Source organism: Notechis scutatus, chromosome 3 (assembly GCF_049901735.1).
Source record: "Notechis scutatus isolate UNSWTSFEM ecotype Mainland chromosome 3, rNotScu1.2, whole genome shotgun sequence".
Taxonomy (NCBI): Eukaryota; Metazoa; Chordata; class Lepidosauria; order Squamata; family Elapidae; genus Notechis; species Notechis scutatus.
Window position 1 is genome coordinate 146048641 of NC_142011.1, and position 144179 is coordinate 146192819.

A 144179-nucleotide genomic window follows, 5' to 3' on the forward strand; every position below is an offset into this window, starting at 1 on the left:
GTTCCTTTGCTTTCTGAACAAGAGTTTCTTCTTCCATCTTATTAGGTAGGGCTTTTTGACCAAGGGAAACCTGTGCTTTCTTTACATCTCCAGATCCACCTATCAGCATGTATATACACCCATGGATTCTGGATCAGGCGGCCCTCATGCCTACATTATCTCACAGCTTGGCTATTGCAAGGTATTCTACATGAGTCTGCCCTTGGAAGCTTTAATTGGTCCGTGTGAGTCCCCTGCCTTGTCAGCTTCTTCAGGTTGTCAGTGTGCATCCAGGCATGATTCAGAATGCTGTTTATCACCCGCAGAGCCCAAAGGCATATAAATCTTGATAATTTGAGGGATTATCATCTATCTGCCCTGGTTTCTGCCTGATCAGTACAATTTAACAGTGTCCCTCTTGGAACCATGCCTTCTCTGTTCTAGCATCTGCCCTCTGGAATGAGGCTCCCCCCGATGTCCATGGGGATCCCACTCCGATGGCATTTTGGGTGTTGTCCCAGGCCTCAACGTACCCCTTAGATGTGTTTGGCATACACTGCATCTGTTTGGAAGTAGGTTGGCCAGCTTTTCCATTTTGTTTGTTTTATTGCAGGGGTGTCCAACCTTGGCAACTTTAAGACTTGTAGACTTCAACTCCCAGAATTCCTCAGCCAGCAAAGCTGGCTGAGGAATTCTGGGAGTTGAAGTCTACAAGTCTTAAAGTTGCCAAGGTTGGACACCCCTGTTTTATTGTCTTGGTATTTACTTGATTGTATTTACTGCTCTTCCCCCACCCCTTTATATTGTGAGCTGCTCAGAATCAAAATATATAGCCACCCAATGCCTGGGGTTGATGAGTTCATAACGACTGTATATTTATTTTAAATGTATTTATTCTAAGATTATCAAGGCTGCATTGGGAGGCAAAACCTTCCCAAGGCAGTCTGCATAAGAGGAATAAATACAGTAAAACAATATTCAAGAGAAAGTGCCATCAAATGTAAAATGCTACCTGCCAAATTAAAACCCTTATTTCTCTTACAAAATTCAAGATTTATTTATTTGTGATATTTATCACTTTTCTCCAGTTTTACCTTATTGTGCTGCCATTATTTTATCTCCATGGTGTCTCCTCTCTGCCCATAATGCCAGGACTTTCCTCATTCTCTTTCTATATGTATAGAAAGAGAATTATTATTATTATTATTATTATTATTATTATTATTATTATTATTATTATTATTATTATTATTATTATTATTATTATTGCAATTAACTATTAAGATTGCTATTTCTGGAGGATTCTAGCCAATTGAGGCATGGAGAATTTAAAAATGGTGTGAAAGACCAAACAGAAAGCTATGAAAACACAGATGAAAGATACCTGATAAGAGACTTTACCCTTCTGTTATTTCGTAAGAAATTTGTGGTCTTCAAGGGTGGGAACTGTGGTTCCTTTTATAACCTGTGGACTTCAACTCCCAGAATTCCTGAGCCAGCCATGCTGGTTCAGGAATTCTGGGAGTTGAAGTCCACAGGTCATAAAGGGGTCACAGTTCCCCACCCCACACCCCAGTTCTAAATGTTACTGATCTAAAGCTTCCTGCATTTTTCACCTTTGGCCATTTTGCCTGCTGGCAGTTGTAATTTGGCTCAATCTCTATAGAAATATAGATTTATATTCTACATCCTTTGCCAAAAATAGCCATGCTGTATGTTAATTAGTATGTTTTTCTCGCAAAATACTATGCCTAAGTTGGTGCATAAGCACACCAACGGGCCTGCCGTCCCTGTCCAATTGTTTCCTTTTATTTCTCTTATATGTATCCATTTCATGTATTCATAACTATGTTTATGCTTATACCTGTTATCTTGTAAGCGATTGACAAATCAAAATAAATAAAAATAAAAAATAAGTGTGCAAGCTTTATAGCTGTATAAAATGAGATCAATTAAAATGTAGGATACTTTACTGAGCTGCACCCTACATTGTGAAACTATTTGCTAGCTTGCAATCATATAATACGATTTAAAACATCAAGGATTTATTTTTATCTTATTTCCCTAGGGGGAGGGAAAAAAAACAAACTACCAAGCATCACAGGACTCTGTTGAATAAAATTACTGTTAAGGCCGATCCTCCCCTTCTCCCTCTTCTTCTGTCTTTTACTGATGAAAGAAACCATTAGTCGTGCCATATCAATAACTTTCTCAGTTTGGAAATTTGCTCACATAATTATTCTAGCTAGTATCATTACAAGAAGCCTACATTATATGATAAGAGGCTTTGGTCTAATTGGCATTGGAAGCATCAGGAGGTTGGATGTTTTTTCACAGGTTAGGCAACAGTCCCTAGAGGGGGAGTTTTCATCTCACAAAAGAGGCTTTCCTCTACTCGTTGCAATGTGTAAATCAAATTCTCTGTAACGGCTGTTTTCATGAGTTGCCTGTGACCTGGAAATAAATCTCTGATGTATTATCCCACAGTTTGGGTTCCTCTTGGGATCTCAAATGGTTCACGAGAAATAATTGAATACTTATGTGGAAGATGAAATTAGTGAACTACTTTGGTGAAATAGATGGAAATTAAAAGAAGCAAATCTTCATAACATTTTATGGTGAGAAAATAATCCAACACAATAGATTATTAAGAGCATTGGAAAGCTTTGATAAATTTACTATTGTGGACTGTAATTACAAAACTTTAAGCCTAGCTGCCAATTGTTTGGGTGAAAATATATAAAAACATCTAGGTGTTCTTTCTCTCTCTCAACCTCAACTTTTAAACTTTGACACATAAGAAAAGGCATGTCCACCACAAAGATTTACTAGACTTGTCCGGGTTCATAGATCTCCGCTGTTCATCATGGAGACAGCCATTACTCTTTTATCGATCTTTTTCTTTTTCATATGATGAGGAAATCCCAGAGAAATATATTCTCCTTGATTTCAAACTTGTTTCAAACTGTCTGACCTATTATGCAAACACAAGAGCATTCAAGCTACCAACTTGAAGAAATACAGTATAACAACCCCTTAGTTTCCAAGATGTTGTTCCAAGATCTTAGTCTCCAAGATGATGGGTGAGGTTCTTTCTGGAAATTACAGTCTCAGTTTTCAACATTAGAAACATTGTGTTAAATGTTTGTTTACTGACAAAGAACTAAAGGGGATCACAAAAATAGTTTGTCGTGAAAGCGACTGCCTGTGAAGGCTCCTGGATTGTGACCGAAAGGCGAAAGCGGAAGCAGTATGCTCCATCCCATATTTGGGTAGACCAGGTTGCCCTGATGAAAAACACTTCATTACAAACGTTGTATACTATTTACATATTTTAATATACTGTATGCAAATATGTGTAGGAAATAATCAGGCAGAGCCCTAGAGAGGACTCAAGCACATTAACAATCTAGAGTCCCTTCACACCCCCAAGAGATCTAAGTCCAGCCCACCTTGTATCTCTTTGACTTCTATCTACCAATTTGCTTTGACTGTTAGTTGTTCAGATTCTTGTTTAGAAGTAGGATAAAATCTACTTGTATACATTTTGGATCTAACTCTAGTTCCTGATTTCCTGCGCCTGACAGTACAGGATCAAAATAAAATTAAAAAATTAAAACTGACTCCATTGTTTGCCCTTCTCCTGCACACTATGGACTTCTGGACGAGAAATATGGAGACCCCCTGATTCGGGACGAGAAATATGGAGATTCCTGGTTCGGGAAAACAGTATTGCAAGCTAACAAGAGATGATCAGTGTAGAAATATGGAAATATCTGAGCTCTCCAGACCTTCCTTTACAGCCCTGAATTTCAATTTCAATTCAGGGGTGTGCACAATGATAGAAAGCATGTGTGCTGCCTCTTATCTGGACTTCTAAGCATACAGCTTTACTTCTTGGCTTTTTTTTCCTGGTGTAAGTATGTATGAGAGTGTGTGTGCATGTATGTATATGTTAGTGGTTAGACACCTTTGATTAAACCCTGCATGGGGCATTAAAGACTAAATCAGATGATAAATGCCACACAGTGCTTTACATTATATCAGGGTTGATTAGAATTTTTGATGATCCAGCAACTAAAGGAAGAAATTGCATGAACAGCAAGTGGGGAAAAAAACATTCAGCTGTTACCTTTGTATGAGTAAATGGCTTTTGTGCAATCAGAGAGACAAAGAAGAACTAACTGGGTGATGTTTCCTCTAAGGCAACTAGTACTTTTCAATGCCTTTTTTTTTTAGTAATTTGTACTTGGGATATTTAATTGCTTTGGTGGCATAATTCAGTCTTTTCTGAGCCAGTAGGCAGAGCTGTGTTGGCATGAGTGGTACACTGGTTTTGCATGAGCCACACCCCTAGCAGACTTGAGCTAAAAAAAAAATGCAGCTGCGCTGGCATACAGCACAAGAGGATGTCGAAGGATTGTAACAGCAAGAGGCAAATTTGGAAATGGGCCCTTGTGTCATTGCTGGAATTAGAAGACAGACTTGGGTCCGCTGAAGGCTCACCTGAATATAAGTTTTCTCACCATGTCCATTATGCTTGGATTATAAGTCTCTAAATTTGGGCTGAAGATTCCAGGAACAGTCCAGAATGGGGAAACTTGCCTTTACACAACAAGGATTTTAGTCTCTGAAATCTTTTCTATCTGCAGATCTCCCATAGAACCACCTACAGACCTTTTCCCTTTAAAAGATTCCAAATGGTTTGGGAACAGAAGATTCACTTCAATCTTTTTTCTACTCACTTATCACTGCATCCATGTTCAGGGTTTTTTTCTTCTTCAGTTTTTTATGGTCCATGCCCCTGTAATTAAATCAGTGTGAGGAAACCCAAATAATTCTTGAGGTTATAATTTCACTATTTTGAGGATAACGTATGGCTCTAGCTGGGGACAAAAGAAATGAAAATGTGATCATTGGGTTACAGTCAAGTCTCTGGTTACTTTTTATGTGTGTTGAGCCAGGAATATATCCCCTGATTATATGCTCAGCATGTATTTCTGTAAATACATTGCATCAGGAAAACAGTAAATCATTTTAAAGTCCATCGTTGCTATACTGTATGCTCTTTGTCTATGTCCAATGACTACTACACAAAATAACACTAATTTATCAAAGGGAGGGGGGAATCTCAGTCTCCTCTATCTGAAATTTAAAGTTTGAAAAATGTGTGTTGCTGTTTTGATAGATTGTCTATATGCCATCAAGCCATTGTTTGTTGTGGTTAGCCGACAGCAGATGCGGACAACTGAGGAGAGCAAGGACTTAGATGAGGGGCCAGGACCATTAGGGAGTGGACTGCTGCCTTCAGAGATTGTGGGGGCTGGCAGCAGCAATGAGGAAGTTCCTGAGGAGCCTGTGCCAAGTGCGTATGAGCGCAGGGTTGTTCACAGGAAAGAGCAGTTGCAGCAGCATGGGCGACTCGGGAGTAAGGCTGCAAGGTAACGGCCCCTCCTTCCAAAAGATAAAAGCCAGTTGTGAAGCAAACGTTCTTTGCAGGAAGCAAAAATGTTTTGAAACTCCAACCTCGTGGACATTGCAGTATTTTGGCATTTGAAGACTCTTGTGTTGTAAATTATTTCTTATCTGTTATTCTTGGCAGTCTCCCACAGTTTTGGTGAAGCTTGTGCTTATCAAAGTTAATTAGTTTGCAGAAGCCTTTTAACCGGGGATTCATATGAATCATTAAAAGGTTTCTGTTCCCTTTGGTTCATGTTTGTTTTATTGGAAAAGGGTTTGGGTCAGAACATTGTTGACTTCTAATGGCCACAGATAGATTTTCTCCAGTATGAGCTATCCCTGTTCTTTCAGGTTTCCCAATAGTGCCTTCATAGCCACTGTAACAATTCATCCACGTTGCTGCTGGTTATTATACATCTCTTTTCTTCCACCTTTCTCAACATTAGAGCCTTTTCCAGAGAGCTGGCTCTTCTCATGGAGTTAGAAACAAAGAAGTGGGGGGATTATACCGGAAATATATAATAAAGAATTGAAGTATTTGATTGTAAAGGTTTTGACAGCAGCTAGAATTGCATTTGCTAAGAATTGGAAAAATGAAAAAAATACTTATGCAGGAGGAAGTTATGAAGAAAACTATGGACTGTGCTGAAATGAGTAAATTGACATTTGAAATTAGAGAACAGGAAGATAAACTATTTTATAAGATATCAGATTTATTTTATTAATGGTTAGACAAAAAGACATGGTAATGAAATAAATTAGGAAATTTCATGATATAAGACTAGTAGAGTGATATAGAATATAATATAAAAATATATAACCATTGGATGAATGCATAATATAAATTTATATAAAATTTAGAATATTCTGTATAAAATGATGGAATAATAGTTTAGTCAAATGAACAATTAATAACTGATAATGTATAAATATATGTTGGATTGATAATGTGAGAATCTATACAAATTGTAAGTGAGGACTATGAAAGGATAGCATAAAAGAATTTGTAACCAACTGACACACTGTACGTATATAACTGGAAGGTGGTTTTATGTTTTTTATGTTTTGTTTGTGTTTGTTTGTTTTAAAAATAAAAAATTTTTGAAAAAAAAAGAAACAAAGAAGGGGAAAAATGAAAGTATTGTGGTTAAGAAGTGAGAAAAGACAAGTGGAAACATTAGGAGAGAGAGGAGAAGTAAGCTGGAAAATAGCCTATACAGGTAGTCTGTCACGGATCTGACCAGGGCCCTAACATAGTTAAGAGTCTCAAGCCATCTGGGATTCTACCAGTTTCCCTACCAGTTTGGTGATCATGCACTTCACGCATGTGCGGGCACACACCTAACATGCATGCATAGCTTTCCAAACACCAGCTGAGGCTCTGCCGTGCCAACAGCTGAGAGGATAAAGAACAGAAAAGCACAGGGTTGGGTGGGAGGGAGCTTTTTTTACTACCTGTTCAGCCAACTGGTACCATTTCACCACTGATCTGGCAATAAAAATCCAGTCTTTTATTAGGAGCACCATGTCAGCATTACCTAGGTAAAGCCAACTCTGACTTCACTCCCTTTGCGCCTTGTCTCTGATCCTGTTTCCAACTCCCCCCCAAAGTGTGTCACCCATCACATTACCCAACGAGGTAATTTCGCAGGTGGTAGAAGTCACTCCCTCCTGGCCACTGCTGATATCCATGGAGATGGCCTTGACTTGCTTGGCCAGACTGTGTCGGGTTATGACTGAGGAGTAAATTCCTCAGTGCAGCTGCGTGGTGCAATTTCCCATCCCCCTATCTATGGCAACTCAGGAGTGGAGCAGTGAAGCCTTACGAGTTGACATAATCTCAGCTTACAACCCTTCATTTAGTGACTGTTAGTTGTGTGGCCAAAGTTACAATGGAACAAGTGTCTTATGACCGTTTTTCACATTTAGCAATCATTGCAGCATCTCCATTGTCACACGATCAAAATTCAGATGCCTGGCAATTGGTTCATATTTGTGGCGGTTGTTGTGTCCCAGCATCATGTGACCACCTTTTGCGACCTACTGACCAGGAAGATCAATGGGGAAGCAGATTCACTTAACAAGCATGTTACTAACTTAACAACAGCAGTGATTTGCTTAACAACTCTGGCAAGAAAGCATGGAATAGTCCAAAACTTACTTAACAATGTCTTGCATAGCAATGTAAATTTGGGGTTCAATTGGGGTTGAAGGTCGAGAAATGCCTGTATTGTAGTGAAACCTACTATTGTATTATACATTTTATATCAGAGCAGAACTTTTCCAGAACCAGCTGCTTCCGCACAGCCTTACCTGTGGAGGGTAGTAAGACTGTTGTATTCTCTTTCTCATTCCTTTTCCTTTTCATAAACGTTTTGTTAAAATTAGCATTTGCTGAGCAATTTATTTTGATTGTTAAAGTATAATTGTGGAATTATTTCAAATATAAAGCGTGGCCTTTTGTGCAATTTAAAATGTTTCAATTTCTATTCTGAGAGAAGACTATTAAAAAAAACATGCCATGCTATTGAATGGGGGAAGGAAAAACAGAATTAAGACGTTTTGCAAGATGACCCAGTTTATGAGCCCTTTCTGTTCTGCATGCCAGAACCACTGAAGGAAAATAAATGTGATAAAGCTATTTCTTTTGCAAGATGCAATATATGATCATGCAAGAGATGGATGAACCCAGAGGAATTTGGGGAAAAACATAAGGCATTTGCTGTTAATAAAGAGGCTTAGCCTTAGCCAACCATTTCTCAGTATAAAGATGCAAATTAGCTGACACCATATAGAATAGATAAGCAAATGGTGGTGGTTGTGTTTACACGGCTAGAAATGTGCAGTTCAGACGTGGTAGAACCGCACGCTACATCACAAAACAGCTGCTACAGAAAACAGAACAAACCCTTTCAGAAGTTATTATGATAATTCCACTATTCTATGCATATGGACAGGTAAACTTTGGAGACGGAGTTTCCATCTGCTTAGAAATCTGAACAAGACTAAATGTGAATTAGCCAATGGCATCACACAGTTTGAAGTGCCTCGTGTGAAACTGACTATATAAGCTTACTTGTCTGTCCATTCAGAATCTTCCACTTGGAAAATTACTTAAGGTATCCTTTGCGTGTCTGACCAGCATGCTGTAGATTCTTAATAAAGTTTTGGAGGCTTTAATCTATGTTCTGACTGAGGAAAGGGACAAATCTGAACCTTGGCACCAAAGGAGCTGAGAAGGAAGACGGAGTCTAGGTTGTTATTATTTTTCCTTAGAGGACTTCACTAAGTTGGTGACCTTGAGCCAATGACTGTCTCTCAGCCCAACCGACCTCACAGGGTTGTTGTTATGGGGAAAATAGAGGGAGGAAGATGTGTTGGAAAGGTACACTGCATTGGGTTGTTTGTAATAATAACAAAGGCAGGATACAAGCAAACAAATAATATGGGAACTTTAATTTATCTGCTTAACATTTTCCTGTGAGAGTTCAGGTTGGTTTTAATGCAACATTGTGTGAAGATTTAAATAATTGCATTTTCAAACTCATTTTATGTACTTCCAGCCTATAACTTCTCTTTGCTGTAATGTTTGCTACATTTTTGTATAAGCTTCTAAATAGTGCTTTATGTCACTTAATTATTAATACTTTTGCTAAATTCATATAATGTAGTTGTTTGAAACAAAATTCATGCTCAAGCTGCTTCTACTGTTGTTTTTTACATAATTCAGATAAAACGTTTTTCATTATTTCAAAATTATGAAATTCTATTAGAATTTCTTTGTAATTTGTATTTATTTTATTTAAAATATTTATACTGTATATCATCTTTCCCTTATATAGTTCTTTGTTGCTCATTAGGTTATAATATATGCATGTTTATTTATATATGAATCTGTGTCGAATTCCCAGTAGTATTACAGGCTTAATAATCATATGTCAACACATGCATCGCAGTCAAAATTATGCATGCAGATTAAGTTCCATATGTGTCTACTTGTGTGTCTCTCAACCTTGGCGATTTTAAGATGCGTGGACGTCAGCTCCCAGAATTCCCCAGCAGCTTGCAGCTGCCCTAGCTGATTCTTCCAGTGGCAGTGAAAAAAATGAATAAATCCCTATTTCTTCTATTGTATGTAAAATACAGCAACCAGAAACTATTAATTAAGATTAAAAGGCTTTGCATATTGTATAAAAAACAGATTCTGATAAGGATCCTAGGGGTCACTGCTAAAAACCATGGCATTTCAATGGGATTATAGTTTGCAAGAAATAACTTTAAATAATTTTCCCCAAGTCACATTAGCAGAAGCCTGGGAAGGAAAAAAAAAAAGTGATTGAATGTATAATGTTGGCAATACATTAAGAAAGAATCAGTGCCACTGTTTGCTTTTTTCCTCTTTATTTCCAATCTCTTTTTCTTTTGTTTTATAACTACTATGTATGATAATATGTTTACAAAAATATATTTGTAGGAGCTTTGTTGGCCTGCAGAATCGATAAAAAATACTCAAACAAGTACCAAATCAGCCAAGATCTGTATTGAATTGAGATTTAAGATTCAGAAGAGGCATTTAAAATCTAAAGGCAAGAAGATTTGACTGAAACAGATTTGACATTGGCTAAATGGAAGGAATACTGCAGAAGAGAAGAAAGTCCATCAAATCTTTGTGTGTCTTGTCAAAGTCGTGGGATTCCATACCATATAAAACCTATACAAAAAGAGGAGAAGACCAAAGAACACTAGACAGACCCAGAAGAAGATGGAGATACAGCATCAAAGACACACTGCAAATGAACAATAGTTGAGGCTGTCAGAATAGCAAGAATCAGAACTCTTGTACCTCCTTCAATACCTGAAATAGTAAGAGAGGAGGAGGAAGAGGAAGAAGATCAAATCTGCAAAAGTCTCCAGTTCTCTCTACATCAGTTCAAAGACATTGTTTAACATCACAAATTAATCTGAAGATTCAACAGAATCTCCTTTCAATTGACTCACCCCTTCTGTGCTTCACAAAGCCTGACAAACAAGTAAAGTAAATAAGAACTGAAAGGAAAGGGCAAATGATCAATGATAAAGATAACATGATATTAAGCTGCTTTTGTTTAATCTGTGAGTTCATCCTTGAAGATTGCAGTCATGAAATGAAGAAAACACATATGGGAACAAGCTTTTAGCCTTATAGTACATCTTTGTCATCATATGCTCCGTTTATTGCCACATAAATTTAGCCTTATGGAAGTAGCACATTGAAATGTTCTTCATATATAATTATCTGAATATGCGGGAAATCTCTCATCAAAAACATTAGGTTTAACAGTAAATATTCTCCGTTTCTGAAACTACAGCTGAATTCATTGGTTATAAAACAGAATACTCTCCACAAAATGTGTGAGAGTAAGCTGGGAGGTGACCTTGAAGGCTGACATTACTCAATATATTGTTAGTCTGCACAGTCTGTCTGAGATCATTTTAACCTCTTTGTAAGGAGGGGAGCCTACATTTTAATCTTTCTTAGTGAAAAAGCTGATCTAGGAGCTGCCATCATCCAAAAGCATTGATTGCAATTCAACTCAGATTCAACATGTTTCCTCAGAAAGAAACCAGGCCAACTGATTTACACATAGAAAATGTCAACCTGGTAGCAACCTTGTGATTTCCCAATGTGTTCCCCAAATCTAGTCATCATGACAGAAATTGTTGGATTTAGAAATAGTGGAAAATATTTGTAGCTGAGGTGGTAGAGGTGGGTGGTGGCTTGTTCTCTGAGCTTGTTGTTGAGTGTCCAAGGCTAGGTAACATCAGCCGTGGAACTTTGGTTGAATTTTCTTGATTCCATTGTCTTCTGCTTTTATAGGTCTTATGTGGTCAGTTGGTCATGTGACCAAATGGTCTGAAGGTCATCTGGTGGTAAGGTCACCCTGGCTGGTCACCCATTCATTGAATACCAGGCTTCAATAAACTGAACTAAACTAAACAACAAGCTCGGAAAACAAACCACCAACATTATTTAACTTGACATATCTGACAACCTGAAGGATATCTGGTTGGGGAAGGCGAGGATATCTAATCTCCTTAGTGTATCAAATATATCTAATCCTATATTTTAAAGCCAAATCTTTGATGGCATTCCATGTCAGGCAAATAATGGCAGCCTTCTTTTGACCAAGGGTTAGAATCATATACTAGACCACACTCATCTATGTGCCGAACGAGTATTAAAAGCACCCTTCTTTTGACCCAAATTCTCTCATTAGATAGTTTATTGTATATATGACACCGCACAGTATGTAAAAACTACAGGTGGGCAGATGGAAATTACTTTGACACTTTATTATTATTATTATTTTCAAAGAGGAAGATTCATTTTTGTCTTTTGGTGTTCTTGCGTTGGTCTACTTATGAGGTGGCAAAGGAAGTTGGGCAAGCATAAAAAAAGACTAATTTTACATTCTGTAATAATCTCTTCAGTCCTCTCCAGCCCTCTGAACTTCCCAATCATCAATTAAATCTCAAAGGAAAATATTATGAAAAAACTCCCCTCCCTCTATTTTGCAATAGAGATGCTACAATCACTGTTAAGCGGCAGTCTGGCTTTGGAGAAATTATGAGAGAATCCTGAGGAAAATGTTCATCCAATTTGTCACTTATTTGATGAAGGTTTTTTTTTCCAAAAACCTTCAGTACCTATCTCTAATGAAAACTGTCTAGCTCTAGTTTAAAAGAAAACCTAGTTCCAAATGAAAACTTATAAAAAAAGATGTTGGGACTCTGGGAAGAGTGCAGAAAAGAGCAACAAAGATGATTAGAGGCCTGGAGGCTAAAACATATGAAGAACGGTTGCAGGAACCGTGGGCATGTCTAGTTTAATGACAAGAAGGACTAGGGCTGTGATGGCGAACCTATAGCATGCGTGCCACAGATGGCATGCAGAGCCATTTGTGCTGGCACACAAGGCAAACTTACCTCACTGCATATGCGCGCGCCTCACAGCTGATTTTTGGCCGGTTTGAGGCCTTTTTCGGCCTCCCAAAGGCTTGAGGAAGGCTTTTGCAGGCTTTGAAGGCTGAAAATTGCATGCACATGCGTAGGGGGCATGGCATGCGAATGTGAGTGTGCAAGCACGTGCACAAGTTTTGGCACAGGAGCCCAAAAAGATTAGCCACCACTGGACTAGGGGGTGACATGATAGCAATGTTCCCATATTTGAGGGACTGCCACAGAGAAGAGGGAGTCAAGCTATTTCCCAAAGGACCAGAAGGCAAGACAAGCAGCAACAGATGGAAACTAACCCAAGGGGAGAAGCAACCTAAAACTAAGGAGAAATTTCCTACCAGGGAAAACAAGTAAACAGTGGAACAGCTTGCCTTCACATTTGTGGGTGCTCCGTCATTGGAGGCTTTTAAGAAGAGACTGCTTAGCCATACACTGAGCATAGAGTTGGACTAAAAGACCTTCAGGATCCCTTCTAGTTCTGTTGTCCAGTTACTCTGTCTCACTTGAGACCATAGTATAGGGCCTGATAAATATGGATGGCAACACTGCTTCCCAAGTCAACAAGTGCGTAAAAGAATGTTCCCCTTTAGTTACACAACCTTTCCTCTCAAACCGCAGCTAACAGGCCAAAGAGAGGAACACTCACCTATCTGTAATTCTGCATATGACTGCTTTAATTTGGTTGCTCATAGAATTACAATGATTTGAAATAGTTTTCTACATCTGGAATAGCTGTCATGCATTGCTTAGTGGCAGACTTTCTCTACTTGGTAAGCTAATGGCTTCTATCAGGAGCCTGTTATTCCATCAAAACTCGCAATAGTCTCTGTAACTCCATTACTTTGCAGTATAATTACCTTTCAGTGCTACTTCTTTAAAAGCCTGGAAATGAACATCTTTTTGAGATAGGGTGTCATAAAAATTGAGAAGATTAGTTGTTTTAATGCCATTACCTCCTCCAGAAAAAGCTAAGTGCCATCTTCATGGCATTCCCTCCCCCACCAATCCTCACTTAAGCAATATTTAAAATAAATCCCAGCTTGGGGGATAAAAATGATTCTAATAATGCTGAACTCTTGCTTCATTTTGAGACAGCCTCCTCTCTGTTCTCTTTTCTCTGTTTACAGACAAAGAAGAGCAGAGTTCAATCAAATTGTGCCATCAAAAATTAAGCATTGTACTGTAATTGGCGGTACGTACGTTCTTCCATGAATGAGATCAGACAAGTCAATCTCCACACATTTCTCCCTTCCCTGCCCTTGACCTGGTGTCTGGAAGCAGGAAATTAAAAATACTCACTTTGATTTTCAATTAGAGCAGGAGGGGGGGCAATGCATCCTCCGTGGTTCTTCTTGACCTCTTGGAGCTTTAAATACCATCAACGCTGATTTCTTTTTGGGCCGGCTTTGGGAATTGGGGGAGGGTGGGAGGTAGAGTTTTGTGCTGGTTCACCTTCTTCCTCTGGGACCAGTCCCAAACAGGGTTGATAAGGAGTGAGAGGTCCAGTCCACAGCGCCTGCTCTGTGTGGTACCACATGCTCTGCTCTTTTTTAAACATTTACATGAAGCTGCTGGGCGAGATCATCCATTGCCATGGCATGAAGTATCATCAGCATGCTGATGAGACTCAGATGTATGTTTTCGTCCTGGGGAAAGTAGATAATACTGTGGGGCTCCTTTCTGGATGTGGTAGGGGGTTTGGATGTGGAACAGCTGGCTTCAATTAAACCTTGGTGAGTTGGGGTAAGTATGTACTGGAGGCTCCTCCGTAACTGGGAGTTTACCATCTTTGGTCCTGGATGGGATTGCACTGCTCCAGACAGACCCAATGTGGGGGTGGGGTGTTTCTCCTGGATTCATGATTGCTGGTCGGGCACAGGTGGCAAGCATATCTCAGAGGACTTTGGTTCAGTTTTGTGTTGTGTGTCAGTTGCATCCTTCCTTGATTGAGATCACCTCCATTATGGACTACTGCAATATGCTCTACCTTGAAGAATATCTGGAAGCTACAAGTAGGGCAGAATGTAGTGGCCTGAGTAGTTTTCCTTGCCTCTGGAGTTGCAAGGTGTATTGGGTGCCAGTTAGCTTCTGGGTCCAATTCATATTATTATCTTTAAAGCCCTTCATGGCACGTGACCAGATCACTTGAGGAACTGCACCTCAGGAGTGGCCTTATAGGATTTATTTCTTGTTAATCATTATTTTCCTTTTTACTTGCCAGTAAGTACACAGGCTGGAAGATATTCTCTATTTCACATGGAACCCCAGCTCAAGACATTACTCTGATTGGTAGATGATGGCAACAGTAATTATGACATCAATGGACCACACCCACACAATGCTCTTTAAGTCAGAGAAGATTCCAGGAGTCAAAGATGTTGGAGTCCTTAAGAGCTCCTGTCCCACAACATCTGCCTTAGGACTTGCATTTGCCTAATTCTTAAATATAATGTGTTAATAATTAAGTGACTTTAAAATGGTATAAACATATGTTAGGGAATCAAGAGACATATGGGGACTACAGCTAGACTTACAGTAGTTTGTTTAGTGACTATTTGTGATGACTCCCTGGACGTTTCCTCAGATACCTCTCTAGATGTCAGCTCAGGGGAGGATGAATCAGTTCCTGGCACGTCAAGAGCTGAGTTGATTGATGGCTCTGAGCAGCCCATCTGTGAGGCAGTTGGCTGAAGCCCAGCTGCAGCAAAACAATCCCGAGACTCCAGGTGGGGAAAGCATGCAGCTGCAGCCAGTCGGTGATGAGGAAGAAGAACTGCCTTCTATACCTGATCCAAGAACACATAGGACCCAGAAAAGGCAGGAGCAGAGAAGGTCAGCCAGATTACTTGTGAGGAGGCAGCCTCACCCTTATTGATGGGTTGCACTGGAAGCTGGTTATTTAGCACAGCAGACAGATGGAGATGATGCTGGGAGCTATGCGTTTTCCAGTCATCGTGACTTCTGCCTCACTTTGGATTGACACAGTGCCTTGATTTGGATCATGATTTGAAAACTCAGGACTTTTTTTCTGCCTCGTGAATTCTTCTATGTTCTGGATATAAGTTTTCCTGGTGATTATTTTGATTGAGAAACTTTGGCTACTGCTCTGTGGACTAGCATTGGTCCGCTTGCAGCTGGACTTAACTGGGACAGTTCTAGGTTTTTGATGAAGGGAATTGCTTGGGAAAATTAATCAACTCACTAAATCACAGTTATGTGTGTGTGAGAGTTAGCAAGAGAGCACACCATTTGAAATTACAATAGCACTGATTTTTTTTACTTATGACTGTTTTTCACACTTATGACCACTGCAGCATCCCCATGGTCATGTGATCAAAATTCAGATGCTTGGCAACTGGTTCATATTTATGATGGTTGCAATGTCCCAAGGTCAGGTGATCGCTTTTTGCGACGTTCTGACAAGGAAGGCCAATGGGAAAGACAGATTCACTTCACACTAACTGAACAACTGCAGTGGTTCGCTTAACAACCGTAGCAAGAAAGGTCAGAAAATGGGGCAAAACTCCCTTAACAACTCTCTCGCTTAGCAACAGAAATGTTGGGCTCAGTTGTGGTGAGTTGAGGACTTCCTATACAAAAATAAAAAGCAAGAATTCATAAAAATCTAACAGAAAGCCATAAAGGAACTTACTTTAGCAATCTAGCAATCTTGTAAGTTTTAGAAGTGAATGGTTCTGATCCACAGAAAGTATCAAGTCCTAAAAAAAGTCCTGCTTCACTATGTATGTATGTATGTATGTATGTATGTATGTATGTATGATATTCAGCTTTGTTCGGGTATTTTCCCACGTCATTATAGTTGTGCTTTTAAAGTTGTAGCAACGTTTTGGCAGAATCTCATCTGCCATCATCAGGCTTCTGTATTGCGTTCGTCTGTGAGTCAGACTTTCACAGCCATTTCTGTTTTAAATTTGGTGCTGGCCTACGCTGTGCCAGAATGGTTTTTTCTTCATCCTGATTGGTTGGGAGTCTTGGTCTGTGTTTATTGGTATTGGAGTTTGCTGTGTTCTGCTTGATTGATGTTTCTATTATCTTCTGTCTGTTTTGTAGCTTTTTTTGTCTTGATTGGCTGGCAACATTGTGTTTCCTGTATTGGAGGCTTTTAGTGCAGCTTGGCTTCAGGTAAACGGACAGCTATCATTTATTAGGAAGCTAGGTTTCATCTGGGTGCCTGGTTGGGGTGTGTTTGAGCTGGAGGTATAAGGGGGAGTCTGTTTGTGCCCAGGTGTTTGCCTGGCTTGTGGTGTGGAGATTTTTTTGTTTGAGAGTGCAGGCTTCCAGATAATTGACAGTCTGGTGGAATCATCTCTTCTATTCATGCTTTCTGGTCTTTTTTCAATCTCTATGGCTTCTCTGATAATTCTGTAGCTGGGGTTTTCTATAGTAGCTAGGGTTTTGGTGCCATTGAAGTCGATGCTATGACCTGTGGCTTTCATGTGTTGGACTAGTGAGGAAGTGTGTTCCAGCTTTTTTACTGCATTTTTGTGTTTATCTAGTCGGGTACTTATTCTTCTATTGGTCTGTCCAATGTATGTGGTAGGGCATGATGCACAGGGGACTTCATATATGTCTTGGTTGACCAGATCAATTTTATCTTTGGGGTTTCTTAGGATGGCTGCTATTTTTCTGTCTGTTTTGAAGGCGGTCTTGATGTGATGCCTGTGTAGTATCTTACTGATTTTGTCTGTAGTACCTCTTATGTAGGGCAGGACAGCTGTTCCATAGGTCTATTCATCTTCTAGGTCTCCATTATGTCTCAGTGTGTTTTTGTGGATCAAGCCAGTGATTTTGCTTTTGTGGAAGCCATTGGCTGTCAGTACTTTAGTCAGGGTGCATAGTTCAGTCTTTATGTGTGTCTTGTCTGCCAGGCATTTGGTTCTGGCAATTAGTGTTTTGGCCACGGAGTTTATCTGTTGCTACAACTTTAAAAGCACAACTATAATGACGTGGGAAAATACCCGAACAAAGCTGAATACCATACATATAAATACCCGCGAAAACTTAAGAAAACAAATATGTATGTATGTATGTATGTATGTATGTATGTATGTATGTATGTATGTATGTATTTTCCCCCTTTGTAGTAGCATTTAATGGCAGGGGATGAAGATTACATTGGTGTATTATGTGTCATGATAGGAACATTCCCCCCACAACTCAGCTTGGTGTCTGCAGAAGCCAGCAAAAGATAATCTGTTAATCAGGGGTGGGATTCTACCAGTTCGCACCTATTCGCTAGAACCGGTTTTTAACATTCTAAGCAGTTCGGAGAACCAGTTGTTAGAAGAAATTATTGGCCTAATCCTGTAAGGAAGGCAGGAAGGAAACATTCTGGTGTTGCTTACAGAAACTGCCTCTCCGTTAACCCTTATTCTTGGCAGGACTAGACTTCCTGTCTCAGGAATGTCTCTGGAGTTTTTTTCCCCTCCTTTGCTGGTACTTTGCTTGTGTGGACCATTCAAAATTACAATGGCACTGAAAAAAGTGACTTATGACCATTTTTCACACTTATGACTGTTGCAGCATCCCCACAGTCATGAGAGGCCAGGCAAGGAGATGCGTGCCTCGATGTGAGTGATATTGAGTTGGCCACACCCAGCCAATAACATGACTACCAAGCCATGTCCACCCAGTCACATGACCACCAAGCCATGCCCACCCCCTAAGCCACGCCCACAGAACCGGTTGTTAAAAAAATTGAATCCTACCCCTGCTGTTAATTGATGTATACAAAAGAAAAATTGTGTAAGCTTTCTGGGCATTTCTTTGGATTGGATTTTTTTGTCCTTATCAAGTGTTTCATTTCAACTATAAATAGAAAATGAAATCATGTGGGAAGCAATGCTGACATAGTGTGCCATTTATAATCTGTATACGCATTTTAGAATTCTTCTGTTAAAAATTCCACATAGCAACTAGGGTGATTTTTAATGCATTTAAAATAATAGATGCAAAGCATACTCCATGTTTCTGTTTCCTGATCCAAAGCTGCCTGTGATAAATATATCCATGCATTTAGTGGGGGGAAAAGAGGGTGAGTTTTGAATAAACACCCTGGAATGACTGTTTTCGTAGGTCTCTGTTTTTTATAACTACTTATAAAATACATGGATAAATAGTTGACCTATGCTGAATCTGCCACCTAAAATTATCATATACGTACACAGTGACTAATATTCCCAATCATTTCTGAGAAAGTCTAGTAAGAAAATTGTAAAAATGTAACTTTTCTGGAACATATTGTGACAGAGTTTAGTCAAACACTTCATCTCTAAAAAATGGTTCAGTCAAGCATCCCTAAGGAATCCACAAACACAATAAGATGGAAATAACCATCTCAAACTGCTTGTGTCCAACAGCTGGCAACCCTGATATTTTCCCATTTTCCAGTAATATTTTCCTATTACGTACTAGATTATTGTCAATGACTATGATTAATGGGTTGTGTCTGTGTGTATAATCTTTAAAGATCAGACAGCGTTTTATTGCAGATCTATCAAGCTGGGCAATCCCGAATTACAACACTAGAAGAATACTTCCACTTATTTAAACTGTCTACACAAGTTTATTCTTTTCTAAACTTTCTCTGCTTTTACCTATTGTTATCACTTGGAATAGTTCAGGGCTACTGATACACAGGAAAGCAGAATATTGCTGAAGCAGGATTCATGATGATGAAATCGGCCTATAGTTTCTTGTTAAAGTCAAATCTTGTCCCTCCTTAGTTATTAGTGCTACATTGGCCTACATTTCTAAGTCTCTGGTATCTTTCCTTCCTCTAAGTTAGTTTATCATATTTTGTAAAGTTCATCCTCAAAATATTTATAATAAGAACCTCGTGATTCATATGATGCAGACACTTTTCCTGCTTTAATCTTGTTTTAATACTTCAGAAACTTTCCCTTATTATTATAGATCCATTCATAATCTGTACCTGTTCTTCTGAAATCCTTGGTAATTTGTTTATCTTTACATCTTAAATTCTTTAGATATTCATATAATTTCTCTAGAAGGATGTTGCTTGCTATATAATTAGAATAAAACTGATGAAAAATGCCCTTTGCATGGCCACACTATCCATTAATGTTGCTTTTAAATCTTTAACATTGGAAGGTTTAAGCTAGATATTGGGACAGAGAGAATTTCAGCATGTAGTTCTTGAATCAAATGACTCGTTTTAGAATTCAGAAGAAGGAGACAAGAGGCAAAATTAAGACTGTCTTATCTCATTTATTCTGGTATCGGCTGGGATAAATCTCAACTTTAACAAAAAGCTATCCCATATTTAGTTATTGACATCTTTAGTAATGTCTTTAACTGATGAATTCTTAAGAAATCTCATCTTTCCATCTGAAAAATAGCACTTCATCCTATTATGTAAATGAATCCTATAATAAATTTATTGAAAGAATGTAAGTGAAGTCTTTATACAAAAGAGAAAATATAATTTAGTGGTAGGAATTAAAGCTTTACTGTGGCATTATTTATTCTTTCAGGTCATATCTATTGGAAAACTTCATGAATAACAGGGTACAAATTTCACAGATAGTACTCTTAAAGTTGGCTAAGGGGAACATAGATATAATTCTTTAGCTGCTTTTCTACAGCCACAAATAGGTTGATTAAGGATATAATTTTGGCATATCAAAGAGAATGTGATGGGTCACAGAGAGGCAGTCCATGGGATGTGAATCATTGCAAATCTGAAAATGGTTGGTTGCTCATGTTACTCAAATGTCTACAGTTATTAGCACATTTAACTAGTTTCTAAATAAGATAGAACAATTAGGAATATTCTTTTTATTTAGCTTTTATAGAGTTAATATTTGTTTACTCTAAACATTTTCTTCTAAATTAAAAGTGGATTCAAGGTCAATTAACCAAGAGGGGTTTTTCATTTAGAGCAGAATGTGCTAGCTGGGCAGAGGGAGATGGAAACATTGTGGTACAAGTCACTCACCAAATCCTCAAGAGACTTTCCAAACTCTGAACAATAACAGCAAACAACAACGTTTACATGATAAATGCTGATCTTTGATTGGGAACTGATGTGAGGAGACTGAGAAAGTAATATCCAGCTGGACATGAACAACCCATAGATGAGATAGGAATTCATGAGCAGCTTATCTCAGTCCAGGCTGCTGAAATCCTGAAAAGAAGAGATTGAAAATCTTTTCAAAGAGGCAGCGCTTAACTAACTCCCTGATTAAAAGAAAGCTGAGGTGCTTATTTGCCGTTTCCAAAATTCGATACCCCCAATACTTCCCTTCACCCTCTGTATTGAAATCCGTGTGTTCCTGCTTGACTGATTATGCCCTGCTAGATGGGCCTGACAACAGTCTACACAGGTGGCCTTCAACTTACAACAGTTCATTTAGTGACTGTTCGAATCCTGGGATCCACCTTTTGCGACCTTCTGACAAGCAAAGTCAATGGGGAAATCAGATTCACTGGCAATTGTGTTACTAACTTAACAAACTGCAGTGATTTTCTTAACAACTGTGGCAAGAAAGGTTGTAAAATGGGGCAAATTTACTTCACAGCTGTCTCACTTAGTGTCATGCCCCTGGTGGAGACTGACTCTGAGTCAGAGGAGGAACAGTGGAAGTGTGGGCTCCGGAGGTTGTAGAGGAGGCTGGGGAAGGGCAGAGGCCGGCTGAGCAGTCAAAGGAGGACCCAGGCCCATCCAATCTCCATCCTAGGGCATGCAGGGAGGAGAGGATTTTGATCTTCTTCTGGGCAAGAATATTCACTAGAAAAAAACTATTTCCTTTATATACAATGAAAAAACTATTCCCTTTCTGTCCCAATCTAAGCTGGTTTTGTGAGAAATAAGTCAACCCATTTTTAAGCATCTTCTAGGACTACATCGACTATTTATAGCAATAGCACTTAGACTTATATACCGCTTTATAGTGCTTTACAGCCCTCTCTAAGCAGTTTACAGAGTCAGCATATTGCCCCCAACAATTTGGGTCCTCATTTTACCCACCTTGGAAGGATGGAAGGATGAGTCAACCTTGAGAGCCTGGTGGGATTTGAACTGCCAAATTGTAGGCAGCTGACTGCAGAAGTAGCTTGCAATACTGCACTCTAACCACTGCACCACAGAGACTCATAAAAATATAGACTAAGACTGGGCAACTTATGTGATCAATGCCAGCTAGCCAAATCTTTTTCCCCCCAAAATTGCAATAATTACTTGAACATCAGAACTCCATAGGCAAATTAATTCCATTAAGTAAACACAATGGGTACGAGATTCAACCTGGGTCAGTCACTGAGACCAGAGGTTTAGTCTTCCGAGCTTTCGGACTTGTGCTGGAACCCGTCCTCAGGAAACCTCTCTGAAGTTTATATTTTACAATGCATACAATAAACGATCACAGCTTTAATGCTATTGCTACTTCAAATGGCCACTAATGAATGGTTGTAAGTAGAAGACTATCTGTACTTTTCAAAGCAATGAACATTGTAGTAATAGATGGACAATCCCTTAGTCTGATGTATACCTGTGACCCTACTTTGGAGTCCTGTTTAAAGAAAGAGTGATAACTTCTAGATGTCGGCCACTTCTCCTCAGCTAGAGGAATGTCTTCTTTTTGGTGGATAGATAAATTTGGATTGTTTACTAATTTCTTCTTGCTTTCATGAGTAAACAACTAAGCACATGTTACAAAGAGATTCCTTATGTAATGAAATGAGAGCTTTTTGCTAAGCTGCCTTTATTTTAGAGCAGTTTTCTCCCCTTCCCTTTCACTCCAAGCTTGCTATTTCAACATATATGTAGGTTCTAAGTTTTACCTTTTTCAGATCCAGGAGCACTAAACTGGAGTATCTTAGGAATTTATTAGAGATCATTTGTGTAATCTATGTTCCAGCCCCTGTAAAGTAGCTACTCTTAGACTTGTATCGTCCACATTATTGATCTACTTCACCAGCATGGAGGACACAAGAGAAGATGATTCTACAACCCTTAAAATGAGATGCCTTATGCTACTGGGATAATATTGCATAGCTTGGGTGGTGTGATTATTGAGTAATCTTGGAGTAAGCAGCATTTTCAGGAGTAAGCATATTTGGAATGTTGACAGCAAGCCTGACACTCTACAAGCCTGCTACATAATATTTACTTGTCAGGAAGCAAACTGAGTGAGGTTTGCTCACTATCCCCTCTAACCAGATGTCCCCATCAAACCAACTTAATCATTTTGGAGATGGGGAAGGTTGCGGAAGGCAGGCACACTTTCGAGTAAAGCACTGGCCTGCAACTAAGCACTATTTTATTTTCTAAGAATATAGAGACATTTCTATGAGAGGTTCTTGGTGTTCTCTGAGCTTGGTTGCTTTGTTGTAGACATTTATTACCCAAACTAGGTAACATCATCAGTTTTAGGTTAGTCTTATAAAAGGATTTATGTTAGCCACATTTTGTGTGCCTATATAGAGCAAAACCGTTTATTTTTTACAGTATTTCCAAATGACTTTTCTCTTTCAAAATACAAAGCAGGAAAGAAATCTCTGAGCAAGAAAACACTAGATTTTAAGGATGTGTTGGGTTAACACAGTCCAAAGCTAAATGGCTGCTAAAGTGTCCTAAGAATTCCTTGCGGCCATAATTTCTATCCAAAGCTGAGGAAAATGGAAAGTGACAGCAGACAATTCTTCACCAAGATGCAAGCTCCTATCTGAGAGTACAAGTTAATGGGATGCTAAATTCTTGCCATCATAAATTTCAGAAGGCTTAACCATAAGGCAAATAGGTGAAAGGTCAGTCACAAATGTTTGCTTGCTTGCTTGATAAATGTCAGTTTAAGTTAGGGTTTTGATTGAACAAGCTCCATGCTGCATTCTCATAAGATGGAAGTACAGTGGGCTCTTCCTTCCTCCCTTGTGGATGAATTTTTGGAGAACCTTGTGGTGATGAGCTACATTGATATATGTTACATCATGAATTCAACTCCTCACTCAAACATTTTATATGCTTAGATAAGGAAGAAGGCACCTTAATGAGGTTGAATCCCCTGACATCAAGGCTCGTGCTTATTTTACACAACAAGGATTCCACATTACATTACACGTGCCCAGAAGGTTTTTTTTTTAAATGTGTATTTATAAATATTTCAACTCTCTCTACTTGTATGGTGTCACATTTCTTCCTCCCTCATTATTTTACCTACATTACAGCTGTAAGAAAATAAATGACAGGGTTTGGCCCATCATCAACAAACAGATCATCCTGTATCAGGGCCGAGAAAATGGGAAAACTTGTCATCTGTCTGGTTCGCCTCACATTGTCTTTCAGCTTCGCTGCATCTGGGCTGCATGTCACAGGCATCTGAACAAGCTGAATGTAATGGTGAAAAAAAACAACACAAATCCACCAGCTTGGGATTCAAATCAATCAAAACGGACAACTGTAGCCACAAGGCAGACTTGGGCTAAAGAAACAGATGCCGAAGGACTTGTCCTCCCTTGCCAGCCAGCCTGCTTGTGCTTCTTGTTGGGACCGACAGCTCAAACTTATTGCCTCCTCGTTCAAATCCCTTCCTTGTTTTGGCGGGATTTATCTGTTGGTGGTAAAATGGGGAAGGGGAAATTAAACAGCTGTTAAATCTGGGAATGAAGACAGTTGTGACTAAGCTTATCGTGAGGCCAAATCCTGTTATTTTTATGTGAAGCTTCTGAATTCCAGTGAGACAGGAATGGAAAAAGTGCCTGAAATTGTTGGGATGACTCACTCAAAACTTTGCCAGTGGACTGAAGGAGTAACATAAATCTAGCCAACTAAAACCATCCAACTGTTCCAATGAGGTGGCATGGAAATGTGGATTTTGATAATTTGTTTCTCAGTCCAAGTCATATTCATATTAGCACATACTGAGTTTAGCCTGGTGGGCAACATCCCACTCGTTGCTGCTGAGGTCTCCCTAGTTAAATTTCAGCTGATCCACACTTGTAAGTCAACTATGTCTATTCACGTAGAACATGTTTCCTGAACAACCACAAAACTGTGCTGGAAGAGATATAAAAATTATTTCTTACAATACAGATAGCATAATTCTTATCACTTAGGCCAGGGGGATCAAACTCAATTTCATTGAGGGCCACATCAGGGTTATATTTGACCTCAGGGGACTGGGGTGGGCGTGGCTAGGATGGGGCATGGCCATCATGACATCACTTGTGTTGGGGGGGATCCTGTGGTGGCCCAATTTCTCTGCCAGCAAAAACAGACTGCCAAACTCTATTTTTGGCTGCGACAGTCTCCTGCAACACTCTGCCAGCAAAAATGGAGTTCAGGAGGGCCGCACATGGCCCTCACAAGCTCCAGTTTTGCTGACAGAGGCACTGCGGGCTGGTCTTTTGCTGTGTTTGGAGCGGCCCCACAGGCCAGATCTAAACACCCCAGGGGCCAGATCTAGCCCCTGGGCCTTGAGTTTGAAACCCCTGACTTAGGCGGAAACATTTTAAATGTCACTCTTAGTGCAAAGTAATAATTTAAAATATGTCCTTTGCTGTTCTATTCTTTTCTCTTTTAGGGAATTTCTATCTGTTTGTTTTAATAATATCAAAATATTCCTCTCAGCCTGTAGTGTTACAGCCCAGTTTTATCCAATTAAATGGGAAAGGAAGGTGAGAGAAGCGACTATTTTAGTAGATGAAACATGGAACACATACAATTAACTATTTTGTGGTAGAAAGGGTTTCCGTGGGGTGCTATGGCAGCTGAGGCTTCAGGGAAAGAAAAGCCTTAGGAACTAGATGGGAGATGTAACAACAATTCACACCAATTAACAAGCTCTATACATACATAGATACATGTTGAGCAGTCTAGTGGTGAAGATGCTTGTCTCCCATTCAGAGGTTGAGAGTTTAATCCTAAGTAGTGGCAGATGTTTCTCTCCTAGGGCACACAAAAAAAATCTGCTGAAAACTTCACATGGTGTCAGGAAGGGCATCCAGCTTGTAAATGCTCAACTCCATCTAGTCGCCCTGATTTTACCCCAAATTAAGAGATGACAGGGTCATAAAAAGGAGGTTTTTTAAAAACATGAATACAATAAAAAAATATATACTGATTTTAAATATTTCATTATTTCATCTGCAGTTATTTCATTCTGAGAATGAACATTCTTCCCATATATTCCACACAGAGCATTTAGGAATATATATGATTTAGAATGACAGGCCTTACAATAGTATAGAATTGTGTCAAGAAATCTAATAACCCAAGAATAATGTTTCAGCTTTTTATATTCAGCTAACAAATTGCCTTGAAGGTCTGAAAACGTTCATGGCAACACCCACAGTCATGCAAACGATAAAGTGCTTTTTCCACCCTCCTGAAATGGCATTTGTGGGACTATTCTTCAGCTTTGTTCCGAGACAATAATATGCTGTGCACTAAATAAATAATGTCAGGCAAAAGTGTCAGGAATAATGCCAAAACAATAATGATTTTGTAGCAGTTGTAGAAAGCTCTTTGAAGGATAACAAAAACTATAGGCCAAACAAAGGCAGACTGTTTAGTTTGCGCCACATAGAATATTTAAGCGCTGGGCTGTTTGAACAGCCTGTGGGAACTAAAGCAATTTCTCTGAGATTGCTGCATGGAAAAATCCCTGCCTGGTTACAAAATGGCTGCATGTGTACATGTATGTGTATGTATACACACACACACACACACATTGTTGTTGTTGTCAAGGGTGGGATTCAAATTTTTTAACAACCGGTTCTGTGGGCGTGGCTTAGGTGGTGGGCATGGCTTGGTGGTCATGTTATTGGCTGGGCATGGCCAACTCAATATCACTCATATCGAGGCATGCATCTCCTCACCTGGCCTCTCATGACTGTGGGGATGTTGCAACAGTTGTAAGTGTGAAAAATGGTTATAAGTCACTTTTTTCAGTGCCATTGTAACTTTGAATAGTCACTCCACACAAGCAAAGTACCAGCAAGGAGGGGGGAAAGACTCCAGAGACGTTCCTGAGACAGGAAGTCTAGTCCTGCCAAGAATGTAGTAAGGGTTAATGGAGAGGCAGCTTCTGTAAGCAATACCAGAATGTTTCCTTCCTGCCTTCCTTACAGGATTAGGCCAGTAATTTCTTCTAACAACCGGTTCTCCAAACTGCTTAGAATGTTAACAACCGGTTCTAGCGAAGAGATGCGAACTGGTAGAATCCGATCCGTGGTTGTTGTTAGTCACAAAGTCGTGACCTACCCATCATGACTCCATGGACAACATTACTCTAGGCCTTCCTGTCCTCTACCATCCCCCGGAGTCCATTTAAGCTCACGCTGAATGCTTCGGTGACTCCATCCAGCCACCTCATTTTCTGTTGTCCCCTTCTTCTTTTGCCCTCAATTGTTCCCATCATTAGGCTCTTCTCCAGTGAGTCCAACTACTCAGTGCAGGAGACTCAACCCTGCTATGTAAATAGCATTAAAATATATGCTATTGCTATGAGTATGCTTGGATAAATTAAAAAAGGCTTCATTTGGCACCCAGAGTCTTCACAGCTACATCACTTCCCTCACCTATGTATCAGGAACACCCAAAAAACCATATTTGTACATTATGACACAGTCTGGACAGGTATACAGGATACACACCTTCAAGGTCACGTGTCTGCATTTTAAAGGGCAATATAAGCCCTTTGAATGTTGCCCTTTGGTTCCCTTCCTCCATTTTAATGTTTTAAGTTAGTTTGGGACTGATCTTTATCTCTCAATCTTTTCTGTACATGGAATCCTAAGTAATGCAAACCAAGACTGCAAGATTCAAAAGACTTATGCATATAGTTTGCATATTTCACAAAATTTACATACCCCACTCACATAACATTGGTTCAGATTGCTCTCCAAACTGTTAATGATTTTAATAACAATATGTTTTATTCTGAAGGTCGATGCACCGTATCTTAACTTTCCTTTTCAAAAACAAATGCAGGAGTGTCACGACAAATCTAGAGAGTAATAATTATGATATTAACCAGAACAGATTCCCCCACTCACTTTCCACTGCTTTATTTCTATATCCAGATTTTGAAATCAATAAACATTTTCCCCTCATCTCAGTACAAGTTTTGGTATGCAATGTCACCTATTTTTTCCCACACCCTGTTTCTGTACTGAACATATCAAATCTATCAAGAGTTTTTCAGTAACTGTTTGTCACAGATTCCTTCTAATCTGAGCCATTAAGTCACCTGACCAATGTCTAACTTCCTCTCAGGTGTGTTTGTTCACCTGGCTAATCCTCATAGACAAGGTCATCAGTTATAGCTGGAGGTAGGTGTAAATATGCCTGCTTGTCATATAGTCATATATTTTATTCTGACAGGTAACAGAGGCATATGAATAAGGTTTGGCAGAAATAGTGACAGTGATTATAATAATAGTAATAATAGCAATAACATTAACAATTACAGTACATCAATGTATAATATAATAATAAGGAGGTGTCACAATCAGTTTATGTCTAGTTCTGCTTATAAGAAAGTTCAGCCAAAACATCACTCACTGGTCTTTACAAAATTTTCAGATTCACCTTGTCAATTTATATAAATTGGTTGCAACACTAATCACAACATCTTTGTTATACTGAGGCTGTAAAGCATCCCCTATGCAAAACCAGAAGTGTAAGGTCATTTTTTTCCACTGGAAATCTGTCATGAAAAATGCACATGACTTGCAAATGATAGTTTTAATGAGAAACAGTAAACTTAACGGCTGGTGTTGTTTGTCCCGTAATTGCACTGTGAAAGTCTGAAAGCTTAATGCAATATTTAAAAGTGGGATACAGTCTCCCATTTCTCCCACGCACTTCTTGAAACTCACAACTCTTGATATGAAAATATGCAACAATTTGTAGCACAGAGCAATAAAAATGGAGTGGGGGAGGATTTGCAAATGTTCTTCCCCCTATTGCATTTTTGTCCCTCTTTATTTTTGGCCTTCAAATGTTAAGCTAGAAGATCTGAATATTTACTGGCAGTGGAGTAATCTAATACTTTAATATTTTAAGGGTGCCATTGATTGAGTACATCAGAGGTGTCCAACCTTAGCAACTTTAAGACCTGTGGACTTTAACTCCCAGAATTCCCCAGCCAGCGTGTCTGGCTAGGGAATTCTGGGAGTTGAAGTCCACAAGTCTCAAAGTTGCCATGGTTGGATACCCTTGGATTACATCAGTTCTTCCAACATTCTTTGGCAAGAGCCTGGAAGATGAAAATCATGTTGACAAGACTTTTCTTTTTCACAAAAACAATTTAATTTGGTTCAACTCTCAAAACAAATCAATTTCTTTTTACTTTGATGTAATGGGTTTAAATATAGGAAGGCAGGAAGGCATTCCAACTGAACGTTAGTAATTTTTTTCTATCAATTAGATCAGTTTGGTAATGAAAGAATCTGATTGTCCCCAAAAGGGTCAGCTCTCCTTCACTGGAAGCTAGATAGCCATCTGTCTGGAATGATTTAGTGGCATCCAAGTCTTAAATGGTGCCTTCCATTCTATAACTGGATCCAAGTATTAGGACCAGTGGTGGGATTCAAAAGTCTCGTCAACATGTCTATTCGTGTCTATTAGTTCTGTGGGCGTGGCATGGCTTGGTGGGTGTGGTATGGTGGGTGTGGCAAGGGAAGGATACTGCAAAATCCCCATTCCCACCCAACTCCAGGGGCAGGATTCTGTAAAATCTCCATTCCCTCCCCACTCCTGGGGGAAGATTACTGCAAAATCTCCATTCCCTCCCTACTCCTGGGGGAAGGTTACTACAAAATCCCATTCCCTCCCCACCCCACTAACCTGCTTTCCAGCTCCGTTCTCCTGTGCAGGGCAACAAAAGAAGACCCAGCTGATCAGTTGGGACTCGGGAGGCAGAGAATAGGTGGGCGTGAGGCCTGTCGGAGGTGGTATTTGCCGGTTCTCTGAACTACTCAAAATTTCTGCTACCAGTTCTCCAGAACTGGTCAGAACCTGATGAATACCACCTCTGATTAGGAGGCCAGCAATTTATTCTCCCAAAGAATGATTTAGCAGTGTTAGCTATGCTATATTCTAAAAGTGAAACCAGGAAGAAAACTGGAGAATTGTGTAAACATCTGACCTCTACTTCTGAAATTTGATCAAAACTCCAGGTAACGCTTCAAAGCTTCATTCAAACAAATAAACCACAACACATATTTTAATTTTGATATCCCTTTTGCTGTGGAAATGGTAACTACTTAGAATACGTTCTTTAATATTGTTTGAGTGTAAAATCATGAAAAATATGGTACCTGGTTGTTAGGCAGAATATATCTTTTTGAACCAAATAAGATATGTTTTTTATATCTCTGTAGCAGGAACATGCAATGTTAGATATGAGTGCAGTCAGTATTTAATTCTGAGGCTGGCAACATACAAAAAGATAAACTGAGTTATTTAGGTTTCCTAACGGGGTTCAAATATGTAACATGCAGAAACATCCTGCAACCTATCCAAGGGGTATCTTTACAGTTTATTCTCATAGTGTTATAATGACACATACCTAAATTGCCTATTTAAAACTTGAAGTCTTATTCTAAGGACTTCATTCCTACAAAGTTGGGTCAGCATGAAAGCACACATCAGGCTAATAAAATCCACACCCTTCCAGCATGAAATGGTGAAGTTTGAACATGCTCAAGGTCAAGACCTGTTCAGAAAAGTTGTTTTTTATTAATTTTACATTTCTGTCTGAAACTCTTTTGAGAAATGAGCTTTTACTGAGGGTTGAGTTTACAGTCTGTCTGCCAGCAGCGTTCATATTTTGACAGCACACATCTAAATCCGTAAGTTCTGCCCATGCTGGATATGCATTATGATGTTGCACACTTGTACAAAAGGGAAAAGGTTTATGCAATGCTGCTTTCCTCATTTTGACAAAAGCAGTGGATCCTGAAATGACTCTGATTATTACAATTGTGAATTAGGTTCTTGGAAGGCAGCATTTTTCAGTCTGGGAAGAACTTGGATACAGCAAGCTTAGACTTTTGAGAAAAATATACAAGAATGTATGGGCCCTGGACTCTAAAACTTGACTTAATAAAATTTGTTATCACTGTGACAAAAGAGAAGCAAGACCTGACAATATGATCCTGTATGATCTAAGTTAAAAAAAAATACAAAAATTAAGATTTAAAGAAAACTATATATTTTAATTATATAACATGCAGTGTGCTTTTTTCTCTTTAATTTTTTTTCTCTTTGTTTAAAGATAGGTTTCATTTGGATTTTTCTCTCTTTGGAGATTTTAGTTTTGTTATTGGTGGTGTTCAAAGTTTTTCTTTTTTTAATTTTCTAGGGCTTTTTTGCTGTTTTTTCTTTTAGTATATAGATAAATATATTTTTCTTTCTCACTATATACTGTAACCCTTTTTATATAATTGGTTAGAGATCCTTTACAAAGTATTCCATTTTTATATAATAGTATCATCGCTGTATCTTTATATTGCTACTTAGATTACATTATAATTAATTAAGGAGTAGCTGAAATGTTTTTAAAGTATAATGTATAGATTAATTGTAGGTGTAGATTAGATGTAGATATAGATATATAGATGATGTAGATACAACAAGAAATGTTGGTAAGCTATCTAGTAGTACTTTGATTAAAGTTCATTGCTGTGACACAACAGCAGCGAAAACCCTCTGTCCAACTAAAAAATATTAGCATATAAAATTCTGGCTTGCTGAAAGGGAAAAAAAAAGCCAGAGAGAAAGAACCAATCTTCTATAGTTGAGAAATAATTCAAGATACTAGGAACTGTTTCCCCAGAAATTAATTTCAGCCCACTTAGAAAATGTGTTTGCCTTTATACCTCCTTTTCTCTGATAATGTTTGAAATTTTTTACCATATGGGATAGCAGCCCTTTTTACAAGATAATTCATGTGATCAGTTTTGAGCTCTAGGCTTTTAAAAATTGTTGCATAATTCCATGTGAGCAGTGGATGTTTAACTTGGCTCAAATTCTAATTATTCAGCTGGCATGATCATATTTATATTCTGTAAGTGATAACTATTGTCTTTCTCTCTGTGTCTCTTTAATGGTGACTTGATTTTTTTTGTCTGAGAGGCCAGTGAAAAGCATTTTCCAAGGAATAATTTTTGAAGCCAGAGACAACACAATAAAGTCCCGTGTAAGAAAAGGCAACTTTCTTGTTCATCTGGGTGATGCTCCAAAATATCCTTATCCACTAAAGAGGAATCTAAAAAACTGTATGTCTTCCAGAGATTGCTGGTTTGCCCTTCCTTTCCATGCACAAAAAACAGGATTGCTAAATTCACTGAGAAAGTATGCAAAAGTAAGTCATAAAAGAAATGTGAAGAGAATGAAAACAACAGAATCCCATTTAATAACAGAATCCCACGTGCAACAAATCTGCATGCAAATAATAAAATAAAATAATAAAATAAAGGCACTTGAGAAGGATAATATTGAATGTAATAAGAGTAATTAAGAAGAAGAAAAGGCGAAGGAATAATAGTGGGTGGCTTAGTAAGTAACTGAGTTATTTCCTATACTTGATTTCTAATCAGGTGCTTGCATGATTTATGAATGGAGCAAAATACTTAGAAATGAAGCATAGAGTCAACACAAGAAGTATGTGTGGTTCATGTTTATTGTATATTTTTAATGTTTCTCCATAGCCTAATTGAGTTTATCGTAATGGCCATGAACATTATGAGGAAATGTGCTACACCAACCTCCATTCTGTTTGCAGATTCATTTAATCACAACCTATGATTCTCCTACTTTGTCCTATCACCTATGTATACTGCTCCTAGTTAGCCAGTCAGTGAATTTTTGTATCATTCAAGGTGCTTCCTAAATTCTGTGAAACTCAGAAACCACCAAGGACCCCATAATTGAACCTTGAGCTGCAAACATTTTCTTCTATTGACAGCTAGATGTTACAGTACAGGAACTTCCCAACAACTATAAGTCCCTTCTTTACCAAAACTGCTCAAGAACTATATTTCTGAATGAGTTTCTGAATGGCTTACAATTTGGTAATGTTACTTGCATGCTAACAGTTTATGTTTAAGTGAAAGAAGGCATTTACTGTAAATATCATTTTAGCAGTCTTTTATAAACAGGTACATTCCATACGATCATAACTGTAAGAGTGCATGAAAAAAAATTATGCTCTTTGCAATTTCAAAGAAATGAAAAAAAAAAAAATTCCACAAGAATATTTTTTTCAGTTTTAATTTGTCTTCTTCAGGAGAAAATTTCAAGGGAGAGTTCATGAAGATAGTTTATATATAACTCATTGCTGGGGAAGACAGTCTATTAGAATAAAATACAACAAAGTTAACTCATTAGTATGAGGTCTTCCTTGGTTCTATATTCACAATTCTTAATACCTGGTTATAGAATACAGTAGGCCAAATAATCAACTGGCAAATCTTTTCCCAGGACTGTACCCATTTCAACTGCCACTAAGGCTCACATATTTTCATACTCCCTTGTGTAAAAATAACTTCCTGAAGATTAAAAAGGTTATAGAGTTCAAGTGATCATCATCTTGTCATATTATATTTCATATGTCTCATTTTTTCCCTTATTGTGGTACAATATGTCTGTTCCTGGTGTTAAAATTGAAAATTGATTTCTAACTAAATATATACACAAATAGTTTTGAATCTATCATTTACTGACAATGCAATGATTTATTATTATTTATTTATTAATAAAATATTAAGTCTGTTAAAGTACAACATTTTTCACAATCTTGAAGATGGTTTTTACAGTTTTGTTGAAGAGGAAAATGGGATCAAACTAGGTAAGTTACTGTAGAGCCAATTTAAGATGAATATTTAAAAGGTTTAAACATTGTGATAAAGAACTGAATAGTGTAAAACAGTGCTGAAAAAATGTCGGTTATTTTAGTTTGGAAATTTGTATTTCCAATGCTAGTTAAAAGAGAGAGAGAGAGAGAGAGAGAGAGAGAGAGAGAGAGAGAGAGAGAGAAATTGATCCTTGTTTCTCTTTTGTGTGGATAATCTTTGCTTCATTTTCCAGTTCAGTGATCCTATGTTAAAATGTTGCATTCTGTGATCCAAAATCTTATCACTATAGAAGCATACAGTTGTGGTACTGTTTCTAGTTCCAATATTATTTGCAGCTGAAAAACTCTTATCTTGTTTTGTTTTGCTTGAAATATGGTCAACAGGAAAACAACTAAACTGTCTTCTAAGTTGTCTGAATTCAGCTAGGGAAGTAGGGAAAAAGAAATACAAAGATTAAACTTGCTCAGCTATAGCAAGAATCTAAAACAGAGGTGCTTTGAAAAATAAAGTGGTATAGAAGTAGAAGGAGCTGTCCATGGTTCCACCTGTATATGAACGGGCAGACCTTCATGGACTAAATTAGCTGTGAGTTAAGATTTTTGTTAGCATAAGAAAAACATGGGGCAAGAGGGATGGTAGCAAAAAAAAAAGACTCAAGTACTCTAAATATTAATATTTCTATTTCAAAATGATATTCCGATGGCCTTTGCTTAGCAACTGTTCATTCAAGGACCATTCAAATTTATGATGGCACTGAAGAGCAACACTTGAAAAGCATCTCAAAGTTCCATCCCTGGTAGCATCTCTGCAGTCATGTGGTTTGGGTGATAGCAATACCACTTAGACTTATATACCGCTTTCCAGTGCTCTCCAGCCCTCTCTAAGCGGTTTACGGAGTAAGCATATTTCCCCCACCAATCTGGGCCCTCATTTTACCACCGCAGAAGGATGGAAGGCTGAGTCAACTTTGAGCCTTGTGGGATTTGAACTGCCAAAATTGAAGGCAGCTGGCAGTCAGCAGAAGTAGCCTACAGTGCTGCACTCTAACCACTGCATCACCATGATCATGATTTTACCAGCAACCCACAGTCCGGGACCCACAAACTTTGGAAATGCATATCAGAATTTATTTTACGCATTGAAACAATCTAAATCAATGCCAAAAAGTACGCTCAAATCAGATTTTTAAATAAGGATAGGAAAAAGTGTGTAGAAGCAACAGAAATACTACATTTGTCTAATTCAACATTAATAAACTGATTAAGAGTTAGTTCTAAGGAACTGATTCCTCAACAAATCAAGCAAATTAATTGCTGAAGCTTCCTTTAAAAATAAGAAGTCATTTGTATATCACTGGCTACCCTTCTGCTTTTGGTAATGTTTAACCCTCAGAATATAACCTTCTATTTTAACATCTATGTTACACTTTATTTTACTTCTATTTGATGTATTTAGTAAAAGCCTTGTATATAATATAATTTTTCACATTTAGAATAGGGCACATTTAGAACAATTATAAATACCTTACATGTATTTTAATTGTTTTCTGATTACCAAATATCAAAGTAGCCACGTTTGTCGTGGTTACAGCTTTTTTCTTTCTTGGAAACAGAATCAATGGGCTTTACTCTTGCAAAGATATTGATTTTGACTCTGAATGCCATGCAATTGGCCTTTTTTAAATGCCTTGCTTTGATTATTGTATCATATGATAGTAGGGGAAAAATACGGATAGAATAGACCTGAATGCCATTTCAAATTCATGCCTTTGGGCTGTAGGCTTTTTGTCCAAGTGATGCACAGTTTTCATGAACAATTCGAGGGTAGAATGGACAGTTGCTCTAACACAAGGCTTTCTAAATTTCAGGTTGGGACTCACTTGTTACCATTTGTCTACTTAGCCTAATTTATTTATGTGGGCTGCCTCTACCTCATAAAAGACAGGGGTCTTTTTAAAATGATCTGCTATTTAACTGGAGATGCCAAGGGTTAAATGTTAGATTTTCTATACACAAAAAGCCTTAAAATGCATGGCTGCTTCTTAAATGCTATAAGCAAGAAATCTAAAAACTGTTCTTGGGGATATGAGTGGTATTTCAGTAGTCATTAAAGGCTAAATTAAGTGCATATCAAGTTTTACCTTAATTAATTACAGCTGGAAGGGAGCAAATCTTATTTGGAAAATAGCATGGAATGCAATCAGGAACATCCAATGGTTTTTAAAAATGTGTTCTAGTTGCATATAGATATGCTCTGATGAAGCTAGGCTGGAAAGAATTAAAGCTTCCCACTATGTAGGATACGCCAAGTAAGATTCTCTCCTTAGTCTTTTTAATTATTGAAAAAAAAAAACATTATATATAGTTGGAAAGTGTTTATTAAGAGAAAATCAAGTTTGGTTGATTTTGCTGTAATTCAGATTTTGCTGTAATTCAGGGGTCCACAACCACTGGTCCCTGGACCGGTACCGGTCCCTGGATCATTTTTTACCGGGCCGCAAAGCTTGGGCGCCACCATCTTGTTTCAACAACGCTTCCGGGTTTTCGGTTGTTTCCGGGTTTTCGGTTGGAAAGTGCTTCCGGGTTTTCAGTTGGAAAGCAGTGTTTGGGTGCTTGCGCCTTAGTTTCGTCGAAGGGGGGGGTGGCTTTGAACGAAGAGCCGTCCCGATGGCGGTGGAGTCTCACGTTACTCAGGTACCGGTCCGTGGAAGAATAAATAATCGTGAAACCGGTCCCTGGTTCAAAAAAGATTGGGGGCCACTGTCTGCAGTTGCAGGTAGTCCTCGCTTACTGACCACAATTGGAGCCAGCAATTCTGTTGCTAAGCACCATAGTTATTAGGTGAAAAATTATGTGAATGCATTGGGCTTATGATGTCACTTCTGCTTTCGTAGTTAAGCAAATGAGTCAACCAGTCAGCTAATAAATTTCCTTATGAACAACTGACCAACAGGACATTATATATGTTTCCATGAACTCCATTGTTGTGTCTAAGAGTCACAGATGTCCCCAGTCCATGTTTTGCTTTCCTATATTATCATGAAATAATAAATCCGTGTGTCCCAAAATGGTGTTTCAAGTGACTGAATATTTTACACAAATTATCTCAGGAACATTAAATTTTACAAATTATTTTTATACCATTATTTCACATCTTCCAGATGTCATTACCAATTATGTTTTTCCCATACTCCTAGAAATTTAAATTGTCTTTCATGTACACATTGAATTATTACTTGATATTTTGTCTCTGTATCTTGCATCTTCTATTACATGTCTAGTCTTTTCTCTTCAAAGCCTACTACAGTCTTTCAAAGCCTTTCCTATGCTTTTCTTCATTCTCATTTCAAATTTGCTTTTCCTGTATCAAATAGTGTTTTTTTTAATTTTTAAAGAAATTCTTATAGTTTGTAGTAATGGCGAATATCTGTAGCTCGAGTGTAAAATGTGGGTGAAGGTTCATTCTCCAAGCTTGTGGGTTGGTTTCTGAACATTTCATTACCAGGCTAGGTAACATCCCAAATCCTTAATGTCTACCCATGCTTACATCAAACAGCACCAGTTCGATTGGAGCAATGCCAAAATCATCATCCATGCTACCACCCACCATGTAATGACCCAGGGTGGGATACAAAATAAACACAGTCACAAAAACAAGTGAAGCCCCTTTTATTCCTTCACTTTGCTTCAAAGCTCCAAATATCCTTGACTGGAGACAAAAAACTCCCTCACAAGCAGTTACGAAAAGGAGGAAATGCCGTTTAAACTAAAAATGCCTATAAATTATAAAGAGTAAAAACAACACAAACCACACTGAAGCAATTAAGGGAACTAGGCAAGATAAGGGCTTGAAGATGTCCACAGATATCGGAACACACACTGGGAAGAACGCCAAACTCAGAGAGGAACAACAGAGATATTTCCACACTCTGTTTCCAGCACTGGCCCATACGCATGTCCGTCCTTTTAACCAGTTCTCACAGCTGCAGCCCATGAAGAGGATCAAGGCCCTTTCCTCCCCCATAGACCATGCCATTCACATCTCTCCTTTATCCTCTCCTCCCTGCATGCCCTAGGATGGAGAGGGGATGGGCCTGAGTCTTCCTATGACTGACCAGCCAGCCTCTGCCCTTCCCCAGCCTCCTCCACAACCTCCACTCCCTATCGGCTATTCCTCCTCTCCCTCGGAGTCAGTCTCCAACAGGGGCATGACACACCACGCTTGTGAGTTCATTGAAACCTGGCACTCCACAAGTAATTCCATCAACAGACATTGACCTACAATCAGCCTACAAACCCCTCAGAATCCAAATCAACTGCATAGCCAACCAGATAACAGTTAACAGATAATCAGAGTTGGAAGGACCTTGTAGGTCATCCAGTCCAACCCCCTGCCCAAGCAGGAGACCCTAAACCATTTCTGACAGATGGGAATCCAATCTCTTCTTAAAAGTCTCAAATGAGGACGCTCCCACAACTTCTGAGGGCAAGCTGTTCCATTGGTTGATTGTTCTCACAGTCAGAAAGTTTCTCCTTATTTCCAGGTTATAAATCTCTCCTTGTTCAGTTGCCATCCATTATTCCTTGTCTGGCCTACAGGCGCTTTAGAAAATAGCTGGACCCCCTCCTCTCTGTGGCAGCCCCTCAAATATTGGAAGACTGCTTTCATGTCTCCCCTGGTCCTTCTCCTCACTAGACTAGCCATGCCCAGTTCCTGCAACCGTTCATCATATGTTTTAGTCTCCAGTCCCCTAATCATACTGGTTGCTCTTCTCTGTAACTTTTATTAGAGTCTCAACATTTTTTTAATACTGTGGTGACCAAAACTGGATGCAGTACTCTAGGTGTGGTCTTACTAAGGTTTTATAGAGTGGTATTAGTACCTTACTTAATCTCGATTGTATCCCTCTGGTAATGCAACATAGGATTGCATTAGCTTTTTTGGCTGCTACTACACACTGCTGGCTCATTTTTACCTGGTTGTCCATTAAAAGTCCAAGATCCCTCTCGCAGTTATTGCTATTAAACCAGACACAGCACTGACCCTCAACCAATCCATGTAACCCCCCCCCCCCAGCAGGTCAGCTCCCAATGACCCTGAGCTGATGTAACCTCCCTATCACAAGACCTATCACAAGATTGTCACTGATGACTCACACCTGGCCCATCACAAGACCCTCACTTGACACACCCACACCTGAAGCCCTTATGAACAGAAGAACCACTGACACTGACATCTCCTAAACTCTGCTGAAGATGTTTACCTAGCCTGGTAATGAAATGTTCAGAAACCAACCCACAGGCTCTTCACCCTTAAATTCTCATAGTCCTTCTAGTTATAATCACATTGATATTTGTAAATTTCCATTAGAGGAAAAAATACATAACTTCATAATCTTTAGTCTAGATCAAAATGGCTACTATTTGCATCTATTCGGGCAATGCCCAACTTCTTCCCTTTGGCATTTTTTTCTCATGTTGATACACCAAATTACAGTACTCTGTATTTGTCCCTTTTCTATCGAACTGCTACCTAACATGTCCTCCCTCCCCTGCAAAGCATCTTATAGAAATCAACGAAAGCAATGCTATGTGTGTGTTTGTTTGTGTGTATGCATGCATCTAAACCAGTGGTGATTCGTGGTGTCTGCTTAGTTCAGTCCCTGTAAGTTTCTTGGTGAGATTGCAGAGGTAGCTTGCCATTGTCTGTTTCAGAGAGTGATCTGTCCAAAGCCCTCCAATTGGTGTTTTTAAGACAGGACTAAAATTCCCAATGGCTCTTGAAAACAATACTAATTCCCAGAAAACCAGTTGACTGTCTAATGTAATAGAAATAGGATAAGCTGCACTATTTATTATGCAGTTCATGTATTATACTTTGGAAGGGATAGGAGGTTTCCCATGGAAGGGACTATTTATTATTCTACAATTGAATATCTCAATTCTCCTGACATTTTGCAAGGCTCTTCACAATGATGTTATAAGATCCAGCAGTGAAAGTTAAAGCACTTAGAAATATAAATCACCAAGCTAAATAATCATGTAACTTAGCAAAAAAAAGGGGGGGGATGACACAAATGGAAATTTTGGGATGGCACTGGGAGCAAAAAGGGGAGCAGGGCCTGCACTACTCTTTGGTTGCATCACTGCTATCTGGAGAAGGGATGAGCGGAAGCCATAATGATAGAAATGTTATCGTACAGGAGGTTTTGACAAGCGGAGTGTCATCTCTGTTCATCTATATGCCACTAGCCTTGATGGCTATAGATAACTGCTGATATCAGAGGCAGAGTGCTGCTTGAGAGCAGTTGCTTGGAAACAGGAGCAGGAAGCTGCAGTTGTACTGATGACCTGCTTGTTAGCTTCCTACAAGTATCTGGTCAACCTCCATGGGAACAGAAGCTGGGCTAGGTGAGAGTTAAGTTGGATCAATCAAGCTGGTCTTACATTTTATGACACTGAAAAGGATTTGAGCTGTAGTGTGTTGGTGCATGAATAACTCTGTACCAAAGCAGAAGAGCTTTCCAGCATTAATTTAATACCAAGGAACTTTTCCTCAAATGTTTACCACACTGTGAAAAAGCACAGGTTCCAGAAAATGCCAGTGAAAATATAGCCATAACTGAGAATGAACCAAGGAGCCCTATTTGTGCACGGAAAAAGAAAGAAACCAGAAAGATCCTAAAGTATCTGCTAATGACAAGCCCTCCCGTGCTCCATAAACAACGAATCTTCCAGGACCCATAAAAAGGAAAAACAATATACTGTGGAGAGTGTTTTCCTTTGTGCAACTATTGTGCTCCGCTTTTCTGTATAAATGTTATTAAGAAGACTCACGGGAAAATCTAGCAACCTCCTGATGGTGGGAACAAGCAAGGATAGCTTTTGCAGACGGATCCTAGAAAAAAGCTTACAAAAGCCTTTGTGATGGTACTGATACCCTCCACTCTGCTTCCAGATTTGATTTAGCATGCAAGCCTGAGTTGCCCAATTGAAAAAAAAAATCTTTTCAGAGTTAAGGAGTTAAGAGTACAGATGTTGCAATCTTCCTATATGGAGCCTCAACAGTTGTGTTTTGATATTTCTTCACCTAATTGTGGTTGTGGGGTATTATTATGGTTGGTCACACAGTCAGGCAGATGTTTAGATTGGATTTGGCATTTTCATTCACTTATGGGGTCCTGCCCAAAGATCTGGATGGACAAATATGTTTGATGGTGTTAAAAGGTATGGTCCTAGGATGTAAGCTGTTCAAAATAAAGTTGCCTTTTGCAATTGACTGATGGGGATTCTTGTCAACAGTGTTCAAGTGGTGCTCCAGTTGGTTTGGGATTGCATCCAAGGTCCCTATTACTATTGTACTCTCTTCGCTTGCTTTTGCCATAGTTGTTCTATTTCTATTTGTAGGTATTTTGTTAACTTCTCCAATTCTTTCTACTGTCTCCAGCTACTGCCACATCCATTATCCATACTTTTTTTAAAAAATAAAGTTTTATTGAGTTTTAACAAAACAAATAAAACATCTTATTTGAGTACAGCATCGTTCCGGGTTATCACATTTCCATACAGACACAATTTCATATGCATATTCATCTTATGTATTCAACTTCATATCTTATTACTCTGTCTCCAACTTCTCACTATTTCTCCCTTTACTTCTCTTAATTTTCTTTTATGGTTATCTCATTTTCTTCTTATCCAATTGTATTTCTTTTACCTAAATTTCTATCTTTTTATTCATTGTACTTATACTTTCATCTGTCTTGTTTACAATTTCATATGTTCTCTTCCAACAGTCTTAAGAAGCAAAATTCCCCCTATGATTGCCAATCAAAGTGCAACACCTTTAAATCTTATTGTTATTATCATATGAAATCTCATTAAACATTGAATTTGTGCATTCTAAAATTATAACATTCAAATTTCTAATATCTATTTTATATCATGTAGATCTCATCATTCAGACTCTGCTTGGTACTTCCCCTTGAAAATGTAAAAAGAAAAATTCTAAAAACATAGCACAAACAATATATATATTTTTGTGCTATGTACATTAGTAAACAAAATAGTTATTCAAAATCATTCTAATACTGGTATGAACCTTGTAAATCTTTCATGTTTCTTTTCAATATCTATCAATCTTTGAGAACAATTGAAATGTTTCCCTCCCTTCTTCATTATTATTTAACTGTTAATAAGCATAGCATTGGATAGTCATACAGTTTTATCTTATAAATTATTTACTATTAATAAGCAAAATAATTATTCAAATTCATTCTAATAACTGGTATAAATTTCCTTATAAATCTTTCACATTTCTTTACAATATTTTATCAATCTTTAGAAACAATTGCAATGTTTCCCTCTCTTCTTTATTATTGCATTAATTATAAATAAACATACCATTATATAACAATATAGTTTTATCTCATAGATTTACTTATTTCATTTCTAACTCATTACAGTATTTTACTGTCACAACACTATCTTTTGTACCTTTGCAGAATCCCCACTTTTAACTTAATTTAACCATTGTCTCTGTGTTTTCTAGCTGTACCTTTAATCCTAGTATGTTTCCCCCTTTTCTTTATTTCCTGTTTTTGTCCCTCATAAGTTCTTTCCCTTTCTATCTTTCCCCCCTTTTTCTCATCCCTTTTTTATACCCTTCTCTCTCTAATTTTCCCTTCTGTAGGTTTCTTTTCTGCTTCTCCTTGCTGTTATACTTCTTTTTGAGACTATTTTTCTTTTGGGCTGTTCCCTTTGATCTCAAACTTTTAACTCCTTTCCCCCTTTTCCCCCTTATTACCACACTTTGCATTATTTGATCATTGAAAATGGCTTCTTCTTTGTCCCACCCTTCTTCTTACTCTTGAAGCTTTTCCTTTTGCTTTTCATAGTTCAGGATCTCCATTTCAAAAAATTCAAATATGAAGCCAAAGGATCTTTCTCCCCTTTCTGCATCTTTCTGTTTTTTAAGACTCATCTTCAATTCCTTCAGGAGTGATGGCATTTTAAACACTTTTGAACAACCACTCGATTGACTTTAAGTAAAAACAGAAAAAGAAAGAAAAAAAACCAATGCCAAAACCTTTTTTTAAAAAATCACCAAATGATCCCAGACTGTTCCTTCTTGTTTCTTTCCTTTACTTTTCCTTTCTGTGGGTTACTGTATCTTTTAATGAGATTTCAGTTACAATGTATCCTCAGGAGTCTTTTCAAAGTTTCACTGTTAATCCTCTTTATTTTTCCAGGTGGCACTCCATTTTTCCATTATTCCAAGTCCCACCCTTTTGCCTCCACTCTTCTCCTTTTTAGGGCTTTAAAATGACCAAGAAAAAATCTTTATTCTCCTTTTGATGCTTAGATTTCAGCTTAAGGTTGCCTATTAGTGTCAAAATAGATTAATATAAATTTCTTTCCATACCACTTGTAATTGTCAATATAAAGGTTTAAAAAAGGGGTTCTAACCTCCTTTTCTCTCTCCTTCGCCACTTAAAGATCTTTCAGAAGTATCCCTCTAGGTACTTTTAGATTCAGGGTACCTTGCTTAGATGTTCTCTGTTGTTTAGCCCAGTCTGTCCTGCTTTCCTCTTTGTCTTCCTCCTGCACAATCTTACCCAGTCGGGTTCTTCTTTGAGGTGGCCATTTCTGACCATCGCTGCAACTACCTTCGGGGAAGGGAGTTTAGACCAGCCAAGGAGGAGAGATGCAGCTCCCCTCCACTCGGCTAGCAATCTCCCCCCTCTTCACCAACTCTACGGGGTGGTTCCAGCGGCAAACACAGATCAAAACCGTGCACGATCACACATTTTGGTCTGTCGCTGAAGAGACCCAAACCAGAAGTCCTCCATTATCCATACTTTTTTGTCTTTCTCATCAATATCTGGGGTGTTATGTGGCAGGTGTTTTAATTCTAAAGACCCAACACACTTTAGCTTCTTCATTTTCTATTATTTTTTCTATTAAGGATGGGGATTTGAACATCCCATAGAAAGGGAGAGTCCTGTTCTCATTAGCATATTGGTGAATATCTGTAGCTCAAGTGTAGGATGAAGGTGGAGGTTCATTCTCTGAGCTTGTGGTATGTTGATTTCCAAATGTTTTGTTACCAGGCTAGGACACATCTTCAGCTGAGTTTAGGGAATGTCATTGTTGGTGTTCTTCTGCTTGTAAGGTGTGGTCAGTAGGTCTTGTGATGAGAGAGTCATGTAAGTTGAAGGTCTTGTGATGGGTCAGGTGTGGGTCACATCAGGTGAGGGCCATGTGATGGGGAGGTCATGTCCGGTGAGGTGAAGTGCGCTCTTTTTTCTTGGACCAAAATGTATACACAGAAACATACAGATTCTTTTAAAGCATTCCTTAACAGAGATCTTTCCAACTTAAATTCACCTGAAGCCAGATGCTAACATTTCCCATCTGGGAATTCTCCAGATAGTCTTCAACTCCCAGAAGTCTTTATCCAGCCTGACCATATCTGAGGATTCTGGTTGGGGGAACACACATATCTGAAGAGTACACCATTGTGGAAGATTTCCCCGGGCTTTTATTTGGAAGCAATGGCAACTACAATATCTAAATGCTTTCATCATGTGTTGAAAACAGCACCATGGTGACATTTTGTAAGTTTTGTCCCTTTTTTTGGAATGACTGTGAAAACACATAAAAAAGGGACGACTCTTGAAGCACAAACTGGCTTCATTCATTCTGATCTTCATTGCTGTATCCTGCATATGCAGCCATTTGAAATCCCTTTTTCCAGTGAGTATCTACTAATTATGCTTATTCATTAAAGAGAGAAAGGCATTATACCTGCATTCTGTATATCTTGTTGCCATATGATTGGTTCTGGAGTGAAGGAATGTCATCTGCTTTCTCTTCAGTCTATTATATTTTGCAGGGCAGTTTTCTGCCATCCAGGTTTCATCCTGTGTGCCAAGTCAGCAATCACCAATGATCTCAGCTATCGTGAGTGAATTTGACTGGGACTCTACGAGGCTTTGATGATAGGGATGATAGGAAGCACATGGAAGAGTAGAAAAACAGGGGAACCAAAGAGAAACTTGAGTTTTGAATTTTCTGAAGTTTTTGTAATTTACATATTCATTTTAACTGAATGTTTAAAACATACAAATGAGTGAATTAGTATCTATGCAGATTCTCAGCCATCCAGGTCATGGTTGTCCCCAAAATGCTTTTTCCAAAGAGCAACTGAACTTCGTTGGTTTTTTTTCCTTTGAAAATGTTTTGCTTCTCATCCAAGAAGTTTCTTCAGTTCAGCTTAGTTCAGAACTGAAGAAGCTTCTTGGATGAGAAATGAAACATTTTCAAAGAAAAACAACAACAACCAAGCAACTCGAATGTCTATGGAGATTTTCAGTCATCCATGTTATGGTTTTTGTTAGGAATATAAGTCACCTAACAGGTATTTGGGTTAGAAATATATAAACCAAGATAAACATTTTCGTACTATGTCTTTAAGAGATTGCAAAAACTGCAATTGGGTGTGGTTTTTCAAAGGGCCATAAGATGGAGCCAGAAACCTAGATTGTTTTAGTCTTAGTCTCAGAAGAGAGTGTGTCTAAGTGAGTATCTCTGTTTCCTTCTGTTGGAAAATATTGCCGTTCCTCCATTTCTTCTAATTGACTGATATTACTGGATTTAATGTAAGTCTATTACTGAACTGTTTTTTGACACTGGACTTTGATATTTGGATTATCCCTGGATTGAAAAACTGACTGATTTACCTGTGAATGACTTTGGATTGCTTATTTTGGACTTTGCTTAAACCTTTCTTGAAGTAAAAACCTACATTTGCTGTACAGTGTATCTGTGTACTGTGTGTGTATTATTCAAACACTTCTCTCAAATACATCTCCCTGTATGCGCTCATTCTCCTAACGGGGAATTACCTCAACAGTTTTCCCAAAGGTGCTTTTTTCAGGAGGCAACTAGACTTTCTTGTTTTTCTTTGACAACATTTTGCTTCTCATCCAAGAAGCTCTTCTGCTCTGACTGGATGGTGGGGAACACAGATAAACCTCCAAGTGGCATCAATGACTCTCTAAAAGAATGAAAATGATCCACTATCTGCAAGGAACATAATTCTTTCCATTCCCCACCATCCAGCCAGAGCTGAAGAAGCTTCTTGAATGAGAAGTGAAACATCTTCAAAGAAAAGCAAGGAAGTCTAGTTGCCTCCTGAAAAAAGCACCTTTGGGGAAACTGTTGAGGTAATTCCCCGTTAGGAGAATGAGCGCATACAGGGAGATGTATTTGAGAGAAGTGTTTGAATAAAAAAAACCACTTTTGGGATAACCAAGGATGTCAGTTGCCTTTTGGAAAAGTGCCTTTGGCATGAGTAAGTTATTAGTAACAAACAATATACTATATCAAACAAGAAAAGCCAATATAAGAAGAATGAGATGCTTACATAAAGAAATGAAACAGAAAAAAAAAAAAACACCGAACCAAAAAAAAGGTTATCTCCCAAAGAAGAAAAAAATAATCCAGTAATTAAAAAAACAATTTTTGAAGTTTACACTTTATCACATGTTCACATGTTACTAGTAAAACTAGTGCTTGTTCGTAGAAAAATAATAGAGGCCCAAGGAGTAAAGATAAAGTTTTATCCATAACCGGATACTTACAACTGCTCCGTATACAGTAGATTGGCTGAGTGTTGTTCACACAAGGCTGTTTTTTTTTTTTTGAACAAACATAGCTTTAGCATCTTCACCTTCCCACTCTCAAGCCTTCAATTAAAGGTCAAGGTGAACAATGGTTCTCTTGGGCATCTCATCATGAACAATGGTTCTCTTGGGCATCTCAGAAGTGTATTTCTCAGATGAGAAGCAGCCTGGAAGGTTACAGAAGGATGGAGAGAGGAGCTTGAGAGAAAGCATCCTCTCTACATCCGACAGTGGGAAGTGAACTAAAAATACCAACCTGACTGAAATTTATCCAAAGGTAAAAAAAAAAAAAACCTGTGTTTGGTGGTTTTTAAAATTGGATTTTTTTTGGTAGGGTTGATTTAAAAAAAAAAAAAAAAGAATATTAGCCACTCGGAGTCATGCAGTTGTATAAATTTAAATAATATATAAACAAACCAAGAATCTTTTTACACAGGAAAATTAAACTTTCAAGAACCTGGAAAAATTTCTTGGCAGTATACTCGTCACTGCAAATGAGGAAGCAGAAAATAAAGAAGATTTGGGTGGAGCGCCTTGTTTCCTTATCAAATACATGTAAAAGCATTGCTAGAGCTTACTTTCTCTTTAGAAACTATTGCATCTTCCTTCCTTCCTTCCTTCCTTCCTTCCTTCCTTCCTTCCTTCCTTCCTTCCATCCATCCATCCATCCATCCATCCATCCTTGGTGAGCCATGGTGGTGCAGTGGTTAGAAAGCAGTATTGCACACTAATTCTGCGGACTGCCAGAAGTTTGATTCTCACTGGCTCAAGGTTGACTCAGCCTTCCATCCTTCCAAGATCAGTAAAATAAGGAGCCTGTTGGGGGTCAATATGCTGACTCTGTAAACCACTTAGAGAGAGCTGACAAGCACCATGAAATGGTATGTAAGTCTAAGGGCTATCTTTCCTTTCCTTTCCTTTCCTTTCCTTTCCTTTCCTTTCCTTTCCTTTCCTTTCCTTTCCTTTCCTTTCTTTTCACTTCACTTCACTTCACTTCACTTCAATACCATGAAGAACAACAGAAAAAACAAGATTCTGAAGCAATCTAAATTGTATTGTAGGAAATATACAATATACAAAAAACTGTATTAAAATGCCAGCAAAAAAGTGACCAATAATGCAAAATGGCTTGTTCCTTTCTTCCTTAACTGGAAAGAACAAATAATAATTAACAATTGGCAACCCTCATTTTAAGATGCCCGGGCGTTAGTGTGTTCCAAACTGCGCCTGCTTATCAATTTCATGCACAAGTTTTTCTTTTATTCTCTTCTTTTCCTGACAAATTTTATTCTGTTTCCATAATTGTTAGCTTGTTTATTTTAGTTGTAATTATTTTTATAAGGTTGTGTCTTTTTAAAGGACTGTACATAAAAATACAAGAAATAATTAGGTGAGCTAAGATTTTATAGTTTAACAATATAAAGTGTAACACATTGCAACAGCAAAGAGAGGAGAGAGAAAAATTAAAGCGCACGAATCTATAACAACTAGTTTTGAAAGGGCTCAGTGTGAAACCAACCAGAAAATAATTATTCTTCTACAATAAATACACAGTCCTAAAATCAAGTCTATAGCACTATGAAAAAACTATAAATAAAAGAGACGCCCCCAAAAGCATTGGAGGCAAAGTATTTATGTGGCTATAAAATGGCAATTTTGTTTTCTTTATATTAAGTGCAACTTTGATTCTTTATATTAAGTGCAACTTTGATTGAATCTGTAGAATTAAACTCTAATGTTATTATAAACTAGAACTGGAATTTTTCTTTTTGCCTGGCACCAAATCAAGCAAGAAATGAGTGTGAGTCACCAAGTCTGAAGATGTGATTTGCCTTTATATGGCTTAGTTAGGGTTACTTTGGATATGCTGGAAAATAAAAGTATTCCTTACATAAAGAAGCAAAAATGCTCCCTCTTTAAATAAGCACAAAGAATTAAGCTCGTTTGCCAGAGATGGCTGTGTGTGTATAAATCTTTCTACAAGTGCAAACAGATTATTATGTTGAGTGCATACTCTGTTGAGATTAATATGTCAGATTAGGACATCCACCCCTGTGAGGTCATACTATCTCTTTTTGATGAATTGTAGCCTACAGTTACTTAGTGCAAGGAAATGTTCTTTTCTTCACTTTCTTTTTCTGTTTAGCCTGCAGTCAATTGTTCATGACCCAAGGGGGATCATGAATAGATAAACTCTCTGCAGGTTTATTCAAAAGGGGTGGGTGGGTGGACAATGCAGATATGGTAGGATATGTGTACATATCGAGGACTTTTAAAATGTAACTACAGACATGTGGAATGGAGGGAGAATTACTATCAGAAACTCTGCATTGGAGAGGGCATTGTGGTATTCCTCTTTCCACATCACTGGAATTCTTACATGGCTAAAAAGTTAAGAGGGCAAAAATCCCATTGATTCTAATCAGATTGTCTTTCCTGAGCTATTCCTGAGGAGGATGTGATTTAGATACTGATCACATTGGGAAATAAACACATATGTTCCCCTTTTTCACACATGGGGATAATTTTTGATAATATCTCAACAGCCTCTGATGGGACTATAAATGGCATAGTTGTGTACTGAGAATGTATATAATTTCTTTGAGACCAAGGATTCAATGGCCCTGTCCTGTGCAAGTGAGGAAGCTGTAACAGAACACTCAAACCTTGTGTAGTTTGAGGTCACTGAAGAACCCATGGTTATGGTCTCCATTTTATTAGGAAAATTAAGGTTTATTCTGTTTTCTGGGCATTCCTGGTTGGAGATGATTGTCTAGAAAATGAAAGAGTGTTACAAGAATTAATCGTTTGTTTACAATTGCAAGCATGGCCAGTATTTTTTCATCACCAAGACGATTGACCATCAGAAATGGAAACCTTTTGATACTAAGAATAATTAGACACAGAGATGATATAGATGAGCTAGACACTGGAAACCATGACACCAATTTAGCAGTCATGACAAATCTGGTAGTTTTCATCAATATATAAAAGTCCATGTTATTGAAGAGCAGCATAACCAATACTAATGTCAAGTGGTAAAATGGCCCTCAATGTCTTTTCCAGCTGCTCTCTGAGGCAATGAGAACAAAGTCTCCGTTTGCCACTGTAAAATTTCAGAGGAAGCATAGAAAACACAAGTGGAGCACAAGGCAAGAGTAGGAACATTTTGACCTGGTAGTTTGAGGTAAGTAAACAACAGTTTGTATCTTGTAAGTTTGTTGTCCATAAAGGCACATTTCTGCTACTTCAAAGGTGTTTCTTTGTAGTTCAATACCACATATATCAGCAGGAACAATAAGCTCCTAGAAGATTTAGTTTCATAAGTAAATACTGCTTTGGCTTTCAACTGCTCTGTCTTTCATGGTAGTGGTTGAATTTATTGGGGAAAAAAATGTCTTAAAATTTTAGGGAGGGTGATAGGGAAGTATTTTAACAAAGTAATTCATGATTTAACAAAGCATTTAGTTCAGAGTCCAAGTGAAAAATCTAACTTGAGGATATCAGCTTTTGTGCTTGCACTGTTGATTCTTAATTTGATTCAGAACTGATTTTGTCTACCCTTTTAGCCTATCTTATTGACATCTGGAGCTGGCAGTGAACAACTAAAGAAATAAATCCTATATCCATCAGTTTCAGAAGGATCTGGAAACCCAGTTGTTCTAGGGCTCGTGAATGCATGGAAGCCATGCACGCAGCTTTCTCCTCTTCATGAGCCTGTGACTTATGAATGGGAATGTGGTCAAATAAATAAACTGCTTGATCTTGGATATGGAGTACCATCATAGTTTGGCTTCCAGTCCAGCTAGTTGGTTAGAATCAAGTGTGCAAAGGGTTAAAATTGCAAAAAAAGGGGGGGGTATCTACAAAGCAAGTTGATTTGGGCATACAGATGTCACATGCATAGGAAGTGAACAATGAAGACATAAGGTCTTTTAAGCCATGATTTTTCATTCCCTTATTCTAGATGTTTGAAGATACCTCACTTTGAAGCTCATCCAGTGATGATTTAACCATTGACAATATTATGTTCATAAAGAGGACTAATGAAACTAAGGCATCACTAGGATGGGGCAGATAAATCAGTTTGTGTTCCTTCTTGGGTTTTCTTTTTCTCCCCTTTCCTCAATATTCAAAGTTGGTTTGGTCAGTTTGGATTTAAGTTGGTTTTCTAGCCTGAATATCTGAAACCTCCTTAGTATCTATCTGGAGAGCCTGCAACAGAGAGGTCAAAAGCCTTCTAGGATGTCCATATTGCCCATGCTTTCACTTTAAGATATTTAAAGGCACTCATTAAAAGCATATAAAGATGTAACAGATGTCCAAGTCTACCTTGAGATGCCCCATGCTCTCTCTGCCTCCTTGAAATATTAATCATGCTTCTGTATAGCAAAATCCTCACCTTGCAGATAAGGTGGGGGGAGGAGGGGGGAGGCCTTCATTTATTAATTTTCACAGCTAGGATAGCTACATTTCCCTTCTGCCAAGTACGCCTGCTCAGGACTTTGAGTTGTTTCGGCACTCTCCTAGATCGGAATGTTGCCCTCGACACACTTATCTGATACTTAGACATAGTCTCTTGGCTGCCTACTTACTGCCCATCTGGTTGGATGGCATGGTGCCAGCTTACAAGGTAGTTTGCCAGCTTTGCTTGAATAAATAAGCTGAGATGCAGATTTATTCCTAGACAAAGTGATGGTGGATATCTTTTCTCATGAGAAAATTTCTGCCAGGGAGAGATGATTTGTACTAGAAGTACTATTTCCAGGGCATCCTAAAATACATCCTCTGGAACTGAGTGGCACACAGATGTACAGAATATACATATACACTCATCCACAAATTAATTGAGTTCATTAATGCAGTGATTACATTTAATGGAATTAAATGCTGGCTGGGGAATTCTGGGAGTTGAAGTCCACAAGTCTAAAAGTTGCTAGGTTTGGAGACTCCTGGATTAATTTATTGGTTAGACCAGGGGTTGCAAACCTTTTGGACCTCAGGGACCACCAAACTCATAATTTTAAATCCCGAGGACCACTAATATGAATTTTGACTGAGGTGGCTTGCTGATGTTGGTGGGAGAGAGAGAGAGATCTGATCTAACCTCTCTCCCTCCCTCCATCTCTCTCTCTCTCTCTCTCTCTCTCTCTCTCTCTCTCTCTCTCACACACACACACACACACACACAGGCAGGGGTAGGATTCAAATTTCTTAACAACTGGTTCTGTGGGTGTGGCCTAATTTGTGGGTGTGGCTTGGTGGTCATGTGACTGGCTGGGCGTGGCTTGTATGTAAATATTATAAATATTTATGTAAATATTGAATTTTTTATAATAAAAAGAGCAACTTTTACCCAAAATCAGGCAAAGCAGGCAGGCAGATTGAGTTGCTCACAGAATCACAGATTCACTCAGAGATCTATCTTTCTGTCATCGGCTACCTGAGTCTGTTACATAAAATTTGCTTGCAAGCAAACTCACAAAATTGACTCACAACACACCATGTATGTATGTAAATATTGACTTTTTTATTTAAAAAAGAGCAACTTTTACCCAAAATCAGGCAAAGCAGGCAGGCAGATTGAGTTGCTTACAGAATCACAGATTCATTCAGAGATCTATCTTTCTGCCATTGGCTACCTGAGTCTGCACTGAATAATAGAAACTTCAGTCCTAAGGAAGGTTCAGCTCTGCTTAAAAGCAAAGCCAAAGATCTAAAGATTAGCTAGACAGCAAGAAATCCAATGGTTTCCTGCTTTCTAGCTAATCTAAATCTTCTCGCACAGCAGAACAGCTGATGGTTGGGGGAGGGAAGGGAAGGGAAAAATAGCAAATTAGCAGGCAAGTTTGCCAGGTAAGGAATGAGTGGGCAGGGAGGGTTCCTGCAGTCCATGTGGGCGGCGCAGCCTTGTGTTCCCATACAACCTGGATTAATTGCTTTGGGGGGTGATCTGGGGGTGACATTTCTCTGCGGCCCACCAAAATTTTCCTGTGAACCACCAGTGGGCCGTGGCCCACCGGTTGGCGACCACTGGGTTAGACTTATATCCTATCTTTCCTCCAAGAGCTCAGCTGAAATCAACTCAGGATAATTAGATTAAAGTCACCCATTGAACATCCATGGCTGAGGACAGACTGATCCTCTTGCTTAGGTATACCTCTTTGTTTGCAAGCAACCAGGTATATTTTCACATGAAATAGTAGTACCCTGTATCTCACCTATTTCCATATGACATTTTCTATAACTAACCGTCCTATTGACTGTGACACTAATAATGTCACTTTACCCTGTAATGAAATGTTTGCAAGCACACAACCAAGCTCAGAAAGCACCAAGTTCACAACCCTGAGTTACAGATACTACCTTCTATTGGAATCTATTGACTGTTGTTTGTGGAAATAGACTGACATTATAAACTGCTCAGAAAGTTATGTAAAACACTATGGGACTGTGTATAAGTCTAAATTCTATTGCTCTTGCTAAATGGAGGGCTAACACAAATCTGAAATGCATTATAAGTTCTCCCTAGTCCTGATCAAGCTGTCTGCCTACATTAAGCACATGGAAGAATTTAAAATGTAATTTTTTTTAATGTAAGAGACCTCATTTATGAAAAGAGAAGTCAAACAAGAAAAACAAAGGTATATTATGATTCACAAAAATATAATAATTTTAAAATATTTCTTTTAAAGGAGGTGTAGGAGATGACCCAGCTGAGCTCGACTCAGGCAGTGTCAAAAACATCATTAGTCTAATGATGGAATCCCTAGGAATCCCTAGGCCCCCATAACAGACCTAAGTCCGGCCCTACTTGAAGGCCCTTGGCTCTTATCTGGTGCCAACTTGCCTTGTTAGTAGATCAGATTCTTGTGCATGGAATAAACTCATAGTGCCTTTGAACTCCATCTTGACTCCTGATTTCCTGTTCCTGACAGGAGGCCGTGAGAGGACAAGAAAACCATGGACTGGATGCCGCCTATAGGTTCCCATAAACTAAACATAGCTGATATTGTGTAAAAGAGAAGAGGGTCTATCAATCAGACAAGCCACACGGAGACAGCGGAAATCCAGGGGTGGAATAATAGCTGAGCTCAAAGCAGCCATTGCTTGTCTAAACCAAGATCTAGCATCTACAATGCTCTGACCATCATTTTCCTCAAAGGCACCCTCAGGGCACCATACCTGCCAACATTTTGTCTTCCTGAGTCAGTTGTGGAAATGAACATGACCTTTTTTTAACAGCTTCCCCAATGTGACTGTTTTCATTTGAATTATTGCCACCATGCCAGGATTTGATTTGGAAACATTTAGGTATTTTGATCCCTTAAGAAGAACATGAATGGAAACGGCCATTTTGTTTTTAAACCACAGAAGAGGTCTCCGATTGCTGGCGCCTGCTTGCCTGTGCAACTAGAGGAATGGATACTTTCTCAGTGCTTGGATATCTCCAAAGGGCTGTGTGTGTGTGTGTGTGTGTGTGTGTGTGTGTGTGTGTGTACGCGTGCGCACGCACTGTTGTATAGGTTGGAGTTTTTTATGAATGATACACTATAAAGTATGCGTGGGGGGGGGGGGGAGCCTGATGTACATTGCATAGCAATTGAGGGCTAATGAAGATCCAGGTATTAAATCAATTAAGAAGTATCAAAAGCTACCTAATCATCAAGGAACAAAATTGGCACCACAATATGTAGTGAGTATGGGAAAGCCTAATTTACTAAACATACCCTGCAGTCACATAATTGCATGTAATTTTACCAGCATAATTAACTAATTTAATTACCACTTCTCAAGTGCATCAATTATTGACATTACAGAGTTTTCAGACAGCAGAATTACTGTGTGATACATTCAGAGAATGCAAAATGTTCCCTGTGCTACTTCTCTAGGCAGAGGCAACAACTGAGGGGGGGGAGGTAGCATGCCTTTCATCTTTTCCTCCCCTCCCCAAAATCCCACTGAAAAAAAGTGTGTCTGGATCAGAATCAAGGAAAGCTACAATCTTTTTTGTGTCGGGCACTGGGGTGGAGTGGGACTCCCCGTTTGTAGGGACTGGTGGGTGGGATGTTTAGAGCTACAAGCCTATGTGTTGTGTGGTTAGGTTACATTGCATTGCATCATATTACATTGGCTTTTTGGGGTAGTGGTTAAAGTTGTTCTGCCTTAAGCGCAGGGTGACAGTGGGCCAGTTATTCTTTCAAAACCGGGGGCGAGGGGGTCTCCAAACTTGGCATTTTAAATTTTGTGGACTTCAACTCCCAGAATTCCTCAGCCAACTCCTTGCTGGTTGGGGAATTCTGGGAGTTGAAGTCCACAAGTCTTGGAGACCCTGGCCTGCTCTAAACCCTCAGAAGAAGGCAATGCAGTGGTGGGATTCAATTTTTTTTTTACTAGTGGCTCTGCTTGGTGGGCGTGGCATAGCTTGGTGGGCATGGCATGGCTTGGTGGGCTTGGCAGGGGAACAATACTATAAAATATCCAATCCAACCCGACTCTTGGGGGAAGGTTACTGCAAAATCCCATTCCCTCTCCACCCCACTAACCTGCTTTCCAGCTCTGTTCTCCTGTGTAGGGCAACAAAAGAAGACCCAGCTGATCAGCTGGGACTCAGGAGGCAGAGACTAGATAGGGGTGGGGCCAGTCAGAGGTGGTATTTGCTGGTTCTCTGAACTACTCAAAATTTCCACTACCGGTTCTCTAGAACTGGACAGAATCTGCTGAATACCACCTCTGAGGCAATGGGCAAAACACTTCCAGAAAAAGTGTCAAGTTACCAGAAATCCAGAGTAAAAACACTTCTCCTCGCCCTCTCAACAGATATTAACAAAGATAATTTGGATATTTGATCACAGTCTTTGGGACTCTAGATATTCAAAACACTATGAAATCTATATGATGAGAAGCTGCCATGGGGATATTTGCAAAGATAAAACGGCAAAGCTCATTGAGTCTTCAAGAAAAAATGTAGGTTATAGAAAATTAATTTCTTATTCAGTCAATGCTACAGGATCATTCATCCCTTTGGAGATTTGATCACTGTTTCACATGTAAGAAGAAATCATTATATAGAAAGAATTGGTGCCAGTCTTCTCCATCCTTCCATCCTTTAGATGCACTGGAACTACATTTTGCAGGATTCCCAAAAATCTTTCCCAAATTCGTGCACTGAATCCGGGAAAGATTATTATAGGAGAATCCAATCAATTTAACGGTGTTTAATGGTCAGCCATTATTATTGCATTGTTTTGCATTTTGTTTCTATTGAAGAAACTGGCAGTTTATGACAAATAGAAAAATAATAAGCGTTAAAATTAAAAGTGAGATCATGTAATGCCACAACAAACTCAACAACCATTATAGGATTACACATTAAAGAAGCAATACAATAGTTTTCCACACAGAAAATGTTAAATAAAATCAACGTTAAGTAAAATGTTTGATCTACTGTACACTATTCTGCATAGTGCAAAAGTGTGAAGCTAAGCTAGAACTACAGGTAGTCTTCATTTAGTGAATGTAGTGACTGTTACAGTTACAACAGTGATGAAAGAGTTATGACTGTACAACCAATCCTTACGTTTATAGCCTTCACAGGTCTGTAAAGCAGAGGAAAACTGAAGTAAGATCACAAGCACAGCCATGCTTTCATTTAGGGAAGCACTTTGCTTAATGACCAAATTGCTGGTCTCGGTTGTGATCGCTGAACGAGGACTACTTGCATATTTGAAATTTTGTTCTTGCAAGAAGACTTCTGACCTGCTGCAAAATATGCAAAAGGCTGGAAATAAAGAAAAAAGATAGGAGTTCCTGCCCAGCCTAAAAGGAACATCTCGCTTAAATTTACTGCTGTCTTTTGCACAAAAATTAGGAAGCGCAGAATAGCTCAGGGATGATAGATAATAGTTTGATCAGTGATACAATTAAGGGACACATAGCCAGCATATTGCCAATTCTCCACATCATTTTCAGTGACAGATGGCTGAATTTATTTTCATGCAGGTCCATTCAGAGTCTCTAACTTCATCTAGTAAACACGGAGGTTTAATGGGGTGCTGGGAAAATCATATGGAGGTAATCACGTTTTAATCAGCTGATCATACAAACAAGGAGGCTTCAGAAAGGGATTAGGCAAATACATGTGTCCAGAACTGCCATCCTGAGCTTCAGCCTCACTTTGCAAGATGCTAGTCTGCCATAGGCTATGTGGGAAGGGAGCTGCTGGGAAATGGGAAACCAAAGTTACTCATCATGCCTTCCCAAGACATCGGCTTATCATCCCAAGGCCAGAGACCTGGGAGGGGAATGCAGTGGCTCACTATGTAGCAATCATTACCCAAACAATTCCTTTGCAGGTATCTGGACAATGGGGAGATAACAGGAGGGAGGAACAGGAAAGGGAAAGTTAACTGGAGAACCTTCGCACACAAACTTTTAGCTTTACATCATAGATTTGCAGATGTCATCCACCATATTGACATAAAAGATAAGGAAATAAAGTGGATAATTGCTCAGATAGATGATAGATAGATAGATAGATAGATAGATAGATAGATAGATAGATAGATAGATAGATAGATAGATAGATAGAGATGATAGAGAGAGATAGTAGACAGATAGAGAGAGATGATAGATATAGTAAAGAGATAGATAGAGATAGAGAGATAGAGATGATAGAGAGATAGAGAGATGATAGAGAGATGATAGATAGATAGATAGATAGATAGATAGAGAGAGAGAGAGAGAGAGATAGTAGATAGAGAGATAATAGAGAGAGAGAGAGTAGAGATATAGAGAGATAGATATAGATATATATATAGAGAGAAATGATAGATAGATAGATAGATAGATAGATAGATAGATGATAGATAGATAGATAGATAGATAGATAGATAGATAGATAGATAGATAGATAGATAGATAATAGATGGATAGATATAGAAAGATAGAGAGATAGTAGATAGAGAGATAATAGAGAGAGAAAGAGTAGAGATAGAGATAGAGAGATAGATATAGATATATATATATAGAGAGAGAAATGATAGATAGATAGATAGATAGATAGATAGATAGATAGATAGATAGATAGATAGATAGATAGATAGATAGATATGAGATAGAAAATAGATAGATACAGGAGTGGGCTGCTACCAGTTCGTCCAGGTTCGGGCGAACTCATAACTAATTTTATGGCTGGTAGTTCCTATGACTGGCTGGCCCCTCCCACCCTGGAGGGAGAAAGAGCTAATGGCTCAGCATTAGTTTTCATATCTAAAACAGTTTGTCTAAAAACTTGTAAATGAACCAAACAACTGAACAAATCCTTGTTCAGCAATTCCCAGGAGCAGTTCACTTTTCCCTATTGTGCTCAGTGAGAGAAATCAGCTGAAGTTAATCCTAGTGAAGAAGCGTAAAAGAAATGAAGGAAAGCTGCATTTCTCTCAGGAGGCCTAACCATTTTTGTAAATAAGATGCCATCCATGTAATTGGATAGGGACTAAGAACCTGCAGAAGTCTGAAATTCAAAACTACTTGAAGATATTTTTCTGCTTCTTTTCCCCAATGGTATTACACTTTTGGTGTGGAAAGAAAGCACCAAGGAGGATATGTTAGAAACTTATATATTTTATTTGAATTAATACGACTTCATTAACAAGATTTTAAAAGGCCAGAAAATATAAAAGCAATAAATAAATGTACCAGTTTAATTCAATAACAGGCCATTGTTTTGAAACAATAGTTGATGTTATTTTCAACACTGTTCAATATCAGACTAGATATTTCTGTTTTATTTTTATAAAGAATAGGATACAAATGGAAAATTAAACAAATTCTTCTGTAATTCTAAAAAACACTTAGCAGCTTATATTTTCCCACTTATTTTTAAATGTCTGTAAAGTCTGAATACCAGCTAGTTATTAGTGATTCACTCTTCATTCACAAGTACCTTGTTTGTTTTTAGCATAACCACACACCCCTCCAAGATCTTGTTTTTCCTCTTCAATAGGTGTATAAATCAATGTGGTTGTCTATTCAAAGTATTCACTCCATGTTGTGCAAAATGCAACACTAAATATAGATATAGACATACTAACAGTTGTAGTCCAAACTGAAGCCAGCCAGGAACTGACTGACAGGATCAAAACTGGAAGCCATTATACAACGTCCAGCTGGGAAAGCTATGAAGATCTTGGATTTAGATATTGGTTTGCAGTTGGGAGATCTGAAATAAAACACTTGTTATTGGATATTCTATGATTCTAATATGGACTTGTTAAGAAGCATTTGTAAGTGTGGTTGTTCAAACTTTCAGGTCTGGCTATTTATATTGTCACAATAGCAACTTGAGTGTCAAAGATTCAACTCATAAATAGTCTGCTCTTACTGCCATTGGCTATAATTTCTGTGTTGGATTATTCACCCACTCTTCCTATTTCATAACTCACCTTGCTTATGTCAGTTCCAAGAAAGATGCAAGGCAGATAGATTAGATTTATTTACACCTATGATCAGTTACTCCTCTTGATTCTGCTACTGCATTAATTCCTATAAAGGAATGGCAAGGAATTACTGTTGCTGGGCAGAAAAGAACACTCATCCAGGGACAGTGATGTAATTAGGGATAATAATAGAAACAAGAATAAAAACCAAAGTAATGTCAATGACACCAGCCCACAAGGTCTTAATGACAGAAATATAGGAAGTGAATCCAGTTAACCTCCTTAAATCATAAAAATACATTTGTCATTTAAAACTAGGCTTTAGGGAATTAAAATTAGACCCAAAGGTCTCCCACGATTTACTCATTGTGGCAATTTATGAACAGGAGTGTGGCAAAACAAAAACAACAACCAAAAACCCTGAAATGTGCTTCTTCATCCTTCTCAGATCCCAGGGAAAACAGAGAGATAATAATCTTGATCCTTTCTGAGTTCCAAGTCCAAATATGAAGACAAAGCAGTATTATTTAAATAGGAATAATTCTAAAATTCATATCTCAAAGTTCTGGAATACCACATGTGTATGTAACACACACAGAGAGAGAGACACTTTTTAGTCAATTTTTACCTCCTAGCAACTGCCTAGACAAGTTCCTGCAGTATCTTGGCAAGTTTTTTGTTAAAAATGATTTGCCACTGCCCCCTTCCAAGGGTTAAGAAGGAAGGATTGGTCCAAGGACACTCGGCTGACTGTGTGCCTAAGGCAGGACTAGAACTCCCTGTCTCCCAGTTTAGTCTAGCCCAATGCCTTAACCACTATGCCAAACTGAATCTACTCAGAATACCTACTCAGCAAAATCTCCAAACTTTATCTAATAGATGGAAGTTCTGGAAAGATCATCTGAGATGATCAATTTCTATCCAGGAAAAATGGAGGAGTGAAACTGCATGCCATTCAAAAAACAAAATGTCCAGCAAGGAAAAAGAAAAGGTAGACTAAGCTCTGCCCTGTATTAAATTTCACAAAAAGTAGAAATAAAAATCTGACTAGCTTCATTGATATTGCTGAGAAACCCTACCTTTCGATCTGAGATTCCCTCAATATACTGAAATTCGGATTGTGGTCTAGGAAACAGATGTAGTTATCCATGGAGGTATTGAGTTTGATTTGAGGTTCAAGAGGTGGAGCACAATCTTGCTTAACTCAGAGCGGAATGGGCTGGCAACTTTGTAGTGAAAAATTCTCAATATTCTGATACACTTTTAATTTGGGTTTCCTGTATATTTGGCGTTTGAATAATGCCAACTTGAATTTACCTTTTTTTTTTTTTCATTTTTGAGAAATCAAAGATAAGGAATCAGGGAGTTACAAGGAAATGACTATACGGATGAGATTTGATTTTGCTTTGCTTTGACCTCTATAACATCCAGGGACACTGTGATTGGGTAGCCATATAATTTTTAATTTTAAATAATTTTTGTAGTGTGTGTTGGATACAGTCATAAAAGGTCCGTAATACCTGGCAATTGACGATCGTATCTAGCCATATTCTGCTGATTCAGAATTAAGAGAGCAGAAAAGTAATTTGTGTTATGATCCATGTTAGTTCCAATACAGCTATTCAATTACCTCAATTATTTACTAGATGTAATACTAACTGACTATGCTGATGCAGAATCACTAACATATAGTGATTTTGTGCTGATGCATGTGCTGATACTGGCACAGATTTGGCTTTTGTAAAGTCCAAAATCAAGACATCTGGTTAAATGTTATGGCAGATCTGGAAATCTATGGCAATCTTTCTCAAAACCTATTTGGATGAAATCTTCATTCTTTGCATCACTTTCTTTGCCTTCATCATCATTGTCTCTTGCAACCTAAAACTAGTGTCAACATAATGGTTTTTTTGTACTTACATGTACTTAGAACAAGAAATGAAGATGTTAAAAGGGAGGTGAAAAGTATTGACTCCAATGGCACACATACAGTAGAGCAGAGGTTGCGGCCATATTGTGTTCACAATAGATTGCAAGCAACCCCATAAAGCAGGGGTCTCCAAACTTAGCAACTTCAACTCCCAGAATTCCTCAATCGGCATGGGTTGAAGTCCACAAGTCTTAAAGTTGCAAAGTTTAAAGAGCTCTGCCATAAGGTAACAAAGGTTGAACTAAGATGGGCCCAAAGTCACCAAGAAAACTTCAAATAGAATAGAATAGAATAGAATTCTTTATTGGCCAAGGGTGATTGGACACACAAGGAATTTGTCTTGGTGCAAATACTCTCAGTGTACATAAAAGAAAAGATACATTCATCAAGAGTCAAGAAACATAAGGTACAACACTTAATGATAGTCATAGGGCACAATAAGCAATCAAATCATACTAGGAAACAGTCAATATAAATCGTAAGGATACAAGCGACAAAGTTATAGTCATACAGTCACAAGTGGGAGGGGATGGGTGATAAGGAGTGATGAGAAGATTAACAGTAATAGTAGTGCAGACTTTGTAATAGTTGAACAGTGTTGAGGGAATTATTTGTTTAGCAGAGTGATGGCATTTGGGAAAAAACTGTCCTTGTGTCTAGTTGTTGTGGTGTGCAGTACTCTATAGCGTTGTTTTGAGGGAAGGAGTTGAAACAGTTTATGTCTGGGATTTGAGGGGTCTGTAAATATTTTCACAGCCCTCTTTTTGACTCGTGCAGTATACAGGTCCTCGATTGAAGGCAGGTTGGTAGTAATTGCTTTTTCTGCAGTCCTAATTATCCTCTGAAATCTGTGTCTGTCCTGTTGGGTTGCAGAACCAAACCCGACAGTTATGGAGGTGCAGATGATAGACTCAATAATTCCTCTGTAGAACTGGATCAGCAGTTCCTTGGGCAGTTTGAGCTTTCTGAGTTGGTGCAGAAAGAACATTCTTTGTTGTGCTTTTTTAATGACATTTTTGATGTTAGGTGTCCATTTTAGGTCTTGTGATATGATAGAACCTAGAAATTTGAGGGTCTCTACTGTTGATACTGTGTTGTCTAGTATTGTAAGAGGTGGTAGTATGGGAGGGTTTCTTCTAAAGTCTACCAAATTGCTAAGAGGGGACTGAAGCTGAGTCTTATTCCAACTGGGTCTTATTCCACTATACCATACTGACTCTCCATTTGTTTTTTTCTTTTATTCCAATATGACATTTCAACAATTTTCAAAATTGAGAGATCAACAAGACTGGTTTTTCAGGAGTTGTCTGTAACATAATTTAGCAGCCACAGCGTGACAAGCACTACCATCTATTACAGGCAGTCCTCGACTTATGACCACAATTGAGCTCCAAATTTTGGTTGCTAAGTGAGACATTTGTTAAGTGAGTTTTTGTCCCATTTTACGACCTTTTTTGTCACATTTGTTAAGTGAATCACCAAAGTTGCTAAGTTGGTAATTTATGGTTGTGAAGGGACTCGGGATTCCCCATTGATTTTTCTGGTCAGAAAGTCTCAAAAGGGGATCACGTGATCTCAGGACACCGCAACCGTCATAAGTATGAGTCAGTTGCCAAGCATCTGAATTCTGATCATGTGGCCAGGGGGATGCCGCAATGGTTGTAAGTGTGAAAAATGGTTATGAGTCACTTTTTCCAGTGCTCTTGTAACTTCGAGCGGTCACTAAATGGACTGCTGTATGTCAAGGACTACCTGTATTTGGAATAAATCAGGGCTGTAAAACACAAGGCCTGCAGGCCAGATCTGGCCTGCGATGTGGTCAGATCTGGCCAGGGGTGGGATTCAAAATTTTTAACAACCTGTGGGCATGGCTTAGTTGGTGGGTGTGGCTTGGTGGTCATGTGACTGGGTGGACAGGGCTTGGTTGTCATGTTACTGGCTGGGCATGGCCAACTCAACATCACTCACATTGAGGCACGCATCTCCTCACCTGACCTCTCGTGACTGTGGGGATGCTGCAACAGTCGTAAGTGTGAAAAACAGTCATAAGTCACTTTTTTCAGTGCCATTGTAACTTTGAATGGTTACTCCACACAAGCAAAGTACCAGCAAAGGAGGGGGGAAAAACTCCAGAGAAGTTTCTGAGATAGGAAGTCTAGTCCTGCCAAGAATGTAATAAGGATTAACGGAGAGGCAATTTCTGTAAGCAACACCAGAATGTTTCCTTCCTGCCTTCCTTACAGGATTAGGCCAGTAATTTCTTCTAACAACCAGTTCTCCAAACTGCTTAGAATGTTAACAACCAGTTCTAGAGAATAGGTGTGAACTGATAGAATCCCACCCCTGGATCTGGCCCGTGGGGCTGTTCTGGAAAATGTAAGCTCGTGTTGCTTCAGCCTGGTTTACCCAATGCGAGGAGGAAACATGTCAGCAGTTTCAGTTGGCCATGCCCACCAGTCGGCCATGCCCATTGAGTGGCGTCAAGCTGGCCACACCCACCCAGTTAGCCACACAGCCCAGCCCCCCAAGGTCAACCACAACCCTGATGCAGCCCTCAATGAAATTGAGTTTGACACTCCTGGAATAAGCATACTTCCTCATTTGTGTTTTCATACAGCAATAGCTCTTAGATTTATATACCGCTTTAGAGTGCTTTACAGCCCTCTCTAAGCGGTTTACAGAGTCAGCATATTGCCCTAACAATTTGGAAGGCTGAGTTAACCTTGAGCCTGGTGGGATTTGAACTGCCAAATTGTAGAAAGCTGGCTGCAGAAGTAGCTTGCAGTACTGCACTCTAACCACTGTGCCACAGAGGCTCCTGTTGCCTGACTTCTCCTTTACATGAAAATAAAGGCTCCCCTGGCAGCTTCTCCTTTCCCAAGGCAAAGGAGTAACAACTGTGCCTTTCCCAGTAACAACTGTGCCTTTCGTCAAGCCCATCTCCAAGCTGGCAATATTATGCTCGCATCCTTTTTCTCATCTCTATCATCCTGTCTGTGGGAGGCCTTTTTTTTTCTTCAGCTCTGAAGTGCCACCTCGATGCCAAAAATGCCGCTGCAGTTATCCAAAGAAAAGTGAATGATCCAGCACGAGGAAGAAAGAAAATGAAATGAAAGTGCAAAGATCATATTACTCCGATGAAGGAAAACACTTTCCCAACTACAATAGTGGCTGAACTCATAAATTAGATGACTGGAGTAATAAGACATGTGAAATAGCTTTTAACTCCACTACCAGCTCTGTGCAATAAATTTCCAATGACACCCAAGCTTTTAGTGGAGGATATGATTTATTATGAGCTACAGGAAGAAAGCTTTCATGGATTATCTCTAAAGTGGCAAAACTCTATTCTGAATTTTTCAAAATTAGTGAAGCTGTATGAACATTACCGGTAGACAGGTTCCAGAATACTGAAGATGTATTTTAGAAGAGGTGCAAACTATGATTGCACTGGCAGAACTTCTGAACATCAAATGAGATTCAAGCTTTCTTATCCATGTTATGCATTGTTATCAAGATAAGATATGGGAGAATGGGAGAAATAGGATGCTGTTGGTAAGAGTGGAGCAACTGCCTAATCATGGCACTTAAATGATTTATACGTTTCAGAAAAAGTTGTACCAAAAGTTACCCAAAGTTTTGAAAATACAGCCTAATGCAACCAAAAAAAGACAAATAACTTACATGAAAATAAGTTAAAAGAACAGAACTTCAAAGATATATAGGCTTACATATTATAAATATTGTAAATCATCCTTTGCATGGTAGATTTTGACTCACAATCAGACACCAAAGTATGCATTTTGAATCAAAAAACCAATGTTCTCAATTTTAAAACTGGTTAATCTCAGCAGGTGACAACACCTGCTAACTTTGTCCCAAAGGTGCTTTTTCCAAAAGGCAATTGGGCTTTCTTGGTTTTTTTTTTCCCCTTGAAAACATTTTGTTTCTCATCCAAGAAGCTTCATCAGTTCAGTTCAGAACTGAAGAAGCTTCTTGGATGAGAAGCAAAACATTTTCAAAGAAAAAAAAAGGAAGTTGGTTGCTCTTTGTAAAAAGCACCTTTGGGTCATCCATGACCTGGTTGATTGAGAATCTCCATAGACATCTGCCAACTTTGTTAAGTATCTAAGGAGGGTTGGACCACAAGACGGAGGGCTAGAGTAAAACTCTCCAAAGGTAGCAATACTTATATCATAGGACGCCAAGACTCAAACTCAACTTGAAGAAGATCTTACCTTTCAGAGATCTTTCAGAGGTACAGCAACCTTAATTTTTTTCAGGAAGTCACCCAGCACCACTGGATGTCCATGTGCTCTATGCCCAGTGGTGGGATTTAAATAATTTAACAACCGGTTCTCTGCCCTAATGATTTCTTCCAACAACCAATTCACAAAACTGCTCAGAAAGTTAACAAGCGTTTTTCCCAAAGTGGTGCAAAATGGCTGAATCCCACCACTGTCTCATTGTACACACTCTGACAATAAAGGTAATAATTATATATGCATTCCTCTTTTTGCATATGCTGCCATGGACAGCAGGAAAGAAGCTGGTGTGAGGGTTGAGGGGACAGCTTTATAGGAATTGAAGAGATGACACTCAGTGATATTAAACTCTGAGAAAGGGTCAAATCATTCACTCCACCTTCAAGTCTCCCAAGTGATCTTAGCAAAGAGGGAATTCAGTGTTATCTCAATGTCAACAGGATTCTGTCTTCTGGGTTTTCCTGATGTATCTTTTGCCAGAAGGCAAAAGCTCATTTTGGAACAGCCACAAATGAAGAGGATGCTTCTCTGCTAAGAAAAATACAAAGATGGCCCCGAGCCAATCACCTGCAGCTGTTTGTGTTCTCTTTATGCACCTACAGAAATACACTTAGCAAAAACTAATTCGAATGTTTTTTTTTATACAACATTGAGACTGCAAATGCATTGCATCTGATGCCAATAGAATGATAAATGATATTGTACTAAATACACAGGGAGAAGAATAGGCTTTTAAAAGTAACATCACTTGTTAGTTTTTTTAAAAAATCATTTTCTTTTTTTCTATTTCTTTTCTTTCTTCTATGTGTTGTGTTTGTTTGATGTTTTGGTTTTGTAATCAATAAAGTTTTTTTTTTAAAAAAAGTAACATCATAATCCAACTGAGGTACATTATTGTAGATAGTAGACTGGAGTCCCTTTCCTTTGCCACAATTCTCACCTGAAGCGATTCACTAATGCCCGAATTACACTAGGAAGGAAGGACAAATTCACTCCCCTGTGTCAGAAAATAAATTCATCTATTTTTGCACCCAACATACAAACCAAAAGTCAGTTAACCTTCAGGAATGTGCACTTTGGTCTACATAAAAGCACAGGGAATCACAATATTGCTAAGGTATGTCACATATAATGCATAACTGAATCTACATTCTACTGAAGATGTGAGGATTCAAACACTGTTTTATGTTATTTTGATTGACTTGCTGTTGAGGTAGGTTTTAAGCAAGAGCTACTGGGAATAAATCCTGCAAAGTTGCTGAGAAGGTAAGCTACCTTATTAGCAGGCTCTAATCTAGTGAATGGAGCCTTCATTTACTGGGACATTCCTTGAACAGTGGCTTGATGTACTGTTACTGTACATTCCCTTTAACCTTTTTCATCAAATCATGCTTTATGGATACATTAAGAACACCACTGATTCAGCAGCACTGCAGTCTTTCCTTAAGGCAAAGAGTGAAAGTAACTATCAAGCCCAATCAAAATGAGGGGGAGATTTACTATCAGCATAATTTAATTAGCCAAATGGGAATCTGATAAGGACACCAAGCCAAATGCTTCTGTTTTCCTTATATGCTGGGTGCCAAAAGAACAAGAGTGGTGCTAAAAATCTGATTTTTCTAACAAAGATAAGGTCCTGATGATTTTTCATTTGATAAATGCAAAACTTATATAGAGTTCTTATACCCTGCTACTGTATATCTGAGATATAGATCAAAACACTTGACAAGTAGATGCCTAACACTTTGTTTCAAAGAAACAAATATGATGCTTCCTAAGCAAGATTTATATTATTTTGTTGATTTCTGGTTTAACTTTGAATTGCATGAGATAATTACATGTGACATGGCTCCAGGACCTCTTACTTGGACTGCTCAAAATTTTGAAAGCATTAAAGGGATTGGATTAGAAGAGTCAGAGCATAAGATTGTAATACATTGGAGCACTATGTTAAATTTCATTAACAATCCACTCTTAATCTCTATAAATTGCTTACTCTACAAATTGGAGCAAGTTGAAGTTAATGCCATTTAATTCAAGTAATAATTCTGATATGTTGCATTCTGACTCGTTTGTTTATCTCATTTTATTTATGGAATTAAATAAATAATTTATTTATGGAATTAAAATTAGGGGCAAATTTTAAATTATCCCCACTTTGACAGAAAAATATATAGACAGTATTCCTTTCCTCTTTTGAGTATGAGGCATAAGAGAAATATGATCAAGCCAAATTTAATACCAAGATGTATTAATTATTATTTTTAAATGCCTGCTAAAATTAAGAGACTCACCAGAGACACTCTTAACAAATTATCCACGGTTCAAGAAAATTACATATCAATGAATAGTTCTCCAAAATTTAAACTACAGTTAAAAATAATAATCTAAAAGCAATCAAGATAGATGGAACAGAGGCCTTTTGAAAAAAATTATTTATTTTTAAATAGCTTCCTGAATCTCAACAAGATGCAAGCTGATTTTGGAAGAGAGGGAACTCCATAATTTTAGGACTGTTACTGAAAAACAAGGTTAGCAGGCATCTCAAGAGAATAGGAGACTAATTATTAGTAGAATCTCTTGGAAGTTCTGTAACAGACATTGTCCAGCTTCGTGAGGAGATTACTGGAGATGTCTTGATACTAAGCCATGGAGGGTTTCAAAACTAGAAAACAGCTCTTTGAATTGCACGTGGACCTATTAGGAAGACAGTACAGATCCAAATATCTATCGACTGAGCTGCTGCATTCTAGACTAGGTGAAATGTTTGTGTGGTCTTCAAAGGTAAGCCCCATATAGAGTAGGAGATAGAGGGCTGAGCCTTGCAGTAAGTCCAAGAAAGGAGCCACTTAACAGCTCCTATCCCCCACAACTATCCACTGGACTTGCCACTGAAGAAGTAAGACACAAAGATTCAACTCTTAGCCCCTGGAAGGGGTACAGAAGGATATTATGGTCAATGGACCATACAGCAGACTTTAGCAGGATTAGGAGAGATGTGATTTCCCCATTCAGGTCACAACAATGACCATCAGTCAGGACATCCAGCACTGCCTTAGTCCCATAAAAAGGGTGTTTTTATTTTTATTATTTCACTTTATTTTATGTGAACATATAATCGTTTTCTCTGGTAATTTTCTCTGCAATTGACTGTGTACATTTACAATGGGAAAATTGGGATTTCATTTTTCATATTTTCTTATTAGTTAGCATTTTAATTTTGCTTATTGATTACAGTTAGGAACTTTAGTTCCACTTTGGGGACTACCTTAATAGTGTAAGATCAATGAGAAAAACATTGGGTCACAGAAATACTTGTTATCCTTGTACCCATGAAAAACTTATAATATGAAATAATGGGAATATTAAATATCTGGTAAATCAATAGTAAAAGCCATTTGGACCTTTGAAAATATCATTACTTTGGATTTAATTCTGCTATAGCTGCTCTTCCGAAGAATAAGAGTTTGGTGTCGTCAGTATTTCTTGGCACTTAGTTTAACTTAAACACATTTTAGACTGTTTAACTTTGATTCTATTATTGTCTCTGATGTTACATAGTTATTAAAATACTTCAGAGGATTTAGTTCAAGTACCTACGCTGGTATTTTGTTAAGAAATTGAAAGAAGCTTATGATATGGATATTATCCTAATTACATAAATTGTGGAATCATGAGCCTAAATGTTCTACAAAGCAGTGAAAAGTCATCTTAAAGAAGGTAAAAAACTATTTGTTCTGATATTAAAGTGAGGTTAGTTCGATTGAAATTTCATTTAATATATGCTGGATACTTTGAGAAAGATTATTAAAATGGATTCGATCCTCTTGCCCTCCCAGATACAGTATAAAAGTTAGAATATTAACTAACATGTTCTAAACTTGTTCTAGGATTACCACATTACTCTACAATATCAGAAGGACAAATTTACACCTGACATACAGCCATGGATTTATAAAAGATGTAATCTATCAACATTTTAATTAGTCCTTCCTTTGGGGGAAAAAACCAATTTTATCTTTTTTAATAAACTATTTTTAAAACTAACAAAATTGATTGAGATGATCAGGGATCCGTCTAACTGTAACCTTTTTCTTGTGATCAAGGATCATCCTTAAACATTTTGGGGAGAGGTGCAATGGAAGGGATAGGTAGAACCATGTTACACATGGGGTTTTAATGGGACTTTTAACTTGGGCCAAAATTATAGTTATTTCTTCGCTTTGCTTTTACTTGCGTTAAGCCTCTTTTATAACATTGAGTTTCCTTGCATTTTCTATTTCAATAATGACCCAAAGATGTATGCATAAAAATGTCCATAAAAATGGGTTTGGAAACTACAGGTTGCCCATCTGTTATTTGGAGGCTAATACTTTACAATGCAACTTCAGTTCTACTTCTTTATTTCTGTTTTAAAACCAGTAAGTAATGCTTCATCTGCTTTTCCCCAAGAGGTTTCTTTAGCTGCAATTTCTATCATTCCCAACAAACAAAGCCTGGAACTCTCACTTGCTGATTATGGGGATAAAAATAGTTTTTTTTTTAATTAAAAAAAAAAAGGAATTGGTAGTTTGGAGGTGTGAACTGAACCAAACCTCCATACAGTATAGTGCAAATCTTGTGGCATGTCCCACTTGTTCTAATTTAAGGGCAATCATATTATTAGTCCTTCTTCCTATTACCGTCCCCCAAATTTCTGACTTTACTTTCAAAGTACCGAACAATGGAAGATTGTCTTGAGGGAGGCTTAGCATTTTATTTGGTGTGTGTGTGTGTGTGTGTGTGTGTGCCTCTGTAAGACAGCCTCTGTAAGAAAGTAGCTCTGTCATCATAACAGTAAAGATGTTAAACCATTAGAAAGAATACTGAGATAGAAAGAATGATGGCTATGCAATGCAAGTCACAAAACTTGCTATAGTGTATAAAAATATATATAAAAAAGAATCAGGAAGAAAGAAATGGTATACAGACATTAAGAACAGCAGATTGTTTGCTGTTAAATGCAGCTTCCTAGCAACCTGAAGTTGGTACCATTTCCTGAACAAAGGAAAAGCATAAGGAGGCAAGTACAAAAATATTACATATATATGAAAGTCTCTCTCTCTCTGTCTGTCTCTCTCTCTCTCTCACACACACACACACAAGCACACACCTCCCCACCTTTAGCCGACAAGTTAAAGAAGTCCCAGCAATTCAGAGAGCTCCCTAAAGGATGAAAATTACAATACCAATAAATAATATTGTAAAGAATTGAAAAAGCCTCCAGTCAAAACTGAGGCAAAAATAGGATTACTTTAAACAGAAAATTGCAACTGAAAATGAAGTATAAGATTTCTTTGATATTCTTATTTTTCCTATGTTTAATACAATCATACTATTAGAGCCAGATTATTCAGCTCATCACGAACTTCCCAAGCTAGTTTTGTAAACACTTTTTCGTTGTAGCCATAATTTTAAAAATGTTGTGTTTATCCTTTACTCTTCCAGTCTTGAATTAAAATGTTTTTGCCTCTTTCAAACTACGTTCAATGCTTTAAACTGCTGAGTAGTTGCTGCCTTAGAAATTTGCCTTGAAAAGTGGCAGGATGTTGAATTTCCAACTTGCTTGGACTTCAGTTCAAGATTTAATAATAAAATAATCTTCAAATGAAGAAACCGTATCCTAGAAAAGTGATCTTTTGAGGTCCTGAATTACCACCACACAATAATCCTTGGTTCTACTGTTGAAAACTTGCCACACATACTGACTTCTGGTACCCAATTCAGGCACCACCATGATTTCCAAGATTATACAAGGTCCTGCCCAAACCTTTTCAAAATTTCTCTTCCAGCTATTGAGATTATTTATTTTAACAAAAAAATGTACATCAGGTTTGGCCTTCTATGAAGCTGTGACATATCTGTATCCATGATTAATAATTAGGAGTTTTTAACCAATGTTGGAAATTAAACATTTAGAAATTCTTAATAATTTGCCTGGAGATTTTGGAAGAATTAGCCAAAGAAAGGGAGACGTTAGGTGAAGACTGATCTTTTTTGAATGAAAAAATCAAAGCAAAATTCTTCATTTAGCAGAACAGGATCTCCCTTAGTGATCAATCAAGAGAAAAGAGGACAAAACAACAGATCCCTATCTCTTCTATTGTTGTTTCTCTTGCTGATTTGGTAGTAATTTGAAACTGCCAATGGCACTGGCCAACTATCATATTTAACTTTCGCATTCAATTAATTTCCTTTATTTTTGCAAAAAACTTTGGTTTTATGTTATGCAAACTTCTTACTTTTAGAGGGAAAGGGGTCTTGTTACTTCAAGCGCCTTGGTAGCACTGGTAGGATCTATTATTAGTACCATCATTTATCTAATACTTTTAATGTGTACCGAATAGCATCTTGTTCTCTTTATCTATGAAATAGCTTCCTAAACAGAACTGCCTTGATACCCAACAAATTTAAATGTGACTTTTCTCCCTCAAAGTTTTGTTTTACTGGTCAATGACCAAAATAAAATGATTGCCTGATTAAGTTCCTAGTTTCCACTATATCAAATACTGGTGTTTTTTAATTGTTTTTATACATATGCCTTTATACAGCATTATACACTGATATAAATAAAATAGCAGAAAAGAAAAGTACAGTTGTGAACTAGAACTAGAAATAATGGTGATGCTCTATTATGTTTGCCAAAGAGATAAAAATGTTTTGAGAAGAGAGGTATTCACCTGATCTCTTTCTTTAAACCTTTAGAAATTATGTTAGCATAACAAAACAAAACAAATGGAATAAAAACTAATCAGTCAAGTCTTTTGAAGAAGGCAACAATTTCAATGTGATTTGGAAGAGTACCATCAGAATAAGTCAAAATAAATAACTTTGCTAAGAACTGTTTCCAATTTCCATAAAATACAAGGCAATAAAACTGCAAATGTGTGTGTAACACACAACCAGTATCATGGTCATATCACTTCTAGTTTTACTTGCTTCCTTTCTGTTCAAAGGAGAGCAACATCATATCTACCGTATTTCACACAAACAGATGCACTTGTGGCTTGCATTTTAAATGGGTACCTGAAGCCATGAAGCAGTAATCATTCATATTCAAGATCATCAGCACTCTGCATTATGACTCATGGCCTAGAATATTTGCTTAATGACACTCAAATAAATGACAGACACAATTTAAAACAAACCCTTCAGGGTTTCCCTGGCCCCCAAAGGAAAGAACAAAATTTAAAAACATTGAGAGACTGCTCAAGCCCAACTGGATAGCAAAAAGTCTTTATAAATTTCATGTTCCCCTTATTTATGGAAAACAAAATTTTCAGCAAGCTATGATTGCATTTTCCATTCAAAGACATTGCAGTTTTTGGTCCAAGTTCTTACGTCTCGAACAACTACTGCAAGTTTTCCGCACTGTGAAAAGAATCCCTTACATGCTACAACTCTCCTTTTGAGTTAATGAGAAGTCAGCAACCAGTTGACTATGAACCATATGCAGCCTGATCTCCCTTTCTGCAGCTCTGGAGCATTCAGAGTGCCATTGGGGCAGACAGGGCCAAATGTTTGGCCCAGATTTGAGATTTTTTTTAGGGCTGGGGAGGGAGGGATCACATTAGTTTATTAAATTACACTGCAAAAAAAGATTTTGCTTCCTAAACAACAAGAAAGGGTATATCTTATAGATTTTGGACTGTTAATCATGAAAATATCCTAGAATTTTACCTATCATGTACTATTTTATAAAAACCTTATGATTGTGCAATTTCTTCTTATACATACTTTACATTTGCTCATTTTTGGTTGCGTTATAAGATGCTTTGTATAGCCCATGCATGTACCGGCATGCACTCAGCACATACTGCTTGGCATATGTGGAACTGGTACAGTTTGGGCATGCCTAAACCTGTCTAGGCTGGATGGATGCTGTCTGGAAAGGCTATAAAAGCAGCTCACATACATGGATGCTATTCATTTAATTGACATCAATTTCCATGCATTTTGAGGCATTGTTTCAAGGCATAGCCTTATCTGTGCACATGTAATTTACATAACAAGTAAGCCAGCTATAGACTTGCTATAGGATGATTGATGTCAGCAGAAATGTCTCATCAATGTCAAAACAGCCACAATACATATTGCTACCGTTGTGGTGAGTACATGCTTAAGCCTCAAGTATACATTTTTTAAAAGAAAACATATGAATTGTGCTTTGGCTGAAAGATTGGTGATCAACACAAGGCCTGAGCTCCTCACATTTGTTGCAAAAGACCTCAGAGCCACTTGGAAATCAATGCCGTTTGCTGTCCCGATGATACGGTGAGAACAGAATGATCATGTGACGGACTGTGACTTCTGTCTGACTAATGTCACTTGGTTTCTCTGCTAAAAATAAAAAACTCAAATGCCCCAATCTTCCTTTGGTCATGAGACCAGTGCCACATGATGACAATCTGCCAGTATCAAAGCCACTAGAGAGATAGAGCTTAGAAGAAACAGACAAAGATGCTGCAATGCACCAAACAGTAACTATGATCTAGCTTTTGAACTGCTGCACTAACTGGAACAACTTCCTCATTCGTATAAGTCATCCTTTAAATATCATCATCATCAGTTCATCTATACTACAGAAGTCCATAATGCTGGAAAAATATATAAAAAAGAAGAGGTTGACCAACAACAAGCAATTATATCAGTGATGAGTTCATTACTGGAAGACCTGAAGAGCCAGGTGGGGGACAGATCATCCTGGAGAAGGTCTGTCTATGTGACTACTAAATTGACACTGCCCTGATGACACATAATCATTCAAAGAGCCTAAAGACTATTTCTTCCTTAGGGATTCTTCAGGAAATGATTTATCCTTCAAAGCCTTGAATATGGTCTGGGAGCTAGTTATGACTTTGGGCCAATCAGTCTCTTTTAACCCAACCTACCTCAGTGAATTGTAGTTGTATGTAGTTATAGGAGGCAGCAGCATTCCATAATGCTCTATCAGTCAATCAGAATAGATCTGGAAGGAACCTTGGAGGTCTTCTAGTCAACTCCCAGCTCAAGCAGGAGACCCTATATGTCCAGTCTTTTCTTTAAAACCTCCAATGATGAAGCATCTACAGCTCCTGAAGGCAAGCAATTCCACTGGTTAATTGTCTTCACTGTTAGGAAGTTTCTCCTTAATTCCATCCTTTGTTTCTTGTCTTGTCTTCTGGTGCTTTAGAAAATAATTTGACCCCCTCTTCTTTGTGGCAGCTTGTCAAATACTGGAATACTGCTACCATGTCACCCCCAGTCCTTTTCTCCAGACTGGACATACTCAATTCCTGCAACCATTCTTCATATAGTTTTAGGTCCTTAAAGGTCCTTAATCATCTTAGTTGGCTTGATCATTTTAGTTGTAGTTACTGTCAGGATTGTACAAAATAAAGGCAGGATATGATCATCAACATTATACTTTCATAATTTTAATGGGACAAAATAAAAATACAATGGAGAGCAATCATACTTAATAAATTTTATTAATTTTAATAAAAACAATTCAATAATATTAAATCTATTTTTCTTTTTGTCCCGATTCCACTGTTTATTCCCTCCATTTTGAACTGTAGCCTCATGCAAGATATTCAAAGGATAAATACAGTCCCTGGGAAATGCAGTGAGTTTTGCAGATGTCAACCCAACTGACATGAAGATATCAAATACAAAGATACAAAATAGTGAGACAAGGCCAAACTCCCAAAGATCCCCACAGTTCCTTGTACATATGGAGTCCCCATTTATGTGATGAATCCGGGTTATCCACAGGGTGTGGGTATCAAGAAAGCCAAGATGGTGACCACGACCATGTGATCAAAAGCCCCACCTATATTTATGTATTTAATTAAACATTATATAAACAGCCCTCTACAGAAGGAACTCTGTGTGGTGAACAAGAATGCAAGGAGTTAAGATGGCCATCATCTTGACTTTTTTGGACTCCTTTTTTTGGAACTTTCTGTATGTTAGTGAAATAGAATACAGGTCACACTGTGTGTAATAATCCGGAAGATAATATGCTGCTGGGAATAAATTCAGTAGTTAAAATTTTGCATGGTGAGAGATTTAAAAATGTGAAGGGGGAAAAGCACATGCATTTGTCTCTGTCCCCTCAAATGATTATATAATGCACCTGCATTTACTCAGTTGTCTCATAAGAGGGTGAATATTGCATTTTCTTACTTTGTGTTGTCCACCTACAGCAGGGGTGGGCAAACTACGGCCCGCGGGCCACATCCGGCCCGTTGGTCTTTTTAATCCGGCCCGCCGAAGATTGGTACAGAATTAAGGTTTGATGTGAATGATTGAATGATTGCATTCATTTGATTTTGACTTGTAATGACAGGCATTTCGACACCAGGTAGTGCATTAGGCGCAGTGACTTGATTTTGCGGAGATTTTGCAGTTTTTTATATGTATCGTATCTTGTGCTGACCCGGCCCGTCTGTCAAATTTTAAAAGTCAATGAGGCCCCTGAGCCAAAAAGTTTGCCCACCCCTGACCTACAGGATTAGTCCTGAAGGGTCCTTGGTGCTCTTTGAGCTTGCTTGTTGTCTTGCAGATGTTTCATTACCCAAACTACTGTAGTATGATATGCACCATCAGTGCATATCACTGGTGATGTTATCAAGTACTGATGATGTTACCTAGTTTGGGTAATGAAACGTCTGCAAGAAAAGGAGCAAGCTCAGAGAGCACCAAGGGCCCCTCATTTCAACCCTGGGCTACAAATATTCTCCTTTATTAATATTAGTCCTTTGTTGGGTACCCACAATTTCCCAAATCCATTATGAAAGAAAAAAAAGAGAGAAGGCCAAGAGATTTTGCCTTGCCTCTCCTTTGCTGAAAATGCTACCAACAGTGCAAATAACACTGTGTATGTGTTTGTGATTGGTAATTGATTCACTCTGCATATTGCAGGTAAGTTGTTGTGTTTTGTTATTGAAAACTGCCATGAGTCTGTACTTGACATATTTATAGCAAAGTGGACCAGATTTCTCTGCCTCTTAAAGCAGAATTATAGTGTGTAAGAAATCATACTCTTGAGCCTGTAGAGAAGGCTCTACATAAGGGTAAGGGATTAGGTTTATCCAATTTCTCTTAACTCTTTTCCACTGACAAACATTCACTTTGCTTATTAATAAACAAGTAATTGGGTGGCCTTCCCTCAGCCCTTTAGAGTAACTAATTAACTATCCATGAGGTGAAACTTCTAGGCATTTTCATCAGCAAAATGTATTGTCCGCAGCACCCAGGCCTACACAGAATTGCCTCAGGCAGGCTGCTGTGGCTTCCCCATAATTGTATTTTATAATCCTCCTTTGCACACAAGGACTCAATCCAGTCATTCTTGATGCACTAGGATCCCCTTCAAACCCATTAACTGTATCAGAGGTTCGGCAGCATCCCTCTCTCCTCAAAACATTTCATGATGAGGGGACTCTATTACAAAACTGTGAAATATGAATATTTAAGTATGCTGCACACACATATTAAACTGCTGGAATCAGTCCCGGTCTTTCGCTACCCTAGCAAGATTGGGAAAATGGTTCTGTGCTCTGTCATTTTTTTTATTATTATTATTTTATTTTCTAGCACAGAGCAGGGATCTTTTATTTGTAGTCAGAATAAAAATGTGACATGTAGTCATCCAGAACTACTGATCCTCTCTCCGGGTTGTTCTAATTGGCTGTCCAAGAGAAAAGAATTATAGCAGGGGTCCCCAAACTTGGCCACTTTAAGACTTGTGGACTTCAACTCCCAGAATGCTTAAAGTGGCCAAGTTTGGAGACCTCTGAGTTATAGTGTCACCCAGAGTGGCTAGATGTTCAAACTTCAGATCTTCGGAGCACTACGCAAAGTTTGTCTTTCGCATAACATTTTTCCTACTTTATTAATAAAATACTGATTTCTTGACTTTCTTCATCTGCAGGTAGTCCTTGACTTACAACCATTAATTTAGTGACCGTTCAAAGTTATCACGGCACTTTAAAAAATGACTCGTCACAATTTTTCCCACTTGCAATTATTGCAGCATCCCCATGGTCATGTAATCAAAATTTGGATGCTTGGCAACCGGCATGTATTTCTGGTGGTTGCGGTATCCCAGGGTTATTCTCGACATCTCTTTAGCAAATGCTGTAAAAAATCCACAGAGATGGTCAAACTTCATAAAATTCATTAGACTATCTCAATGCGTTAAGAAGGAAGCCTGTGAACATGCCATGCCTTTAACTAGAAAGAATGCAGGCCAGAAGCTAGCTTATGCTTAAAGATGTCCACTAAAAAGTGTACTAACTACCCAAAAGGGTGAACAAAATCATCCAGTGCAATATTTCTTAATTTGCCCCTCTAGAATAAAAGATCCCTAAGACACAATTTCCTTTATATGCTCAATAAGGAGTAAAAACACATTTCCAGTGATAATAGTGAGATGCTTTCCAAGAACAAGTGCTAAAATAGATCAAATCATTAGTCTGGCACTTTCATTATTCCGTTTCTAGCAGCAGCTTGATTTAGTGGAAGTTATAAACACTGAAGAGCAGCTCTGTCTCCTGCTGTTCTCACCTAGATTTTTGCCAGCTAGAAATGAAAAGATACCCAGTTTATAAAGACATAAAAGGAGATGGCTGCCTTTCAGCTGTTGTTGATAGTATTTTTACCGCGTTTCTTAGGAAATATAATAACAACAAATGGAACACGTTCTAGGAATGGGCTCATACTATCAAGCTGCACTTTCTTTAATTTTGATTTGTTAAACAAGAAACAGTCAGCTGGGTTTATAGATTGCGCTAATCTATAAGCCACGGTTAAGGAAGGAAGGAAATCTACTGCCTGAATTTGCTGTTAAAATCATACAGTAAGAGCAAGGTGTATACCAAATCAAGATTTTTTTTAAAGTGCTTTTTTTGTACAAGTGTTTTTGTACTATATATATATATATATATATATATATATATATATATATATATATATATATATATATATATATATATATATATTCATTCATTCTTAAGTTTTCACGGGTATTTATATGTATGGTATTCAGCTTTGTTCGGGTATTTTCCACGTCATTATAGGAATGCTATAATGCTTTTAAAGTTAGCAACGTTTGGCAGAATCTCATCTGCCACCATCAGGCTTCTGTATAGTGTTCGTAACATTATACAGAAGCCTGATGATGGCAGATGAGATTCTGCCAAACGCTGCTACAACTTTAAAAGCACAACTATAATGACGTGGGAAAATACCCGAACAAAGCTGAATACCATACATGTAAGTACCCACGAAAACTTAAGAAAACATATCTATATCTATATCATCTATATCTATATCTATATCTATATCTATATCTATATCTATATCTATATCTATATCTATATCTATATCTATATCTATATCTATCTATCTATCTATCTATCTATCTATCTATCTATCTATCTATCTAATCTCCCTCCCTCTTCCTTCCTCTCTCTCTCTCTCACTGTTGCATGCACACACACACACACACACAAACACACACACACACAATCTAAACAGCTTATGGAAGCAGGATTCAATAAATGCTACAATCTATATAATAGGAATAAATAACATTGCAAAATCATGGTATAATGACAACCTCATTAGCAGGATCCAGGCAAACATCCTCAGTCAATACTTCTTCCATCCCTCCATCCCTCAATGCTGACTTAAATAGCCAAGTATTCCCTAATCTTCTTAGTGCCAAAAATAAGGATGCCAGTTATATTTCATGAGGCCCGAGGAGCAGATTGCATAGGAGGAGAACTTTAGCACAGGATGCTTGTTTCCAAGTCTTTTCTCATCACACCTCAATAAAAAGTCCTTTATACACGCTAAATAAAGCCTGCTGTCTGTTGGATGCCTTATGCCTGTCCATCAAATTGTTTCTTTAATACAAGGATCCTACTTTGGTGTCCTACTTTCCACCTCTATTCTGTTACTGATATGTGTATAAAGGGCCTCTTATTCCATTTCTCCTGTTTATTTATTTTATTTGATTTATTTGATTTGTCAATCACTTACAAGATAATAGGTATAAGAATAAACATAGTAAGAATACAGGAAATAGGTACAAATAAATGGAGACAATAGGACAGCGACGGGAGGCACGATGGTATACTTATGCACACCCCTTACAGACCTCTTAGGAATGGGGTGAGGTCAATAGTAGATAGTTTAGGGTTAAAGGAGTAGGGGTTTGAGGTGTAACAACGGAGTCACGTAGTGCATTCCAGGCATTGACTACTCTGTTACCCCCCCTTTTTTTGTTTCCCCTTTGGTTTATGATAAATAAATAAATAATAAATAAATAAACATCCAGCTACTGTATATTCTTGCTGGCCGAGCTCAATGGTGTGTGTGTTTGTTCTGATCTGGATAAGAGGATTGACAAGGAGTGAGCTGGGTGCAAACCAAACTGGAAATTATCCACAGTAATTTTCCAGTCCTCTCAGATTTAATGTTAAGCCAAACTGGGAAAAACAAAATACGTGCTTGTTATGTCCTGAGCATGGGCGCAAGGAACGGAGACGAGGCATCGAACTGTGACTTCAACTCTTTATTAGCGACTTCAGAACAGAGCAAAATACTTGGGCAGCAGCAGCTCTTTTATAGAGCTGGCTGCTGTCAAAACAACCAATGATTTGAGTTTACCGCTCTAAGAAACGTCCAATCAGAGTCGACCCGCTGTCAGCCAATCAGATCAGCCAGAAACGACCAATCATGACTCGCTATTCGCGGGCCAATCAGAAGTGCAGGATTACGAGCCTGCTGTTGAAGTAAAACTATTAGGGTTGTTAATGAACGCGTTAACTTAGTTTGTTACAGTGCTTATCCAAGATACCCATGTTCCCTATTCAGGTTTTGACATACCACCAAGAACAGAACATTGAAAAGCCAGAGGTAACAATCCAAAACACTTGTCACTCTGTTTTCCTGCTGTGAGAACTGAACGTTTAATACAGGATCCCAATTTCTGGGGACAATGTGATGAGGTTTCAGGGGTTAAAAAACCTTCTCTGGTTTGCAGATTTTCACATAAAGCCTATGCAAAGCCTTGAGGTTTCAATCACCTAACTGTGGAAAGGCAAAATGGATAAGATCCATCCATCTAGGGTAAGGGCTATAAGAATTTAGCTCTTGAGCCTCCAGAGTATAATCTAGTCTAGAGTCCAGCACAGATGCAAGGCTCCACAGTGGGGATAGTTTTACAGAACAAAATCGCTGCACTTTACAGATAAAATTGCTTATATCCACTCTCAGCGGGACACAAGGTGGGCAGGATCTCACCCAAAGGGTGAAGTCATGATTTGCAATCTCATCGGCGATGTTTTCAAGCCTGTGATACCTGAAGGAGCTGGCAGGATACTCTGTTGGATTAATGAAGCCACCCCTCTTGGGTAGTACTAGTGGCTACAGAAGGTTCGATAGTATGGGTACAAGAGACTGTAAATTGATTCTTAGGGGAGGGGATAATGGCACCTTTGAGAGGAGGGGGGATGGCATGCCCCTCGTTCCTCCAAAAGCCATTTCTTGATCCAGCTAACTTAGATAACTATTGACCTAATGTTCTTTTGTATGGTTGTTTAGGTAAAGGGAAAAGGCTTCCCATTGCACATATGTGCTAGTCATTTCCGGCTCTAGGGGGCGGTGCTCATCTCCGTTACAAAGCCGAAGAGCCAGCGCTGTCCGAAGATGTCTCCGTGGTCATGTGGCTGGCGTGACTAAATGCCGAAGCCACACGGAACCAAAGTTATCCCCATTTTTCTACTTGCATTTTTACACGCTTTCGAACTGCTAGGTTGGCAGAAGCTGGGACAAGTAACGGGAGCTCACTCTGTTATGTGGTGCTAGGGATTCGAACTGCCGAATTGCCGACCTTTCTGATCGACAAACTGAGCATCTTAGCCACTGAGCCACCACGTCCCCTGTATGGTTGTTTAGTAGGTTGTTAAACTCAGCTGCAGAGGATCAGCTGCCTGCCCCCCCCCTTTCTGTCAGGATTCAGGCTAGAGCAGGGGACTGAAACGCCAGGGTCACTCACCTGTGGCTAATCTTGGAAGAAAGTAGCATGCTCCTCTCCTCCTCCTTTAGATCTCTCAGCATTATTTGATACCCCCAACGGTAGCATCTTTTTTTTGGAGGACGGGGGGAAATCTCTGAGATATGGGGAATTGTAAGCACTGTAATGCAGAGGTGCCACTTCTTCCTGAGTGAGCCTTTCCAATCAGTATTCCAGACCAGGGCTTAAAGTTGCCAAGGTTGGAGGCCCCTGTTCTGATTTGCACATTCCAATGCGGAGTCTCCCAGAACCCAGCCCTGCTTCCCACCATATTTACAATCTACACAAAACCCCTGACAGAGGCCATCTATTAGTTCAGGGCCTAGGATATTGTTGATACCCATTTCTATATTTCAACACCAGAGTCATCAAAGCTGTGAGGGACAGCCTGGGGCAAAAGAGTCTTAGAAATTGAATCCCAGCAAAATAAAGTTATTGTTGAGACACAATTCGTGACACCATGAAGCTTCCACCCAGTCCTGTTGACAGGGTTGCACTTCCTCTGAAAGTGTGGAAGCAATGAACAAGAGGACCTTTGGCCAACTCCAGCAGGTCTCCTAGTATTGCCCATTCCTGGACTGAGAGATCTTGAAGAAAGCAACCTCTGTCATACGGCAGTTAGACTACTGCAATTTCCTCTCAGTGAGGCTTGGAGATGAATAGAATGCAACTGCTGGCCTACTAATTGGTGCTTGTTGGATTGACAGAATAGCACCTATCTTGTATGAGCTTCATTGGTTACCAGTAGGCTTCAGGTTCAATTCAAGCGCCAGTTGGTACCTATAAAGCTTATTACCTGCTCAGCTTCCATGATCTGGCTGGGAGAAGATGCTGAAGTTCCTACCACTAAAAACATCAGAGAGGATACACACTCAGCAAATGCCATTCTTTGAAGCAAATCTCTCGTTCTCCTCTGGAAGTGTTTAGTCTCCTGTAGTTAGGATAACCCCATCCTTACATTCATTTGGAAGAAATGTTGAAGCTCCCTTTCCCTATGGCATGACTTTTCAGTGTCATATTTTAAAAACCAATAAATAAGGTGTGTTTATAAGGTTTATATTTTTTTTAAATTTTGTTTAATGTTTTACTGATTTTATTGATATTTAAATTAAGTAGTTTATAGATGATCTAGGCTTGGCCCCATACAAGCAATTATAATACATGATAATAAACAAACAATAAAACTGCAGGGTCCTAGGCTGTAAAAAGAGAATTTTATATTCCCTCCGCTGGGAATTTATTTTTGGAAGATGCCAGAAAAACTTGACCTTATATTTTTTTTTCCCCTATGACAACAATGAAACCATCTCCAACATCAGTAAACAGTTAACCAGTTAGTTGTTTCATGCCTGGCAAAATAGCTAATGAAATTATCATCTGATCAAGAATGAAATAAAATTGAGTTGCTGGAATTTATGTTTTCAGCTATGCTGTTCCTGCTTCCTAGCATGCATTGGCAGAATCTCTGGCATATCTTGATTTTACTGACTTTCTCCTTCACTTTAAGAATACAATCTGCTTGAACACATCAAGTGAAAGTCAGGGACAATGTTTCCATCCCCTTTATTTAATTTGAATTAAATTTAAATATTAATTAAACTAGATTTTCTTTTTGTACTGGCCCCCATGCACAGTAATACACAGTAATACTTTTTTCCCCTCGCATACCATTTCAAGACCAAATACCATCTTTGACCGATAATACTGTGCATGCCTCATCACAATCCTGTTCACCTAACATAACAGATTATCCCAATCTTAAATAATCACATCTGTCACTGTGCAACTCTGTCTAGTATGTCTATGGACAATTGTATAAAGTGAACAGAAATGCAAAACCTTCTTCTGATCTGATAATGTCTTTGTAGGAGTTTACCATTAGGTAATCAATCATCTGCAAATTCTGATCAACATTGATCTGCCAGCAATTGATAAAGATACCATATGCCTCCACTGTGATATATATTGACATCTGTCACCAATATGCTTATCCCCAAATACACAAAAATGAGACTCAGAAGAGAGATCTATGTACCGTCCATCAAAATAGAATAGAACAGAATAGAATTCTTTATTGGCCAAGAATGATTGGGCACACAAGGAACTTGTCTTGGTGCAAATGCTCTCAGTGTACATAAAAGAAGCATTTGTCAAGAGTCAAGAATCATCAGGTACAACATTTAATAATAGTCATAGAGTACAATAAGCAATCAAATCATACTAGGAAACAGTCAATATAAATCATAAGGATACAAGTGACAAAGTTACAGTCATACAGCCACTTTCTTTGCCTTCATCATCATTGTCTCGTGCAACCTAAAACTAGTGTCAACATAATGGGTTTTTTGTACTTACATGTACTTAGAACAAGAAATGAAGATGTTAAAGGGGAGGTGAAAAGTATTGACTCCAGTGGCACACATACAGTAGAGCAGAGGTTGCGGCCATCTTTCTTCTGTGTGTTCACAATAGATTGCAAGCAACCCCATAAAGCAGGGGTCTCCAAACTTAGCAACTTTAAGATTTGTGGACTTCAACTCCCAGAATTCCTCAATCGGCATGGGTTGAAGTCCACAAGTCTTAAAGTTGCAAAGTTTAAAGAGCTCTGCCATAAGGTAACAAAGGTTGAACTAAGATGGGCCCAAAGTCACCAAGAAAACTTCAAATAGAATAGAATAGAATAGAATTCTTTATTGGCCAAGTGTGACTGTACACACAAGGAATTTGTCTTGGTGCAAATACTCTCAGTGTACATAAAAGAAAAGATACATTCATCAAGAGTCAAGAAACATAAGGTACAACACTTAATGATAGTCATACGGCACAATAAGCAATCAAATCATACTAAGAAACAGTCAATATAAATTGTAAGGATACAAGTGACAAAGTTACAGTCATACAGTCACAAGTGGGAGGGGTTGGGTGATAAGGAGTGATGAGATTAATAGTAATAGTAGTGCAGATTTTGTAAATAGTTGGACAGTGTTGAGGGAATTATTTGTTTAGCAGAGTGATGGCATTTGGGAAAAAACTGTCCTTGTGTCTAGTTGTTCTGGTGTGCAGTGCTCTATAGCATCATTTTGAGGGTAGGAGTTGAAACAGTTTATGTCCGGGATGTGAGGGGTCTGTAAATATTTTCACAGCCCTCTTTTTGACTCGTGCAGTATACAGGTCCTCGATTGAAGGCAGGTTGGTAGTAATTGCTTTTTCTGCAGTCCTAATTATCCTCTGAAGTCTGTGTCTGTCCTGTTGGGTTGCAGAACCGAACCAGATAGTAATAGAGGTGCAGATGACAGTCTCAATAATTCTTCTGTAGAACTGGATCAGCAGCTCTAATAGCCAATGCCAGTTAACTTGTTAAGTATTTACTGCATGGGGGAAAAAATCACTTTTTCCCTATATGGTGAAGAGACCTTTTTTAGTATATTATTGTTGTGAATCCCCCTCCCCTTTTTTTGCAAATTTAGTTAAAATGACTGGGCTGGAGGCATGATAAAAATAATAAAAATAAAAATCTAGCATATCCATGATCTTTTACTAGATGATAAAACAAAAATGTAAACTGGTACAGCATAAGAGACATTACTTTGTTCTCATCTCCTCTTCATTAATTTAGAATTTTCAGAATTTATCATTCCTTTTGCCCACACAACATAACGTGATCTGCTCAAGGCTTCTAATTTTGACTCCTTATTGTCAAAGCCTTCAACATGTACTACGGACTTTAGCCTTGAAGCCAAGTACAAATTAGCTTTAAATCAGTGAAGCTGATTAAAGCCTCATTGTATCTGAGTCCTAATAGGAAGCATATAGACAAAAGAGAGAGTGAGAAAGGAAAGACCCACTTAAACACAGCAAGAGTTGCCTCTTGTAACTAGGAATGTGTGCAATGCTTCTCAGCTTCATTTTTCTTGGATAAAACCATGCATGGAAGGCTTCAGTCTATTTACCTGCTGAGAGAATGGAGCCCAAATTTCTCGTTTGATGAAAATAGCCAAGGAACAATCAAAGGCATTACTGTGCTTTGTTTGTCCTAAACAATGTGTGTGTGTGTGTGTGTGTGTGTGTGTGTGTAATATTAACATTGATATAAAAATAAAATATATAAAATATAGACTGTATATAAATTCTAAAATGAAAGAAAAGAGGAATGGAATGGAATCCTTTCAAAGTCACCTCACCTTAATATGACATTTTTATATTGACTTAAATGCATGCCCAGGACAAATATAAAATACAATATTTGGGAAATAGTAAACATTTTGTAAGAATGTTCAACTCCTAAGGAATTTGTTGTTGGGCTTTTTCCTTTTTGTTTATTTTAAGAAAAGATCAAAGGTCCTTTGAGCTAAGTTTGAGTCCGGGTGACTACATGAACATTGCCATGCAGTTTTCAATAGCAACAGTACCAGTGGCTTTTCCCAATATTTCTTTTAAACTTTCATCACATTGAACTGCTGTCTAAGGTTTTGTTGGTCATCTCTAACACAAGGAGGAATCAAACCTGACTCTGCTTATCTTTTCTAGAAATCAACCATCATCAGTTAACTGTGCTTGTGCTGCATCCCTTATAAAAATACCTCTTCTAGCAAACCAGCACCAAAATTTCTTCTCTTCAAACAATGCAAGATTTTCAGCATAAGCCTGGGGTCGTTAGGAGGAAGCAGTGTGGTAGCTCTACCACTATAGTTGAAGTCCTCCTATCTTCCCAAGATGGAAGGAAGGCTGACAGTTTTCCTTGGCTTTCTAGCCTACCAACCTTTATACTTTCATGGAAAGTTTTTTTTTTTTTAATGAGAAAGTAAAACTAAACTGCAGATATTCTAGGTTAGCACGCTGTACATAAGGAAGGGAGCTATACTGAGATCTGTTTGGATTCTTCCTCTTGAGCGAAATAAGTAGATTTATATCTTCCTGTTTCAGGACTCCATGTTTGATACTGCTAATGGGACCTCAAGTAGTCTGAGCAATCAATAGGTAGATAGAAGGAAATTACTGTGAAAGATCTTGACCTCCTTAGCAAACCATGGATAAATACCTCTGTCTCTTTTTTTACCTCCCCCCACAATAGAGCTGGTTTTTCTCTCTTTAAAAATGTAACTAATTAGTTAACATCAAAGATTTCAGAGACTACACTGGGATCTTTGGAATTTATTTCAGAGTCACATATAACTAACTAGACCTCCAGTGGTATTCAGCAGGTTCTGACCAGTTCTGGAGAACCAGTAGTGGAAATTTTGAGTAGTTCGGAGAACCGGTAAATACCACCCTGACTGGCCCTGCCCCCATCTATTCTCTGCCTCTTGAGTCCCAGCTGATTGGTTGGGTCTTCTTTTGTTGCCCTGCACAGGAGAACGGAGCTGGAAAGCAGATTAGTGGAGTGGGGAGGGAATAGGATTTTGCAGTAAACTTTCCGCAGGAGTGGGGTGGGAATGGAGATTTTACAGTTTCCTTCCCATGCCATGCCCACCAAGCCATGCCATGCCACACCCACCAAGCCATGCCCACAGAACCGGTAGTAAAAATATTTGAATCCCACCACTGTTACCTCCCATATTTAGACTGCAAAAATCTGATGAATCACCAGGTGGCAGCAAAGAGGCATCAATTTGTTGCCATCTAGTGGTCATCCAAGTTGTTGAAGCTCAGAATGGATTAATATGATCTCAGGAATCTATGTGCCAGTAAAGAACACTTGTAGATAGCGGACATAGCACACTAAGCTATGGTTAGCAATATATCTTCAAGGGATACCCAGACAGGACAATGCTATAATGGCCCAGTTTAACCTATGTAGAGAAGATAGACACGTGATAGGTTACAATAATTCAAGCTGACAGGAGGGGGGAAAAATCAATACAGGCTAACAGTATCCTTCATGTTTTTGAGACATATGCGAGGGCACTTTTAAGAAAGAACACTCACAGCTGCCTAGGATCACAAGAGAAATTCTGTGGCCGCCAAGCATATGAATAGAAAGCGCCGAGCTCCAAATTTTAATTTTTCGAAGAGGTGAATTTATTCTGGGTAGGCTCACCAAACCTTTAGTAATGCCTGCAATTACATGACAGAAAACAAGACAATCTAGTCCCATTGAACTTTTCAAAATAACTATTGATTGGGAGGCAGCAATTTTAGCAGCCCTTTATCCTGCCACTACTTTTTTTTTCAAAACAGCGTTTTGTAAGTGATTGTTCACACATACACAAATACACACACCCATACAGAGAGAGAGGGGGGGAAAAACAGGTCTGAACAAACTACAGGTAATCCTGAATTTACAATCATTTTTTTACCAATATCAGTACAGATATTATTACCTTTTTATATACCTTAAGTTCTATTCTTGCAGTTACACTTCTACTAACAGTGAATTCCCAACATCATGAAATCTATGAGAAGATCACAATACAGTCTAGATATTTTAATCTGCTAACTGTTCCTAATGAGTTTTGTTTTCCTTCATCTATATGTTACTAGTCTACTTTATTGTTCATAGCGTATTGTACTATCCTATATAAGATCCAATACACTGCTCAAAAAAATAAAGGGAACACTTATACAACACAATGTAACTCCAAGTCAATCACACTTCTGTGAAATCAAACAGTCCACTTAGGTAGCAACACTGATTGACAATCAACTTCACATGCTGTTGTGCAAATGGAATAGACAACAGGTGGAAAGCAGAGGCAGTTAGCAAGATATCCCCAATAAAGGAGTGGTTCTGCAGGTGGGGACCACAGACCACTTCTCAGTTTGTATGCTTTCTGGCTGGTGGTTTGGTCACTTTTGAATGCCGGCGGTGCTTTCGCTCTAGTGGTAGCATGAGACGGAGTCTACAACCCACACAAGTGGCTCAGGTAGTGCAGCTCATCCAGGATGGCACATCAATGTGAGCTGTGGCAAGAAGGTTTGCTGTGTCTGTCAGCATAGTGTCCAGAGCATGGAGGCGCTACCAGGAGACAGGCCAGTACATCAGGAGACATGGAGGAGGCCGTAGGAGGGCAACAACCCAGCATCAGGACCGCTACCTCCGCCTTTGTACAAGGAGGGACAGGAGGAGCACTGCCAGAGCCCTGCAAAATGACCTCCAGCGGGTCACAAATGTGCATGTGGCTGCTCAAACGATCAGAAACAGACTCTATGAGGGTGGTATGAGGGCCTGACGTCCACAGGTGGGGGTTGTGCTTACAGTCCAACACCGTGCAGGATGTTTGGCATTTGCCAGAGAACACCAAGATTGGCAAATTTGCCACTGGCGCCCTGTGCTCTTCACAGATGAAAGCAGGTTCACACTGAGCACACGTGACAGATGTGACAGGGTCTGGAGATGCCGTGGAGAATGTTCTGCTGCCTGCAACATCCTCCAGCATGACCATTTTGGCAGTGGGCAGTAATGGTGTGGAGTGGCATTTCTTTAGGGGGCCTCACAGCTCTCCATGTGCTCACCAGAGGTAGTCTGACTGCCATTAGGTACCGAGATGAGATCCTCAGACCCCTTGTGAGACCATATGCTGGTGTGGTTGGCCCTGGATTCCTCCTAATGCATGACAATGCTAGACCTCATGTGGCTGGAGTGTGTCAGCAGTTCCTGCAAGACGAAAGCATTGATGCTATGGACTGGCCCGCCCATTCCCCAGACCTGAATCCAATTGAGCACATCTGGGACATCATGTCTCATTCCATCCACCAACACCATGTTGCACCACAGACTGTCCAGGAGTTGGGGGATGCTTTAGTCCAGGTGTGGGAGGAGATCCCTCAGGAGACCATCCGCCACCTCACCAGGAGCATGCCCAGGCGTTGTAGGGAGGTCATATAGGCACGTGGAGGCCACACACACTACTGAGCCTCATTTTGACTTGTTTTAAGGAATTACATCAAAGTTGGATCAGCCTGTAGTGTTTTTTTCCACTTTAATTTTGAGTGTAATTCCAAATCCAGCTAAATTTGATTTCCATTAATAATTTTTGTGTGATTTTGTTGTCAGCACATTCAACTATGTAATGAACAAAGTATGTAATAAGAATATTTCATTCATTCAGATCTAGAATGTCTTATTTTTGTGTTCCCTTTATTTTTTTGAGCAGTGTATATAAACTAATCAAGAGAGAAGCAATCTAGAACTAAGGAGAAATTTCCTGACAGTTAGAACAATTAATCAGCGGAACAACTTGCCTCCAGATGTTGTGAATTCTCTGTCAGAGTATATTTATGAACTGGAATAGAGCTTGGTAACAAGGTCAGCCAATGAATAGGCATAGCAACTAAGTCAGCCAATGAGAACTGTTTGGAAACTGAAACTAGAAGTAGCTTAGGAAACTGAAACTAGAAGTAGCCTAGACATGCAGCTATGTTAATCTCTGCAGCTAAATTTAGCTCCGAGTCTGTCTGTTGAAAGTGAAACTGCTTCTCTCCTCTGCTGTGTATAATGCTTGCTACTGAAGTTACTTGCAATATGTTTCTGTCTGAATTTGCTCATGTTGGAGAAATCTACAACTGGTTTGTAAAATCTACCTATTATGTTTATAAAGATGTTAAATGAACCATCAGCCATCAGTGTTTATTTTTCTGGCACTGACTTAATGCTGCAAAACTCTGAATATTCTCCAACACTGGAAGTTTTTAAGAAGAGATTAGATAACCATTTGTCTGAAGTGGTGTAGGGTTTCCTGCCTAAGCAGGGGGTTGGACTAGAAGTCCTCCAAGGTCACTTCCAACTCTGTTATTCTATTCTATTCTATTCTATTCTATTCTATTCTATTCTATTCTATTCTATTCTATTCTATCTAATTCCTATAATTAGATCTAAATGGTATAATATTTTCTATTTTTTAGTAATCTTTATATTTACGTTATTAGTATATTATTCTATATATTAATTTTTATTCCTACTATGATTGTAATTCTATGTATTTGATATTGTTCTATGCCTGAAACAAAGACTGACCAATTGACTGGATAATAGACAGGAGACCCTGCTAACAATGACCACACAGACTGTTAATATCAAATCCCAGTTTTAGGCCTTTCTTGGGCAGTTTGGCACTATCTGAAGGTGCTCTATGTGTTCAAAGTTCTTCTTTAGTCCTATAAATCACACAAAAGAAAGAGGAAGAAGTACGTGTGGATTTGAATGCTGAAGCAGCAATTTTAGCAAATGCTAAAGGGTATCTCAGATGCTGACTTCTATAAAGTCAGAAATCTAATTATTTTTATGTGTTATAATGCCTTGAGCTCCTGGAGGGAAGTGGGGGATGTGAAAATGTGGCACCAAATAAAAACAGTATTACACTGTCAAGCACAAGCCCACAGATGACACAGCAAAATCCAATCGAGTTGTATCCTTTATTTGGTTATAGCTGATGGACGGAATCTTGCCAACTAAAGCTATAACTTGCTAACCTACTAGGGATATCCTGAGAGTTCTACGATACGCTTTTTTCTTCCTCCCTCCCCAGTACAGCTTGGGACTACACAGTCTCTTAGTCCAGATCTCTGTGAGAAAGCTCCATGTTGTCACAACTCTCCCTCCCTCCTCCAGGTGCACATTCCACCACATACAGATAGTCCTTGAGTTGCGGGCACAACTGAGCCCAAAATGTCTATTGCTAAGTGAGACAGCTGTTAAGCAGGTTTTGCCCTATTTCTTTCTTGCCCACCATTGTTAAATGAATCACTGCAGTTCATAATTTAGGAACACAGTTGTTAAGTAACTCTGGCTTTCCCATTCACTTTGCTTGTTGGAAGATCGCAAAAAGGGCAAAAAGGGTTGCAAGGCACTGCAACCGTCATAAATATGAGTCACTTGCCAAGTGTCTGAATTTTGATCACATGACTATGGGAATGAAAAATGGTCATACTTTTTTCAGTGGTGCTGTATTCCTCCTTTCAGTCACCCTAGGACTATTTATGCTATGAGTCAGAACAGTGAGTGCCATTCCACAGAACACGGCTTAAAGACTTAAACTGAGGAAGGAATTTGGAAGTCCAGGCCCAGCTGGGATTGCTAGATGTGGGGAAAGCGGGCAATACTTTTAAATTGTTTCCTCCTCCGCTACGCCCAGATCTTCACAATACAGATGGTCAAATACCAAAAATGGAGAATATTTATAGCTCAGGATTGACATGAAGGGACCTTGGTGCTTGTTTTATTATCCAAACTAGGTAACATCATCAGTGCTTGTCTAACACTGATGACGTTACCTAGTTTGGGTAATGAAATGTCTGTAAGAAAACAACCAAGCTCAGAGAGCACACAGGACCTCTCAGATAGCCAAATATACAGGGCAGTTTGGCACGAGGTTTCAGCACATGCTCCCTTCCAGGGGTGGGCTGCTGGCGGTTGACAGGAGAGCCCCTAGCTAAGATTCCACGCAGTTTGGAGATTCCCCAAATCCCACTCCTGGCCCCGCCCCTCCCAGGAGTCCCCACACGGCCCATTTTGGATGCAGGCAAGTGCAGGGCGCGCACAGAGGCTCGGGGAGGGCAAAAAACGGGCCTCCCGGAAGTTCGGGAAGTCTGGGAATGCGCCTGTTTCTGGCTTCCAGAGAGCCTCCGGAGCCCCTGGAGGCTGTTTTCGCCCTCCCTAATCTTGAGCAAAGTCTCTGGAGCCCGAGAGGGCAAAAACACCCCCACACACACTGTGGTGCAGTAGGCCAACTGAGCCACGTCCACCATGGCCACACCCACCCAGCAACCAAACAGTGAACCCTTTGCTAAAAAATTTTGAAGCTCATCCCTGTTCACTTCCCCTTCCTGGTATAATTCTGTAGGTATTTCTACCTGAATTTGTAATTGCGGATAACGACACAGTTTTGACCCTCTGCTAGAGAGAAGTTCCCTGAGGATGGACTCCAGCAGGAGTCCAAAAGCTCAGAAGATTAAACCTCCGGTCCTGGTAACTGACCCAGATTGGATCCTGCAACATTATCCTGGCACATACATATTCACCTTTGTTTGTGATAAGGTTTCTCTGCTAAAAACGGTAACAATTAAAAACAAAACTGGGAAAAGTAGGTGTTCCTTTTGTCTTTCAGGAAGCCTTTAATTAGAACCCATACTTATTTATTCAAGACTTTCCAAAGACAGACTGTGAAGAAGAAGCACTTGTTTTGTTTAATGTTCTATTTCAGTATGTGTACATTGCAGTAACTTCTAGCCTAGAGATAATAGTTGACCATCTTCTACAGATACCAGTGTGGTTATCTATGAGAAGCACTGTACATCCCGGGTTTCTTTTTCTGTCCAAAGGTTTTTGCACCCTTTCAAAACCTGCAAACTGGGGTACAAATGAGGTGAAGTTTTATTATCATGGGAAATATTGCTTCCGTTGTGTCCATTGTTCTCTTAAAACTGTTTAAAATTTATTAAGATTTACATGCCACCAATTCAGTTGGCAGGGTGGCAGCCTTAACCCATTCTGCATTTGTCTGATGCTTCCTCTCTCTAACCAGAGGGCTCAACCAGACTATCCATTTATAGTGTATGTATATTCATTAGATTCAAGGAAACTCTTTTCTGAAAGAAGCACTTCTATTACCACATTGTCTTAATCCTAAAACTGCATTTTCTGGTCACTTGAAAGAATCCCTTGCATATGTTAATTCTGTCCCTTTCCCCCTCACACACACACATCATCCACTTTACCAATAAATATCCATCAAGGAATAAATATCAATTGTTACAATCGTTAGCTCAGGCTTCCCCCAAACTGGACTTTCCAGATGTGTGGAATTATAAATCCCAGAATGCCATTTTGCAGGGTCAATGTGTTATCCCAACATATCAAACATTTGCAATACTAGCTGGTAACTAGTCCGTGGTAACTAGCTTTCGCATAGGAAATGACATCATGTTGGTAATGAGATCATTAAACATTGTCACGATGGACAAGATGTCACTGAGCCTTTTATTGAGCACCTCAAATGGGTGGATTCACATAAGATGATAAACTATAATTTGCTAGGTTTGGCTTGGTACATTGTGTGATCTATTCCTAACCATTGTTGGAAGAAATATAGAGGGCCAGGTCCAAGCTGGGAGAAAGGCACTGGAGACAAAATGGAGGCTGACTGGAAAGAGGGTCCTTTTTTTTTTTGATGAAGCAGAACCACCAAGCACATGTGATTCTGGGCAGCTGACCATGTGGAGTTGAGAGTGGGGGGTATTTATACCTTCTCTTGGGCTTTGCACTGAACTTCCTGTTCCTGTGCAAGATCATGTATTCTATTGGCTGTTGTCAGACTCCCATGAGGCCATGTACAAATCCTAGCAGTTTGTCTGAGCTACGTTTGGTTGAAGTTTGAACTGTAGGGGTGGTGCAACTGAGATGATGCAATGAAGGGTAATTCCTGTGGGCTAAACCTACCTTTGTTGGATCTTGGGTGAGGGTATTTGCTTATGAATGGAGCTAGCTATCTCTTAAGTGCTAACATCTGCTGAGGGCTATTAAGAAAGGTGGAGGCTGCTTTCCAAGAGCATGTTTCTCCATTTCTCATCCAGGGAAATATAATATTCTGCCTTTTTAATATTCCTCAAAATATTTCATTCTTCTAGGAGAAGGGTGGTTGCTAACTTTCTACACCAGTATGGCTAGTAAGCTATGGGTTATGTATCAGCATGGTGGATGAACTTGGTTGCCAAACACCTAGTTTGCTCCCCTGTCCTCTTGCCAAAAGCTTCTAGTACTCCATGAAACTCAAAAACAAAAGCAAGCCTTTGACTCACCATAGTGGTATTCTGGCAAGCCCTGTGTTGTGTTTTACAGCCAACACGTCCTGATAGCCTATCAAACAAGCTCAAGGACTTTCCCCCAAGTCCGACTAGGTGAAAAGGAATGGGGAGGCAAGCCATTGCAGACAATCTGTCTGATGAGAAAGAAAACAAACAAGAGATGATCTCACAGGAACATAAATTCCATCTGTGGCATAAGTGTGGGAGGGAATCCTTCATTTTCAGGGAGGGGAGGAAGACAATGGTGCCAGTTTGCGATCAACCTCATACAATGAGCAGAATCTTGTACAGCACCAGAGTTATGGTAAAATGGTTGTGTATCAAGATCTGTTCGCATTTATTTTTTGTTATTCAAACTGCCCAGGAGCTTTGAGAAAACTTCTTGGTGGTTAGTCCAAACTGTGGAATACTTCTCTTTAAAGACTTGCCAAAAACTTATGAAATGCTGCATATTTGGGGGTGGGGGGATTTGCTGTGAAGTTTGGCAGCTGTGGAAAGCTGAGTGGATCTAAATCAGACAGGATTTACCTGAGCATTTGGGGTATATCCATCAAATTCCAATAAACTCAAGGCCACAGATTACTTGTGTGGATGCAACCCCTCAAGAACAAAGTCATCACTTAGAAGAGAATTAGGGGGGAAAGAATTTGTTTGTTCTTCTGGTTATTATCATACTTTAAAAGATAAATTGGCCCAATATCTTTCGAGGCTGGTTTATATCTCTAGAATGTGTTACACATTTGCATTGCAATGTTACCGAGTGGAATTGTATCTTCATTTAATATAATTGCCAGACCTAAAACAATCCTAGCTCTCTGTTTTGGCTATCTGCATTCAAATTTTGCCTATAGAGATTATCTGATTCCTCTTTGAACTAGCTGATTATGCATTCTCTCTATCCAAGCAGCCACTATATCATTTCCCAATAAATGAAGATGCTACTAAAGACATTTTGTTCATGTTGGATCTCTGAAGGTTGTATGTATCCCACAGAAATTTGTTTCCAGAAACAAATATGCTTAATAGAGTTGTGCACGCTCCACAAGTTATTTATAAATAAGTCTTCCAGTCCCATGAAATGGTGGTATCCTTCTGCTATTCATTATTTTTCAGGCTTCCATGACAATCTGAAAAAGTGGCTGCTGTTTTAATAAGTCAAACTATTAAACCAATATTTCTTAAATACAACTCTTAAATATTTTTCTTAGGCTCACAAATAGCCCAGGAAAAAAAAAATGTGGCTGGTACAGATATTTTGCATTTGTGTGAAAAAAAAATCTATGTAAAACTGCAGTAAGGAAAAACAAAATATGTGAACTAAAATTTCCCCTGCCTCTAAAATAAAATTAGCTTCCAGGTGTTCAGCAAAGTTTTGTCATGCAAGGTTCAGAAGCTCCTGTTTTCCCAATCTCAACTCAATGCAAGACAGAGGTTGACAGTAGTTGTGGAGTCAGTTCAGAAGGATTCAAGCATAGTCAATTACCAAATGCTGATATAATGGGCTGACGTGCATACATCCACCCCACTTGTCAAAATCTGAGATACTAGAAATCAGATATATTAATACCTCAATTTAATCTACGTTAAAAATCTAGCCATCTTCCAGAAGATCTCAGTTGCTTTCTGCCCATCATTGATCTTCTTTATAAGGAGAACAAGGTGAAAACATGCCTTGAATAAAGGGTTTTCAGGTCTAGTACCCAACTTCCTGAGCAAGTATCTCTGCAAACCATAGTCAGGGGAGAGGGGCAAGGGAAGGGCAAAACATCCAACGCTCCAGGAGATACAAAAGAATTGTATTAGTACCTGGGAAAGGAAAACATCATGCAATCAACTGGGATGCAAGATAAGAGGTATGAAGAGCAGGTTGTCAAAGTGAAAATTGTGAGATTATAGAAAGGACTCAGTGTGGAAATGACATAAGCCTTCTTCTTACAACTCTCACAATTCTTTGTTCAATGGGTGCATTAGGTGTAGGACCATGCTAACTAGACATGCCTAGGTTTACCAAATCTGGACAACAAACTTAGTCGCGCAGACATACAGAAAAGACTCTAGTGTTTTCCTGTCCAGTGAGCATTCAGAATTTTGCAACCCAGATTTGCTGTCCCTCGGTGGTCACACATTTTTGTGCTTTTCCTCAATGATAAGATCCTGTAAGGCAACAGATGAACTCTAAATAGTTTTTACTTGGGAAATGGGGTGGGGGAATCCTAATAGTACAAATGATTGAGCAATAAACAGACTGTTCTTGGGAGAGAAGGACATTCCTTTGATGAATAGCTCTCACTCAAGATCCAAACCAGAACAAAGCCATTAAGCCATAATAGGAATTGGCCAACACCCTTTCAGAACACAACCCTTTTCATTACATCATCACCCAGCAAGATTCAACCAAGCCTGGGACTCAAGACAACCTACAAAGTTACCCCTGCATGGCCCCATGGGAGTCCGACAATCAGAATACATGCCCTCACCACAAGAACAGGAAGCAAGTTCAAAGCCCAAGAGAGGGTATAAATCTCTCTCCCTTTCTCACCCATATGCTCAATTGCCCAGGACCTCAAACCATGTAGTTCTGTCCACCATTAAACCATCTTTCCAAACAGCGTCCGTGTTTCCAGTGTCTTTCTGCCCACTTGGAACCGAACCCAGAGGGATATTTCTTCTAACACCTACATTAACTCTCTTTGGTATAAGAGGAGGGTAGGGAAATATAACAGGCTTCTAAAATTCTTTATTGATATGAAGGCCCATATCAACAAAGTAGGATTTTAATATTTCTTGTGGTGTCTTTCTCCTGACCTGGCCTACCTCAAAGAACTGAGATCTTAGATACGTTGGAGTTGCATTCTGATTAGCTCCAGCTAGTGTGGACTGTTAGCATGCATTAAATCCTGTTTGAACCCCATTCCTGGTTTACATTGCTGTGTGTCCTGGACCAAATGGTGTTATACTTTCTAGCAAAAGGTTTACGATCCCAACACTTTCAGAAAATCGAATGATCTTCAACCGTCAGAAAAGTTACCTGCAAAATGCTGCATTCGAGGATAATAATAACTGCATAATTCAAGGTTGAGACCACACAGCACAAACCTCTATAGGGACATTTCCCATCCCCAGTGAATTTCCCTGACATAGATATAAGATTTATTATAGCCCATTTCACCATTACAGTGTTCACTAAAAGGGCTTTTTTTTAAAAAAAAAAAATTAATTAACACACATAAAAAATGAGGAGGCAGCAAGTGAAGCAGAACACTGTATGGGGGCAGGGAATGAGGTAAGGTTTTTATAGAAATGCTTCTGAATTTGGATTCCCTCTTCGCGCTGCAATAATAATTCCATATAGACCGAAATGTAAAGACCTTATTGAACATTCAGGAGACTCATTAAAACTAAAAATGCCATCTGAAAAAAAAAAAAAGAAAAAAAAATTAATACTTTTCTTCAGCAGCAGACACTTAAAAACATAAAAGAAAAACCTCATTTCTAATGTGGAAGTTCCTTCAAAAATTAGCTTCCTCAGTGATATAAATTAGTTTTCTTTGTGAACTAAAATTGACTTGCCTTTAACTACTTAGTCAAAAAAAAAAAAAAAAAGGCTGGTGAAAAGGGCCCAGCCTTGGAGCTTTGGACTGTGGGTTCTTTTCATGCTGTAAACAAATGCTTCAGATTTAAAGCTTTCCCATAATTGTTATGCTAACGTTGGAGTGAAACCTCTCCATTTGCATTTGAAGGAGCTAAATATTAGGCAGGAAAGAAAAGTGCTCTTTTTAAAAGCATGAGAAAATGTTCCTTCTTTTTGGTCCTCAACCATCTGGGCCGGCTCTGTTTTCTCTCTCTCTGGCAGAGGAAGGAGTGGAGGGAAAGGGACAGCGGTGGTGGCGGTAATCTCACTCGCCTTCCCCCCGCCTCCAGAAGAGAGGAGGAGAAAGTAATTTCTTCTGTACATGAATGGGAGCATGAATGAGCTTTACTATAGGGAAAAGCCAAAAAAAAAAAATGCATTCCTGGAGGATATTAAGAAAAAGTAGATGAAGAAGGGGTGGGAATAGAAAGAAGAAGCCTGGACTAAAATCCTCAGTAGTTTAGCAACATAAAATACATTGCAAGAACTGAGAGATATGTGGGTTCGGGTGGGTGTCTGTATTCTTGATATATAACAGTTCATTTAATCCAAAGTTACAACGGTACTGAAAAAAAGTGACTTGTGACCATTTTTCACACTTACAACTGTTGCAGCATCCCTATGGTCACGTGATCAAAATCCAGACACTTGGCAACTGACTTATATTTATGACAGTTGCAATGTCCCAGGGTCATGCGATCATCTTTCTTGAGTTTCTGACAAGCAAAGTCAATGGGGAAGCCAGATTCACTTAACAACTGTGTTACTAGTTTAACGACTGCAGTTACTCACTGAACAACTGCATTAACAAAGGTTGTAAAATGGGGCAAAATATACTTAACAACTGTCTTGGTTAGCAACATAAATTTTGAGCTCAATTGTGGTTGTAAATTGAGAACTACCTGTATAGATAGATGGATAAATAGATGAGAGAGAGAGAGAGAGAGAGAGAGAGAGAGAGAGAGAGAGAGAGAGAGAGAGAGAGAGAGAGAGAGAGAGAGAGAGAGAGAGAGAATAATGAATCTTTGAAACTTTAATCATAAAATTTTATCTTATGCTCTGTTTTCACTTGCTTGGGACAAAAATATCCAGTAGGATTTATTAAACAGCAAATTTGAAGAGAAAATTAAATGTGATGACCCAGGGTGGGCAAAAGCAACAAAGTCACAAAAACGGGTGAAGTCCCTTTAATTCCTTCAACTTGGCTTTAAAGGTCCTATCATTTACTGGAGAAAAAACTCCCCCACGAACAGTTGCGAAAAGGAAGAACTTCCGTTCAAATTCAAAATAGACATAAATTATAAATAGAAAAAAAACAACAACACAAACCACAGTGAAGATTTAATGAGACAAGGCAGGATAAGGCCTTGAAGATGTCCACAGATATCAAAATACATACACTGGGAAGGACAACAAACTTCAGATAAGAACTGACAGACTAGAAATATTTTCACACTTTGCTTCCAGCACTGGCCCATGCGCAGTTTGTCCTTTTAAACAGTCCTCACAGCTGCAGCCCATGAAGGGGATCAAGGCCCTTTCCTCCCCCGTAGACCACGCCATTCACATTTCTCCCTTATCAGCTCCTCCCTGTGTGCCCTAGGATGAAGAGGGGATGGGCCTGGGTCTTCCTCTGAATGCCCAGCCAGCCTGTGCCCTTCCCCAGTTTCCTCCACAACCTCTGGAGCCACACTCCCACTCCCTGCCGGCTGCTCCTCTTCTCCCTCGCAGTCAAATTCCAATAGGAGCATGACATTAAATGTGTTTGTGATCCTATACATCAGGGGTGTCAAACAGGCAGCCTGCAAGCCAGATGTGTCATGCGTTGGCCATGCCCACCCCAGCTCTATGAAGAGAAAAAACACCGCAATATATCACGTGACGGCAATGTGATGCAGCGAGTTTTACACATGTGCTATACATGTATAGTCAAACATATTATAGAATGGCATAATGTGTATCCGGAATATAGTTATAGAAAGCATGAAAAGAAAATTTGATTTGAAGGAGATTTGAGTGAGTCATCCCTTTGAATTGCATCTTCACATCTTCAAATCACTTTATGCTATCGAATCATATCAGGGTCCTATAAACAGCTTCAAAGAAGTTGGGAAATGGTTGGCTTTGCAAAGTTTTGCAGACAAAACATGGTAGAAGTTTTTCTCATATGAGTAGCTGGTCAATGAATTGTAGTCATTCTACAAATTTTGCCTATGTTTCTGCTGTTTGGAGGGCTGCTTTGTTGTGTATGTCTCACCCTCCTGAAAGAATCTGCTTAGGCAGGTTCATTTGGAGGTAGAAAGAAACAAGATATATTATGCTGCTGTTTTTGCTCTGATTGTTCTTTCTTGGGTGGTTCTCTACCATTCCTCCAATCCATAGGGGGTTTTTTTGTCCTCCTTATCTCTCAAACCATTTGTCTGATGTCTAGCATACTCTCTGCTACTTTTTTGTGCCCAGTAATTGCAATTCTTCACTCTGTCATTTCATTCCTTCTCTTTCATTTCATTGTCATTCTCCATGCTTCCTGTTAAAAAGACTAAAATAGAAAGCACGAAGACATAAACAAAAAAAAATCCTGTTTACTTGTCTTATATTTTTAAAAATAAGTTATCCTCATTTCTGTTGGAAGGGAGCTGAGGTTTTGGCAAAGAGAAGATGGCTTCCTCAAGTGCCTATAGATTGAATAGACTACTTCAGGTGAGTCAATTAGGTTGACAAGGCAAAACTTCTTCCTCCCTGATTAAAGATACAACCAGCTGCTTCTTCTGCACAGCTGACAACAACTCCAGAAAATGTGGCCTGACAGCCATGTCATAAGAAAAAAGGGGAAAAGGGGGAAGATCCAAACAGTCAAGAAAGAATGAGGAAAAGGGAACTCAGCAATGGTAAATATATAAACACACACACACACACAATTCAAGGAAAAGACATCTGTCAGTCTTACAATGTGCACACAAATTCCAGTTTGTTCCTATGTGATGTCAGTCAGTTACACATTTTGCTAGGTTAAGACATATTGGAAGAGTTTCAGAATCTACAAGTATGTTTAAAAAAGGGTCACAAAATCATAGATGTAAAAAAAGAATCTGCCATAATAATTCTGATTTCTCTTTTCCTGGTTTTCAGGGGGCGGGGGGGGGGAATTGAACATTACTTCAGAGAAATGGAAAACCTTCCTTTAAAAGAAATCCTCCATGCTCCTTCGGTACAAATGGCAATAACAGATAATCTGGTAATTGACTGACCTGTCATAATTTTATTACTTGTCTTTCACATGGTGCAATTACATAAAATGGACTTTAGCCTCCATGCTACCATTTCTGTACTGTGCAACTCCTGGTCCTTACTCCGTAGTAAGTAACATCAGAAAATGCAAAGCAGAAAAATAGTGGGACCATCATATATGTGGTAGCCCTTCTAAATCTACATAAATTTACAAATTTCTCAAAATAGGCAGTTCTGCCCCATATATTTTTTAGACAAGCATCATTGGGCACGTGTTCCCCATTACCAGGTATTTTCACATGCCACTGACTTACCTCCCATAAACCCTGTCTGGTAAACTGTGAATGCTATTTGACTGAGATGGGTTTAGTTAGGTGGATTTTTTTTCCCCCTAAGTTGAAGAGCTGTGATGGTCCTCAGTAGATCATCCCTCAGTGAAAATCTTCAAGACAAAGCATCATGTCTCAGCAGTAGGTGTCCACTTCTAATCAAATGGTGTGTAAATTCAATATATAGCTATTAAGCAGAAGCTGGGGATTGCAGAAAAAAAGAGATTAAATTGTAAATTGGGCTGTTAAAGAAGATGGGTTTAGAGCTAATTTCCATTGCATTGTTTTCCATTTTTCTTCACTCTGAACCAATGCCAATTTATGCAGTTAGAATAAGAATTCTTAACACCTCAATGCTGAGGAACTGAGAGTTACTTAATTTATTTATTAAATTTATATGCTGCCCACCTGACTGTTAAGCGACTCTGGGCCCCTATACCTTTATACTAAGGAACAAACTGAAATCCTGAACTCAGAGAATGAGATTTTTTCCCCCAAACTGAACATATTCTACTATTTCTCAGGGCCTCTTACAGTAAGTCAGCCATGCCATTGTTTTCATTTAAGAGATGTGCACTTCAACAACAAAATTCAAAACAAGCTAGTTCTCCTCTAGGAAGTATATTTTCATCTTTCCATAAAGGGAAACAGGATGTTGCCCAGATTCCAGAATTTCCTCACAGCAATAGCTTATATACTGCCCCATAGTGCTTTACAGAATTCTCTGGGCAGTTTACAATGTCAGCATTATTTGCATATTGCCCCTGGGTCTTCATTTTTCCAACCTTGGAAGGATGGAAGGCTGAGTCAACCTTGAGCACCACCAGGATCGAATTCTAGGCTATGGGCAGAGTTTGCCTGCAATAGTGCAATTTAACCACTGCCACTACCAGGGCAGTAGTGGGATTCAATCTTTTTTACTACCAGTTCTGTGGGCGTGGCTCGGTGGGCGTGGCAGGGGAAGAATACTGTAAAATCTCCAGTCAGAGGTGGTATTTGCCGGTTTTCTGAACTACTCAAAATTTCTGCTACCAGTTCTCCAGAACTGGTCAGAACCTGCTGAATACCATCTCTGCACCAGGGTTATTATTATAGTGATAGCATATTATGTAGCATAGATTTTTAATCTTCCATTATAAACAGATATCCATACATGAAGAAAAACGTGAAACAGTTCAGTGGCCTTTTTTCTTTTTTAAAGGCATGGCATTTCTCCTCCTCAACGATCTGGCGAGAGAGAGAAATTGTTAGGCAAGACAAGTTAATGAAGAAGACTGCCATTGAACTAGAAAACAGGATATATATTTTTCAGTGCATTCCAAGGTAAATATAAACATTTTCTCAAGTCAAGTGTGATTACTGACTTCATGGATGTTGACAGAAGTGGGAGGGGGGATAAAAATATAGAATTGATCTTTCATTGGCTTCTTCCAGGATGTTCACTTCTCAATTTAGCCCACAGGCCTGGAATTTGCTAAGGGTCTCCCATCCTAATATTTACCAAGCCTAACCCTGCTTTTTCCCCCCAAATCAATCAAAATCAGGTAGGCACATATTGTATCAGCAACTTCAAAATAGATTTTGATGCCTAACCTTTCCATGGTTGCCACTGCTGAGAATCAACAGCTAAATCTTATATAAGTTTACTGGGGGTTGAAAACCAGTCCTACTTACTATAGGATGAGATCAAATCAACGTCCTGGAATAAACAGGTCTTTATCCCACCCCCACCAGTGAGGCTGACACTGTGTTTACCTCCTGCAACACTCTTCACTGAGCCAAAAAGTGAATCTAAGCAATTCAATCCAATCCAGCACCGGGGGGACAGGCAGCCCATCGTTTTTAAACCCCTACAGAAAAACAAAGAACTCCCTCTTAATTGCTGTTACTTCGGTAGCCAAGCCATTAACGCATGGGAGAAAAGTGACAGAAACTTTGGAAGAAAGTTGGGAAATTCCAGCAATTACAAGTGAAAGTGATTGTAATAAAAAAAAAACAAAAAAAAACGCTGAGAACTGGAAGGGGATGTCAAAATAGGAATTGGGGGGGGGAATAGAATGTGCTGGAAGAGGGTGGGGCTTGCTAGACTCCCGAACAGCCATTCTGCACGTTGCAACGATATATTCCAGGCTTGACTTGAAAGCTATAAGGCTGTTTTCATTTGTTTTGCACTCTGTATAAGAAATATGGGTCTTAGTCATTTGGGCCAGAGAAGCATTCAGGAGAGAGATCCTTTCAAGCCATTCCAAAAATTAAGAAGACAAAAGGCTGCTTGAGCAACAGGCTAAGAGAACAGACAAATGAAAGTTGATGGGAAGAATGCAGCAGGATCATGAGAATGTGCATTAAACTTGAGCATTCCCTAGTTTGAAGCCATCTGGATATTTGTAGGACACAATTCTCAGAATTCCCAGCCAGATCCTTTTTCTAATATTTTTAAGGCAGTGCTAATAGATACCAGTTCACCACTGTTGCTGAACTGGGACAAATATCAGGAATGGGCCAGAACAGGTCAAACAGCCAGCAAGCAAGAAACATGCAAGCAAATTCTTCCACCTTATACATGCAGAAAATAATAATAATAATCTGCACCTTTCAATTGTTCTACTAGCAAAATACCTTTTACCACTGTAGCGCAGGCCAAGGCACAAATGCCTCACAGCAGGTCATTTATTTATCAAGGACTGATTTCTGCATCTAGGAAGAAACAGAGAGATATATCTACCTTATCTTATGCTTGTTTGGGATGTGGGATGTTTGATACTGCACAATTCGATCTATTTTAAACCACCGATTTTTCAGCAATGTGCAAATGAGATGAGAAGGCCTTGTTCTCTCCGAGGTGGGAAGCCCATACCTGAGGTGTGTTCTTTCACAACTTTGCCATTAGGCTAGGGCAGAGATACTGCTAGGTTAAAAGGAGGTATGATAAAACAGGGGTGAATGCAGGGAGGGGGTAAAAAGAAAAATCAAAATGGTGGCCATAATCATGAATGTAAAAAAAAGGGTGGGGCTTAGATTGCGTGGTGGAGGCCCACATGTTGTCTTTTTGATCTTCCTTCCTATGGACATTCCTGCTTGCTGGCAAGATACTGCCTAGAACAGGGTGTCCAAATTTGGCAACTTTTAAAACTCGTGGCATGGCTGACTGGGAAATGCTGGGAGTTGAAGTCCACAAATCTTAAAGTTGCGTTAAAGTTGGATATCCCTGCTCTAGAACTTCCTCAGGAAGCTTAACACGAGAGACAGATTGTCCTTGTCCTCCCTGAAGTCTCTGTGATGGCATTTCTGATAGTTAGGTTGCTATACCTGGCTCTGGGAAGGGAAGCAGGAGCAGGTTGATCCATCCCTGATCCCTGCTGCTTTAGGCACCTGCCAGAGGCAGAAGAGGCCAAATACTAGTACCTCTATGTGAAGCTGTTATCACACAAAGGCTGCCCCTGATGTCCTTGGGTCAGCATCAGAATGCAAGTGCATCTTCACAATGCTGGCCTAATGACATCGTCCACGTGTCATGTGTCATCTTTCTGATTACAGTGTGATTTGTTACAGGGGCTGGTCTGTGCTATCTCAATATGCAGATACACTGGGAAGAATTTAGATAGAAGCAGCAAGGACTCTTATCTTGTGCTATGTTTCTCTAACCATGCCAGGTAAACTAAGCCATGACTTAAAAATAAAAGATGTCCTTTAGCAGCAGACATCACTAGAAGGAATCCTCTGATACAGGTTGCCCGGCATTTGCTTCTGTTATCCTGGGCTGGGTATCAGAATGAAATCCGTCACTCTGCATGCATTTTAAAACAGTCCCCAAATTTTCACAAACAGAAGAATAGGTAGTCCTCAACTTAACAATAGTTCATTTATTTCCCACAGTACTGTCTTAGGCCTAAAGATATTTACCCATGTAGTAAGGCTGTATTGCTATTATCCTTTTCATATCTTACTTATCTTCTCATCTTCTCATTTTTCCTACTACCTTCTCCTATTGTTGTCTATGATTATCACTTCTTGTCTCTTGTGATGAATGATTGCAATGATGATCTATGACCTATCACTTTGTTGTTTGTATGTACACTGAGAGCTTATGCACTGGAGACAAATTCCTTGTGTATCCAATCACACTCGGCCCATAAAGAGTTCTATCTATCTGCTATCCTCTGTTTAGTGATTTGCAACAGTACTGAAAAAAGTAACTTATGACCAATTTTTCACAGTTACAACTTTTGGAGCATCCCCATGGTCTTGTGATCGAAATTCAAATGCTTGGCAACTGGTTCATATTTATGATGGTTGCAATGTCCCAGGGTCTTTTGTGACCTTCTGACAAGCAGAGTCAATGGGGAAAACTAACTGTTGTTTAGTTTAGTTTACTTTATTGTCATTGCACCTGTACAACGAAATCAAACACCATCTTCAGTGCACATCATGACCATGAAAATAAACACAAACACACATCCTTCACCCTCCACACATTGAACTGAAAACTCCAGACACCGCACCAACACTGCACTATACAGCAGAATTCAAAAGAGTTACTGCCCTGGGATAGAGGCTGTTTTTCCTCCTATTTGTCCTTATTTTTATTATTCTGTACCGTCTGCCAGATGGTAATAGTTCAAAAAAAGGGTTCTCAGGATGAGATGGATCTTTGAGAATGTTTTGAACTTTCTTAAGGCAGCGGGAGCTCTAAAGCTCTTCCAAAGAGGGGAGAGGGTAACCAATGATCTTCTGGGCAATGACATTAATTCTCTGGAGTGCTTTCCTATCTGCCACTGTGCAATTGGCAAACCATGCAGAGGTGCAGTAAGTTAAGATACTCTCTATGGTGCAGCAGTAGAAGATCACTGTTAGTTGTTACTAACTGCAGTGGTTCATTTAACAACTGTGGCAAGAAATGGGGCAAAAAAAAATCACTTAACTAATGTCTCACTTAACAAGAAATTTTGGGGCTCAGTTGTGATCGTCAGTTGAGGACTACCTACACTTGAGTTATTCATTTGGAAAGCTGCCATATGAGCAAGTAATATTTCAAGGTATATTAATCTGAAGACAAACATAGCAATGTACTCAAAAATCATGCTACAAGGAAGCTAAAAAAAACAGCCTTTTTTTCTTCCTAACACACACACAAACAATTTTTGATGAACCTAGTTTTAAAATCAAAATAATCTCACCATTGTTTTGCATCCTTTTGTTGAAGAGGATGGAAAGTCCACAAGCATAAAATAATTGATTGTCGATCTGGGCACATCTAGGCTTGTGGATTAATGTGCCAGGTTGAAAAGTATTTGTTTTATAGCAGGGAATTTTTATATTGTGAGTGGTTGCACTAAGCATATATCTACACGTATCATACAATTTATAGCTGGTTTTGCATCATCATCATATATTCTACAGTGACCCAAACTTTTGTGATGTTATGGCTTGCTGTCTTTGTAATTACATTAGTTATATTTATGGTACCATAAAGCAAATTATAGTTTGCATTCTACATACAAGGCCAGCCCAGTAATACAGTAAAATATTTTTAATAACCAGATGGAAATGGATTAATACAATAGGAAGGTTGTTTGTTCAATGTGATGAATGCCTTCTATCACAGTGTGGAGATACTTGGCAAGCACCAGACGAAGGGGAAAATATATTTTAACAATAGCAAGAATCCATCAAAAAAAATGTCCCTCTACATTTAGGGAATGTGCATGATCTTTGAAGAAATACATTGATTCTTCGATGTCTGTGTTAATTCTTTGACAAGCCAATCTACTTGCTTGAGAAATATATCTGTATTAACAGTCCTTTGAAATGGGTTATAAAAAGTGCATAACCGGGGGAGGACAATATTTCAGACAACAATGCCAAGAACTTTTGGCATCCTACAATTTTCATATCATCGAAACTTTTCCACACTTTTTGGATGTACAGCCCTGGTCTCTAATGAAGTAACAGCATTAGCTATTTACACAAGGAGAGAACTAAAAAGCAGGGGATAGGGGAAAAAATATCCAGTAACAAAAATAAGTAATAATTCAACAGCAAGCACTGTTGACAGAACACACACAAAATTAGCTCTCTTGCATTTCTCCATTGTGGCTTCTTGCCTGGGGAACTTTGTTCCAATTGATATCTGCCAGGTCCTATGATTAGAGGCCTTAAGGGAACCCTGAAAACTGGTCTCTTTGCCTTGGCCTAGAATTCCAGTTGACACAATGGTAGACATGGCCCTGTCTGAATGTTAACTATTGGCTTCACATGCAGATAGACATAGATACAGACATAAAATTGCTATTTTTCTGGTTTTTAATTTTGAGCGATAATCATGCTCTCTTGGACCAGATAATGCCAGTAAAAAAGGGGGATGGGGCTTCAATTGCCTGGTTGTAGCCACCATCAGGTTTCCCAGGCAGGAAACAGATCAGATGAGTTAATTCTATTTTACGGTAAGGCTTCCATTAACAGAATCTTGTAAATCAGAGAGTACAAAACTCCCGCTGTTTCTTTTACATTCCAATAGCTTAGAGCAAGGGTGCCTAGATCTGGCCCGTGGGTAGGGGTGGGATTCAAATTTTTTAACAACTGGTTCTGTGGGCGTGGCTTAGTTGGTGGCATGGCTTGGTGGTCATGTGACTGGGTGAACATGGCTTGGCGGTCATGTTATTGGATGGGTGTGGCCAACTCAATATCACTCACATCGAAGCACGTATCTCCTCACTTGGCCTCTCATGACTGTGGGGATGCTGCAACAGTCGTAAATGTAAAAACTGGTCTTAAGTCCCTTTTTTCAGTGCCATTGTAACTTTGAATGGTCACTCCACACAAGCAAAGTACCAGCAGAGAAGGGGGAAAAAACTCCAGAGAGGTTCCTGAGACAGGAAGTCTAGTCCTGCCAAGAATGTAATAAGGGTTAACGGAGAGGCAGTTTCTGTAAGCAACACCAGAATGTTTCCTTCCTGCCTTCCTTACAGGATTAGGCTAGTAATTTCTTCTAACAACCGGTTCTCCGAACTGCTTAGATATTAACAACTGGTTTTAGCGAATAGATGCGAATTGGTAGAATCCCACCCCTGCCCGCGGGGCCACCCTGGAAACAGTGAAGGACTGGGTGCAGTGCCCCTGCCAGCAGAAAACTGAACTCGGGAGGGCTGTGTGTGGCCCTCCCAGGCTTCATTTCAGCCAGACCACATGCAGCCACCCCCCCCCATTCCATTTTTGCTGGCAGAGGGCTGCGTGAGATCATTGGGGCTGAAAACAGGGCCTCAGGTTTGTTTTGCCTGCGCCCCCCTGGGCTCCATTTTCTCTGGCAGAGGATTAGCAAAACAAACTAAAAGCAAAACGAAACAAAAAGAGGAATGTTTCCCCTGTTGCATTTGAGCATCCAAGACGGGACAGGAAAAGAGAGAGGGAAAGAAAAAGATGGGAAGATGGGAAGAGAGCAAGGAAGGAAAAAGAAGGAAAGAGGGTAAGTGTTCTGTATGGTCCATTAACATACTTGCAAACACCGCGCCGTGATTGGCCAGAGCGCACGGCAACCTGATTGGCCGAGCGAGCCGCACTGATTGGTCCGCCACGAATCCCCGCGATTGGTGGAAACTAATCGCGGGAGATTCGAAGCGGTGCCATTGGCCGCGGCCACCGCGGCCAGGGAATAAAAGCCACCGCTTTTCTACTGGAGCCCGAGCCGATCTCGGGACTTAATAAAGAGCTGAACTAAGTCACTGGCTCCCGAGTCTCCTTTCCCTGCGACAGACACGACAGTAAGGAAGAAGAAGAGGGAAGAGGGAAGAAGAAAAGGAAGGAAGGAAGGAAGGAAGGAAGGAAGGAAGGAAGGAAGGAAGGAAGGAAGGAAGGAAGGAAGGAAGTCCTGCCTTCGTACTTAGCCACCAGCAGCCCTGCTGCCCTTTCGCCATCACCTTGTCTCCACATCCTGACCTCTCCTGGCGCCCACAAGTGCCCCCGACATGAGTGATGTCAAGCTAGCCACGCCCACCCCAGCCACACCCATTTTGGCCATGCCCACTCGGCCTCTTGAGGTCAAACACAACCCTGATGCAGCCCTCAGTGAAACTGACACTTAGGGAGATTCCTTTCTAAGCTTCTTTCTCTGTTCATTATGTAGTTGTGGGCTTCTTACCACTTATCTAATTGTTCCTAGCTGCAACATGCTCCAGCTGATTCCCACCTACCATTACACATATTGGCAGCTTTGACCCCCCCGCCCTCCAGACACCCATTTCTAGGCCCCCAAGCTAAAGTGAAGCTTTTACAAATTATTTGGCCAGCATCGCCTTTTGCATTTTTAACCAAGGATCTAGCATTGGATATCCTATTCTGTTATATGAGATGGCAACAGATGATTTAGGTATCCCTGGAAGAATGGTTGAGCAGTTACAGCAAGGGTCACCTCAGCCATGGCTGAGGGATTCTGGGAGTTGAAGTCCACTACTCTTAAAGTTGCCAAGTTTGGAGACCCCAAGGAAAGCTGGTATCCCATACAGCCACAATTACACCCTACATTTATTTAATAGATGCCCTAATAGTTTGTTTTGTAAATGAAGCCAACAGTATATGAGCTGTGGAACAATCAGCTGGGCAGATTCCGGTAGTAATGAGAATGTGAGGATTCATTTAAATAACCATGAGCAGAGATGCCAATCAAGAAATATAGCATAGAAAAAGTCTTAAGAGTTCACCCATATTTTGCATATAAAGGGTGGTGGCAATGCTTGATATCTTCATTTAAGAAGGTAGAACCTGATGTTGAGGTTGCTACCTGAGATTGGTGAAGCTACTGATATTTAAATAGCGAATAGGTAGTTCCAGGGTGGATCAAGGATGCCATACATAACAGAACCATATCATCCATAGACCTTTCCCATGTATGAATAACAAGGAAATGCTTTGCCAAGGAAGCTCAGGAGAAGACATGTTCCCTGTTGTCTTCTTTACATGCAATCCTAAACAAAATTTTAGTCTTTGGGATCTTCATATGAAGAATCGCTTGTGAGATTATAATCCTTACATTGAGTCATAAAATAGTGTGGATGAGCTCAATATATGGGACTCCCCAATTCAGATTGCTGAATACAAGAGTCACAAAAAAGCCATTTATGGGCGTATCTTGCTCCCGTTAACATTGCATACTTAACTGAGTCAGGGTAGAAGAACGTCATTATTTTCTGGGCACATAAGCCAATACCAAACAGATTAAATGCAGCAGATGGTGGTGAGACTGGAAGTCAACATATTTAATAAAATAAAAACATAAATGAATGTACCTTCAAAAAGAGCCAATCATGGAACTTCCGGTTTGTCGGCTTCGCGAGCGGCAGGGATTTGCGAAGCTGCGCGATCCCTGCCACGCTAGCCGCTTCTGGGGCTCCGACCCAGACGGGTATGGAGCTAGGCTGCCCTGCAGGGGCAGCTGAAGGTAGGGGGGATCCGGAGAAGGGTGTGGGGGTGTTGCAGACCCCCTCCCCGGCCGGCAGAACCCCCTTTTCCCAGGACGGTGCAGCGGCGGTCCGTAATGGCCGCCACAAAGAAGCTGGCAGCCGGGTAAGAATGCGCAGGAGGAAGTGGAGAAAGTGCTTGAGAGGAGAAAGTTTTTCTTGGCTCCTAGGACTCTAAGACATATTTAATAAAATTCCTGAAAAGTATGACTTTCTGAATAATACCTGCCAGAAGAGGAAAAAAGCGGCTGTTTGATGGTGCTGAAAGGATAGCTTTCCCTCTTTTCCTACGGAATAAATAATTGGATATTAAGAAACCTATTTTTTTTAGGTGAAAATTGGTTTTAAGCAATGAGTGGGAAGAGAGAGGATTAAAAAGAAAATATTTGTATGCTAAGACTTTGTTGGAGCAGATGCCTTAAGGATTTGAAGACTAGAAGATATTGCAATAAGATTTTAAACAGATTTGGACTTTCTTTCTCTTTGATTGATATTACCCCAGAAGGAGAAAGTGAGAACTCTGCCTTGGTTTGGACTGACTGATAACTTTGGGACTGTTTTATTTTTTTTTTATTTTCTTTTGAATATTCTGGTTGTTGTAAGAAGAAAGAAGGGGTAAAAAAAAGAAAAGATTTATAATGGCTCTTTCTGTTGAGGAACTAAGAAAAGAATATGAACAAGCAAAAAAAATGGCAAAGATGGTGTGGAAGAAGCTTTCCTTTTTTTAGAAATGGCGCTTACTAACTATCAACAAACATTACAACAGATGAAGACAGCAGAGGAACAAGAAAGAAAGGAAGGAGCCATTTTTAATGAATCTCAGAATTTGATCAAGAAAGAAGGAAGAGAGAAAAGAAGAAAACTAAAGGACTTAAGATCTAAAAAAACATTTAAGAAAGGGAAAAATAAGGTGCAAAACCAATATGATGATAGTAAAGAAAAGGGAAAAGGAATACGACAGAGAAGGGAAGCCGGTAAGGCAGAGGTTAGAAGAAGGGGGGGTAGAAAGGTTTGTTGGGAGAAGAAAGAAAGGGAAAAGGTGGAGAAAAGCTACAATGTTTTGAAATTAAATGGAAAAAAGAAATTTTTTATGGATAATGGATAAAGTATAATTTTTTTTTAAAAAAAAAGATTTTGCAAGGTACATAAGATGAGATGGTAGTATTGTAATGGTTTAAGAGTTGATAAGAGATTAAAATGTTAAAATGTTTAAAAATGATTGGCTTTAAAATTTAATAATAGGGGAGGTTTAGAATACTGTTTTAATTAAAGAGTTTAATAAGATTATGGTATTGATGTTATTATAAAATTTTTATTATAGTATCTTTTTTTAATATTTGGATTTATTGTCTAATTATGTACTTAATTATTTTGGATGTATTAGTTAGATAGAATGTACCAAGCAAAATCGGATTGGGTATTGGATATTATTTTAAAGATTAATTTGACTAACTTAGGGGGGAGATAGAAAGGCATCATACTCTGATTAATGATTTCAGGAGAAACTTATTTTCTTCTTTTTATAAGGAATGAGACAAAGGGATGATAAAAATGGACAAAAGATACAAATATAATGATTCAAACTAAGATGATTAATTAAGATAGAATTAAGAAGGGTGAAATATGTGGAGAAGTTAATATAGAAGGCTTAGAATGGTAAATAAAATAAGTAATGATATGTAAGATGAGCATGAATATAATTGAAGTCCATGAAGAGAGAGACACCTGGGTCCAAGTTACTTTCCAAAAAGATTTTTTTTATGTTTTGTGTGTTGTGCGTATATGTTTTTTTGGGGGGGAGAATTAGTAAAAACTTGTAGAAATATAGAATGAGAATAATGGTAACTAAGTCAGAAAGAAATAGATGAAATAATAATAATGATATTGAATAAGAGTAAAGAGAAGTAAAGAGAAATTGAATAAGAGGTTTTGGTATGTTATATGGAAATGGTTTAAAACAGAATCATAATTTATCACTTGTTAAATTTACAATGAAAAAAGGTTTAAACATGTAATGAATAATGATAATTTGTGTGTTTTAAAAATTAATAAAACTTGTTTTTTAAAAAGAGCCAATCATGAACAGGTTAAGTGAATTCCATCCAGGCTTTTGGGCTGTGGGAACACTTATAGCCAACCAACTGATTCATTTTGCATCAGTTGTCCTCCCAGAAACTGCGCCCAAGAGATGGAGCAACCAAAATCGCAAACCCTTCTGTTATAAAAAGAACTCTGGCAGCATAGAATAGCATTGCAAATACTAATTGACTTTACTGGCCAGGCCATGGTCTCTTCTGCTTGACCAACCAAAGGGGAAAATATAAATAATGTTCTGAAGCTTTGAGGCCCTGGGATACTAAGTACTTTCTCAACAAAGTACAGGGGGAGGAATCTCTGTTTCCAGAACAATATTGTTTGTTTATTCATTAAATTAAGATTAATGGCCCTGGATGGGTTGCAATTATAAAAGGTGAGAAAAAGAAAAAACAAAGGAAGGAAATCACAAGTATCCAGAAGGCAAACATATAAACAAAAATAAACCCACCCCACAAGCACTCAACCATTTACCCTGTCCCAAAGCTTGAGAACAGAGGTCCCAATAGCTTCCTGAACATCACCAGGTGAGAAACATCTGAATCTCTGAGCCAATTAGTGTGACTGCATTATTAGAACCACCATCATTGAGTTTTGATTTTTAGCAACTAACCAGGTTAAGCATATTAGTTAAGTAATATGTTCAGAGCTTGTGTTCACTAATTAGTTCTTTTTAATTATGCACCGGAGACAAATTCCTTGTGTGTCCAATCACACTTGGCCCATAAAGAATATCCTATCCTACCCTACCCTACCCTACCCTACCCTACTCTAACTTACACTTTGCTCTGCTCTGCTCTATTCTACTCTGAACAAGGCTGCCATCTCCCACATATTAATGTCTATGGAGATTCTGAATTATCCTGGTCACGGTTGTCCCAAAAGTGTTTTTTTTTTTTCAAAAGATAATTGGACTTTCTTGATTTTTTTTCCTTTGAAAACATTCAATTTTTCATCCAAGAACTTAACTGAAGAAGCTTCTTGGATGAGAAGCTAAATGTTTTCAAAGGAAAAATCCGAAGTCCAGCTGCCTTTTGGAAAAAGCATCTTTGGGTCCCATTTCTTAAAGACACCACTGCATATAACTTCTTAATATATGTATATTTCATCCTTTCAAAAAGCCATCTTATGTAAGAGCAAAAACAAAATAATCATCTCAGAATCCCCACACACAAACAGAAATTGAACTGGGTGTTCATTTAAGTTTATTTGCACGTAAAGATCAAAATAATAGGCACATTCAATGCAATCTAGCTCAATAAAGCCAGATAGCAAGAAGAGGAAAAAACAGGAAATTAAAGAATGATTAAAATTACAATTGTTTTGAAAAGAGGAAAAAAGAAAAGAGAGAAATAATGAGCAATGTAAACGCTTAAAGAGACTTGATGTTTCTTTAGACATTCTGAAAAAAGAACATATGGAGGGAGATGGAAATCTATGGTTTGGTTGTGACCCTCTTTCCACCCCCATATCACACTAAATTAATAGGGAGAGTGTGAAAAGAGGTTAAAAATATAATTGGCAGAGCAGAGTTACATGCTCAATAGGATTGGGAAAAAGACATTTGCAATCACCAAAATGATATTTGTATCCATATATAACAGAGGAGTTCAATTCCAACCATGATAATGAAAAAGCTGGTGCCTTTAATCCAGTCCCTGTCATCTCATACTTGTTTCCCAATTCCAAAGGCAAGCAAGTAAACCCAGAGGATTATAAGATGACATCATAATGTACAAAGAGATACAATCAAGATCAAGTGAGGTACTAACACCACTCTATAAAGCCTTAGTAAGACCACACCTAGAGTACCGCATCCTGTTCTGGTCACCACACTATAAAAAAGATGTTGAGACTCTAGAAAGAGTGCAGAGAAGAGCAACCAGGATGTGATTAGGGAACAGGAGACTAAAACATATGAGGGCATGGCTAGTCTAGTGAAGAGAAGGACCAGGGGAGACCATGAGAGCAGTCTTCCAACATTTGAGGAGATGCCCCAGAGAGGAGGGAGAAGGTCAACCTATTTTCCAAAGCACCTGAAGGCCAGACAAGGAAAAATGGATGAAAACTGATCAAGGAGAGATTCAACCTAGAAATAAGGAGAAATTTTCTGACAGACCAATCAACCAGTGGAACAGAAGTCGCTTTCAGAAGTTGTGGGAGCTTCATTACTGGAAGCTTTCAAGAAGAGACTGTCAGAAATGGTGCAGGGTCTCCTGCTTTGCGGGGGGCGGGTTTGGACTAGATGACCTACAAGGTTCCTTCCAACTCTGTTAATCTGTGTACCTTGTCATCCATTCCTTTCCCTCCTATGGATGCCTACAGTCATATCATCACTAGTGGCAACACAGGGACTTTAAGGGGAATGGAAGGAACATACCACAGCTCGTTCCATGTCTTGAGAGGCTAAAGTAATTCATACATTCATTGGTTGAAATGGAAAGAATGCAGTGTGTATCCCTATTATCAATTTAGAGTGATGTGTCAGCCAAACCAAATCTAGACAAGTTGGATACCCAGCATAGCTGGCTAGAGAATTCTGGGAGTTGAAGTCCACAAGTCTTAAAGTTGCCAAGTTTGGAGAGCTCTGTGTTAGTCAAAAATAATGCTTTATCACAGTTAGATAGCCAGCTGCTGTCAAGGATTCCCCACTTCCCCTCAAATCTAAGCCGCTAATATCAGGAGGAGTTTCTTGGCTGGAAAGACACCATTCCTCTTGCATTCAAAACCCTGTCAGGAGCTGTGGTGCTAACACAATGCAATTGCACAACTGCGTTTTGCAATAAGACATTTCCCTCAGGGGCGGCTGCATGGATGGCATGTTGCTGCAGCCGATTGCAGACTCTGTAATGGAGGGGGCCAGGAGGCAGAGAGAAAATGTTTAGAGGAACAGTGAGACAGGGTGGGGGAAAAAAGTGACTTACAACTGGTCCATGGGGAACTGGATTCACTTAACAACTGCAAGATTCACTTAACCTGCAGTGATTTGCTTAACAACTATGACTATCAAGGTTATAAAATTGGACATGACTCACTAAACCTTGCTTAGCAATGGAAGTTGTGATACCCAATTGTGGTTGCAGTGAGAACTACTTATATCAGGGGCGGGGATGCTGGAAATATTTTATTGTGGCTGTTATAGTGTGTTTGTGGGTGTGTTTGTGTGCAGTAGATAGCGTGCCATCTCTCTTTTCCTTCTTCTTAAATCCCACCTTGTCTCTTGTCTTGCTTTCTAGTGACTTTTGAATTTCCAGCAGCTGGAAAAATAATTTTCACAAATAATGTAAATGCGCCATTTTGGTACTGCTGGGATGGACAAACAAAATAAAAGCAGAAGATGTATTTGCAATGCACATATCTTCCTAGTGGGCAGATATATATAAAAGAATAGATTTTGAACTCCTGGGCAAAGAATAAGGCCAAAACAAGGATATTGCATTTTTGCTTGCTTGCTTGCTTGATTCATATTCTGCTTTTCATTCAAGAATGGTTTCCTCTCAACATTTTCTTTATGACAACAATCCTATTGTCATGTTGCTATCAATTATCCACTGAAAGTGGATAGATTTGAATCTTGAGCTCATCAATGCTAGTCTAATACCTTCACCACTGCAACACAAATTCCTTTTGTCAGTACAAAGCTACAACTCTTTGTACTGAGATAACCCTATTATCTCTTGATTAATTAATCCTTGCTAAGGATTAGTAGTTGAAGTTAGTTGTTTGAATTTCAAGTTTATTTTTATATTTTGCATTGGTTTTAATTTTAACCAATAAAAACACCTTTTAATGATGATAATAGTATGTTAGTAACTTACTTATACTGTTTTTGTTTTCTTTGTTGAATGGCATCACTGACTTTATATATACATGAAATGTCTCATTTAATGGTGTTCTGATAATTGTGGAAATCTTCCTTTTTTTTAGGAAATCACTTATATCATGTAATTTTTTGTGCTGTTTTAACTGGACTATGTTTGCAAGGGGAAATATGATATCTTAATTATACTGAGCTGAGAGGTGTTTTTTTAAATTCCGTCTTTATTATTTTATAAATAACTCCAGGCAGCAAAGATATTTAATGCTCTTCCCCTCCTCCTATTTTCTCCACAACAACCACCCTGTGAGGTAGCTGGGCTGCCAGAGAGCGACTGGCTCACAGTCCCCACATCTCCCACAGCCAGTTTTTCAGGCTGAAAGCATAAAAGAACTCAGTATGCTAGTTTCTAGCCTGGTGCTTTAACCATTAGACCAAACCTACTAGAGTGTCTGCTTGACAGGCAGCTTTAAACAGGAAAGATGCTTTCAAAGTTTATTTTTGCATTTTTCTTTAGTTTTAATTTTAATCAATAAAAACACCTTGTAATGATGATAATAGTATGTTACTTAGTAAGTTACTTATACTGGGTTGTGTTTTTTTACCAACTTGCAAGCAGGCTCAGGAGGTTTCTTTGGAGCGAAGGCAGGGCACAAATATCTAAAAAAAATAAAATAAAAATGACAGGCCATATGTGAACTCCGTATAATGAATATTTCATGCATTAGTCATTCGTCGTGAGCGATCGGCTGCAAAAGCTTTAAAATCCATTTCTGTAGGTGTATTCCGCAGAACAGTCCACTCAGCTTGGAGAAAAGCAAGACCTATTCAATGTGTCACCTCTTCAATCAAGGAACAAGGTTGGGATACAGAAGTCTCAAAGGCAAGGAGAGAACTCGGGGAACACAATAAGGCTAGAAGATGCTTTGAGTTTCTTTCCCGCCTCCTGCCTCCTTCGCTATCTGCCCCTCCTCCCTTCCAATTTTATGGTCTAAAAGCCGGCAGCAATGGGTGTGTTCTTTCAGGTTTACAGCCTTGACTAATGGAATTGCTCTACATAACATTTTGATCTTGTAAGGTCACAAAGAGTGCTCTACCTTTCCTTTCATGATGCAGGTCTGGATGAGGCATTTCCCAGAATTGAGATGGTAATGAAGTCATTAGTTTCTCCCTACTTGAAGCTCCCCGCCCCTTAGAAAAGGGAATTCTATGGGTACGGGCTGATGAGTGGCCCTTTTTAATGCAGCTCCTACCCAGCTAAGTTAAAGCACCTGTTACATTTTCCCAGAACTGCAGCTCCAGGCTTCCCAAAATCAATTTGTTCTTCGTGGCTCATGGACAAAAGCAGAGAGGGCAACTGTTTTAAAGGCAGTGTTAATTGAAAAATTCTGACCAGTGCCATTGCTAGAGTCCCTAATCAGTAAAGCCTCGTTGATTATTTCTTCTCTTTCAGGAACAAACAACATGCAAAATTCTCATTCTCTCTCTCTCTCTCTCTCTCTCTCTCTCTCTCTCTCTCTCTCTCTCTCCCTCCCTCCCTCCCCCTCCCCCTCCCTCTCCCTCATCTAGCTAGCTATCTAGCTATATCTATCTATCTATCTATCTATCTATCTATCTATCTATCTATCTATCTATCTATCTATCTATCTATCCCTACCAGACTGCCTATCTATCTGTCTGTCTGTCATCTATCTATCTATCTATCTATCTATCTATCTATCTATCTATCTATCTATCTATCTATCTATCTATCTATCTATCTATCTATCTATTTATCTATCATCTCTCACTTTCTCTCTCTCTCTATCATCTGTCTATCTATCTATCAATCAATCATCTCTCTCTTGCTTATTCTATCTATCTACCTCTATCATTATCTATCTATCATCTCTCTCTCGCTCTATCTCTATCATGTCTATCTATCTATCTAGCTATATCTATCTATCTGTCAATCTTTCTATTTATCTATCATCTCTCTATATATATATCATCTATCAATCATCTCTCTCGCTCGCTCATTGTATCTGTTTACCTCTATCATCTGTCTATCATCTAGCTAGCTAGCTAGTTAGATATCTAGCTAGCTAGCTATCATCTGTCTATCTGTCTATCTATCTATCTATCTATCTATCTATCTATCTATCATCTATGGACTTCAATTCTAAAAAGAAGAGAGAATTTAGGAGATCATACTCAGCAATTATTTACAGTAGATTTAAATCTTTTTTTTTTAAATCTCAAAGTACTATACACACTTGGAAATTTAAAAATTAAAAAAAAACTTTTAAGAAAAGAAATAATTGAAGACTTTGGAAGTACGTAAAAATGGCTTTTCCTTCCAATGATAGGAGTAAATATTTAATTCTAAATAACAGCCAAATGTCTCCCATCCAAATGTTTTGCTAGTAGGAATAAGTATTTGATTGAGAAATCAATTTAAAACTTTGATAGTCAGCCAGAACATTATTTAATTGATCAATAATCTTAAGAATCCATTTGAATATTAGTCTGAGATATCCAAGTGCAGGAGCTTATGTATTAAGAATATCATTTTCCACACAGGTTCAGATTTTTAGGGAGAAAAGGAATTTTAAAAATCCTAAGACAGGCAACTTTAAAACAGTTAAATATCTGGTGACAGACTGTTGATGGGGACAGGAAAAATAGACGACTAAAGGGGAATAAGGGGAACAGAATGGAGTCACCTCATTGACACCGTAACAGATCATAAATGTATATAAAAATGAAAATAAAATTATAACTGGAAGTGAGGCAGGAAAGGTCTTGGGAAAAAATGGGAAGACAAAAGATACAGGGAAGAGAATTAAGGTAAGTTGTGTACACCTCCTTGATTGTGTGTGTTTAATCATCGCTCTTCATTTTGCATCATTACTCTGTATGGATTTATTAAGCGCTAATTTGACATTAACCTTTTAAAATGATCAGTGAGCAGAGAGGTCGGATCTTTCCAGCATTTATCAAGATTATTATGCAAATACACTGACTCTGCTTATTATGGGAATCGTATCCAGCCTGGTGAATACAAAATGCAAAGGTAGCGAAATGATAAGGGCGAAAAAGCAGAAAGTATATGATTGTCACATCGGCTAATGCAGAAGAGCAGCATAAATAATTGTGTATCTGAATTAGTAGTATTGGAAAGGACAGTACATCCAAATTAGTGCCTCTTGCAAATGGCAAGACTTGCAATATTGCAATCTATTCCTGTGCAGAGAGCCTTGCAGGTGATTGCTTGGAAATGCAACTTACCGCTAACTGCTTGTTCAACTGGCATCCATAGCAACACAGCAGCAAAACAACAACTCCAATAGGTTCAACAGCCTGAAACCAGTAAGGTTTGAAAGCTACAGCCAAGAAAAGGGATGATAGAGTCCATTATTCACAAGTTGAAAGGGGCTAACTTGTAAGTCAATCCTTGGACCGATCTGAGAGACTGGAGAATCCTGCTATAGGGCAGCCTCACCCTCGTAAAGATAAAATTAGGGTCCACTGAGTTCAAGTGAGATGCATTTCTAGGCAGGTGAATATACATCAGTTATGGGACCCATTGCTATTTCTCAGAAACCTAATTTAAGGTTGCTTTTTGTGGAGCAACTGCAGAAAGGCAGGGTTGTGTAAAATGCCTTAAGTTGCTGAAGGAAGCATGGAATATAAATCTAATGGATAATTATATGAAGTAGGGTCTTGTAAGCAGCTTTTTGAATAAGACACAAATGGGCACTGTTATCTCATTGGCAAAACTTCTGTACCTGTTCAGCTATTTTTCCACATCTGAGTAAGAGACAGGATGAAGTTTGTTTTTTGTTCAAGCAGACGTGAATCCAGATACTGCATCTCCAGGTAGTTGTTGGGTCTCAACTTAAATATTCTCTAAGTCCCTCTGAATTGATATTTTGAACCAATTGGATGCCATCACATTAATTTTCATAAACAATCCTGGCCTAGGATTATTAGTAATGTAAGTCACCTAACAGTTAGTTGGGTTGGAAAATATATAAACCAGGATAGACATTTTAATACTGTCTCTTTAAGGGAATACTAGTGTAAGTGTAATTGGGTGTAGTTCCTCAAACGGCCATAAGATGGAGCCAGAAACCTGGGTTGTCTGTTCCTGTTCTGGTGTTTCTGGAGAGTATTGCTGTTCCTCCATTTTTCTTTATTGACTGTTATTCTTGGATTTGATGTAAGTCTGTTACTGAACTGTTTATGATACTGGACTTTGTTATTTGGATTATCCCTGGACTGAAAACTGACTGCTTTAACCGTGAATGACTTGGACTATTTCGTTGAACTTTGCTTAAACATTTATTGGAAGTAAAAACCTACATTTTACTATACAGTGTATCTGTGTGCTAGTTATATGTTATTCTTCATCACTCTCACTACGTCTCCCTGTGTGCGCTCATTCTCCTAATGGGGAATTACCTCAACAAGGATCATTCTAAACATTGTGCAACACATGATCAAAACATCAACACTCCTATTTGCTATTTCATCATCCATTATTAAGCCCATTGTACTAGTGTGGGGCAGGCAGAAAAACGATAGATGTAGTAAGAGTCTACCAAAGGCTTGTTCCAAGAATTCCTGTCAAACTGCTGGGTACAATTCAAGATGCTGGTTATTACCTTTAAAAGCCCTACATGTTTTGGGGCCAAGTTATTTGAAGGATGGGACACAGTGGCCTCGCAGTTAAGATGCTGGGCTTGGTGACTGGAAAGTGGGCAATTCAAGCACTGTTGGGATGGGGTGAATTCCCATTCTTGCCTCAGGTCCTGCTTACGTAGCAGTTCAAAAGCATGCAAATTCAAGTAGATAAATGGGTACCACTTCAGTGTGAAAGTAACAGCATTCCGTATGCCTCGGTATATAGTCATGCTGGCCACATGGCCATGAAAATATCTTTAGACAACTCTGGCTCCTTGGGATTAAAAAAAAAAAAAAACAGATATGTGGACCACACCCTAGAGTCAGAAATGACTAGAGAGGGAAAAACTTTACCTATTTGAAGAACTGCCTCTCCTTTGTTATATCCTCCTGGCCCACCATGATGGGAAGGCAGGACAGGCAATGAGTCTCTTGGATTAGGGATTGTTATCTGGTGAGACCATGAAAATGGGCTTCTTGGTGATTTCCCATTCGTTATGAAGAATTATTCCTCACAAAGTACAGTTGTCTTCACCATCTTCTTGCTTTTTTTGAGAGGCCCTAAAAACATGAGGACCATGAATACGACAAAGCCAATCAAGTGGCTGATTCAATTGTGTTGTTGCTGTGGGGGGAGGATGTGTGTTTTTTTTAATTAGATAGTGGATTCTTAAATTTTGTAAGCCACCTGGAATCACCTGTGTGTGAGTTGGGGCAGTTGTATAAATGTGTTTAATATATAAATAAGCTTTGTGTCAGCTTCTTTTGCAAATGAAATAATGAACGAAGAACCTTTCTCTATCACCTTTCTCCATCATGGAGTGAAAGTGTTCTATGCCCATCCTTGAGTCAACAGAAAACTAATTTTTTGCTGTCTTCGTTGCTTCGGTTGTGACTCATTGCTTAATGGGCTGTTCTGATCATGCACTTGCAAAATGCATAAAGAAAAGTGATTAGCATGAATTTCTGGCTCTACTTTCTTGATAGATGGGGAGGAGGAGGAGAGACAGAAGAGGAAGGGAGCAAGGATTCTTAAGGGATATACCAGTGCCTAAGCCTATGGCAGCTGGAAGTAGGTGTTTTTTTGGTTTTGGTTTTTTTTTTTTAAATCAAGATGACTGCTACAATCTCCTATATGGAAAGGGCATGAAAGGAAAGTAGAACCGAGTGAAGAAATAGCTGTATCAACTGTTCTTCCCTTGCCACTCCTGAATTAGCTGTTGCCTCAAAAACAACAGGTGCTGGTAACAACAGGTGCTAGTAATGGAGTCATTGGAACAGGAACATCCACAGATTCAAGATGGCGTCCATGATTGAAACCCAACCTCTATTATGTATGCATGTGGCATAATCTTGACCTTTTGAAGGACAATTGTGAGACAGTTACAAAAGTGAGATGATTGTGCCTGGGATTAAACAGACTCTCAGATACATCTATATACACAGTATACATTGCATCTTAAAGTGCTCTTTAAAAACCCACAGAAATATCATTCAGTTTGAAGGTGAAATATTTCATACCCTCCAAACAGGAGCATAACCTAGATTTGGAAATCATGTGGTCTATCAGCATCCTTTGGTTTGGGAAAATATTTAAATTATAAGGGAGTATTGGAATAAAGATAATTTAGCAATGAAACATATGCTGTTGGAGGAACAAGCAACTTCTGAGTGTGTTATCCCTACTACTATGGTTGGACCATTAATTCCAGTTCCACCACCTAGAAGCTTAGAAAACCCTTCTAAAACAAATCCCACACTAGGTGATGCAGTACTGTCACCCTTTCTTGGGGGAAATTGCATGCAATGGATATGGGATTACAGCTTTGAGAGAATGGGATATGACTCATCCTCAAAACATTTGACAGCTTCCATTTTACCCAATAGATGGGCTTAAAGGACTGGAAAACAGAAAGGTATCAAACTCAACTTCCCTCCCATTCCGCCCCCCCAAAGAAATTAACCTATCTGTATTCTAAACCTGAACAGAAAAAAAGGAAACCCATCAATGCACCTCTGAATCCACGACAAAATCAGAACTACTGCAGTTGGATGAAAAAACCAATCAGTTTTAGATGATTCCTAGTATTATTCCTGCGACATAGGATCTGCCACACTAGTTCTGCCTTACTAGAATGAAGTCACAGCTGGTTCACGTTGAAGTAAAAGTCATAAATCATAGCTTACAAACTCCAGCAACGGAGTTCCCACATGTTGCCAAGAAAGAGTAAACAAGCCACATTCTAACTAGGGAAAGATATGTAACAGTCAAAATGTGTGAGTCTTATCACTACATACCTATCACTGTATTTGGCTTTACATTTTTTTAAAAAAATTGAAACATTGAAATAAGCTTGCCCATCCTCAGTAAATAAGTATTCTGTAAACAATTCCTATTTGCAATGTTTGTTCTTTTTTATTTTACTTTTTCTTCAAGTTAGGGAAAATGAGGAAGGATCTCCAATAGAGACCCCTTGCTTTTGCAGTGTGTTCCGTCCTTCCCTCTCTTTCTGTCTCTGTCTCTTCCTTTTAAAAGTGAAAGAAAGAAAAACCAAATTCCTCATTTGTTGAGCTTGAAATCCTCTGCACATTCCCACAAACTATTTCCTTTTCTCTTCCTCCCCCAACCCCAATCCTCAGGCCCCCTCCCTCCCTTCCTTGCTCTTCTTTTAATGAAGAGAAGTTCAGAAAGGGTTTTTTTTTCTCCCTCTTTCTCTCTCTCTCTCCTCTCCCCCCTCCCTCCCCATGAATAGATGGTTGGCACCTGGGAGTTATGAATTTTAAAGTGATCATTTTCTTTCAGCCGTCTGGGGACAATGGGGATCTCCTTTTGACTCAGTTTCACAGCTTTGAGAGGCTCTCAGATCAGCCACATTCCAATCAGATTGGAGTCAGATCAGAGCCGCCTTCGACCGCATCAAGGTCTCTCACAGAAAGACAAGGAGCAGATGGCCCACACCAACCTCGCCTCCTCCTTTCAGACGGGAAGGGAAGGCAATGTGGGAAAAGCGTTTCCCTCAGCATTGCCTATTGAGGGCTGAATAGGACCACCACAGGCCACCAGCCTGTAGGTATGAACCTCTGTTAACAGATGGTGAGATCATTATGAGCAATTAATTCCTTTAATGTATCAGTGGGAACATGCTGGAAAGGATGAGGCGGGCAGAGAGTGAATAGGGAGTGCCTCACTCCTCCGGGAGATTGGCCGGCCCAAGTGCTAAAGGATGGGAATTGGCTTTCAGGGGCTCTGATGTACCCACTGAGAACCACTGGGAGCCCTTGGGAATGCAGGACCAAACCATGGTTTCTCATTACCTAATAGGTCCTTAGTAGCTGATTTGCATGATTAATCACAGAGTTTTACATGCACGCACACACACACAGAAAGAGAGAGACAGAGAGAGAGAGAGAAAGAGAGACAGAGAGAGAAAGAGACAGAGACAGAGAAAAAGAGAGAGAGAGAAAGAGAGAGAGAGAGAGCGCTCCCAGAAGTCATTTTTACCCACACAAACCATTCAAAAGCTGAGGTTTTGTTTTTGTTTTTTAAAGTTACCAATCTGCAGCAGGGTTATAAAGAGAGAACTCAAACAAAATCCAATGTTCTCAATTTAAAACAAAAGCAGAAGGGGAGATCCTGAATTATCTGTGTATCCCACCCTAGCATTAAAATGTGTCAGGGCTGTTTAGATTCTATTGGAAAATTCAACCAGCTTCGTGTAGCTACAGCACGCTCTGCAACAAGCCAGTGTCATTTTTAATTATTATGTGCCATCGAATCATTGTTGACTCTTAGCAACTAGGTAGATAGATGACATTGTCCCTAACCTAGTCCTTCAGCTCTTCCAAGAGTAATGCATTCATTACTACCGCATCTGAGTCCATCCACCTGGCTGTTGGTTCATCCTTTTTTTTCCTCCACCATAGTATCATTAGCTGCTAGGTATTATATATAGGAGCAAGGTAAAGCCTGAATCCTGCTCAATGAACCTTGTGAATAAGCCCACAAATGGTGCTAGCTGAGTGTGTGAGAACTTGTAGCTTAGATGCTGGGAATGGAGGCCAAGTTTCCTTTTTCTATCAGATATCTGAGTGCAGAAGAAGACAGCATACACCCTTCCTACCAGCCTGATAGCCTTTTGACTTAATTGCGTGCACTTCCAAGCATGCAGCAAGTCTACCCCAAATATTTGGGTCAATGTATTAATTATAGCAAGTAAATTATCCATGAAGCATCAACACTGCCCGAATAGCATCCAATTAAATCTATTCTCTGCAACTGAAAAAAATACAGTTTCCAGGCAAGGGGAAGGCATTTCATTTGTGTGACCTGCTGCATCCTAAATATTCAGATAGGTGGGCATTATCCACCTCGTTCTCCATGCAACTCTTCTTTGTCCTTTGTCACTGGCTCTGCTGGCCAGGACTGGATCATCAGAGGATATTCTGGCCAGCTCTTTCCATCTTTTGCTCTGTAACTTAACTTTACAAAGAGTGTCTCTTTCTTTGGTTCACTTATATTTCAACTTGAATAACCTTTACTTCCACTAATGTACTTGCTATCTTAGGCAAAGTAAAGGAGGTATATATAAGTGATGGTTTCTAGTCTATAAAACTTTCTGAACAGCAGCTGAATTGTGGCTCTGTCCCAATTGTGGCTTTCCCCAAAATCCAGTTTTTCATTTTCATCCAGTTTTTCATTGCTACACTTTATTTATTTCACTTTTGAAATCCAGGGCTACAGTTAATAGCTCTTCCGTGTGATCTAACAAGCTGCTTTTTAAATCCTTCTATTTTTAAATCCTTCTTGAAATATAAGTATTTACTCAGGGAATGGCTAGTGAAATTACACAGCCAGTTTGCTGCTGAGGTTTAAAGCACTGGGAAATAATGTGCTAGAAATGCCACAGTTCATATTAAAACGACACACTTTTTTTTTCTTTTTGCCTATAATTAAGACATTTCAGTTGTGTTCTATTCCTAAAATTTACATAATTGTACAATAGGTTACATAAGTAACAGCAAATGATTGTTAACCTTGAAACCTGTTATCTTAATTGAGTAAATCTGGCTTTAGTTAAAAAAAATTAAAACAGAATGGATTTTTTTAAAAAAAAAACCATTGCAAAAAAATAATTCCTGCTGCAGCTGAAATCTGTGGGGGAAGGGGAGTTGTTCATTAGGGTTTTTTATTTGTTTGCTTTTCTTTTCTTTTTCTTCCCATTGTGGAGATGGGGGAACATTTCTACGCAGCTAATGAAGACCCTGATACACATTTGCCCGTTTTCTTCTCGTGCAAAAGGCATTCGTGCCACATTCTGGAAAGCCTTGATAAGAATATCAGCATGTGGAATCCAAATGTCTAACTTGCTGGAGATATCTTTTCCCTTTTATCCTCCACCCTCCCATGTCGCTCAGCCCCTTTTGAATTTCCCAGTCCCTGTTATAACACACCAGCAGCACAACTTCCAAAAGCTCTGCAGATATTTGTGGGGGGGGCAGGGGGGGAAATGCAGTATTTTTTGCAGAGAAGCAGTTAGACAAATTCCACTGCCCTCTTATTGAAAAGAATTACGGCTGAATCCTCTTCTAGAATGGAACCCATTACTAAGGAATCTGGTGAAATCTACTCTTTCCAGCACCATCAAACCAGTGGCGGGATTCAAATTATTTCACTACCGGTTCTGTGGGCGTGGCTTGGTGGGCGTGGCAGGGGAAGGATACTGTAAAATCTGCAGTCAGAGGTGGCATTTGCAGGTTCTCCGAACTACTCAAAATTTCCACTACCGGTTCTCCAGAACTGGTCAGAACTTGCTGAATAGCACCTCTGCATCAAACCGTTGTCAGACCTGCTTGTGACACCAAAGGAAAATTATGGGGACGTACACATTATTTTTCTATCAAACAGACACCGGCACTCTTGAATTTGATTCCCAAGACTAACATCGGGAGTGGGGGGGGGATGCAGGTGTCCTCATATAATTCATCTTTGGCTATTCCTGAAGACTGGCAACGTCAACCACTTCCAGCACACCCTACCTTAGGAAGTCACAGTTGTGGGTATGTTTGGCTGCACTTTAGGAGAAAAAAAAAGAAAGAGAAAAGGCAGTGATTACTTGGCTATTGGAGAACACAAAGGGAAAGGGAGAGGGAGCTGCAATTTCTGCTTCGCTCACAATGTACACCATTGTGTTTCAGCAGTATAAACGGCAGGGGCTCAGCTTTAACCCATATCACTGGAAAAGGAGAATTCACACTGTGAATTACCATTTTTTCCCAGCAGCTCACCCTCGTCCAGGACAGCACAATAATAAACTAGACGCTCCTTTGTCTGTAAAAACATTGTTCTTCGTTACAACACGAAAAGCATGAAGGCCTTCTAAAGAGGAACTGCCGCTGCTGGAGGAGGCGAGGAAGGGTGGAGGGATCATTCTGGATCATCAGTACACCTGGCAGTAAGATAGACCTGCCGGGTACCAATTCTACTCCTTAGCCATCTATTTGATGCCAATCCTGTTAAGTTAGGCTCTGCGAGGTTCAGAAGTTCAGGAGAAACCCAGATTTGGAAGAGACCGCACGGAAGATGATCCAATTGCCACCCACTAAAAGGCTCACATAAATCACCTCTGTGTGTGTGTGTGTGTGTGTGTGTGCACTACCTGGATAAAATGGAGCAAATCAGCAGGATTATCCTACTAAGAGGATTGATTTTGGTAAGCGCAGGCCATTCAGGCTGGCAATTTAGAATGCAAATGAAAGAATCATATTTTTGTCTGATAGAAACGGCTAATCAATCACAATTCAGGATTTCTATTTGTCTAGGCTGGCTTTTCTTCACTATTGTTCAAAGCAAGGTTGAAGGTGTTCTGTCTCTCCAGAACTGCTTTTTGTGATTCCACCATTCTTTCACTTCTTTCTTCCTAAACACTTAAAGCTGAAGAACCCCAAACTTGAAAGAATTAAGGGGGGGTAAAAAAAAATCTGCAAAAATCAAGATGAGCAGTTTCCCTCTTTTGGCCAATTTTTCATTTTGGATGCAAATTCAGTTTTTCTTCGCTGCTTATCTAGAGCAAGAACATCCTTTTCTTACCCCTCCTTTCCTTTAAAAGGCACTTTACATGCCCTTTTCCCACTATATGTACAGATAGTCCTCAACTTATGACTGCAATCGAGCTCAACATTTATGTCGCTAAGTGAGACAGTTGTTACGTACATTTTGACCCATTTTACGACCTTTCTTGCCTCTGTTTTAAACGAAATACTGCATTTGTTAAGTGAGTAACCCGGTTGTTAAGTGAATCTGGCTTCCCCATTGACTTTGCTTGTCAGAGGGTCACAAAAGGGGATCACATGACCTCAGGACATTGCCACCATCATAAATAGAAACCGCTTGCTATGCATCCAAACATGGACCGTGTGCCCATGGGGGATGCTGCAACAAACGTTAAGTGTGAAAAACTATCATAAGTCACTTTTTTTCTTCAATGTGGTGATAGCTTCGAACAGTCACTAAACCAATAGTTGCCCATTGTACTTAACCTGTACTTAAGGCCTGTGTTTTCTAAATACGAAGCATGCAACTCCAACCTGTGAAACAAAGGTTTGGTGCCTACCGCTGATCTCCCAAACCGTGCTTTTCAAGCACATTTGAGCTTCGAGGCCACCGGGGGGTTGGTTACATAGAACGTAGTGAGAAAGACTGGGCCAGAATTTCACCTTGGCCTCCTTTCCCAAGGTTTGAGAAATTGAACATGTGACAAGGAAATGTGAAAGAATAAAAAAGTCACTCAGTCTTCTGATAAGTGTAGGATTCATAATGCATTATGAATCCTATACTTAACAGATTAACAGAGTTGGAAGGGATCTTGTAGGTCATCTAGTCCAACCCTCTCCCCAAGCAGGAGACCATGTACCTTTTCTGACAGATGGCTGTCCAGGCTCTTCTTGAAAGCTTCCAGTGATGAAACTCCCACAACTTTTGAAGGCAACTTCTGTTCCATTGGTTGATTGGTCTCATTGTCAGAAAATGTCTCCTTATTTCCTGGTTGAATCTCTCCTTGTTCAGTTTCCATCCATTATTCCTTGTCTGGTCTTTGGGTGCCCTGGAAAATAGCTTGACCCCTTCCTCTCTGTGGCATATATTTTCTCAAATATTGGAACACTGCTATTGTCAGGATTCCGGCAGTTACTCCAATTAAATCATGAGCCTCAAGCCACAGTTCAAAGGATTTATTACAAGTTAACATGCCGGCATTAGCCTGGGTGCAGCCAACTTTGAGATAAATAATTCACTGTCCCCCTTGATCCTGCTTTTACCTCCACCCCTCTGGGTGTATCATCCAACTAAACACGTCCATAGCCAAGAGTCATCAATCATCCTCTCCAATTAGATTTTTGCATGGCAGAAGCTTCAGTCATCTAATCAGTCACTGAAGAAAATATGAATGGAATGTACTTTCGATTCCACACTGCTGCCTGCTCTTGAAACTCCCCCCCCCCCTTCTTTCTGTTGACAACTATGAAATGTATATACAAAATGTTTTATGAGTTGACAGCTATCATGTCTCCCCTGGTCCTTCTCTTTACTGGACTAGTCATGCCCAGTTCCTGCAACTGCTCATCGTATGTTTTAGCCTCCAGTCCCATCATCTTAGTTGCTCTTCTCTGCACTCTTTCTAGAGTTTCAATTTATCAGAAGGCTAAGAGCCTTATTTTATTCTTTCACATGGAGAGGCAGAACATTTCTCCATCCAGTTGTTTGCTGCTAAATTTGGCCAAGGTAAAATGTTCCAGGTGTGAAAAAAAATGTAAAGGGAGGCTCTATGAAGCACACACTACCAATAATCTCATCCGTTCCAACTCATTTCACTACATTTTCCCTAACAATATACATTTTGAGGGCATTTTTTGAGATGTGAAACACTGCAAAATTCTGTGAATAGATCCTAAAATGCATGTGCGATTTTGTTCCTTCTATAATTATTCCAAAATTGGAATAAAATAATAATAATTGTGCAGCAGATTTTCCATCTAACATATTTTCCACTTTTCCAAGCTATCTTTTAGTTTGCATTAAATCAGTCAAACGTCCATAGGTATTATTTATAAATGGTGATAGGCCTTCAGAAAGAATACTAGTGAATTATTTCCCTTTCACAATTTTCCAAGTAATGCAGAAGACTTAAAAATCACTTGTGGATTTCCACAACTGCAAAGATTTTTGAAGTTTTTTTTTAAACAATCCTTGGGAAAATTTGGTTTATACTTTGTAGAGAATCTGAACATGAAGTTTAGAACAATATATCAATGCTTCTCTCTCTATTTTTTTCCTCATGCACTTGTTTTCCTTCCTTTTTTTTAAATTAGGAAGCTGTTTTATTTACCAAGAGCTGAGGCTAATTAAGGTAAAAGTGATAGTCTTCTTGTCATTGTCAAAGTCAATGACCCAATGCATTAGTAATTAAAGCACATTTAAAGTTAGGTTGATTGAAAAGCCCTCCAGAAACATGCTGTGTTTACCTTTTTCCAGGCCCTTTTGCTCCTTAATGGTAAATTCAGTATGAGTAGCCCTTTGACTTATGACCATAATTGAGCCAACATTTATATTGTTAAGTGAGACATTCAATTAAATGTGTTTTGCTCCATTTTACGATCTCTCTAGCCTCAGTTGTTAAACAAATCACTGCAGTTGATAAGTTAGGAACCCGATTGTGAAGTGAATCTGGGTTCCTCATTGACTTTGCCTCTAAGAAGGTCGCAAAAGGGAATCCCATGACTTTGGGACACAGCAATGGCCATAAATAGGAACCAGTTGCCAAGCATCTGAATTTTGATCACGTGACCATGTTGCAAAGGTCGTAACTGTGGGAAACAGTCATAAGTCATCTTTTTCAGTGCTGTTGTTCAACAGTCACTAAATCAACTGTTGTAAGTTGAGGTATAAGAAATTCTTCGTGGATTAGTTATTCCTCTGTTGATGCTATTCTTTTCTTCACCAAACTTTATAGCTAGAAAGATGGTGTTGCTTTTGTTTGTCTACAGCACACAGTATTACAGATAATGCAAAACAAAGCTAAGAGAGAGGAAGGAAAGGAGGGAGGGAGGGAGGGAGGGAAGGAAGGAATTTCTGAATATGTGTGAAAAAAATGCAAGAGTTGAATTCAGTTTTACTCATACTTCAGTGTTCTTGGTTCCAGTGCAATTACTTTAAATATGCCTTGATCTATCCAAATCTATTTCCCACCACATTTCCTCATTTGCCTTTCAGGAAATGATGGAATTCATTTGTCTTCATCAACCCATTTGATCTGGGATGTGTTTTACACTACTTCATGGATGAGAAGATGCCTCATTTCCTACTTTGACCAGGGGTATAAACATTTCTCTTTCTTCTTGAATTCTACCTTGCTAGAAGTCACTGTTCCAATGGGGGTGGGGGGAGGAGCAAGAAGATGGACAATGAACTATAAATCCAGAGTCTACGGTTTTTAATCAAACATCTTAAATATTAAGTTTTTTCAAATTGAGGAAGGGAATTAAAATTACTGAAGGACTTCAGCATAATGCTTAAGATAAAAATGGATTGGTGCACTAACAGTTATTTTTGAAACATATAACCCCAGCTAAGAATATTTTGGATTTTACATAGCTTAATGTTCTATGAATTATCCTTTTGTGTACCAGAAATAAAATATTGAAATGGCAAATGTGGAGCGAAACTACTCTTGCTTGATACAGATTAGGATTATGTATATATTTTTATTAATAAAGTTACTCCCTGTTAATAAACACATTAATGTACACAAACGTTTCCTTCCGTATGCATGCCTTACCTACTTTTTGTGAAGGATACTATTTGTAAAGAATTACTTGTCTACAAAAACAACAGCTCTTTCTCAAAGTTTGCTCACGTTTGACAGATGAGTTCATAAAGTTTGTACAGCATTCATAAACTTTGTACACAAAAATCCCAGATAGATTTTTGAGACAGGCAGTCATATAAAAATGATAAATAAATAAAATCAAGTTTTGTGTGATACACAAGCATCAGATTTGCATGTATCACAGACTAAAAAAGTCTAAACTTGTCTTCTAGTTTGCAATGTGGTATGCTAGCAAAAGAGTAGTGGCCACTGACAGCTTAAGCAAATCTATTACTCCTCATTTGGATAAAACTTGGGGAATTTGGTCAGAAATATAAAATAGATTTTGACTTTCTGGGAACATCGAATTTCTGGTCTTTTCTGGGCAGGTATTCTAGTAATCATGAGAAATGAACTTTCACATCTTTGTTATAGTATAGCATGGCAGTATGTTATTGTTTACATATTTTGTTTTTTCTGAAAATAAAAATTTAAAAACTACTGCCAAAAATGGAGATGATTATATTTTGTGCATGGAAAAAAAGAAGTCCTCTCTAGATCTCTAGATGTTCATGATATATAACAGGGGTGGAGAACGGTGGCCCTTTTATGACTTGTGGACTTTAACTGCCATAATTCCTGAGCCAATGCCTGGGAATTGAAGTCGATAAATGGTCCATAGTTCCCCACCTCTGATATATAAGAAACTTCTATAATTCCAGCTAACCAACAATTAACTCTTCTTAAGCAATTAATTATGTTGTCAATCACCATGGGAATTAGATATAAACATTGGGGATTCCCCTTTTCTTATCTAACTCCGAACCAAAAATAACCTGAACATCTGCCATCAATGGAAAAGGGCCATAATCACATTGAAGATGGGTATGGAAAAATAAAGAATCACTGAGACAATAAAAATGGTAATGTTTAATGTTATAAGCCATTCAGAGTCACCTTGCAGCGAGATGAGAGGCAAAGATAGATGATAGATAGATAGATAGATAGATAGATAGATAGATAGATAGATAGATAGATAGATAGATAGATATGGAGGGAGGGAGGGAGGGAGAGAGAGAGAGAATAAAAAAGATTTCTTATCAGAATTAAGTGGAAAAGGCAACTCATCAAAATGTTTGCATTTTTTCATTCTTTCTATATGTAATAGGAAAATACATTTTTGGGGTATTCTCTTCCCTCTCTCGCTTATTATCCCAGTCTGCACAGAAGCTGCCATTCATTTAATCTTAGATAGTGGGGATACCACTAGAGAGCAATCCCCAAGTCTGAATTCCTCTACTGTCATGGAGGGCATGAGTTTGGCAGCATTATTCTTCTGTAACTTCATAAATTACCATTTATATCCAATTCTTTACCTTCCAGGTATCTAATCTTCAACATGCAACAGCCTTAACTTGTAAGGCCAGTGGCAGTGGATAGTACAGGTAGTCTTTAAGTTACTATCAGTCACTTAAAGTTACTACAGATCCCCCCAAAAAAGGAGAAAACATGGTTCCAGCATGGTCAGCATAACAAAGTTGGAAGAGACCTTGAAGGTCTTCTAGTCCAACCCCCTACACAAACAGGAGACCCTATACCATTTCAGACAAATGAGTTGTCCAATCTCTTCTTAAATTTGGAGCACCCACAACTTCTGAAGGCAATCTGCCTGGTTAATTGTTCTCACTGTTAAAAAATTTTCTCCTTAGTTCTAGATTGCTTCTTTCCTTGATTACTTTCCATCCATTGCTTCTTGTCCTGCCTTCAGGTATTCAGCTGTCAGGTGCAGTGGTGGGATTCAATTTTTTTTACTACCAATTCTGTGGGCGTGGCTTGGTGGGCGTGGCAGGGGAAGGATACTGTAAAATCTTCATTCTCTCCCCACCCCACTAACCTGCTTTCCAGCTCCATTCTCCTGTGCAGGGCAACAAAAGGAAACCCAGCCAATCAGCTGGGACTCGGGAGGCAGAAAACAGATGGGAGCGGGACCAGTCAGAGGTGGTATTTGCCGGTTCTCCAAACTACTCAAAATTTCCACTACCAGTTCTCCAGAATAGGTCAGAACTTGCGAAATGCCACCTCTGGTCAGGTGTTTCTATAAGTTGAGGAAAAACAAGTGAAAACACAACAGTATTCTTAAAGAATGGCTAGTATCAACCACAAATGTTGCTATCCTTTGTTAAAAGAAAAGCAACTATATTTGTCTTGCTAGCCCATATTCTTTCATAAAATAATGATTTCATCTTTAATTTTAAAACCAAAAAAAAACAAAAACCAATCTGCCCATGGTCATTCTGTTTCTCGGTTTAGGTAAGCAAATGAAGTACATGATGTCAAATGAAAATTTCATAGTTGCCTTGTCCAAGAAATAGAGTGCAAAACATTTCCTAATAAGGGATATCTATCATCCCAGTGAAGTCCAATAAGGGAAAAAGATAATCCCTCATTATGTTACCACAGCTTTTATTCAAATAAAATCTGTCTAACCCCTCCATGTAAAAAAAAAAAATTTCAAAGAGAACTATTGTAATTCATACCATTTTTGAAACTGCAGTCTATAATCTGGAGCAAACATATGGAGAGGCAAACCATGGCACTGGAAAAAAAACAAACCCTATTTTCAGGATCCCAAGAGAAGAGGCAGGAGATAAAAGTAGGCAATAGTTGAGCACTAAGATCTTGAAAATTAACGTTCAAATAAAGTCTGCAGTATCTTTACACAGATGTTAAAATTTTCACTGGGCGAGCAAAAGACACCAAGGGAGAAGGGTAGAGCCCTGTTGCTCTCAAACAGCAGAGTTCTTTCCAGCCTTGGCCAACATTTTGTAACCCCACGTTGCTAAAGAATAAACTGGTTGAAAAATAATTGCTGGGTCTGCAAAGGTTCATGCTTGGTGTTGTAGTCAGCCTTGGTCACGTGAACCATTTATTTCACACAGCCTGAACAACGCTTCTGGGGAGGAAGGGGAGTTACAGCAGTGGACTTGCACGAGTTGCCAATCTGTCTGAAATACCGAAAGGATTTCAACACTTGCTTTCTGGCACCGGAGGAGATCGGAGGGCAAAAGACAATGTTCTTCTTGCAGCTGGTTCGTGCCCTTTCTCACAATTTCCACCCATTCCACCCCTCCTTGTTTTTCTCCCTCTCTCCTTCCCCTCCTTCCTGCTTCTGCAAATCCCAGGTTCCTGTGGAGAGCGTGATAAAGGTGAACCTTGACTTACGACCACAACTGAGCCCAAAATGTCCGCTGCTAAGTGAGACAGTTACTGTAAGTGAGTTTTGCTCCATGTTTACAACCTTTCTTGCCATAGTCTTCAGCCTAGTTGTTCAGAGAATCATTGCAGCTGTTCTGTTAGTAACACAGTTGTTAAGTGGCTTCCCCAATGACTTTGCTTGTCAGAAGGACTGAGAAGCATCTGAATTTTGAGCACCTGGTCATGGAGATTCTGCAACAGACGTTAAGTGAGAAAAACGGCCATAAACCACTTTTTTCAATGCTGTTGTAACTGCGAACGGCCACTAAATGAACTGTTGGAAGAATTCTCCTTCTGGGTTCAGTTCCAAGTGGGGAAGAAAGACACCGGAAACATGGAAGCTGTTTTTAAAGATGGTTTAATGGTGGACAGGACCACATGGCTTGGAGCTCCAAAGTGAAAAGGACAATCACATGTTTCAAGATGCCGAGTGAAGGAAAAGAAGGGCCAAGATGCTGAGAGACCCTTAATTTTATACCCTCTGTTGGGCCTCACCTTAGTGTTTCCTGTTCCTGTGTAAGAAATGTATCCCATTGGCTGTCAGACTCCCAGGAGCGGGGGTCGTAGCTGCATCACAGGGCTTCACCTGAGTGCTGGCTGATGCAATCTTCCCAGGCCAGGTGGTGAGATGGGTAGAGGCCTTTGTTATGTAGAATATTCGGGCCCAGGCCTTAATGGCCCGTCCATTAACAAAGGGAGGGGGGAGATGAGCTTCTGCCTCTCTGAGTTTCTACTTTCCTTTTAGGGGAAATACTCTGCCTTTTTAATATTCCCTAGGATATTTCATTTTTCTAGAAGAGGGGTGGGTGCTAACTTCCTACAGAACTACTCTTGTAAGTATAGGACTGCCTTTTTCTGAAGGCCCACGTTGGCTGACTCCCATCAGATTCATGACCTGATTTCCCTTAAGAAAGGGAACTTCGGTAGTTGACTTAGTGTGGCATGGTTAGCTGAAGCTTGAAATGATTCCTTGAGCTCGGTTTCATTGGTTCTGAGGCCTGTTGGGGCCTGTTGGGGCCTGTTAACATGCTGTCTTAACCAAAGTGACTCTCTGCCATCTACGCTATGGATGGGGGGCAGAGAACAGGAAAACATGGCCTTCTGCCTTCAGAAGAGGGAATTCTTGTGAAATCAGACCAGTTCTTTTGCAGTTTATGATATTCACTCTAATCCAGTCACCCCTATCAAATACAAGACGACTAGAAACTGCACACATCTGGAAGGCCAAAAACTGACACCAATGTCCAAAGGTTATTTGGCGTATACAATAGAGCTGTTGTACATCATTCACTGAACTAACTAAATGTGAATCATATGCTAGCAATGATTGTCAAGCACAACACCCCATTGTGCAAAAGAGAGTTTGAGACTTTGAAAAGGCCTTTGACACGAAGGAATGAAAAGTAGCTTCAGAAGGCTGTAGAAGGAAGTTCTAGAAGCTGGGGATACTTATAATAATCCCAGGACATATTTTATATGGATTTGGAGAAGACATTTAAGGCCGCCTGTTCGACCAACTTTTCGCTTCGATGCCATGAGCCAAGAGACACTGGCTTCCGTTCATCAGTTAATGGTGGAGATGGATTTCAAAGAGATTCCTCAACTGCCAATTCAGCTACCGTACATGGATGCCAAGGCAATCTGGAAGAAAAATCAAAGCTATTGTTTGCAGCACTCCAACTAATGATTCATTGCCTCATTGAAAGACGGTAGGATACACAAAAAGGAAAAAGAGGCATCTGAAAACATCGGGATATAACAAACAATATGACCATGTGCAAATTGTGGAAGAAATACCTTATCACCAGCAATTGTGCCTTGTTGAAGTTATTCCCCTGCCCCATCTATGTCCTGGCTGCTTAAGAGTCTTGTATACTACGGCAGTAGCATTGGGGGCTCTGTGTGTGTGAGACAGAGAGAGAGGGAGGGAGGGAGGGAGGGAGGGAGAGGGAAAGAGAGACTCGGGTGGGGGAAAGTCAAAAAGTTAAAATAACAGCTGAAACTGCTAAGGGGCCAATAAAGCCCCTTCCGTTTTTTACATACAACAGGATCCCAAAAAGAGATGAAGAAACAAGTTCCAGAAGACTAACTATTCAGGAGGTTGTTTTTTTTAACTCACGAATTCTACCAACTTGCAAGACTTTGAAAGTTTATTACTCAGTCTGCCAGAAGTCATCTAAGATTTATCTGGCAGTTTTGGTGACGTTTCCATTCTACAGACTTCTGTAAATATTCCCTTACCTCTTCATGGCTGAATCACTAATACTAATATAGTGTTTTAATCATGGTTTGCTGAACAAGTCATGAGGGCCTGGTTTATTCATTAAGAGCTAATAAAATTTGGTATTTACAGGTATTCATCACTTATCAACTGCAATAGGCACTGGCAACTCCATCACTAAATGGCAATGGGTGTTAAATGCAACATCACCTGCCTGTACCAACTTACAATGTCACTTCCGATTGTGGTCAGTAAACAAATTGCCACGGGTCCTTAAGCATGATGTCATGTACCTGCAACTTCCTGTTTCCTACCAGCTTCTCCACTGAAGTTGAAAATGATGATTGTGTGACTGCAGGACATTGCAAGCTTCATAAATGCAAGCCAGTTGCCAAGTGCCCAAATCACAATTGTGCGACCACAAGAATACTGCGATAGTCACAACTTCAAGGACCAGTTGTAAGTCTCATTTTTCAATGCTGTTGTAACTTTGAACTGTCACTAAACAAGTGTCAGTAAGCACAAAGTTATATCCGTATGTCATCTGCATATATCTGTATCAGCGGTGGTATTCAGCACGTTCTGACCAGTTTTGGAGAACCGGTAGCGGAAATTTTGAGTAGTTCAGAGAACCGGCAAATCCCACCTCTGACTGCAGCTTTTACAGTATCCTTCCGCTGCCACGCCCACCAAGCAACGTGCACAGAACCAGTAGTAAAAAAAAATGAATCCCACCACTGACCTGTATATCATTTAGAGCAAGGGTCTTCAAATTTGGCACGTTTAAGACTTGTGGACTTCAACTCCCAGAATTCCCGAGCTAACATGACTGGAGGAGGAATTCTGGAAATTGAAGTCCACAAGTCTCATTTTTTATGTTTTATGTTTTATGAAAACACGTATTCATAACTATGTTTTTACTTATACCTATTATCTTGTAAGCAATTGACAAATAAAATAAATAAATAAATAAAGTCTTAAAGCTGTCAACTTTGAAGACCCCTGATTTAGAGGGATGTGCAAATCCAGTTATTCCAATTTGTAAATTGCCTTTTTTAGCATTATCTGTGAATTATACCACTGTAGCTGGAACAACAAGTCATGATTAAAACAAATTACATGTTAATATGCTGTCAACTATCAACTATATCAACTATATAAGTACAACAGACACAGCTGAATCTCACAAAACATCTACACTAAACTGGGAACAACTGATTCTCACATAAAACAACTGGGGAGGAAAAGTAGAATTAGTTAGTTTTCCCCCATTATTACACCATAAGGAAAAAATGTACTCCATTTTGAAAAGCAGCAACATCCACAGTATAAAACAGAATAGTTTTCTGCTTGACTGATTTCATAATTAGAATGGCATTTTTTCTCCACAGTAAAAAAGGAAAGTTGCTTATTTCATGATAGAAAAATGGATGTGTTACAACACACTATTCCAAGGATGGTATTTCACAATTAAACTCAAATTATTTATTCATGGAGAAAATTCATGGAGAGAATTAGCTCTGTCCCATTCAGATATCTTTTCCCCTTTATTTTACGGCATTTAATTGCAATGAATTCTATCAACCCAAATGTTACTGATAATGGAATTCCTACCAAAGCAAAGTAAAACGATCAAATGTCAAAAATACATTTACAGTAAAATGAAAACTATAATAACTGCCAGGATCATAGGAATTATAGGAATATTATAGGAATTATAATACACCTCTTTGGTAACTGAATCATCACCCAACACATAGTAATAAGCATGGTTAGGTCTACAAGATGTTGAGCTAAGCCATGGTTTGTTTCACAATGTGCCATTTTAGGCTAAACCATAAACCATGATTAATAAATCACAAAGATTGGATTTACACATCACTTTCAGCCTAACCCATAATGTTATAGTTCACTGACTATTACCATATTTAGGATTTATGTGTTAATGTATACAGTGTAATTAATTGTTTCATAAATGGCAATAGATGGCAATATCTAGACAATCAATCTCAAGAAAAGTTAAGCAAGTTTGGATCTGGTTAGAAGCCACTAAGAAATTCATTCATTCATTTTTTAAATTTTATTTTATTTTTATTTTGAGGCTGCCCAACACCAAAATATTTTACAGAAAGGTTCACAGCACTATTTTTCAACCTTGGAACCTGCATGCCGGCTGAGGAATTCTGGGAGTTAAGGGCCACACATTTTAAAGTTGCTAAGGTTGAGAAACACATATTTAAAATACACAGTTTAAAAATCATGACTACCCAGAGAAAGCAACATTCAGAAACAGCCAAGCCTGAAATGTAAAGGCAGGGTAGGCCTTGTAGAATATACATGTGAGGGGCTAGACAAATCTCTGTGCAGGGATGGGCAACTGTGGCCCCTTTATGAGCTGTGGACTTCTGGAATTCTGGGAGTTGAAGTCCACAGGTCATAAAGGGGCCCACTCCTGCTCCAGAAAGATGTTGCTCCAAAAGACCAGGAAGGGAGAGAGGGGAAGATATTTGTAAAAAAACAGATCCTCAAAAAAAGGCAATGGTAAACTTCTATAATGTTGACAAAAAAACTCAATGAGTGGATATGTATGTGGTTCCATCCAAGTCGTGATTTATTTTTAAACATAATTTCTTGAGTAAGCTACAAATATCTCCAAATCATACAAACCACAAATTATCCAAGCTTTTCACATGATGGCATAAGATACCCTGCTTTCCACTGGCTCAAAGGGCAGCACGAGGAGTCAGAAATTCACAAAAAAGGAATTTATACACAATTCCTTGTATAAAGTCAGTCCAAGCGGAGAGTCTTCCTGGTACTCACACTGTTAAAATAAAGGGTTGAAATATGTAAGATGCCCCGCTAATTGAGAAACTAGCCTCATGCCATTTTAAATTGCTCAGGGCAACGATTCTTGAATTTGCCCTTACGCTATTAGTAAGCTATACTGCACAGCTTTATTTTAAAGGAGGTTGGGATAAAGTGAAGAAAATGTGGTTTGTCCTTCACTGGGACTGACGAGCCAAGAGGCACTAATATATAATGAGAATTAATGGCAAACTGTGGTTAATGACCCTCTGTCTATACCTCAGGCCATTAACTCCTCCCTCCCTGTTATTAATCCTTAGGCAATGCCTTGCACGGCCATCTTTATTGCTAGCTCATAAACTCAACACTACAAAATCACCAAGTCCATTCTTAGTCTCCCTTTCTATATTTACTTACGTATGAAAACACTTTGTACTGTAAAAACCAGTTTCTGTTGCTTTTGAAATAAAGGTGTCCTTTTTGGAAGCCAACAAGCATTTTTTCCCTGGGCAATATTTGTAGCTTATTCAAAAAATAATGATTTTAAAATAAATCATGATTTAGCATGTAAACACATATATACGCTCATTGAGTTGCTGTATCAACATTATATATTGCCCCTTTTTTTTGAGGATCCAACAAAACTTCTATTTCTAAACATTATTACTGTTAAAAGAATAGGTTCTTCCCACAGCTAACTTTCACAAAATGTGCAAAAACATATTGCTTGTTAAGTCTGACTTCTGATGCTATGTGAATTTAGCCATTCTGCACCATTTCTGCTTCTTGTGTTAACCCAGTTATACAGTACTGGTTAACTCAGCAAGCCATGCTTTAAACAATTCAGCTATTCTCTCTCATAACCTTTTAAGGCAGTTTGCCAAGTTCCTAAACAATTCGGAACTAAATACAGCTGTGTGAAAAAGTCCTGCACGCTTTCAGTTTTAAGCTGTATTTATATGTTTAATCAACTTTTCACTCATAGAAACCACACAAAATTAGTACTTTGATGAAAATTTCTGTAGTCGGGTTGAGATGCATAATTTTTATTAATATAACCAAAATCTTTTTAAGGTTTTGAATGAGTTTATGTGCCAAAACAAACACAACTACATTTCCGACAATGTTAGGATTGAAAGGAGCCAATCAGCAGTGAGCTTTGGCTGACCAATCAAAATGCACAGAGGCTAAATTTATGAGCCAATCAATGTTGTCATTTTTCCATGGCTTCCCCAGAAAAGGAACTCTCAAGCTCTCCCATGAGTTGACTTATGTGGAAGCATTGTTCATGAAACAGACTTCAGATGTCCAACTTCAACCCTAGTTGTCCAGACTTCAGATCATCAGCCTCCAGCAGAATCCTATTGCCAAACTTAGACTCCAATTTTCAGGCTTCTGTTACAACCACGTTAGACTCATTCATCTCATCTTCCTTTGTCTAGAATCTTAAAGGGGGGTGTCCTAGCATCATGTGAGAGTTCATTCTGACCTATAAGAATTATATAAATAAATTGGGGGAGGGGAGGAGGATGCAACTATGCCTATAATGTTGGGAGATAAAACTATTCATATCTGAATGAGAAAGACCAGATTGTTCTACTGACCAACATCATCAAAGGTATATCTTTTAACAGACATTTTCTCCATTATTCATCCCTTTATAATCCCATATTCATCTAGCTTTGTCTGTTTCAGCAAGGGGTACAAATTACAATTTTAAATGGTTGTGTTTATAACATTTTAAAAGGTGGAAGCTGTGCTGTTCTCAACAATTTTATGTGTAGCTTTATCAACACTAATTTGTCTTGTCTTCCTTACTCCTTGGGAAAAGAAATCTAATCAAATTCTTTGGAGTATTTTTCTCTGCTGTAATTCTGCAGTAAAGTTGGCACGGTGCCTAACCATGTCAAAAAAACAAACCAACCAAGAGACAGGCAAAAAAAAAAAAAGAACATTTGAAGTGCTGCTATATAAAATAACAAGGAAGCTTTTAGCCACATTCATGTGGAGAAGACGATGAAAATGTTTACTTGCAATGTTGTTAGCACATGAAAAGATTAATCCAATAGGATAATACATCTCAGAATTGCAAAATTGTCTTGTAATTTCAACATTTTATGTAAATAGAGCTTGATGGAATACTCATAACATTTAGATACTCTTTAAAACAAAAAGTCATGGTCCAACAGCGAGTTACTCAAAGTACTTCTTAGTCTTACTCTTGTCTTTCCCTGGTAATGAATGTACATTAATCCAGTTATTTATTTACTCTAAACTTTACTTCGTGACAGTGGCGCCAGTGGTTGTGTCTGAGAAAGCCACTGGAAGCACCACCATCACCTTCATGTAAAAGGCTGCGTCCAGTGACAGCTGAAGTTGTGTTTCTCGGTGGCTGTTGGGAAATCAGCCAAGATTGCTACTGGCAGTGTTCCTCTTGCCAACTGAGTAGGCTAGAGGGCCCTGCTGTATGTTATTCAGCCATCTCACAAACAAGATGCCATTGATAGCTTCTCTTATTAAAAACATCTACTTTTCTCACTGGCCTCACCAGAAGGTCTTCCACTTGTCATTGATAGTTGAACACAGGCACTTTTGATATGTGCTGAATTAAATGAGAAAAGCACCTTTCAAAAGCACGGAGTATGGCATATGCTTCCTTGAAATTCAGATCCTCAGTCCATTTAAATATTTTGTGTAACTCTCAATCCGATTCAACATCATCATTCAAGGCCACTTATGTGAAGGATTGTCTAAGCCGTTCCATAAGTCTTGCTGCATTAGGACACTGCCATTTTAGAAATGTCTTATCATTTTCCAAGGAAAGCTTCCAACATTTCCATTTAATTCGAGAATATAGTGCTTTAGCAGCACTCACATGTTACATTCTCCCATGGTTTGTCACAACTATTGATTGTTAAACAAAATGTCATGTTGAGGTCAATACATCAAACTAAGTCAAAAGGAAACAAACATCATTTGGGCAGCCATTCTTTGCAACCCACAGAAATATTTATAAATTACAAAAATCATGTATAATCCACGACTTGCTTAACCATGAGTTACTTCATAAGCTGCAACTCTCCAAGTTCACATCGCAGGCTAAAGTAAAATAAGGCAAACCATATTATGGCATATTATGTGAATGTGACCGATTGTTAACAATAAAGCCTCAATTCAAACCATGGTTTAGAGCAGTGGTCGTCAATCTGGTCCCTACCGCCCACTAGTGGGCGTTCCAGCTTTCATGGTGGGCGGTAGGGGTTTTGTCCCCTACTTTATAAATCACCATTACTGTGGAACCGGTGGGCGGTTAGAGAAAATTTTACTACTAACAGAGATACAAAATTGGGCAGTAGGTATAAAAAGGTTGACTACCCCTGGTTTAGAGGGAGAGGGGCTGCCCATTAAAACCAAATGTCTGTTAAATCCAAAGTGATGTCATCTCCCTCAAGTACAGTAATTTCATAATTGAAATAAATGTCATTTGGAGTAAAACCTCATTTTAATCTACAACTCTTAATTTAATGGACATTAGTCCATTCAGTTGGGTCAAAGTCTGAATGAAAAAGTGTCTTTATTTCATTGGAAATCTGTTAAACCAAAGTCCATAAAATTATGAGTTTACTGATTACACAGTAGTTAGTAAACTTATAATTTCTGAGGAGCATCAGTGAATACATACTGTATAGGGCAGACACAGGCAGGCCACCTGAAATAATAACCAGACCTGTAGTGATGTATTATTAGTAACTGCCACATTTCACCATAGCTTATTTATTTATTAATCGTATTTATAACCTATCCAACTCAGAAGTTGGGGGATGGGTGTACAATTAATTTTTAATACAATACAATATAATGTTTTTAAAAGGGTCAATAAATCAGAAACTAACATTGTGAATGCCTCAGTAATAAATTCCCAAAGGCACAGAATCCTAACCTAGCAACTGGGGGGAAAGCCAGGTTAAAACTCATCTAAAGGATAGCAAAGTTGGCTCAACTGAAACTTCATGGTGTTACCATTCTACAGTGCAGGCACAATAATAGACAGGACCATATTGAGTGCCATTATGTCAAATAGGGGACCTGAAGAATCTATCAGATCTTACCGGACGGGAGAAATAGTGGGAGAAAGGCAATCCCCAAAACAACCAGGAAGTATAATGAAAGGTTTTATGAGTCATAATCTGCACTTTGAATTACATTCAGAAGCTTATTGGTAACCAGTGTAGGTCTGCTAGCAGAGGTGTGCCCATTACTGCCCATGCACTAATGGGCACACCTCTGGCCTATATGAACAACCCCAAATAGACTGTATTGCAACGCAAGAGCTAATTAAGGCATGAGTGACTGTAAGAAAGGTCTC